The 144,179-nt window shown below is 46.5% G+C and overlaps 5 protein-coding genes across 9 annotated transcripts in view; 3 read left to right on the top strand and 2 right to left on the bottom strand.

Annotated features, from left to right (window-relative positions):
• Positions 1 to 8,076: 8,076 nt before the first annotated feature.
• cideb (cell death inducing DFFA like effector b) lies at positions 8,077 to 11,410 on the bottom strand (the record flags this gene model as incomplete). Its single annotated transcript, XM_084312173.1, has 4 exons — positions 8,077 to 8,221; positions 8,928 to 9,118; positions 9,546 to 9,704; positions 11,276 to 11,410. The coding sequence occupies 4 exons, from the start codon at positions 11,408 to 11,410 to the stop codon at positions 8,077 to 8,079; spliced, it is 630 nt and encodes a 209-aa protein (XP_084168299.1).
• Positions 11,411 to 23,542: 12,132 nt separating this feature from the next.
• On the top strand, positions 23,543 to 38,088 carry LOC311226766 (uncharacterized protein; the record flags this gene model as incomplete). Its single annotated transcript, XM_084312174.1, has 7 exons — positions 23,543 to 23,847; positions 26,710 to 26,912; positions 31,122 to 31,229; positions 31,417 to 31,512; positions 32,762 to 32,872; positions 33,554 to 33,677; positions 37,283 to 38,088. Coding segments are annotated over exons 1-7 (1,476 nt in total), but the record flags the coding sequence as incomplete, so codon positions are not given.
• A 77-nt stretch (positions 38,089 to 38,165) lies between these two features.
• On the top strand, positions 38,166 to 82,603 carry LOC311227763 (uncharacterized protein). Of its 2 annotated transcripts, none has more exons than XM_084313547.1 (4): positions 38,166 to 39,071; positions 67,922 to 67,980; positions 68,470 to 68,555; positions 82,467 to 82,603. In XM_084313547.1, exons 1-4 carry the CDS (start codon positions 38,197 to 38,199, stop codon positions 82,584 to 82,586), a joined length of 1,140 nt encoding a protein of 379 aa, XP_084169673.1. In that variant the 5' UTR covers positions 38,166 to 38,196; the 3' UTR covers positions 82,587 to 82,603. The 2 variants fall into 2 exon arrangements, with proteins under 2 accessions (XP_084169673.1, XP_084169674.1); XM_084313548.1 differs by having other exon boundaries at positions 67,922 to 67,968.
• An 11-nt stretch (positions 82,604 to 82,614) lies between these two features.
• Positions 82,615 to 101,243, bottom strand: dhrs4 (dehydrogenase/reductase (SDR family) member 4). Of its 2 annotated transcripts, none has more exons than XM_084313551.1 (10): positions 101,138 to 101,181; positions 100,147 to 100,262; positions 95,007 to 95,124; positions 94,021 to 94,080; positions 93,514 to 93,615; positions 87,702 to 87,772; positions 86,067 to 86,118; positions 85,694 to 85,828; positions 84,111 to 84,166; positions 82,615 to 84,012 (listed from the first exon to the last, which is right to left on the bottom strand). In XM_084313551.1, exons 2-10 carry the CDS (start codon positions 100,257 to 100,259, stop codon positions 83,898 to 83,900), a joined length of 822 nt encoding a protein of 273 aa, XP_084169677.1. In that variant the 5' UTR covers positions 100,260 to 100,262; positions 101,138 to 101,181; the 3' UTR covers positions 82,615 to 83,897. The 2 variants fall into 2 exon arrangements, with proteins under 2 accessions (XP_084169677.1, XP_084169676.1); XM_084313550.1 differs by having other exon boundaries at positions 82,617 to 84,012; positions 101,130 to 101,243.
• A 41,060-nt stretch (positions 101,244 to 142,303) lies between these two features.
• The window catches only part of efs (embryonal Fyn-associated substrate), a 12,939-nt gene continuing 11,063 nt past the window's right edge, over positions 142,304 to 144,179 (top strand). For 2 of the 3 annotated variants that reach the window (XM_084312815.1, XM_084312817.1), the window contains exons 1-2: positions 142,304 to 142,417; positions 143,562 to 143,833. In XM_084312815.1, coding sequence (XP_084168941.1) covers positions 143,822 to 143,833 — 12 coding nt within the window. In that variant the 5' untranslated portion in view covers positions 142,304 to 142,417; positions 143,562 to 143,821. Of the gene's footprint in view, positions 142,418 to 143,330; positions 143,834 to 144,179 lie in introns of those variants that run through there. The other variant, XM_084312816.1, reaches the window with a different exon arrangement.

Raw genomic sequence — 144,179 nt, forward strand, 5'->3', positions numbered from 1 at the left:
TTTCGTTTCAAAAACATATTTATAAACCACCAATGCGTTTAAAACTTGACGCATATATCAACTGAGATTATCAACTAACTATATTGACTGAAAGATTCGAGATGCCAACAACAAGGAAAGATCATAAAACGCTTCCAAAACCAAGCGCAGAAGACCCCCCTATGGCCGCGGGACACGTTCGCAAAATCGCCGAGGATATTGACGGGATATCATCCACCCCAAGTTCAACCCCTACAAACACCTCCTCAGACACGGAATATATCATCCGGGAAATGAAAAATGAAATGAAAAAAATGGAGAAGTCAATAACCGAAACAATAACCGAAAAAGTAGATGCTATCAAAGAATCTATCGAAGGCAAAATAGAAGCGCTAAGGGTGGATGCCGAGGCACATATTAAGCGCACCGTGGCACTGGAAATTGGCTTGGAAGCACACCAACAAAATTTCGATCGGATCTACAAAGACGTAGCTGATATCAACGTTAATCTAACGGCTGAGATGAAGGGAAACTACAAAGAACTCAATACGGAGCTCAACGATATAACGGTTGAGCTTAAGCGAATCAATGAAGAACAGAAAGCTAAAATATTCTAGATGGAATATCAAAATCGCAAGCTGAATATTCGTATAGTCGGTCTGGACGAGTCGGTGAGCTGCGCACACCCTGAAGAGTTTGCGACAGAATTACAGAAAATCCTGGGACCAGTGATCCTTCCTAATGTACCGGAGGTGGAGCAGTGCTACAGATTGGGGACCTGATCCAACGACAAGAACGTTAGACCCAGAGTGATATTGGTTATCCTGCGCCAAGTCAGAATAAAAGAAATGATCATTCGTGAAACTCGCAGGATGAAAGGCAATCTGAAATACAAGGATATATCAATACACTGTTTTGAAGATTATTGTCGGGACGTGGTGGTCCTACGAACCAAGTTCAAGACGGTGATGTCTAAATTCTATCTGGAGAAATACAAACCCATATTAATATACCCTGCAATACTTCGCATCGTCGATAAACAAGGAGCAAGGGTTTTCCTCAACTCGCCTGAAGATGCAGCCAAATACATGGCAGCACAAAATGCAGGATAGTGTATAAATGGCCTTTTAATCTCTGTTAGGCATGGACACCATATAGTATAAACTTTAATGAACCGATGATTTGGAGCAGAGAGACCTACGAGCTCAGAGTTATTGAATGTTTTCCCCGTTGGGATTCTATTATTGCGGACATATTGGATTCAAAATTGGAACGATATAGAGAAGATGAACATGGCGTTGAAGTGATCCTTATTTTAAGAGTATGGAATTCTAACAACATTCCAGAACATACTGGAACATTCTAACACTGTAAAAACGACATATTGGAATAATCTAGAACATCTAAAACATTCTTTGATATAGGGAACATTCTGGAATAACAGCAATACGTGGCCAGACATACTACCAGAAGCCCTTCGGGGGAATAACCAACAGCATCTAGCTGCAGAACCACAGAACCATCACAGCAGCGGCCGGCTGGAATAACATTCTTCACAACGGATCATCGCCCACCCCTGGCCAGGGGAAATGCTGCTTATACGTATTTAAAAACTGCTTTTTATTAATTGGAAATATTTCCACTACTTCTCCAATTTATACTTTAGATGTTTAAGCATAGCAAAGCTCTTTTAAGATCTATATTAATGTTCTCTTCCTTTTTTCTTGTTTTTTGCTTCTCTTTTCTCTGATTTATTGAGGTTCTCTTTTCAGTTCAATACCTCCATATTATTCCTGGGTTATTATAAATTACACAAATTAATATAAAATGTAAGTGATTATGGCATGATAATTGAAGCTTATTTTTGGTTTTATCTTATTTTAATTTTTATTTAACGGGAAAGTGGCCAAGCCACAGTTGACATTCTACTTATGGTAGAATTTAGAATGTTAGATCATATGGTATACATAGGAATGTTAAGGATAATTGGATCATTCTGGGATATCCGGTGGTTTAAGGGAGGGAGTTATACGCGAAGGTTGTGTTCATGGAACACAGCCATGTATGACTCTCGGTGGGAGGGGGGAATAGGGGATTTTTATTTGTATATATATATGTTTTTAAGCTCTGCTCTCAACGGGACCTCAATAATTGGATGTACATCTATTGTAGCTTCGCACTCCAGAAGCATTACCAACAACTATACAACAACATGTATAGATTATGGCTAGTTTGAAACTATAGGCCCTTGAGTCTTCTCGGGGCCGATTTAAAAGTGTTTGCCAAGGCGCTGGCCCGCCGCCTGCAGAGATTTATGACGGTATTGGTACACTGCGATCAAACTGGTTTTATCCCGGGGCGCCTGGCTGCAGATAATCTTAGGAGGCTGTTGCATGTAGTCGATAACAGTAAAGACAATACAGCTCCGTCCACTGTTCTGTCTTTGGATGCCATGAAGGCGTTTGACAGACTAGAATGGTCATACCTGTGGAAGGTACTTGAGGTCATGGGTCTGGGAAAGAATTTTATTCATATGATTAAAGTCCTGTATGCCTCGCCGTCGGCAATGATACTGACAGGCAAAAACTGTTCCACACTTTTCCCAGTCTCCAGATCTTCTAGACAGGGTTGTCCTCTGAGCCCGGGACTATTCGCGCTTTCCCTCGAACCATTGGCCCAATTTATTAGGCAATCAGAGGACATCGTCCCCATAATGATCAATAATACACCACACAAAATTGCTCTCTATGCGGATGACCTACTGATTTTTATGGATGACCCTTCCCGGTCGGCCACAAAATTATTGGAAATAATCGACGACTTTGGTAAATTGTCAGGCTTTAAGATTAACTGGAACAAATCAGCCTGCCTACCTCTTAATGAGCTGACCAAGGCGGTGCGACTACCAGCTGATATCCCCATAGTGGAACATTTTAAATACTTAGGTATAGAGATATTCCCCACGCTGAGTCAAACTACTAAGTACAACTTCACGGGTACTTATGATAAAATACGCCAGGATCTAGACAGATGGTCATCCCTTCCTAACTCCCTACAAGCCCGAGCTTCCATAATCAAAATGAACGTTCTGCCTAGGATACATTTTGTTAGCTCAATGCTCCCCCTGCCCCCTCCAATAGACCACTGGCGCAAGGTACAATCGATGGTATCTAAATTTATCTGGAATAACAAACTCCCGATAATCAAAAGAGCTACTACTCAACATAGGAAACAAGATGGGGGCCTCGCAATCCCTGATTTTAAGCTTTATTTCTGGTCCTTCTCACTGAGACCTCTGATGTGCTGGCTAGACCCTGTAGATGCTGTATCTTGGCGCTCCTTAGAAGCGGCGGCGGTCTCACTGCTAAGATTGCAGGATGTGGTGTACTCCACTGTCTCTATTTCGAAATGCCGGCTGAGGTATGGACCGATCATAACTCACGTGATCCAAACGTGGCATAATGTACAGAGGTCGTGTGGGGTTAAATGCCCATGGCACCTGGACTCTCCAATTTTTAATAACCAGCAATTACTTGTTGGGCACAAGCCGGTTAATATTCCTCAATGGCAGAGGAGGGGAGTTCATACTCTGGAGGATATTTATGATAAGAACGGCCTCCGTGCGTTTCAGGACTTAAGAGAATTTTATGATCTTCCCGGCGAGTCCTTTTTTCTTTACCTTCAACTAAGGTCAGCGCTGAGGGCGCATGGCGTGCCGTGGGCTCAAGCTTTGCACCCACACCCCTTCCTCAGGCTCATAGTGGACAGGACGACCTCCAGAGGGTTTGTCTCAGACTTTTATACGCTCTTAATTCAATCCACGTATAAAAAAGTATCATTGGATACAATCTGGCGGGGTGGATATCCCGGAATTGGACCCCGAGTTTGACTGGGATGATGTTTGGGCAAATGTGGCATTATCTTCCTGCAACCCCAATCACCAGCAAATTAATTTTAATTATATTCATAGGACCTATCTTACACCTAGGAAGCTATATGCTATGGGACTGATAACCGACTCTCGGTGCACTTTGTGCTCTCAAAAGGCCACTGGCACTTATATGCATATGTATTGGGATTGCCCACCAGTGGCCCGCTTCTGGAGGTCAATAACGGACAAACTTTCAGATCTGTGTGGCTTAACTATCCCATTCACAGCTGTTACGCTACTCTTGAACGATATAACAACACTACCTGCGACTGCGTCCGTTCAACTAAAAAGGGTTGTCCTAGCGGGTGTCACAGCAGCGAGACCTCTGATGTGCTGGCTAGACCCTGTAGATGCTGTATCTTGGCGCTCCTTAGAAGCGGCGGCGGTCTCACTGCTAAGATTGCAGGATGTGGTGTACTCCACTGTCTCTATTTCGAAATGCCGGCTGAGGTATGGACCGATCATAACTCACGTGATCCAAACGTGGCATAATGTACAGAGGTCGTGTGGGGTTAAATGCCCATGGCACCTGGACTCTCCAATTTTTAATAACCAGCAATTACTTGTTGGGCACAAGCCGGTTAATATTCCTCAATGGCAGAGGAGGGGAGTTCATACTCTGGAGGATATTTATGATAAGAACGGCCTCCGTGCGTTTCAGGACTTAAGAGAATTTTATGATCTTCCCGGCGAGTCCTTTTTTCTTTACCTTCAACTAAGGTCAGCGCTGAGGGCGCATGGCGTGCCGTGGGCTCAAGCTTTGCACCCACACCCCTTCCTCAGGCTCATAGTGGACAGGACGACCTCCAGAGGGTTTGTCTCAGACTTTTATACGCTCTTAATTCAATCCACGTATAAAAAAGTATCATTGGATACAATCTGGCGGGGTGGATATCCCGGAATTGGACCCCGAGTTTGACTGGGATGATGTTTGGGCAAATGTGGCATTATCTTCCTGCAACCCCAATCACCAGCAAATTAATTTTAATTATATTCATAGGACCTATCTTACACCTAGGAAGCTATATGCTATGGGACTGATAACCGACTCTCGGTGCACTTTGTGCTCTCAAAAGGCCACTGGCACTTATATGCATATGTATTGGGATTGCCCACCAGTGGCCCGCTTCTGGAGGTCAATAACGGACAAACTTTCAGATCTGTGTGGCTTAACTATCCCATTCACAGCTGTTACGCTACTCTTGAACGATATAACAACACTACCTGCGACTGCGTCCGTTCAACTAAAAAGGGTTGTCCTAGCGGGTGTCACAGCAGCGAAGAAGCTAATAGCAATGAGATGGAAGGAGCCTGAGAAGCTTACAGTGATTAACTGGTCCCTAACACTATTGGATGTGATTTATCTTGAGATATCCACGGCGCGGGTGATTGGGGTGGGACAGGCAGGTATTGACCTGTGGTTTGCAGCAGCCGATAAGGTCAGGACCGCCATGTGCGGCTGAGCGGGGTTGAGGTGCGTGTTCGGGTGAGTCCGGTGGTCTCTTGGGAGGGGGAGGAGGAAATGTTTTGTCTGTCTTGTCTTTTGTCTTGTCCTCTTGAGTTTAGCTGGGGATTTTATGGGGGGGCAGCTATTTAACTATTTCTTCACTGTTTGGTCACTTTTACACGGTCTCTGTGAGTCTATGGAACACCTCTACAGGTTTTTGTTTTGTCATGAAGGTTCATTGCTCTGTTTTCGGGTCGTGTTCTCAAAAAGTGGTCCTTGTGGTGAATTGGAGATGTACGTTTTATTAATATAGGGTCACACAGCCGGGAATCGGGGCTGAACACTGGGAAAGACCATTTATTGGATAGTACCCCTTGGATAAAAAATGTAGAAGGTTGAACTCTGTTTTCTTTTCTCTTTGTCTGTATAAATTGTTATTCTGTATTATTATTGTTTTTGTTATTTTCTTGTGAAGTTCTATGTATTGTGATTGTGTTTAATGTGTTTTGTTTCATGTGAATAATAATAAAAAACAATTGATCAAAAAAAAATTGTTAGTTAGTGTTTAGGATCAGGGTTAAGATAAGGGATAGGTGTATAAACACATTTTAAGGTGAATATTATGATGACTTGCTGCTTTGCAACTTGGCCAAAAACTTGATGACCCTTAAAAAAAGGCAGATGACGGGCAGATGACTACGTGGCGTAGTGGGCAAGGCGCTCGCCATGGAATCTGGAGACGCTGGGCTCGCCTGTTTGAGCCCAGCGCTCCACATTTGCTTTCAGTTTAGCTGGTCGTCCGTACTAATACACATTGGCCGTATTAGGGGGTGGGAAACTGATGGGTGGGGATCGGGCGTTGTGGACAGCGACTCCTACAGGTCGGTTGGTGCGCCTGCGCAGTAGAATCAGGAAGTGTCGGGGGCAGCGTGAGCCTCCCACGCGTTACTCCTCGCCACTGAGAGATCGAGCTGCGCAGGTGAAAAGATGCGACTGCTGTTACCTCAAGTACCGGAGGGGACTTGTGCTATGTATGACTTAGTCCACATTGCAGCCGGCTTGTGGGAGGCAAGAAACAGCGTTCGTGACAGGGGAGGGTTGAATTGGATAATACGAAATTGGGATGGGAGAAAATATAGAAAATGGGAGAAAAAGTGGATAAAAAAAAAAAAAGGCAGATGACCTTGTGTGACCTGTAGCATCTACTACCATGTAGAAGGTCACGTTGTCGAGATTGAAAAGGTCTATAGATTAAGAAGGATGTTCAATGTGATGTGAACAGTGGATTGTTTGGTTTTAGTATGTTGTGCTTTTGTCACGTGTAATTCCTCAGATTTTCTCACTCCCCAGCAAATAAAGCACTGTTTTTGGTTGTTATTAAACTATGGCTCTTCTTACTGGCAGCCAAGCTTAAAGGAACACGCCAACATTTTGGGAAATTTGCTTATCGTCTTCTCCAGAGAGAGACAAGAAGATGAATACCAGTTTCCTCTCTGTGCGTTCAGTAGAAAGCTATCTGGCTGCAAGTTAGCCTAGCTTAGCACAATGAATGGAAGCGGACATGGCCGGTTAGATGATGTAAAGAAAATACCATGTTTTTGACATTCTGTTCTGAAAAGTTTTCTTTCCGTTATACACTGGCATGGAAGTTATGAATCAGAACAGAATGGCTGCCATATATCTTGAATGAAACTAGCTGCAGGGGCTTTACTGCTCAGCTGCGGTCTGGGTAATGGGCGTTCCTGTGATCACCCCATCCAGGCCCTCTACCATGTAGTTCACCCTACATGGTAGAGGGTCAAAGGTCTCTTTTCAATCATACCTTTCTAATTCTGCGTTGATTGGCCTTTTCCCCTCTTAGAATTACAGGCGTTCAAGATCTTTTTATTTATTTTATTCATTTCAAACATGGATGTACAGATCAACTTGGTCCCAGACAGTTAAGACAGTGAAAATGAATTATGTTTCCATAGTGATTCGTTGTGATTAGTGTATGCAATAGAACGCACACTATAGTTACTAATATAAATACTATAGAAACAGCATTTCTATGGTAAAACCACAGGAATACTATAGTGATCCACCATACATTTCTATAATATTCCACTACATAAATAACCACTACAGTATTTCTGTAGTACATCTGTGTATGGAGAAAAAGAAAACTAAATAAACAGGAATACTGTACGTGTAACTACAGTACATTTTTCTATGGGCGCCGTGAATGACATTTGGTCCACACGTCCAAAATGGTGATATAGGGACTAGGGAGGTGTAGTGGTTACGTCATTGTTGTTTCCGGCCGGTCCACCTCGCTTGAAATTGCAATGTATTTCCAATGGACACATTTCTAAATCGTCTCGTAACAAATAAAGCATGAACATTGGCATGGTGTACCTTTCTGTGTGTATTCATCCACAATCTATAGCTCAACATGAAACAATTCGCAATTAATTGTAAAATAATTACGTATAATTTTATTTCAACCAAAAATGTTAAACAATCATGTTAGTGATAGAAGGGAACTAATTTTGTGCAAAAATGGAAAGCTTGCCAATGTTCATGAGGCAGAATTATTACAATAGCCGATAATAAATGTTCCCAATGATAAATCCCTAATACGGGTGGACCGCGCGGGAAACTAAAGTGACGTGAAACTACACCTCCCTATTGTCATCATGGTGATCTCGCATCATGGATCAAGAACTCCCGAGAGGCCTCAGTTCCAGCTGGTGGCGTATTCCTCCTCCCTCTGCGGCTGCCAGAATTCCGCCCCCTCTATGATGCGTCGGATGACTGAGGCGGAGGTGATGAGGAGGTGTCCGGCTGCGTGGAGGAGGAGAGAGGACATGCGCAGGGCTTCTCTGAGGGAGAGACGGTGTCATGAGCAACGTCATTAGTATTGTTATTGTTCAGTTAAGATAAGATCCTTCTTTATTGTCTGTTGGTACGGAAATGTGTTTTGTCAGAACACACAGTACCGTGTTACAAAAGAGAATGCGAGACAACCGTGTTAAAGAGTAGGGTTGCACGATACACCAGCCATTAAAAACTAAAATATTCCATTTTATTAGTATCGATACATTTAGAATAATTGCCTGATGTATTTTCTATGGGTTGAGTGACTAGAGTAGTGTGTGTGTGTGAGCCTGTCAACAGTGTCAGCTGATTTTAAGATATAGCTCAGCAGCGGTAACAGAATTTTTTTTATTTGAAAATGTAAAGTTTCAACATAACAATAAATAGAACAGGCTGCTCTTGGGGGGGAAGGACGACATGATGGGTCAAGTGCAGAGAGGCATTTAATCTGCGACCCAATGGAGCATGTGTGTTCCTGTGTGTCGCCCATCTTACATGTGTGTGTTGCTGCATGACAAATAAAGACTTCTCTGTACAGACCTAAAGTACTACGTTATCCTGACAAATAAATACTTCTCTGTACAGACCTAAAGTACTACTTTATCCTGACAAATAAAGACTTCACTGTACAGACCTAAAGTACTACTTCATCCTGACAAATAAATACTTCTCTGTACGTTGTCCTCCCACATCTCATCCCTATTGTCTTACCTGAGGACCTTCTTGGGGCCCAGACATTGGAAGTCTGCACTGATGGAGTACAGGCCTTGGAAGGTCGCTTTGACATTCAGAGAGCCAAACAGGTCCTTGGGGTTCAACCTATACAGGTCAAAGGTCACACGGGCTATGTCTTTCCCAGCTCGGGGCTTGTTGTAGTCCTGCTGCTTGGAGACAATTGTGCCCTGTGGGGTTCAGAGTAAAATCATTTAGCGTAAGACGGTCAAGATTGTAAAGTCCAAATCAAAACATTATTTCTTGTCACAATACGATGTATGATGGCATTTAGCTTTGGACTTATGAGATGTATTTTTTATGTCTTTTGTCTTTTCTTGTATGACATCAAAAAAGCAATATTGGGGATTTAATCTGATTGAAGCAGCTTGAATGTGTAGATGTAAATGTGTTGAGAGCACCAAAAGAAAACACCACACAGATCGTATCAGTTGCACACTGCAGTGCTTCTAGTCAAATGGCCTTGAGATTATTTAAAATATATATATATATTATCCACTTTTTCTTTCAGAATAGTTGATTTTACAATGGCTGAATGATTGATAATGACTATTAATCTCTAATTAATGATTGATAATGACTAATAGTCAGCCGTACATCCTGAGGCTTCCATGTCTGCCCAGGCTCCAGGGCCATGAAGACGGTGTTGTCAGGCAGGGCCATGAGGAACTCCTCAGAGTCCACCTCTGTCCCGTCCTCCTCACACACCAGGGACAGAGTGACCGCGGACAGCGACATCATCAGGGCCTGGCACACCTGGAGCAGCGGCGAGAGGAAGAACGAGACAATCACACTAGTAAGGAGGCAGCGATACTGGTATGGGATATCGAGTCGACACCGGGCTAAAGATAGGGTATCGGTATCGGGAGTATTTCCCAGATGCTAAGACCTGATATGAAGAGACGTGTTGTGCACGTGTCAGAAGTTAAAGCAAAGACTCTTAATTTTTGCTGTTTTTGATATATGGAATAATGTGTCTTTAATGGAGAAAATGGATTATATCTCAGTCATGTTTGCCCAATTGACCATTAGTCACACGGTGGCCATTTTGCTCTTGTGTCATGCTCTGGTTGGGATTTCTTTCCACCCTGTTGCGTGGGAACAGGGTGGAACAAAATCCCAACCTGATCATGACATGAGAGCAAAATGGCCACCATGTAAATATGATCCATGACCCAACACAAATGATCCGTTTGTAAAATGTATGGATGAGATTGGCACTCTGCAATCAGACAAAACGTAAAAGCTAATAGGACTCGGAATTGTAACTGCAGTGAAGAAATGGTTCACTGCAGTAATATGCAATGTACAGGTGATTAAACTGGGTATAAAATATATAAATTAGTACTACTGAGTAGTGCTAATCAGATGTATGTACAGTGTTGTAGTATTAATATGTACAGTGATACAGGTAAGACACTATGGTACACAGTAAATTTCGCAGAGTAGATTTTGCTCAAACAGTAAATTTTACTCAAACTGAGTAAAATCTTACTCCGTTTGAGTAAAATGTACTCTGCGAAATTTATTGTGTAGTAATTCATACTGGCCAGCAGTAAGAGTAGGTAAGGGATATGTACAGATATAGATAGTATCTACAGATATGTACAAAATAATTATATGCAGGTATGTACAAACATGTGGATAGATAGTATACATGGTAAAAGAAAATATATATATATATATGTACAGCATTATTGTACATGCTATAATACAGAGTTATATGCAGGTGTATAAGTAGGTATATAGAAAAACTATATGCAGGTATATTCAGACAGATATGTGTATTTATTTATATATGTGGTAAATATAAATATTTTAATATATATATATATATACGGTATATACAGTACTATTGTACATGCTATCATACATAGTTATATGCAGGTGTATAAGTAGGTATATAGAAGAAGTATATTCAGAATTCAGACAGATATGTGTATTTATATATGGTAAATATAAATATTTTAATGTGTATATACGCTATACAGCATTATTGTACATGCTATCATACAGAGTTATATGCAGGTGTATAAGGTATATAGAATAATTATATGCAGGTATATTCAGACATGTGTATGTATTTATATATGTGGTAAATATAGTATATGTGGTAGTATAGGTATAGAAGAATTATATGCAGGTATATTCTGCGAGATGTGTATTTATTTATATATGTGGTAAATATAAATATTTTAATATATATACGCTATACATCAATATTGTACATGCTATCATACAGAGTTATATGGGTATGAGGTGGGTAGTTATGATTACTGTGTAGGACACCGTCTCTTCTTTTATGCCTGCTGTGTTGTGATCCTCACCTTCTCTCTCAGCTGTCCAAGAGTCCCTGCCGTCAGGCCCTTCCTGGTGTCCCTGTTGTGAGAGCACACTCTGAACGGGCGCTGTGGAAGTGACCACACCCGACTGGTCACTGATCTGAGGAACAGACGATACATATTTATATACTGTGTGTCAGCTGTGATACAAACAAAAGATTTTCAGACTCAACTGGAACAAACAAAGACCTCCAACATTTACATTTACATTTAGTCATTTAGCTGACGCTTTTATCCAAAGCGACTTACAAGTTCTTTACGACAAGTCATCAGGAAGGGCACAAATCTATCAGATGAGTAACAATGTTCATCAAAGTGTTGACTGCTACAGTGTAGGAGTATATTAGGACAAGTGCATGACAATAAGGTTAGATAATGGTTGAAGAAGTGCGTCTTTAGTCGACGGCGAAAGATTGGACGGGTTTCGGCTGTCCTAACTGTGGTGGGCACTTGAGCTCTTTAAAAAGATTATCCAGGACACATTGCAACTGGAACAGCGTAGATATATACTTTGAAGAACAAGGAGGACGTCATTCTCAGAACTTGGGAACCCCTCATGGACCTCTGACTGTCCACCAACCTCAGTGTGTTATGCATTGATTACTTATACTGAAATGTAATGCGACCATAGATTTTTTATTTTGTTATATTTTATTTATTTATTCTTAATTTTATTATATTTGTATTACTTATTATTATTATTGTAAAAAATAATCAATAAAAAGATAATTGAGAAAAACAAGTTTTCAGGAAATTGACCCAAGAGTCCAAACAGTTTAGACTTCTACTAAAAGCGTATTTGAAATTTAAAAAAAAAGAGACGTTTTAAATAACGTTGGATATGTTGTCCTTAAAGGGGAACTACGCCCAATTTCAGAATTCATGCATGTTATTCCTCTGGGCCAAGACGGAACAAAAATATTAGTGAAAATGAGCTATTCTCTTCCAAATGATGTCAACAAGTATAAAGTCTGAAGCTGCTCCATAGACAATGACATGACACTGAGAGCACCCAGGGGAACGTTCCGAGTTCTGTATCATTAGGGGATCCGCTCGGCATCACTCATGCACTGTCCTCGCACGTGCACGCACACTGAATAAAATTCCACAAATGTACCTTTAATACCAGTATTCGTCTGACCACACCCCTCGTTAGCTTACCTTCATAAGCAGGTGTGTGGTCACCTGCTCTCTTCCTTCTCGCTTTCACCACAAGGAAGTGCCTCGGTAGTACCCCACTTGACGTGTTGTTAGTTGAAAAGAGTTGTGACAAGTTTACATTGTGCTTAGTTTTTTCTTCTCTCATAACTGTTCAAAGGAAAAAGCTAAGTCATAATGTCTTCTTCGGAGAGTAGACCCACTCTTCACCAGCGGTTCTCCATTCCCGCCTCCGTCGTGCGTTTTGGTGCGGGGCTGCTGCCACTTTTGTGGTTGCCGACCCAGCCCAGGAGGCAGCCGATGGGTAGTTTGCCTCTCCGAGGAGCCGAGGCATCGGTGCCGTCGCTCCGGCGATGGCCTGATCTCGACTCTGGTTCCAGGGAATCGTCCGTTGTTGAACGGTCGGTTGTTTTGGGTCCGGAGGATTTGCGACGCAAACTTTTCGCGTCTGCCCGTTCACGTCGCAAGATGGTGGCATGCAGGCGTGAACGGCCTGGGTTTGGGGAATTGCTGGAGACCAGCGAGGATGCGTCCGGCTCTGGATGTCCGATGGAAACTGAGGACTTCATGGAAGAGTCGGACGGATTCTTGTTTGAAGGTCCTGTGGAGGCGAGTATCCCTCCTATCCAGGAAACACTGGAGGGGGGAGAAATGGCTCCTTGGGACGCCTTGTTCGAAGATGTCGAGGAACCACCTCGGCCTCATCAGCAGGATGCCCTGCTATCAGCCACATCAGACTGTGGCTCCTCAATGGGTCAAAACCTGCTGCATGTGAGGGATGCGGGTTCGGTGGAGGAAGGTCAGCAGGGGGAACTGCTGGCTTTGTTTCCCGAGCTCATGGCGGTAGCTGCCGCTGCAAACGGCGTGCCGCTGCCGCTGCCATTGCCTGCTCCTGTCCCTGACGATCTCATAGGTCATCTCTGGCAGCGTCGCCCGGTGAGAGGGGTGGATGTTGTCTACCCATTTTTCCCCTCAATGGGGGCCTATGTTCGTCAGGGTCAGGCGGTTTCTAACATCATGGGACTTGCCCCCGCCTACGTACCAGTTACGCGGGTGTCGGGGTTGGTCAAAGGTATGAGAGAGGGCATGCCACGGCTTGATAGGCCGATGGCCGCTCTCCTCTGTCCGGATGTGGTGTGGGAACCATTATGCAAGCCGGTTCTCCATGGAAGATCGGATAGGCGATTGGCATATTGGGGTGACCAGTCATTTATCGCTGGTACACAATCGCTGGCTGCGGCTTCTAACATCGCCCACCTGGCTAGATTTGTATCGGGGATAATGACGGGCGGCATGGATCTGACCGAGGTAAAATGCGATCAGATCACCCAGGCGGCAGGAGCTGTCCTGCACCTTACCCAGGTGCTGGCCATAGCCTCGGGGAAGACGCGCGCCCTGGCCACCCTGATCCAGCGCCACCTTTGGCTGGAGCAGGCTCGAGTGCCGGAGAAGAAGAGAACCCCTCTTCTGACGGCCAGCCTCTCCGATGCTGGACTGTTCGGGAAGGCCCTGCAGCTGATGACCTCAACGTGCAGAGAGATGGCAGAGGAGAGATCCGTTCTCCAACCCCATTTTCCGCCTCCCGTCCTTGCCGGTGGAGTCAGAAGGCTTCCACGACGTCGAGCTCCCTCCGCCGTGCCTACCACTGCCTCCGCCGCCGCTGCTGGCCCCTCCAAGAAGGCCAGGAGAAGAGACGGCGCTTCTGCTACCGCCGGCCCATCCACGACCGGAGGAGACGGTAGGGAACGTCGAGACCAGCAGACAGTTACCTACCGTCCCTCCGGGGCTCCTCGGGGTGGCAAGACTCGAGCGGCACGAGGTGGCAGACGCCGCTAAAAGTGACTTTTCCCTCTGTGTCCCCTCTCCTCTACACCCTCCCCGGCCCCTCATGATTATGTTTTTGTGCCTGGAAATAAAGAGTTCCCCGATATAAGGGGAACTGTATTATTGGCCAAACAAACTGTGTTTCTTCAACAAATCATATGATGGGGTTGCGTAAATGTGAATCTGCACTATTACATTGAGGGATGGGTCATGTTGTGTTACGAGATTAGGCAAGGTCTGCAAGCATACACTCAGTCGTAGGAGGTTCTATTAGCCTGACGCTCCACATGCAGGTAGAAACTGGTGGTATTTCCATTGCTTGAACAAAGTAAATGTGTCCCACAACGCTGTTGTGTTAGTTGCAGTAATACTCGTACACGCACGTTCCACGGCCTGGCCGTTACTCTCTGTCAGCGTTGCTATGTATGACATAGAAAGCGGGTGTAGGATTCACACACATACGACTTGTTTTGTTATAAATCCTGTTCACATTTGTGGGTAGCGGGCATTGTATTAGCTTACGCTATACATTGGCATTCTATCGAAGGTTTCAAAATGCTACAGTTGTTATTATGTGTAGGGAAAAAGGGTTTTTTGTGAGGGGGTGTCGAATAAACCCCTCCTTTCCACTTGGTTGGTTTAGGAGATTTTTTCTCATTCTGCTGAGCCAGTCAGGGCAGAGTCGTTCGAACGTCTTGGCAGGGAGGGGGGGGGGGGTTGTCCTGCCGACTCCTATTACAAACAGGAGCCGTGTACAGGGTTTCCCCCCGTCATAGCAATGTTGCTATGGCGACGGCTTCCGTGAGTTAAGATCTTTACGTAAGGTTGTGGTGTTAAGGTGTCGAGTTAGAGCGTAGGGCTTGCGGGTCTGCTACGCTTGGTCACGTGACTCACAGTTGGCATGTCTTTTTCACAACTACGACTCATGTGGGAAGGCTTCTGGGAAAGTTCGGTCTGTACTCTCTGACAAAAGGAGTGACTGGATGTAAAAAATAAACAGTTTTTTTTTTTGGGGGAGCTCCAGTAGCTCACCGCGTATCTCGGCGCTATTTCGGCGTCGGGGACAACCGTGCGCGTCACGGATCTGGGGTACACGAGTTCGACTCCCGGACTCGCCGTATTTTCTCAGAGTGTCTTTCCCCGATCTATATCCCATTCAACCTGTTTCTGTCGGTCATGCTTGACCAGAAAAAAAGCGATAAACGCTAAAAAGAACCAGCTGACTGGTCAACGTAAAAAAGAAAAAAAAAAAAAAAAGTTTTTTACTCCCAGCTGTGCAGTTGGGTTCATACGGTTGATGCTTCTTCTTTATTATTATAAAGAGTTGGATGAATCTATATGAATTGGAAATGGGGGACCCTGATGGTAACAAGACTAACGTCTTTCTCAGGTCTGCATACCCTTAACAGTTGTATGTATTGAGCCGTACGGTATTGTACCCATTCTGCAATCTGTTGAATAAAGTTTTCACTCATTCATTCATGGAGTTGGTTGCATCCCGCCCCTCTTGTCGTTCCCCTGGGCGCCTTGGGGATTCAATAAGATGGTCTACATGGCCTATTATTGATGTGGATATGCCCGACGCACACATAGTGCTAGCTCGGGATGTTCTGCTGGACATTAAGCAACTGACTGGCGCGCCTTGGTTGCTTGGGGTTAAAACAGCGTTTTTATAAAGCAATTGGGATGGGGGTTTTTCCTCTTCCGACGACCTGTGTGGTTGTCGACGGGTTCTTGTTCGTATCAGGGGATGATAACGGAATGGATCTGGACATATGTAGAAGGGTCTCACGCCCTGGGGGTGGGCCACCGGGCGCGGTTCGCACCGAACGTCTGGGTGGCGCCTTCTTTTCATGTTTAAGATCAACACGCATATCTGCCCCTTCTCCTGGAGTTGGCATGTCGGCGTGGTTAGGGCACGGGACTGGTTCTGGTCACGCTGGTCCGGATCGGTTAAACCCGTTGTCCGCCGGGGATGCAGATCTGCTGTTCTGGTACCCTGAGGGACTTGGGCTTTTTTTTCAGGGGGAAAAATGCTAGGTCGGTCCGGGTGTCACAGGGTTAAGCGCTATGGAGCCCTTGTTGGGTGCATTGTATTCTACACTGTCGTAATGGCTTACGGCCGTGCCAGCCTGTACACGCCCGATCTCGGCGGATCTCGGCCGCCACGCAGGTTGGTCTTGGTTAGTACTTGGTTGGGTGACCTCCTGGGAATACCAAGTACGGGGTGTTGGGGCTGGTTTTCCATTCTTGCGCTCTTCTCTTACGCATGGTGAAGAGGGGTCTGTTGGAGTGGTCTTTGACCTCCTCAGGGGACCCTGTGCTCCCCGTATCACCGGGCCCGGTCCGAAGTAATGTTTTCGTTGACCCGTAGGCCCGGGATAACCCTGTTGGAAACTGGAACACGGGTACTGCGGCAGTGCCGCAGGTATGTTTTGGTGTTTTTTTCCTGAGGGGTTATGGGACCAACCACCGCATAGGGTAACGACTAGGTGGTTGGTTCTCTGGTGTGTTGGAGCAGTGTCAACTCCCGGGTTAACCGGTTGAGGGTGCCCCTGCACGTTCATGACGTCTGCCAATCGTGTCAGCCTTCTCTGCCTCAACCCCTCTGGGTGGGGGTTTTTAAATGGAGGCTTGGTCATGCAACAACGCCAGCATGCGCCCCTTCCGCCGGGGCGGCTGTGTTCAGCTGTCCCCTCTGGCGCCTGTCTCGTCCGCAGTCTCCAGGCTCGGGTTAACAGCCTGTTGCCTGGTTTTCCCCGGTGCGCTGCCTGCTTCCGTTGGTTAACCTTTTTTGTGGGCTTACGGCCATGCTGACTGCCTGTTCTGCAGGGTCAGTGTGCCAGGCGGTGTACTATTGGGGGGACAGGGCCCGCTCGGCTGAGGGGCCTTTGTTCGAATACGCTGGCGATGTTGGGGGCGGGGTCATTAAGTGCCCACCTGGTGGGGTCTTGATGCTGGCATCATGGACTTCTCCGGGCCCCCGTTCCCCTTTGGTGGGTCTGGGCCTTCCTTCGCGCTCCGCTGCTACGGCCTTGCCACGGGGTTGGGTTTGCCCTTGACCCCGTGTTTCTGGGGGCAGTAACGAGGTTGTTCCCTCCGTTCGTTTCCGGGTGGCATGCGGGTTGTGCGTGTGTGTAGTCGTGGGGTCAGGCCACGGCTGCTCACCCTGTGCGTTGAGTTGCTTGAGTGCCTCTTCGCATGGTCGGGTCCGTCGCCCTTCCGGGAAACCTCTAATAGGGGGGGTGCCCTCCATTAGGGGGGGTCGGGGGGGCTCGGCCCTCCCTGTTCTGATGGTCGTGGGGGGCTTTCAGCGGGGTGTATTTGTCGGCCGGTGGCTCCGCTCGGCCTCCCTATGTGCATGAGTGATGCCGAGCGGATCCCCTAATGATACAGAACGTTAGGTTATGACTATAACCAAGTTCTGTTAATTAGGGGTGACGCTCGGCATCCGACGCCGCTGCAGCCCTTGACCTCACCTTGTGGTGAAAGCTTGGGAAGGAGGAGAGCAGGTGACCACACACCTGCTTATGAAGGTAAGCTAACGAGGGGTGTGGTCAGACGAATACTGGTATTAAAGGTACATTTGTGGAATTTTATTCAGTGCGCGTGCACGTGCGAGGACAGTGCATGAGTGATGCCGAGCGTCACCCCTAATTAACAGAACTTGGTTATAGTCATAACCTAACGTTCATAGGTACCTTTTCTGTTTCAGAACTGAGACACTATAGAATGGCAAACGGTAAATGGTGAATGATACATTTATCCAACGCGCTTTACGATTAGTTCCTCACATTCTACCCATTCACTCACACATTCACACACCGATGGCAGAGGCAACCATGCAAGGTGCCAACCTGCTCATTGGAAGCAGTTAGGGGTTAAGTGTCTTGCTCAAGGACACTTCGACACGCTGCCCGGGAGGGGTGGGAATCGAACCGGGAACCTCCAGATTACCAGACGACTGCTCTACCTCCCGAGCCACTGTCGCCCCAAAATAAAGCTAATTTCTATATGAAAAAGAAAACAAACGGGTTGAAGGTTCACAACATCAGGCTCTCGTCAAACGTTCTGTGGGTTCACAACATCAGTCTCTCATCCATTGTCAATGTAGCAACTCCAGACTTTATACTTGATGACATCACAAGTTTGATTCTTACTTCTCTGGTTTCTGGCTTTGGGAGAGAGAGTAGCTCATGTTCACAAATATTGACTGACCCGTCTTAAACCGTGAAAATAACATATTCAAATGTGTTATTTGAGTGCTGTGCCCCTTTAACTAAACACATTGTGTTTTACGGGAGCCAGAAATCAATGATTGGGAAAAAAACAACAACAGAAAAACAGAAATTGTTTTTCAACACACCCGTAACACCAGTATATGTGTTTAGTTACAAACAACATGTTTGTATTAAACACGTAGCTTTCGATAGTGTACATGTTTGTCACCCCGCCCTGTACCTGAATAAAATGGTAGGTCTGAAATACAGGGCTGCTATCAGTGGTAATATCAGTAATTGTGTCCTGATCAACATATAACACTGAGGTGTTGTGTAACATTTATTGCAGAGGCACGCAGTCAAAGGTACATGGGAAGAGACAGTAAAACAGTGTAGACTGAACGAACCGGACAGTTCTTAGATGACTTGGTCAGTTGGAGATAACGCATTGGTAACGAATGGCGAATTGGGTTTATCTCTGTCATCTCTTCTCAGTTCAGGTTCTCCCGATTTGATAAGCTAAACCTCTATACAGTACTAACATTATATGACGTGTTAGGCCATAGCCTGCTATGCACCTGAACCTAAAAACAGAATCAACTTTAACTCAGATGTTTTCAGACCATGAATAGGATTCGAAATTAGGTTATATGATGGTAAAACATCAGGCAAACTAGGAATGGAATATATCACATTTTGTAGGATCTGTCAACTGCACTGTTTTTCTTTTTAAATGAATTACCGGTACACAAAAGAGGGTCATATAGCATATCAAGTCAAGTCAAGTCATTTATTTATATACGTTTAAAAGCTCAAAGAGCCGACCAAAGTGCTGTAAAGTAACTACAAAATTAAAAACTATAGAGATAGTCACACAGTGGAACAGAGGACAATACAACATGACAATACAACAGAATCGTCAGTCAATACAGTAGGACCACAAGACACTAGGAGTATACAACAGACGATACAGTATGACAGTAGACAATATGTTATGACAAAGACTATACAGCCGACAATATAGTAAGACATAGGAGACTAGACGATATGTTATGGCAGTAGGACAATGCAACAGACAGTACAGTAAGACATAAGACACAGGGAATGACAATAGAGTAACTGGAGACTGTATTGAACACAAATCAATAGAGTATCAATGCAATAAATTCCACCTACTTTAACAATAAAGATGTGGTCTCCATTCTCTGGTCTGTTTCTTTCTAGTGTTGTTCTCTGCTCCTCCTTGGTCCCTGGTAGTGGTGGTGATGATTGTATTGGAGTGTCCCCGTTTGACCCAGCAATCCCATTTGCTTGGACTTTACCCTGAGCAAAGTGATGACTCTGATAGGCTACAACAACACAAGGCAAGGTCTCTCTCTCTCCCTCCCTCTTTCTCTGGGTGTCGTGTTGGATCTTTGACATGTTTGTATCCACTAAAAGGTATTTTAAAGTAATTTAACATTTTTAGCCATAATAGCCTACAGATGTATAATCCAGACACAGAGCTATAAACTATATGCCACTATATTCTCAAACTTTCTCATGTTAAGGAACACCCCTGCCCACTTTGACAACCTAGGATGGCTTAGAGTAGACGACAGAGTACAGCTACTTGCAATGGGCCTGGTCTACAAGATACACTACACCACTCAGGTACCCATGTACATGTTGAAATACTTCCCAAAGGTCAGTGAATACCACGCCCACAACACCAGAGGGAGTTCCACAAATCATGTGCAACCCAGATTCGGCACAAACAAGGGACTAAACATGTTTCGCAATTATGCCACAACAATGTGGAACGCCCTACCCACAGCCGTAAAAAGATGTGAATCCCTACCCACATTCAAAACCGCTCTTAAAGAGCACCTACAGGAGGCTGCAATTCGAAACTGGCCACCGTAAATGTCCAACCTTAACCCTTAACAATTGTGTGTATTGAGCCGTACTGTATTGTACCCATTCTGCAATCTGTTAAATAAAGTGTTCATTCATTCAACACATTAGGCACATTATTAGGCTGCAGACCCCCGTTATATGTATGTTATATAGGTCTATCTTCTCATTGGGCTTGATTGATTGATTGATTGAAAAGTTTATTAACAGATTGCAGAATGGGTACAGTACAGTACAGCTCAATACATACAATTGTTAAGGGGATGCAGACCAGAGAAAGACTTTCGTCTTGTTTACATCAGGGTCCCCCATTTTCAATTCATCATAACATATATGACACACATGACATACAGATAGACCGTACTGCTACATCTATACATTTATGACATACCAGATTTGCAAATACAGTACTGTTTGTGATACAAAAAGTGTCCAGAAAAGAGTGTATATACATTTGACGTAGAAACTGTACATTGGAGGAGGTTGGGTAGCTGCGGTGGGGTTGGGTGGGTGGGGGGGGGACTGTACATTGGAGGTGGGGGGGGGGGGGGGGGGGGGGGGGGGGGGTTGGGTAGGGGGTGGGTGGGGGACACTGTACATTGGAATACTGACAAAGCCATACTTGGTCATTTACTGTACAACTGGTTTAGGACATTTGTAGGGGCCAGTTTCGAATTGCAGTCTCCCGTAGGTGTTCTTTGAGAGCGTTTTTGAAAGTGGGTAGTGATTCACATTCCTTTGCAGCTTTGGGTAGGGCATTCCACATTGATGTGGCATAATTGCGAAACGTGTTTAGTCCCTTGTTTGAGCCGAATCTGGGTTTAACATGATTTGTGGAGCTCCCTCTGGTGTTGTGATCGTGGTATACACTGACCTTTGGGAAGTATTTTGACATGTACATGGGTACCTTGGTCGTGTAGTGTATCTTGTAGACCAGGCCCATTGCAAGTTGCTGTGCTCTGTCGTCTACTCTAAGCCATCCTAGGTTGTCAAAGTGTGCAGGGGTGAGGTGGGTTCTAGGAGTCAGGTCAAGCAGTAGTCGGACTAGTTTGTTTTGAGATGTTTGTAATTTGGTTTTTAGTGCCTTTGAGGTGCTTTGGTACCATGAGGTGCAAGCATAGTCGTAGTACCCTTGAATGAGTGCTCCTGCCAGAGTCTTCAGGGTATTCTTGTTTACCAGAGAGGAGATCCGGTACAAGAATCGAGTTCGTTGGTTGACTTTTTTTATTACATTGGATGCCATTTTGTCACAGGAAAGATTAGCCTCTAGGATGGAACCCAGGTAGGTAATTTCATCTTTCCTTGTGACAATATTGTCACCCACTGTAACTGAGAAGCCGTCGGTCTTGCTGAGTTTGTTATTTGAACCGAAGAGAATGGACTCTGTTTTGCCCATGTGTAATGATAGTTTGTTATCGGCGAGCCATATGCAGATTTTGCCTAGTTCCGAGCTGAGGGTTTTTTCAACCTGTAACTTGTTCTTGTCAGAGACCAGCAGGGCTGAGTCGTCCGCAAACCGGAACAAGTTGCAGTCACAAGCTGACGACATGTCATTTGCATAAATTAGGAACAGTAGCGGTCCTAGTATGCTTCCTTGTGGAACTAACTTGTAGTGAAAGGAACTCTTAACCCTATCTCAAGGAACCCTGTTTTGTGTTGTCACAGCCATATGTTCTATATAGATATCTATGGTCACAGAGGCAAATCTTTCCTGTGACAAAATGGCATCCAATGTAATAAAAAAAGTCAACCAACGAACTCGATTCTTGTACCGGATCTCCTCACAGGTAAACAAGAATACCCTGAAGACTCTGGCAGGAGCACTCATTCAAGGGTACTACGACTATGCTTGCACCTCATGGTACCAAAGCACCTCAAAGGCGCTAAAAACAAAATTACAAACATCTCAAAACAAACTGGTCAGACTACTGCTTGACCTTACTCCTAGAACCCACCTCACCCCTGCCCACTTTGACAACCTAGGATGGCTTAGAGTAGACGACAGAGTACAGCAACTTGCAATGGGCCTGGTCTACAAGATACACTGACTACACGACCAAGGTACCCATGTACATGTCAAAATACTTCCCAAAGGTCAGTGAATACCACGATCACAACACCAGAGGGAGCTCCACAAATCATGTTAAACCCAGATTCGGCTCAAACAAGGGACTAAACACGTTTCGCAATTATGCCACATCAATGTGGAACGCCCTACCCAAAGCTGTAAAGGAATGTGAATCACTACCCACTTTCAAAAACACTCTCAAAAAACACCTACGGGAGACTGCAATTCGAAACTGGCCCCTGTAAATGTCCGGACACAACCCCCTCCAATGTACAGTAAATTACCAAGTATGGTCTTGTCAATATTCCAATGTACAGTTTTGCTTGTGCAGTGGTACAGTGTCCCCCACCCACCCCTCCTACCCAACCCCCCCCCCCCCCCCCCACTCCTACCCAACCTCCCCCCCACTCCTATTCAACCCCCCCCCCCCCCCCCCCCCCAACCACCTCCAACGTACAGTCCCCCCCCACCTACCCAACCTCCTCCAATGTACAGTTTCTACGTCAAATGTATATACTTTTTTTTCTGGACTCTTTTCGTATCACAAACAGTACTGTATTTGCAAATCTGGTATGTCATAAATGTATATATCGTAGCAGTACTGTCTATCTGTATGTCATGTATGCCATATATGTTACGATGAATTGAAAATGGGGGACCCTGATGTAAACAAGACGAAAGTCTTTCTCTGGTCTGCATCCCCTTAACAATTGTATGTATTGAGCTGTACTGTACTGTACCCATTCTGCAATCTGTTAATAAAGTTTTCATTCATTCATTCATTCACAGCCATTATAATAGAGTCACATCATCATCAACATCAACAACAAGGGGTCAAAAGCAGATATCTATGGTCAAAAGTATCCTACATACGTCATATCCTGTGAGCGCTGGCAAATGCGTTTGTTTTGCAACCATATGTAGCGTGGGTGGACGGAGTTTCTTCATTGCTCCGATATAATTTGTTTCAAAGGTCGACACACCGCCCCACTCTGCCTGTATTGTAGACAAAACACACACACGCTTGATATTGGTGTGGTGAAGGCGGGAGGATGAAGTACTTTATCATTTGTATAATAAAGCAAAGCTCAGTCATCCTCTCGCCAACGTTACTTGTTGTTATCAGTTTGGATATATAACGTTAGAATTATTTGTTGACAGTAGGCAAAGAATATTTGAAATAATTGTCTAGCTGGATGTATAACACTGGCTACCAACGTGAACGTGCAAACATAAAGTTATCTCTATCCGGAAAACTTTTCGCTTGGGATTGTAGCTCTAGTTACCGTTAGTTAGCTGCGGCTTCACAGACGTCGAGGAGTCCGAGCTACACGGAGCTAACGTCACTAGCTAGCTCAGTGAAATGGCAACAAAGAAACCAGAAGGAAATGGTAACTGAATATATCACTTTAGTTAACGCTATAACGTCCCGTTAGTCATTTGAGTAAGGCGTCGTTAGTTGAATAGTAATGTTAACTTTGCTAGCATTAGTTTAACTTTGGATTAGTTAGCCAAATGTGGCCTCGCCTTGTAGCTAACGTTATTTATTTTGACAGGTTATAACGTTAACACATTAATCATTATTATCCGAAAGACAGTTTCTTTTCTTTTTACCATGTTTACAGTATGCCATTCTATCACATCATTATTGATTTTTCACATATTGGTAAATCAAATAACAGTTGATCATCAAATGAAATGGCCACAGTGTTTATTTGTCGTTGCGACATATTGTTGGTAGGAAATGAATGATTGAATGAACACTTTATTTAACAGATTGCAGAATGGGTACAATACAGTACAGCTCAATACACACAATTGTTAAGGGGATGCAGATCAGAGAAAGACTTTAGTCTTGTTTACATCAGGGTCCTCCATTTTCAATTCATCAGGAAATGTATGACATACACAACATACATGACATCAGGAAATGTATGACATAGGGACATACATGACATACAGGTATATAGTACTGTTACATTTGTGACATATATGATATGCAAATATACAGTTGTAACTGAGGGGTACAATTCCCTGACTGTATTGATAAGTATGGTATCATTAAACCACTACCGCTTTATGTACTTTAATTACTGGCCATACAGTACACGATATATGAATATGATGAACACTTCCCACAATGAAATCGGTTCCAGTCAAAGGTATTAATCAAGTATTTAATGGAGCAAAAGGTACATAGGATACTTTACATTATTCTTTGAATGCACTTGTAAGGCAAAGGAGTATGCGTAGGCAAATCAATAACGAATGTCCATTCTCTGGTTACGCAGGAGGTAATTATACAACCTGAATCTTAGGGAATTATATCTATGGTACACTAGTAATAGCGGGAGATACTGGAAGGTTCCCACTGGTTGTAAGCCAGCAAGGGGGTAGAAGATCTGTCGGTAGTAGGACGTCTGGTCAACGATGACTAGGGAGACTTCAGGTACAGAAGCCGGTGCAGTAGTCTCTTGATCCTCAGACGAATACAGCTTGGTTCTCTTGTAGACTGTAGCTCTACAGTGAAGAAAGCTAGGCGGCCTCAGGCTCTCTGAGCGCCGACTCGACTTGACTCCTCTCGGGGTAAATCCAACACGTGCAGGCGTCGGCGATTATCCGCTCCATAAATCATAGGACCAAAGCAAATATATTCCAGCCGCAAAGGCTATGTAGTCGTCGGGTAGATTAATCCAGTGTACATGTCCATACGGTTCTCGCCTAGGTCTCCTCGGGTGAAAGCGCCATGCGGTCGGCCCAGCCTGGATAAGAACTCTAGCTAATACGAGAAAGCGTTGGAGATGCTGGTCACTATAGAATTCTAACCGCACGATACACTATACACAAATAGACTATTAAAGACTCAATAGAAATATGTCGCACTCGACGGTATAGCGCCAAACTCTGACAATTCAGTTACTAATTCGCACGCGGTCTCGATGCTCTATTCTGAGGCCAAACAGGCCATACTTCACCGCACGTTGTATCGTGGGTGAGGCTTCACTTAGTGGGTAACATACTAAAAGGACGAAGGGTACGGAGGTAAGGGGCTAAGGGGCTTCTACATTCACCTGCGCCGTATTTATATTCACAGTGCACAAATAGTACCACTCTCATTTCTGTCGCCGTATCCCTGGGCAGGGCCGGGGCAAGTACAGACATGTCGTGTCGGTGACTTTGAACTTGGCTCCGGGGGGGCGGTCCCTGGCGCCGGTGGACCGCTGTCCAATAGGAGAATGAAATATTATGGGCTGGACTAAAGGGATATTCCGTGTATATGTACAAGGAATATACAAGGGATATCAAACGATATACAAATACTATGCAATATATATCAATAAATAAATATATATATTCGGTTTAATCTGATCCTTTGTAACAACAGTACTGTTACCCATAGATCCTGACAGAGTATATACATATATGATCATGGGGAGGGGACTGTGCATTAGGAGGGGGTGGGTGGGAGAGAAATATACATACGGTGGAGAGGAGACTGTACATTAGGTGGGGGTGGGTGGGTGGGTGGGAGAGAAATATACATACGGTGGGGAGAGAATACATACGGTGGGGAGGGGGTGGGGGGGTTTGGACATTTACGGTGGCCAGTTTCGAATAGCAGCCTCCCGTAGGTGCTCTTTAAGAGTGGTTTTGAATGTGGGGGTAGGGATTCACATTCCTTTACAGCTTGATTGATGTGGCATAATTGCGAAACATGTTTAGTCCCTTGTTTGAGCCGAATCTGGGTTTAACATGATTTGTGGAGCTCCCTCTGGTGTTGTGGTCGTGGTATTCACTGACCTTTGGGAAGTATTTTTGATATGTACATGGGTACCTTAGTCGTATAGTGTATCTTGTAGACCAGGCCCATTGCAAGTTGCTGTACTCTGTCGTCTACTCTAAGCCATCCTAGGTAGTCAAAGTTGGCAGGGGTGAGGTGGGTTCTAGGAGTAAGGTCAAGCAGTAGTCTGACCAGTTTGTTTTGTGATGTTTGTAATCTTGTTTTTAGTGCCTTTGAGGTGCTTTGGTACCATGAGGTGCAAGCATAGTCGTAGTACCCTTGAATGAGTGCTCCTGCCAGAGTCTTCAGGGTATTCTTGTTTACCAGAGAGGAGATCCGGTACAAGAATCTAGTTTGTTGGTTGGCATCATGCGTGTAGGTGCCTTTTCTTGAGAATACCATGAATACATGTTATTAGCCGGGTAACATTGTGTGTCTGTGTGGACTGAAGTGTGCTCTGCTCTTTCCACAGATGCCACCCTGCCTTTTCCTGTGCTGCAGCTCCTGGCCCCTCCCGTGCGGCTTGTGTCCGCCGCCCTGTGGAAGGTGATGAAGCAAAGGGACGTGATGCAGTACGGGACAGTAGAGGAGTTTGTGACGTCGGCCTGTGACACCATCCCTGGGCTGCTGACCTACAGGCATCAGGCGAAACTGGCCTTGGGGCTGAGAGCACGGGTGTGTGGGTGTGTGGAATAGAGACGGAAGATGCTGTGAATTTGTTCAGTGATCCCTGTTGTCTGGTTTTCAAGACCATGTCCTCCTGTGTGTAGACTAGAGAGTCCAAGGTTAACTAACATTGGGCCAGTGAAATCTACTAGCCGCTAACTAACTAATTACCACTGGGCCCAAAACAAAGATTACAAATGTTTCACCACAGAGCAAGGTGGATATGAGAAAAGTGGGCTTGAAGTCTTATTCCCATATATTGTTATGTGCTTCTAAATTTCATTTCACGTTAATGAATAAATTATTTGGAGTTTAAAACAATAAAAATGCTTGAATGTTAGAAGCCTGCAGGGCGGCTAAGTGGCGCAGTGGGCAAGGCGCTTGCCACTAACGCAGGAGATGCTGGATTCGAGCCCAGCTCTCTGCGTTGCTTCCGGCTTGGCTGGTCGTTCATACTAATACAATTGGCAGTATTAGGGGGTGGGAAAGCCGGTGGGTGGGGATCGGATGTTGTGGACAGCGACTCCTACAGGTCGGTTGGTGTGCCTGTACAGCAGAATCAGGAAGTATCGGGGGCAGCGTGAGCCTCCCACGCGTTACTCCTCGCCACTGAGAGATCGTGCTGTGCAGGTGAAAAGATGCGACAGCTGCCTCCTCGTGTACCGGAGGGGACACGTGATGCAAGGCTTCGTCCACATTGCAGCCGACCAGTGGGAGGCATGGTCTAACAACGTTCGAGACGGGAGGGTAGAATTGGATAATATGAAATTGGGATGGGAGAAAAATAGAAAATGGGGAGAAAAAGTAGATAAAAAAAAATTTAGAAGCCTGCCTGTGACTGATTGAGTAGTGCAACATGAGTGGACGCGATCTTGCTCTTGCGGTCAATAGAAAATGTGCGCTCCCTGAGCTCACACCCCATCTCCGTAGAATGTCAACACAACACAAAAAGGTGAATGAACACTACCAGGGGGCGAAACTAGAGCCCGCCATTGGCGCTGTTTTTACGTTTGGCGCCTCCCACTGAGAGGTCTGCCCGCCGTGCGGCGGGCAATCAAATAGTCATGTGAAAACCGAAAATCATGATCCAATTCTGAGCGGAGTTCTCACTCGCTGTCTCAGCACAGACATGCAGCACATTGCTGCTCCTACCCCTCCCACACCTGTTTCTGTATGCTGCATGTAAACAGAGGACAGTCACCGTGACGTTAGTCTAGTCAGAGGGACCTCCGTGAGCTGATGTTAGCTACTGTTACAAAATGACCCAGTCAACTATTCACTTTTAGTTTAATACATGAGGCATTGTGTAACGTTATCCAGCTGGCTAGCTACTGATAGCTCCCGACATCAACAACTGCTCCAGCAAGTGTCCAGTGCATAATACCTCCGTTGGCTAGGTAGCTCATGTTAGCCCACGTTAGCTCACTACGAAATGTCCCAGTAAACTAAATAGTTCAGAGGCGTTATCCCAACGCCATCCAGCAGTAGCTACAGATAGCTCCTGACATCAATGTCCTACAACATGCGTATTCGAGCCCCTGGCTTACATCGCATGAGGGCTGCTGAATAGGGTCCAGGTGCAGCGCAGGAGAATCCTTTCATGCTGAATGTAAGAGTTTAGGGTCCAGCTGCAGCGCCGTAGAATCCTTGCTGGAGCTGGAGGCCACTCGAGTATACACACAGACAGTGGAGCTGTTTGCAGACAGCGAGGTGGCGATGTCTCGCAGATAATACAACTACAAGTATGATTATATAATATATATATTTTATTAAAAAAAATTATATAAAATAATAATAATAATTTTTTTAAAGTTGGCAGGTAAGAAATATGCTTGGCGGGTAGATTCTTCCCATCTACCCGCCACTGGCCGGTAGGGATGGGAATCGAAAACCGGTTCCCGTTGGGATTGGCCGATGCCTGGAACCGTGTGGCTCCCGTGACTTTCGATTCCCTTATCGCTGCCAGGGTTTTCCTACAGTTGCGCAATAATGTTAGCGTTAGTATGTAGCCATGGCAGACTCTATTTGATTCCTTAAGGGCTCGAAATTGCCTGGGTTTTGGTAATATTCTGAATCTGAAATGATTTATAAAAAAAAAAAGAAAAAAAAAATCTAACCCTGACTACCGTAATTCCTCTAATAGTAACCCCGGCTTGTATTTGTTTCAACTGTAGCGGGTACCAGGCTTGTATTAGGAGGAGGCCTGTATAAGAGGGAGGCCTATATTTCAAATTTTCAAACGGATCATAATGAATAAATCAACATTTTGTGTCAGTTTGAACCCAGTAAAATGTACTGGGTTCATTTATTGAAACCAAGTACTGTATGAAATAGTAAACAGTGCAATTACAGGTGGTCACTGGTCATTTCAACGTTTTCAAAGTGAAATCAAGTAACTTTACCTTAGCAGCTCAGTATGCAGCTCAGTATATTAGTAACCCGGCTTGTATTAGGAGGCCGGCTTATAATTGCTTAGCTCAAGAGCGCACCCGGCCATTAATAGAGACCCGGCTTGTATTTGAGACCCGGTTACTATTAGAGGAATTACGGTAACCTTACTGTCATGCACTTGTCCTAATAAACTAACCTACACTGTAACACGCAACACTTGATGAACATTGTTACTCAGCTGATAGAGTTGTACCCTTCTTGCTGTCTTGTCGTACAGAACTTGTAAGTCGCTTTGGATAAAAGCGTCAGCTAAATGACTAAATGTAAATGTAAATGTAATATGCTCCCGAAATGCTCCCGCTGTTTGGCTACTTCTATGTGCAGTGAAAACTACTTGAATGCTTTAGAACCTAGTCATTGATTTAGTTCAGGGTGAGCTAAAATTAGCCGCGGAGCTAACGCTAGCTAACGTGAGCTAACGCTATTTAATCAAGCTCACAAAGAGAGATAAACAGCTGACAGCGGATAGTACAGGTACAAATACAATAAAACAGCAGGTGGGGCCTGTTGTGTAAACCTTGTACTCTTTAGTTCACATATAATAAGAGACTGAGTGTTTGTTTACTAGTCTCTGTAAGCCAGGAAGTACTGTGGTGCAACATACAAATGTGTCCGTGTAGCAACACAAGCCAATACCTTATCGGACAGGGGCCTGGGGAGGGAGCTCTCTGTGTGTGTGTGTGTGTGTGTGTGTGTGTGTGTGTGTGTGTGTGAGAGAGAGACAGAAGTCAGAGGAATAACGACCCGTTATTCAATAGATTAAATTAGTTTAAGAATAAAAAAATAAATACATTTTAAGAGAATCTCAAATACATTATTTTATTTAAGTGTAGGCTATAGTTAATGTTTTATTTTTTACAGTTTTTGTATTTTTCTGACATGGGGGCTCAACAATAAATGACAATCAGAAATGTCAAGTTGCATGTTGTTATTCTAACCAGCTTAGACCCCTACGCTCTGCATCTTCTGGCCGCCTCAGACCTACTCCTATCCAAGCTCCGGGAGGGTCATCAAAGAGAAGTCGCCTATTCTCAGTCCTTGCCCCACAATGGTGGAATGAACTACCCACCCCAGTTAGGACAGCCGAATCACGTCCAATCTTTCGCCGTCGACTAAAGACGCACTTCTTCAACCATTATCTGAATAAAAAAATATATATCTAACCCTAACTAACCGTACTGTCATGCACTTGTCCTAATAAACTAACCTACACTGTAGCACTCAACACTTTGATGAACATTGTTGCTCAGCTGATAGAGTTGTGCCCATCCTGATGGCTTGTCGTACAGAACTTGTAAGTCGCTTTGGATAAAAGCGTCAGCTAAATGACTAAATGTAAATGTAGTTCTGTTGCATTTCCAATTTATTTATTTAAATCATAAATTGATCAGGTATCGATAAGGGAATCGATAAAGAATCGAATCGATAAGCAGAATCGATAATGGAATCGTATCGATAAAATCCTATCAATTCCCATCCCTACAGTGGCCGGTGAGTCAAAAAGTTTATTTCGTGCCCTGAACACTACCATTGCTGCCAAAACCCCAGTGAACACAACTAACAATACTGTCACTTTGCTAGTCCGCCCTTCATACAAAATCACACAATACTTAACTATTTGTTTTTACTATTTAAATATCTATGAAAATAGATATTTTTTTTATAAAAAATGGTATAATATACAAGGCACAAGTGAGTAACATTGATGAAAGTCATGTCGACAGTTAGACCTTGATACCTTTTACTCAGTCTCTCTCTATTTATCAGTTGATCTTGGAACTTTGCCGCGGCCAGGATCGACTGGATCCCAAGGTGATCAGCCCCCACCTGCAAAGGATCTGTCCTCCTGCTGCTTCTGCCTCGGGGTGTAAACCTGTGAGTCTCATCTTCGGGTCAAAACAACCTGCTTGATCTCATTCCTGCAACAACTTAACACCATATAGGGCTAAAATATGCTATTAAAATGTAATTCCCAAAAGGGAACGTGTGTGTGATTTGTGTCGGTGTAAAATGTGTTGTGAAAACGATGTGATATTCTTTTTTTGTTTTGTTTCTGTGTCAGAAGAGTGACATTAAAATAGAGAAGACTGTCAGCAGCTTCCAGGAGCTGGTTCAGACACTCCTGAAGGATCCCGCAGAGAGAAAGTGCTTCTTCAAGGTCTGTCTGCATACTGTCATTAGACCGACACACGCATGGTGTTTTTCAGGGTTCCTACGGTCATGGAATAAATGGAAAAGTCATGTAATTTGAAACTCGTCTTTTCCATGCCTGGAAATGTGTGGAAAATGATAGACGTCCAAAAGGTTTTGGAAATGTGTCTTCACAGGGCGGCTAAGTGGCGCAGTGGGCAAGGCGCTCGCCACTAATGCAGGAGATGCTGGGTTCGAGCCCAGCTCTCTGCATTGCTACCAGCTTGGCTGGTCGTTCATACTAACACAATTGGCAGTGTTAGGGGTGGGAAAGCTGGTGGGTGGGGATCCGACGTTGTGGGTGGGGATCGGACGTTGTGGACAGCGACTCCTACAGGTCGGTTGGTGCGCCTGCGCAGTAGAATCGGGAAGCAACGGGGGCGGCGTGTCCCTCCCACGCAGACCCTCGCCGCTGAGAGATCGCGCTGTGCAGGTGAAAAGATGCGACAGCTGCCTCCTCGAGTACCGGAGGGGACACGTGATGCAAGGCTTGGTCCACATTGCAGCCAGCCTGTGGGAGGCATGGCCTAACAGCGTTCGAGACAGTGGAGGGTAGAATTGGACAATACGAAATTGGGATGGGAGAAAAATAGAAAATGGGAGAAAAAGTAGATAAAAAAAAAAGGGAAATGTGTCTTCACACGGTCGAGTTATGAATGTCGAGCGTTGCTGGAATATTTTTGGAATAATGACTCAAATAACACATTTCTTGATTACTTAAGATCCAAGTGATTGTTGCTGGTCAAAATGAGGCATGGGACACTCAAATAAACGATTCAACAATAAAAATGTATCAATTGCACATACAGATCATGGAAATTGCACTATTTCTCATGGAAAAGTCATTGGAATTTGACCAACAAAAACATTTGTTAGTTCCAGTAGCTGTACTCAGGAATATGATGTGGTGCCATTGTCATTCCCTGTTCCAATAGCTGTACTCAGGAATATGATGTTGTGCCATTGTCATTCCCTGTTCCAATAGCTGTACTCAGGAATATGATGTCGTGTCATTCCCTGTTCCAGTAGCTGTACTCAGGAATATTATGTAGTGCCATTGTCATTCCCTGTTCCTATAGCTGTACTCAAGAATATGATGTTGTGTCATTCCCTGTTCCAGTAGCTGTACTCAGGAATATTATGTAGTGCCATTGTCATTCCCTGTTCCTATAGCTGTACTCAGGAATATGATGTCGTGTCATTCTCGGTTCCAATAGGAGGAGTTTCCTGTGGATTATGGCCCCCGGTTTGACCAGGAGCTGGAGAAGCTACTGTGGGAGTTCCTGATCAGACTGGATCAGCTGCTGCCAGTTCCCAACCTTGCTCAGGTATCCATATAGCCGCTTGGCCTTAACCAGACTCTTTCACTGTGAAAAAGAAGAGAGCAGGATATCTGCGGGGTATTCAAAAGTGTTAAGTATTCAATTCATAATACTTTCAATTTAATTCAAAATCAATTTAAGGCTTTAAAATGTGTTAAAAAGTCTTGAATTTAATTTGCATGGGTATTACATTTTTGGGGCGCTGTTGGGAGATTAAATTATATTAAATAAATGAAATGTTTTTGTATTCAAGTCGTTGTTTTTTGCGGGGCTACCGGGATTGTTTTGTGTTTTCCTAGTATGGCTGTGAAATTGGTATTCAATTTTGCTCTAAGTCAAGAGGTATTAAAAAGGTCTTAATTAAATTGAACCTGCAGATACCCTGATATTGCTTTAGTCGTTCTTTTTTTACACGGTTTATCGTCCAAACGGGTGGTTCTGACCATGACGTGTTTGTTAACTTTGTGGCCGGTAGGAGTTGCTCCCTCTCCATTACCCTGACCCCCCCCCCCCCCCCCTGCCTGGTGATTTAAGAGTTGCTCCCCCTCCATTACCCTGACCCCCCCTCCCCTGCCTGGTGATTTAAGAGTAGCTCCCTCTCCAGTACTTTGACCCCCCCTCCCTGCCTGGTGATTTAAGAGTTGCTCCCTCTCCAGTACTTTGACCCCCTTCTCCTGGTGGTTTCAGACCGTGTCGTGGCTCAGCGCCGCCCCGCCCGTCGTGGAGGAGTGTGCGCGAGCGGCCTCCCAGCCCCAGCTCCTGAAGATCCTGCTACAGCACCAGACCTGCCTGGGGCACCTGGACTCAGCAGGTGGCTTGTTTGTCCCATGTGTCAAAGGATATAAGGGGGCTTTCACACTAGCCATTCGGGGTCGAATCAGAGCACGGTCGCACCAAAATAGGGTGTGATCGTCCCTGATGAGAACGCTCCCCCCCCGTCCCCGGGGACGCTGATTCGCTCCAAACCTGGACCGCTGGAATAGGTGGTTTCGGGTGCGCGCCAGTGTCTCCGACAAGGGAGCGGGGGGCGTGGTGTGCAAGCAGGGCCGCCTGGGAGAAATGCGAGGCCCTGTGCGAGATTTAAACGCGATTTTTTCATACAGTCAACATATTCTTAAATAATAGCGCTGCCAGAGGCTGGGCATGATACAGTCAACATATAGCAAGAGAGAGAGCGAGAGAGAGCTCCCGTTCTACAGTCAATATACAGTGTACAGAGAGAGAGAGAGAGAGAGAGACACATTGGAAAGAAATTGAAATGCTATTTGGCCCTAAACAGAGAGTACACAGTGGCAGAATACCTGAGCACTGTGACTGAAGATCCTTGACTAGGTACAGACTCAGCGAGCACAGCCTAGCCATCGAGAAAGGCCGCCATAGGCAGACTGTGTGTGTTAGAAAGAGAGAGAGAGAGAGAGAGCATGTGTGTTTGTGTGTTAGAGAGAGAGAGCATGTATGAGAGAGATAAGCAAAGATGAGCCCCTAAAGGATATTCAACTTTTAATGGAAGAACAAAACAGAAGGAAAAGATAACTTCACAAAGGCAACATGAATATACATAGATCCAAAAGGACAAAGATCAACACTTAAATCCAAAGAGAAGAGGGTCTATACCAGAGAAAACAAAGTAGCAAGGAGCCAATGGCCGACATCAGCTAAATAGGCTAACTGCAAATAGAGTAGCCAGGTACTGACACCAGGTCACACACAGCGTTGGCCAACGCTACCCAAGCTACACAAACGACCAAGACAATTCACACACAGCACATGTCGTATCTCCAAATGTTGTGAAGTAACATATGTTTTGCCTGGAAAAAAACATTGTTATTAACAAAACATTCGGGAGGGGAAGGAAGGAAGAGTGGGGTAATGTCCAATGGACATCTTACCTGCACCAAGGAACGCAGGGCGAAAGGCCGCAACACAGGTCTCCACGTTGACGAAAGGCCTCTCGCTGGTGGGACAAAAAGAAGCTATGGCCGGAGCCTTGTCATGGTGCAGGCCCGACTACATCTTCTGTCAAAGATGATGTCGTAGTCAGAGTGCCAGGGCCTGCTATTCTCACGGCTAATGTCAATGGTCGTAGCACAAGCTAACAGCTAACTCTAGGCTAACTGATAGCATCAAGCTAACGTTCCCAGCCGAGCGAAAACGAGCAGCTAACGTCGTAGCTAAACAGCTAACTGGCTAACAGTTAGCTCAACCCGGCTATCGCTAACCATTAGCTAACGCAGAAGCAAGCTATGCGGCTACCACTGAAAAACTGTACAACGTGAGAAAAGCAATACAGGCCAACACTTCAGACAGCCGCTGTGTTTTCCTCTTCTCATACGAAGAGAGAAGGGAAAAAGAAGGCAATACACGTCCCACTACAGAGTGGTGTTTACCATAGCGGTGCCGGCAACAAGTCCCTCGCGGACTATAGCCGACTTGAGCATGGAGATATTCTCATAATGAAACACCAAGCTCACCTCCCTCGCACCAGGTGCTGACACCAGGCCACACACCGTTAGCTACTAGTACTACAACAGCTAGTCGGCCCGTTTGGCTCCCGAGAGAGAGAGAGAGATATCCACGGCGGGAATAGAATAGAGTGCATTAAAAACTCACCAAACGTCCAAGAGGATGGAGACAACCGCGTGGAGTTGACGAAGTTCATCTGCCGAACGACCGTCCTCTTCATCTTGGCATAACAATGCTGCATGCGCTGTCTCTAGGTTAGCTAACGCTAGTTAGCCTTTAGCTAAGCTAGCTACTAGCCGACATCATCATGGCTATATCCCGACTGAACCACACGTTAGCACTCAATATTATAACGTAGCTAAAGCTAACTAGCTGTCCCTGTCTTTAGCCGGGATGGCTAGCCTGACTGAACTGGCTAACATGCAACAACTTTCATCTTCAGTCCATCTGCCGAACGATGTCCTCTTCATCTTGGCTGGCATAACCTCCAATGCTGCACGCGCGAAATAGTCAGATGCTACCTTACCTGTAACCCCTCCCCTCATTGAAACCAATTCTGCTGCCTGCAGAGCCTCAGAGCTGCCTGCAGAGCCTCAGAGCCAGGAACAAGTCAGACACATTCTACAAACGTGTCTAATGTGAAATATATAAGCATATAAGCAAAACTAGATTTTAGGTCTGTGATGAAAAAGGGCCTCGCGGGAAGGGGGGCCTCGCAAAAAAAAATATAAAAAATAAAAAAAATAAAATAAAAAAAAGAATAAATAAAAAATATTTTTTTAATATTTTTAAATTTTTTTTTTGTGCAAGGCCCCCCTTCCCGCGAGGCCCTGTGCGACCGCACTGCTCGCACACCCCCTGAGCCGGCCCTGTGTGCAAGGTTACTGTAATGCTTTCATGCTTGCTTGAATTTTGGGCAGATAAAAACATACAGCAACAACTGGACAATACCCACAAAAACGATATTTATGGGCAATTTGGCGAGTTCAGACCTCAACCAAACAAGCATGTTGAGCCTCGCGGCTCAGTGGATGAAAACTTCGAGATGAAGCCACGTTACAAGCACAAGACTTCCCTGGCTCGCATTAGGCCTGGCAATTCTTTTTGCTATGCCATTGCTATGTCTATACATTGGTTTCTTGTTCGAATGTATTTATTTCTATAGACCAGTAAAAGTCAAGATAGACCGTGCTCTCAATATTTGACACTGGGTGCTGCAATCCCGAAGATTTAAGTAGAAGAAAGCAGGAAGCCGGACCAGCACTCTCAGGTTCAACAAGTTTTAATCGCAGCCGATTAAAACTTGTTGAACCTGAGAGTGCTGGTCCGGCTTCTTGCTTTCTTCTACTTTCTATAGACCAGTGACATGCAATATAATTGACGCGAGCAATGGGCTAACGTTAGCTGCTAAGTTATCCCATATAAATAGGCTAAGCTAACTAGTGTTAGCCGCTAACCCAGGAAACGCTCAAAGCGGACTCCACAACACCAGTTCCATTCGTGAAGAAAGGGGGTGGGTTATATTGACGAGGCTTGACAACAGAGGTTCAAATATAACTTCATATTTATTGGTTATTCGTTTCTTTATATCAGCATCCAGTTTCCATCAGTGTGTTAAACTCTTCCTGTGTTTACATTTGAGTGTGACATCATCGCCTACGGCAGCTTACACGCTCAAAACGCAAACCGTAAACAAAACCCGGAGCGCACCAAGACTGCAGTGTGTACGCAAACTAGAGGGGAGAGAGGGAGGGGGGAAGTTCGCACCCAAGGACAGAGCGAGGACGGAGTGGAGCTGATTCGACCCCGAATGGCTAGTGAGAAAGCCCCCTAATCTAGTCCATGGGGGTATTCCAGGAAGAGAGATTAGACACTTAGCCAGATGAAAGGAAATCGTTCGTTTTTTTCTCTCTCACCATTATCTATATTAAGTCTCCCAATCTTTTTTTTCAGCTTCCGTCCCTCCTTGTTTGGGAGATTCCATCCTGACCTCACTGTCTCTCCCACCCTCTGGAAGAGTGCCTTCAAATCCACCATCAGGAAATCGCAAAACATCCTCTCCGGAAAGATCCAGCGTCTCCGGTCGCTCGCCAGAGACGGCCGTCGTCCTCCTCCGCACGAGAGACGTGTCCCCCTTCGTAACGCCCGTCATCGGACTGATGTCCAACGAAGACGTGCCGATCATGTCCTCGGCCAACAAGAGGAGACGGACAAGTGAGCGACGGGCCTCTGGGTCTCGGCGCCAAGAAGCTGGGGAGGAACCGCGACCGGCGGGAGGCGTGAAGCTCACCGGCCTCGGGACGAGGCGAAAGGCTGCGGATGACGACGAGAAGGGGAGGACTGCGCGGAAGAGAGGCGTAATGAAACGCAAACAACTGGACGGAGGCGAAACCGAATCGGAGGAGGTGGCGAGACTCACGAGAAGCGGAATGAAACACAAACAACTGGACAGAGGAGAAACCGAGGAGGAAGAGGTGGTGGTGGTGGAGGTGGAGGTGGTGAGACTCACCAGAAGCGGAATGAAAAGCAAACAACCGGACGGAGTAGAAACCGAATCGGAAGAGGAGGTGGGGGAGGTGGTGAGACTCACCAGAAGTGGAATGAAAAGCAAACAACCGGACGGAGTAGAAACCGAATCGGAAGAGGTGGAGGAGGAGGTGAGACTCACCAGAAGTGGAATGAAAAGCAAACAACCGGACAGAGTAGAAACCGAATCGGAAGAGGAGGAGGAGGAGGAGGAGGAGGTGGAGGAGGTGGTGAGACTCACCAGAAGTGGAATGAAACGCAAACAACCGGACAGAGTAGAAACCGAATCGGAAAAGGAAGAGGAGGAGGAGGAGGAGGTGGTGAGACTCACCAGAAGCGGAATGAAACACAAACAACTGGACAGAGGAGAAACCGAGGAGGAGGAGGAGGAGGAGGAGGAGGAGGTGGTGAGACTCACCAGAAGCGGAATGAAAAGCAAACAACCGGACGGAGTAGAAACCGAATCGGAAGAGGAGGTGGAGGAGGTGGTGAGACTCACCAGAAGTGGAATGAAACGCAAACAACCGGACGGAGTAGAAACAGAATCGGGAGAGGAGGAGGAGGAGGTGGTGAGGCTCACCAGAAGCGGAATGAAACGCAAACAACCCGACGAAGGAGAGACCGAATCGTCGGAGGAGGAGGAGGAGGTGGTGAGACTCACCAGAAGCGGGAGGAAGAGTGTGGGAAGCGGAGTGAGGCCACTCAGAGTCCAGGGAGGAAAAGGAAGTGAAGAAGACGAGGAGGCTGAGAGAGAAGAGGAGTCTGAGAGAGACGAGGAGGAGGCTGAGAGAGAAGAGGAGGCTGAGAGAGACGAGGAGGAGGCCGAGAGAGAAGAGGAGGCTGAGAGAGAAGAGGAGGCTGAGAGAGACGAGGAGGAGGCCGAGAGAGAAGAGGAGGCTGAGAGAGAAGCACTCAGGAGCTGCGTGACCCGACTGGGCCTGGGGGGGCTGAAGCTGTCAGAGGACCGGTCCTCACGAGCCGCGCTGACCTCCTGTCTCCTCAGCCGACCCAGAATACTCATCGCCAGACACCCGGTGACCTCCGCAACCGCCGTGGTCTCGCCGACGAGGCCCTGTGGTGGGTGTCGGGAGGCAGAAGAGCCGTCTGGCCGGGACACAGGGAGGAGGGCGCGGCCGGTCCCGACCCACACGCAGAGGAAGGGCGACGACCCTACGAGGCCGGAGGTAGAGGAGCTGCCTGGCGTGGACAATAAAGAGTAAGAGAGGCGGGGAATTAGGGCTGGGCGATAAAACGATAACGATAACTATCGCGATAAATTATTTCCTCGAAATAAACATGAAACGTGGTCGCAAAGTTTCGATATATCGATTTTCCAAGCTTGGATATGAGCACACGCACTAACAACCAATCAGTGAAGGAGATGGCCGACAGCGGAAGGAGACGTAGAGCTCAAGTAGCAAACGAGGCTGGCTAGGATAATTAGCTTGCACGGCGCTATTTTATAGTTTACCTGCCGAGTTGGTGTGTGTTTTGAATTCTGAGGGTAACTGTTATAGTAGTGTGGGGTATACGGTGGACGTCGTTGCAATGTATTGGGGCGGAACAGAGTATTTTATGGTCATATTTAGTACATTGTCATGGAATACACCGCTTGGAAACTAGGCTGGCTAGGATAATTAGCTTGCACGGCGCTATTTTACAGTTTACCTGCCGAGTTGGTGTGTGTTTTGAATTCTGAGGGTAACTGTAACTGAGGGGTACAATTCCCTGACTGTATTGATAAGTATGGTATCATTAAACCACTACCGTCTTATGTACTTTAATTACTGGCCATACAGTACATGATATATAAATATGATGAACACTTCCCACAATGAATCGGTTCCACACAAAGTTGTAATTAAGTATTTATTGCAGCAAAAGGTACATAATATACGTCTCTATTTTACTTTGGATGCGCTTATAAGGCAAAGGAATGTGCGTAGGCAAATCAATAATGAATGTCCATTCTCTGGTTACGCAGGAGGTAATTATACAACCTGAATCTTAGGGAATTATATCTATGGTACACTAGTAATATATAGCGGGAGATACTGGAAGGGTCCCCCCGGTTGTAAGCCAGCAGGGGTAGAGGATCTGTCGGTAGTAGAGCCTGGGTCAACGATGATAAGGAGACTCCGAGTACGGGAGACGGTGCAATAAGATCTTGATCCACAGACGAATACAGCTGTTCTCCGTAGCCTGTAGATCCACAGGGAAGAAAGCTAGCCTGCCTCAGGCTCTCTGAGGCGCAGACTCGACGTGGCTCCTCACAGGGTAAATCCCACACACGTGTAGGCGTCGGCGATTCTCCGCTCCATTAATCACAGGACCAAAAGCAAATATAATCCAGCCGCAAAGGGCTATGTAGTCGTCGGGTAGATTAATCCAGTGTACATGTCCACACGGTTCTCGTCTAGGGCTCCTCGGGTGAAAGCGCCATGAAGCAGCCCAGCCTGGATAAGCACTCTAGCTGATACGAGGAAGCGTTGGTGATGCTGGTCACTGTAGAACTTTAGCCGCACGATACACTATACACAAATAGACTATTACTGACTTAATAGAAATATGTCGCACTCGACGGTATAGCGCCAAACTCTGACAATTCAGTTATTAATTCGCACGCTGTCTCAATTAGAGCTGCCGCGGTATTGCTGGTTTCCTTACCGCACAAATTTGCAAAATATTTCCTACCGCGCGGTTATTACCGCACGCACACAAAAAATAAAAAGTTTGAATGCATTTTTTTTTAGTAGTAGTCTACTCTTTATAGCATATAGCCTGCCTCTAGTCTAAATGTCTATCTTTAGAGGATGACTTTGCAGCATGAATATTGTTTGGGATTCGGCAAGCACGCATTCGTTATTGAAAGTGAAACTCTGGTCGTGCGCAGTTCACTCGGTGTCGCGGGCAGGGCTGGTTACCCCCCCGACCCTTTCTTATTATTATTACTATAAAGTTACTACTTTATAATAAAGGCATTCGTTTTGTGGCATTAACATTATATAGTTATACACGTTCAATAACATCAGCGTATTTACCGGACGATAGCAAGGCAAGCAATACTCTATTCATATCTCAGTTCCTTTCTTTGCTCAGAGCGTGCTGAGTTGTTAATAAAGTTTTCAATCAGACAAGTGTATAGAACGAAGGGCTTTTATTATAACATTCGTTGCAGACAGTAAAATCATTATGTCTCGTTTAGTACTCCTGAAGAGCGATGGTAGTCCACTCCGGCGGAGAGTTAAAGCTAACGTTATTAGCAGTGTTGTGATGAGCTGACATTCAGGACGTAAAAAACGTGTGACGCGTCTCTCTTCTGACCAATCAGTGGTCTGCAATGTTTCACGTGACTTTTCTGGTACCCAATAGGGTCGCTTGGAACCTCGATAGAGAAGTAGGGTATATCTGCAGAGCCGCAAGCCCAACGAGAGGAGGGTAATTTATTATTATTATTATAAAAAACAGCGGTGACGCGGTATTCAGCCTACTCTGCGGTGGCCGTGATGTAACAGCGATACCGCGGTAATGCGGTAATCGCGGCAGCTCTAGTCTCAATGCTCTTATTTGGGGCCAAACAGGCCATACTTCACCGCACGGAGTATCGTGGGTGAGGCTTCAACTTATTGGGTAACATACTTCTGTATTCACCTGCGCCATATTTATATGCACGGCGAACAATCTAGTGCCAACCTCATTTCTGTCTCGTATTCTTGGGCAAGGCCGGGCATGTACAGACATGTCTTGACGGTGGCTTTGAACCTGACTCTGGAGGCATGGCCTTGGCGCCTGTGGACCGCTGTCCAATAGGAGAATGAAATATTATGGTCTGTACTAGGCTAAAGGGATATTCCGTGTATATGTACAAGGAATATACAAGGGATATCAAACGATATACAAATATTATGCAATATATATCAATCAATAAATATATATATTCGGTTTAATCTGATCCTTTGTAACAGCCGCCTCCTAATTAGTCCCACCTAATTAGCTAAGCAGAGACAGATTAACCGCACTGTCCACTACTCAATGTCTGTTGTGAGGGGTCGGGCAGTTCACAAAGTCATGGGGTCATGGTCGTCATCGATAGTATCGGGGAGCCTTGGCAGTTCTATTAGCCTTGCCACGGGTCGGGTGTAGATCCGTCCTTGGACGAGCACTTCGGCTGCTCGGACCTTTCCGTCGGCACCGGTGATCACTTTGCTTACGCGGCCAGCCGGCCACATAGCTCGGGGTAGTGACTGGTCGATAATCATGACGACTGTCCCTTCTGTCAAATTGTCTCTCTCTTTCACCCATTTCTGGCGGGTCTGTAGAGACGGTAGATAGTGGAGTAGGAAGCTGTTCCAAAACTTGTCAGCCAATACTTGACTGTACCTCCACATTCTTCGGCCGTTCGCTTCTTCAGGCCTGTACATTGTCTGTGGTAGCGCGGGGTCCAGCCGCCCAATCAAGAGTGTGTTGGGGGTGACTGGGTCGACATCTGCTACATCACTTGAGACGTAACCGAGGGGCTTTGAGTTCAATACTCCCTCGATCTCCGTGAGGACTGTCATTAAGACTTCTTCCGCCACGGTCTGGGCCCCAAGCACGGCGTACAGGGCTGTCTTTATTGAACGTACTTCTCGTTCCCAAGTTCCACCGAAGTGAGGTGCATTCGGGGGATTAAACTGGAAGTTAATCTGGGATGGAGCGAGGTGGGTCTTAAGTTCTGGGCCCATAGCTTGGAAGCTCTCTCTCAGCTCTCTTTCTCCGCCTTTGAAGTTTGTCCCGTGATCAGACAATAGTATAGACGGTTTGCCTTTCCGCGATGTGAATCTTCGGAAGGCCATAAGGAATGAGTCTGTGCTCATGGTTGGAAGGAGTTCTATATGCATCGCTCGGGTGGTCATGCATTTGAATACAATACCCCACCGCTTCTCGGTTCCTCTTCCTTTCTTTATATACAGCGGGCCGAAACAGTCCATACCGGTGGAGTGAAAGGGCTTGTCGCCGAGTCGGAGGCGACAGGGAGGTAGGTCAGCCATCCGGGGTATACTGGGCTGCGCTCGCCACTTATGACAGTCTAGACAGGTTCGCTGGAAGCGCCGCACTGCTTCTCTCCCTTGCAGTATCCAATAACGACGTCTGATCTCCGCGAAGACTCTCTCTGCCCCGGCGTGATGCACATCCTCGTCGTATTTCTTTATGATCAGCTCTGTGACCTTGTGTCGGCTGTTTAAGACTATCGGGTACTTGACGTCATCCGGTAAGTCTGGAGCTCTCCGCAGACGACCACCCACTCTGATGAGACCATGGGCGTCGCTCTCGGGGGCTAGGTGGAGCAGTCTGCTGTCTGATGGGACGGGCTTTGCTCCCTGTAGACAGTCTAGCTCATCGGGAAACGAGTCTCTCTGGGCTCGTAGTAGTAGAAGAAGTTCTGCTTCTTCGTAGTCAGCTGCAGTAATGTCAGTAGTGAGCTGAACCTCTGGGTGGTGCCACAGGAATGTCTTTAGCTGCGCACTCTCTAGGGTGAGGCAATCGTCTATGTCGGGGTCTGTGGAGACGAGTGTGTTCAATCCACAGAACATAGATTTCTTGTTTTCGGCCTCCTCTTTACTCTCTTCCTGTGGGGTGGGTGTAGGCCACTCTTCTTCCGGGAGCTTGAGGAACTCTGGCCCGTCACTGTATAGGTTGTGACGGGTGAGGTCATCCAGGGACATTCCCCGGGTGATGACGTCAGCTGGGTTGTGTTTTGTGTCCACATACCTCCAGCTTGCTACTTCTGTTAAATCTTGAATCTCTGTGACTCTGACTCCCACGAAGACCTTGTATCTGCACGAATCAGACCGGATCCATGTGAGTACTGTCGTGGAGTCTGACCACAAGATTGTTCTTTGCACCGGAATGGTGAGTTCACGTTGGATTAACGTGGCGAGTTGCGCTCCTGCTAGGGCTGCGCAGAGCTCTAGACGCGGGATAGATTGTTGCTTTCGTGGGGCTATTCTTGAGCGAGCCAGGATGAAAGCAGTATGTATTTCTCCTCCCTCCTCTCGGGCACGCAAGTAGGCCACTGAACCGTAGGCTACTTCGGAGGCGTCGCTGAAGACGTGCAGGTCCATCTGGCACGTCTCCGGCCTCACTGTGGGTGGGAAGTAGCTGCGGCGTATGTTGACACCTGGGAGTGAGCTGAGTTCCGTCTCCCACTCTCTCCATGTGGACGCAAGGTGCTCGGGTATGGGGTCGTCCCAGCCCTGGTCCTTGTCCCATAACGCTCTTACAATCATCTTTGCCCTGGTGGTGTAAGGTAGAATACATCCCAACGGGTCATATTGTCTGGCGAGTGTTCTGTATACACTCCGTCTGGTGGTCGGTAGTGCAGTCGACCTTCCCTGCTCCTTGGTCAGGGGTGTGTGTTTATAATGGAGCGAGTCTGTTTTGAAGCGCCAGACTAGTCCTAATGTCATTTATTGGGCTTCTCCTGGGATGGTCGCCATCCAGGTCTCGCTGCTTGCTGCCTTGTCCTCGGGGGAGAGGCTACGCAATACTTGCGGGTCGCTGCTGGCCCACTGCCTGAGATCAAAGCCGCCTTTGATCAGGGAGGCGCGGAGCTTGAGTAGAAGGGCCTCGGCTTCTTCTGGCGTCGAGACGCTTTGCAGACAGTTGTCCACGTAGAAACTATTTCCTACACTTTGTCGGACCTCTTCATCAGCTGCTGGATCCTCTGCGACGTGCTTTTGCAGTGCAAACGTAGCACAGCATGGGCTGCATGTGGTTCCGAAAGGGAGGACTTCCCATTGATAGATGGCTGGTTGCTCATCCCCGATCCTCTCTCTCCATAGGAACCGCAGCAGGGGCTTGTCCTCCTCCACTAGTCTCACCTGCAGGAACATCCCTTTGATGTCGCCGCTGATGGCCACCTTGTCTTGGCGGAAACGTAGTAACACGCCTAGTAGAGAGGGGCCGAGTGTTGGGCCGGGCAAGAGCTCTTTATTCAGATTTTGTGATCCGATCTGGTAGCTGCAGTTGAACACAATACGATCCTTGCCGTTGTGGTGGACTTTGTGGTGCGGCACGTACCATGATTCGGTCGTCTGATCGGCCTCTTTAATGTCAATTTTCTTTATGTGTCCCGCTGTGATTAGCTTGTTAATCTCAGCGCGGTACACAGTCTCTTGAGCGGGGTCTCTGGCTAGGCGCCGCTCTGTGTTCAATAGATACCGCTCCGTCGCTTCTTTTGGGGCGTGGAAGGTAGGCATACCCTCTCGCCTCAGGAGTGGAGTTGCGTATCTCATCACTCCGTTGACTTTGACTCTCTTTGTCCCCTGCTCGAGGAGGGCTATAGCGTAAATGTCTTCCTTGGAACGAATGTCTTTCTTTTCGTTCTTAAAGGGCATTGTCTCTAGTGTCCATAGCCTCTCGACATGCTGTAGGAGGGTGGTGTCTTCTTCTGTCACTCTGGAGTGGAGGCAGTTAGTGGCTGCTGTTCGGTTAAGAGACTTAGCGAGGGGGCCTTGTAATGTCCATCCTAGGTGGGTCTCGACTGCTGCAGGACAGCCTCTGGGCCCTGTGTGGACCCGGTCTATCGGGACAATGAGGTCTGCATGGTCGGAGCCTATCAGCAGGGTCGGGGTGGCACCGTCTATGAGCGGTATAGGTAGTTGACGCAGGTGCACATATTTATCCATCAGCTTGGCGATGGGGTAGGTGTACTGCGACAGGCCTATTTCTTGGCTGGTGAAAGCGTTAGTAATCCTATACCGTCTCTCTGGCTGCCCGCTTGCTGCGATAGTGAAGGAGACATTCTCGCCCTTTATCGTCTTTAGATCTCTTCTTATTGTCCGAATCGTCATCTGGTTTTCACACCATCTTCCACTTCTCTTTCATCGAGGGGGTACTGTGGTTCTTGCTGCTCGGTACTGATTCTGATTGGTGCATGACGGTCACCAATCTGCGGCCATCGTTTGCTCTCCTAGGTCCCTCTCTGGAGCTTGGTGTGCTCCGCATGAACGTATCCAACCGTAGGCTGTTGACTTCTCTCGCCAGGAAGTCGGCTAGGTCTAGGAGGGATGGCTCGGGACCGTTAGGATCACGGTGGTCTCTTTGCCGCCTGAAGCGCTCTTGTCGGGCGGGCGGAAGCTTCTCTAAAATCCTCTCGACATTAGAGTTCGCGTACAGTTCGTGCATACCCTTTTCTCTTTGCGCCCCCAGCATCCCTACCAGGGATTGTACCTTGATAGACAGGTCATCTAGTGAGCGATTGTCTGTGGCTGGGGGTAGGCGGTCAATATGCCTTATCTCTTGTATTACGTAGTCCCATATGCGTCCATATCTTTGGTCGAGTGCTGCTAGAGCCGCTGTGTATGGGGTAGTAGAGGTGGCATAGGCCAGCGCTATATTGTGCGCTCGGGGCACCTTGAGGTGCTTCAGTAGGATAGCATACTTGTACGGTTCATCAGCTACATCGGACATCATTGTCTCTAAGCACATTCGTAGCTCCGTGTACTGTGCTCTGTTCTCGTGTGTGAAGTCCGGAAACGTCGGTGTGCCAATGTATGATGCCATGGATGGCTGGCACATCGGTGAGCGTTGGAAGAGAGGCCTCCTAGGCGAGTCTCCTCTTACGCCTCTTGGTGGGCTGGTACCTGCTGGGTACCATGGCCCGCGTATCCAGGTGCTGTTCCTCGGGGCTGGTCGTGCGTCAAGCTCACCCGTGAATTGAGTCGGGGGTCTGTAGCGCAGAGCCGCGGGGGTAGAGCCTGGGCTGTACTGGACCTCCTGGTCCTGTGGAGTACTGTGCTGCTGTCGGGCTTGACTCTCCTCCTCTCCCTCTTCTTCTTCCTCTGGCAGGTCCTCTAGATCCTGTAGTCGTCTATTTAGCCTCTCCGCGGTGTAATAATAATAATAACTTTATTTGTATAGCACTTTTCATACAGAGGTTGCAGTTCAAAGTGCTTCACAACAGTAAAAAATACAGGCATAAAAAGATAGACAGGTAGAATCACAGTGTTTCACATTAGGATCTAGCATCCCAATAGGCTCTCCGCTTACAGTTTTCAGTAACACAAATAGTAAAAATAGTTTAGCGAGCATAGTAAGATATGGCACAACAGTAAAAAATACAGGCATAAGCGAGCATAAAAAGATAGACAGGTAGAATCACAGTGTTTCACATTAGGATCTAGCATCCCAATAGGCTCTCCGCTTACAGTTTTCAGTAACACAAATAGTAAAAATAGTTTAAAATGATTCAGTTTAAAAATAGTAAAATAAAAATAAAAATTATAAAATAGAACGGACATCCGCGGTGTAGACCGTTTCTTCCTTGTAGCTGGGTCTCACTTGGACCGGTCGGGGAAGGGGTTCGGAGGGGGGTATAGGCTGTCTCTGGTGGTCGGGCTCAGGGTCGCTTGATCGGGTAGGGGAGGGTGCCCTTGACCCTTGTCTTGACGAGGCCCTGGAACCCCGTGCGGAGGGAGGGGGTGTTGCCCTGGTGATCAGCTGCTCCATTATCTGCGCTTGTAATTGGTCGCGCTCGGCTTCGCGCTTGGTGAGAGCGAGGTCGCGCTCTGCTTCTCTTTGGGCACCGGCAGCGGCGCGCTGGGCTTCGGCGGCGGCGCGCTGGGCTTCGGCCCGGTCCCTTACCATATTCTCTTCCGTCTGAAGGCGTCTAATCTCTAGACGTATACGATCTTCGTCGCTCCGTTGCTGCGCTTGAAGGCGTTCTCTTTCCATGGAAGAATGTTCGTGCTCACTAAGCGTCTGTGCTTGGAGTCGATCGCGCTCTGTTGAGGCTGCCAGGCTGGCGAGGAATGCCTGTGCCAGCATCTTGTCCGCCTCGCTGGGGGAAGACGCTGGTTGAGGTGATCCGCTCCTGGCAGTACTCGTTGGAGATCTGTTCTCCTGTGGCGAGTCCTGGAGATCCATCTCCGGGGTGCTCGCCTCTTCTTGTAGCGGGTCGAGTTCCATCCCTGGAGGGCTGTCTTTATCCTGGAGCTCTCCGGGGACTACTTCTTCGGTCTTGGCGGGGGGTAAAGTCATGTCGGGTCCCTCCTGGTCCCTACCGTGAGCTTGGTCAGTTACGTTAGAACCCACTAGGGCCTCTATTGGCGGGGTAGCCTGGTCGATAGGGTCGGACATAATTTTACTATCTACTTTTTCCGCGTTTACCGTCTGTAGAAAGCTAGGTAGTATATTGGCAACGTAATCCTCTAAGTACTGAGGTGTCTGCCGTCTACGCTGCGGGCGATCTACTTTAGGAGAACCGTTTTGTGGAGTGTTCATCATTGGCCATGTCAATATTAATACCACTATATTAATATTACACTAGTTACCATCCGGCTCGAAGGACCAATTGTAACTGAGGGGTACAATTCCCTGACTGTATTGATAAGTATGGTATCATTAAACCACTACCGTCTTATGTACTTTAATTACTGGCCATACAGTACATGATATATAAATATGATGAACACTTCCCACAATGAATCGGTTCCACACAAAGTTGTAATTAAGTATTTATTGCAGCAAAAGGTACATAATATACTTCTCTATTTTACTTTGGATGCGCTTATAAGGCAAAGGAATGTGCGTAGGCAAATCAATAATGAATGTCCATTCTCTGGTTACGCAGGAGGTAATTATACAACCTGAATCTTAGGGAATTATATCTATGGTACACTAGTAATATATAGCGGGAGATACTGGAAGGGTCCCCCCGGTTGTAAGCCAGCAGGGGTAGAGGATCTGTCGGTAGTAGAGCCTGGGTCAACGATGATAAGGAGACTCCGAGTACGGGAGACGGTGCAATAAGATCTTGATCTACAGACGAATACAGCTGTTCTCCGTAGCCTGTAGATCCACAGGGAAGAAAGCTAGCCTGCCTCAGGCTCTCTGAGGCGCAGACTCGACCTGGCTCCTCACAGGGTAAATCCCACACACGTGTAGGCGTCTGCGATTCTCCGCTCCATTAATCACAGGACCAAAAGCAAATATAATCCAGCCGCAAAGGGCTATGTAGTCGTCGGGTAGATTAATCCAGTGTACATGTCCACACGGTTCTCGTCTAGGGCTCCTCGGGTGAAAGCGCCATGAAGCAGCCCAGCCTGGATAAGCACTCTAGCTGATACGAGGAAGCGTTGGTGATGCTGGTCACTGTAGAACTTTAGCCGCACGATACACTATACACAAATAGACTATTACTGACTTAATAGAAATATGTCGCACTCGACGGTATAGCGCCAAACTCTGACAATTCAGTTATTAATTCGCACGCGGTCTCAATGCTCTTATTTGGGCCAAACAGGCCATACTTAACCGCACGGAGTATCGTGGGTGAGGCTTCAACTTATTGGGTAACATACTTCTGTATTCACCTGCGCCATATTTATATGCACGGCGAACAATCTAGTGCCAACCTCATTTCTGTCTCGTATTCTTGGGCAAGGCCGGGCATGTACAGACATGTCTTGACGGTGGCTTTGAACCTGACTCTGGAGGCATGGCCTTGGCGCCTGTGGACCGCTGTCCAATAGGAGAATGAAATATTATGGTCTGTACTAGGCTAAAGGGATATTCCGTGTATATGTACAAGGAATATACAAGGGATATCAAACGATATACAAATATTATGCAATATATATCAATCAATAAATATATATATTCGGTTTAATCTGATCCTTTGTAACAGTAACTGTTATAGTAGTGTGGGTAGGGCTGGGCGATAAAACGATAACTATCGCGATAAATTATTTCCTCGAAATAAACATGATACGTGGTCGCAAAGTTTCGATATATCGATTTTCCAAGCTTGGATATGAGCACACACACTAACAACCAATCAGTGAAGGAGATGGCCGACAGTGAAGGAGACCCGCGGTGCACCTCTGGGTAGAGAGGTAGGACTCTAGTAGTAAACAAGGCTGGCTAGGATAACTAGCTTGCACGGCACTATTTTATATATTTATGTGCCGAGTATGTGTGTGGCGTGAATTCTGAGGCCACGTTTATAGTAGTGTGGGGTATACAGTGGACGTCGTTTCAATATATTGGGGCGGAAGAGAGTATTTTAGGGTAATATTTAGTACATTGTCATGGAATACACCGCTTAGAAACAACAGGCTGGCTAGGATAACTAGCTTGCACGGCGCTATTTTATATATTTACGTGCCGAGAATGTGTGTGGCGTGAATTCTGAGGCCACGTTTATAGTAGTGTGGGGTATACAGTGGACGTCGTTTCAATATATTGGGGCGGAAGAGAGTATTTTAGGGTAATATTTAGTACATTGTCATGAGATACTCCGCTTGTCGGCTAACTGCTAACGTGCGCGGACTGATGACGACATCAACATTCGCAGCAGCAAAACAAGTCTATTATATATATCTATGCTATTAATAGCCCGTCCATCGCCGCCGGGCATAAGAAGTTAATTAAACTTGACAGACATTATATCGACGATAATTATCGATATCGAGTTATATGAAAATTATTTATAATTTTATCGCGATAACGTTTTTGGCCATATCGCCCAGCCCTAAGTGTGGGGTATACGGTGGACGTCGTTGCAATGTATTGGGGCGGAACAGAGTATTTTATGGTCATATTTAGTACATTGTCATGGAATACACCGCTTGGAAACGAGGCTGGCTAGGATAATTAGCTTTCACGGCGCTATTTTACAGTTTACCTGCCGAGTTGGTGTGTTTTGAATTCTGAGGGTAACTGTTATAGTAGTGTGGGGTATACGGTGGACGTCGTTGCAATGTATTGGGGTGGAACAGAGTATTTTATGGTCATAATATTTAGTACATTGTCATGGAATACACCTCTTGGAAACGAGGCTGGCTAGGATAATTAGCTTGCACGGCGCTATTTTACAGTTTACCTGCCGAGTTGGTGTGTGTTTTGAATTCTGAGGGTAACTGTTATAGTAGTGTGGGGTATACGGTGGACGTCGTTGCAATGTATTGGGGCGGAACAGAGTATTTTAGGGTCATATTTAGTACATTGTCATGAGATACTCCACTTGCTCTGGCTAACTGCTAACGTGCGCGGACTGATGACGACATCAACTCGACTCTCGAGACATTCGCAGCAGCAAAACAAAGTCTATTAATAGCCCGTCCATCGGCGCCGGGCATAAGAAGTTAATTAAACTTGACAGACATTATATCGACGATAATTATCGATATCGAGTTATATGAAAATAATTTTATAATTTTATCGCGATAACGTTTTTGGCCATATCGCCCAGCCCTACGGGGAATATACATGTTTGGGTTTGATATGATATGATACATGTATTTATATTGTGCCCCCCAACCAATAGGGAAAGGAGAAAACAGAAAGACAGGAAACGATAGGAAAAACAGACAAAAATACATGCAGGTGAGGCCATCCAAGCAGACAGAACAGATGGACATAAATACACCTGTCACACACTACAACACTAAACTAGCTTGAGGATTGTCTATGGAGAAAAGGTGAGTTCTGAGCATGGCTGATTTGATTCCGTTCAGTCAGTGGGTTCCATTCAGTGAGTTGTAAAATCGCACATTTTGAATATGTAACTTTCTAAAAGTGTAGTAGTATTTATTACAAATGTAATCGGACAACAATTAAATATTATGCAACCGTACACCAAGATTGTCGTTCACAACATTGTTTATAAAATGAATTTCAATTGGCATTTTATTTATTTATTGATAAATTGTTGAATATCTTTTGTGTTTTAGTTGCTTATCTTTAACTCAATGGACGCCAAGGGGGCGCTGTTTACCTTCTGGTTAGAACACCATCGCTGTAATGCAATGGGGAGAATGCCTTTTTTTGCGAGTGCTAAAACCATAGGCGGCGGGTCTATTAGGCCAGGCTAGGCTATGCCTACCCAGAATATTATGCTGGGAATTTTGAAATGTATGTGCGCAGGCTGCTGGCTATTGTGTGTGTCTTGTGCTGCAGCCCGCTGGCTGAGGTGTCAACGACGAAGGTGTCAGTCGGCTAGGTCAGGGGTTCCCAAAGTCAGGGTCGCAAGCCGCCGCGGGGGGGGGGGGTTGTCGCCAGACGATAAAAAAAAAAGTGTCAAAAAAAATATACATTATTATTTAAATTTTTTTATGCAGAACTTAGAAGCAGGCCAGGCCAGTGTTTGTAGTTGCACCAGCGCAATAGTTAGATAACCTAGGTGGGGAACAACCAGGAGATCACTGCAACTCACACAAGTTGGAGAACTATCTCTCTCTCTCTTGCTCTCACACACACACAAAGGGAGCCGCATGTGATTGGTGGAGGCGGGACCCTTACAAAAAACTGCTAATCATTGACACATGCTAGCCTGTAATAATCCTTGATTTTTTTTTTTTTATTAGCGATCTCAATTCATATTTCATCAACCGAGTCTACCGTTGGTAATCCTGTCCCGCCAGGCGCTCAGATGTGAAAAAAGCGCCCCCTATCGTCTCCCAGATGGTAATGCACCATTTTGGATTGGACTCGATGAAAATTGATGAGCAAAAAAAAACTCCGGAATCCACATTTGACTTCTCACGCATGTAACCGGAGCCGATCAGATTAATTCTGGACCCTCAGCACAGCGTGTAATATGTGTTTTACAGTATAACCGTGGGATCAATAAAAGGATAGATTTTTGGAATGGCGATCAGGAATTGGAATAATCCATTTGGATACCATCTGATCTCAGGTAAGGAATCTATTTTACCAGTTTTAGGATAATCGGACCCGTTTTCTTTTTGTATTTTATTTTTTTATTATTTTTTAAACAAACACATAAACAAACATGACAACATATATAAGCATTAGTTGTCAGTGTACATCCAATGAAATCACATTTTAGTTAATTGTCTTATATAGGATATACCCTTAATACCTGTTATCTAAAAACCTACACACATATGCTCCAGCTCGTACCCCCCCCCCCTTCCGGACCCCCCCATTGGATAATCCATCCACTTTCCCTCGCTCCTAACCAGACATTACCATTATATGCTAGCTTTTATTTTCTCCACCACTTCTAACCACAATGTCATTTTGGATTCATTGAGACCCAAAATTCTTGCTGTAGATATTTCTTGATAGATCACATCGAGATATGTAATAATCCAGACCTTTCGGCACATTTTTTCCGGTTGGAACCATCGTGATGCTATCAGCTTTTTAGCCACTGTGATATCCGATAAAACCAATCTCTTTAGCTGTGGATGTACTGCACACTCAAAAACATCATTCAGCAGTAGTACAGAGGGGTGTACAGGTATATTCCAAGTTAAGAGATTTGATAGTTGCTGGGTCACCTCTTTCCAGAATATCTTAACTGGTGGGCAGTCCCAGTACATGTGCATAAATGTCCCCTCGTCCCCATTTGTACATAAGGAGCATTTGGAGTCTTGTATAAGACCCATTTTTTTCAGTCTTATAGGAGTCAAGTATGTCCTGTGAATATAGTTAAGATTGATTTGTTGATGGTCCGGGTTCCTTGATGTGAATCGAATATTTGCCCAGGCTTCTTGCCAATCAAAATCACTTTCCAGGTCTGGTATATCCCTCCTCCAGACGGAGTCTAGGTGGAGGGTTTCATATGAGGATGTTAGTAATTGATGATAAAAATCTGAAACAAAACCTCTTGATGTCTCTCTTTCATAGAAGAATTTGTGGTATCTGTGGTGTACAATTGGTATATTTAATGGAACACCGTGAGCCTTCAAACATGCCAATAACTGTGCGTAAAAGTAATATGTGGACTTGGTCAGATTAAATTTTTTGCGTATTTCCTTGAAACTACAAAAACCCTGTTTATTGAAGACGTCTCCTAATGAGTGTATGCCTTGCTTTTCCCATCTAGGGAATCTTATAGGTTGTTTTCCTATCCAGAGTGCATTGTTATTGAATAAGGGAGTATGATTATGCCATTTATGTAGGGTAGAATATTTTCTTTGTGTTTCGCGCCATATCCGGATCGCATGAGTGATTATGGGGCCAAATTTCCGTTCGCATTGCTTAATTGGTAATTTGGTATATACTATGCCCTTCAGCTTGTGTGGAGCTACTATATTTTCTTCTAAATTTCTCCAGGATACTAATGCTTGGGGATCAAACCATGTTGTTAGTGGTCTTAAAGTGTACTCCTTAAAGTAGTGGTAGAAATCTGGAAATGCCATACCTCCGTCTGCTTTGTTTCTCTGTGCGGTGGATCTTTTTATACGTGGTGGTTTGTTATTCCAAATAAATTTGTATGTGGAGGAGTGTAATTCTTTCCAGTAACCCTTTGGAGGGGGTAACGGTAGCATTGAGCTGAAGAAGTTGATTCTAGGTAGGACGTCCATCTTGATTATTGATATACGTGCCTGTACTGAGTTTTTAAGTTTCGACCACCTGACAAGGTCGTATTTGATTTTGTTTTGGATTTTTATGTAATTGTGCTTCACCGTTTGGCTTATGGTGGGGAATATCTCAACTCCCAAACATCTAAATTGTTTTACCATCTGTATCTCTTTTGGGAGGGTTATATTTCTTTTTGCAGGGGCGTTAAGTGGGAGGAAGGCCGACTTCGGCCAATTTATCCTAAATCCCGATAGATCTCCAAAGTCCTCAATCAGCTTGAGAAGATGAGGCAATGCTGTGTTGGGGTTTTGCATGAACAGTATTACGTCGTCCGCATATAAACTAATTTTGTGTTGTGTGCCCTTGATTATGATTGGTTCTATGGATTGGGATTGTCTTATATATTGTGCTAAAGGCTCTAATGATAGATCGAATAGTCCGGGACTAAGAGGGCAACCCTGTCTGGCTGAGCGTGATACCGGAAAGATTTTGGAGATGATTGTACCTGTTGTAATCATGGCCGATGGGTCTTTGTATAATACTTTAATCATAATGAATCCTTTTCCTAACCCCATCCTTTCTAATACTGCCCATAGATACGACCATTCCAACCTGTCGAAAGCTTTCATTGCATCCAGGGACAGTATCGCCTTAGGTGTGTTGTAGGGCTGCAACGATTAGTCGACATAATCGACGACGTCGATTATAAAAAATCGTCGACGAGAAATTGTTGCGTCGATTAGTCATTAAAAAAAAAAATTATTTAATTTTTTTATTTTATTTTTTTGTGCACTACCTATCTTTGTGAGAGTGGCTTCTCAGGGTTCCAGACAACATCATAACATGATGATCCCATAGCAAATTTTGGACATTGAAAACATTGTTCCCCTGCAGGAGATGATGATCAGACTAGAGTCTAGACACACAATACATTACACACACACTCCTCTCACTCACACACAGCGATCAGAGTAAGACACACACATACACACTCCTCTCACTCACACACAGCGATCAGAGTAAGACACACACACATACACACTCCTCTCACTCACACACAGCGATCAGAGTAAGACACACACACATTCACACTCCTCTCTCTCACACACAGCGATCAGAGTAAGACACACACACATTCACACTCCTCTCACTCACACACAGCGATCAGAGTAAGACACACACACATACACAAATTACACAGTACACACCTCTCACTCACACAGCGATCAGAGTAAGACACACACAAATTACACAGTGCACACACTCCTCTCACTCACACAGCGATCAGAGTAAGACACACACACATACACACACACGGACTCCTCTCACACACAGCAAACAAAAGTTATTTAAAGTACACTTCCACTTTAATTTGTATTTAATTTATTTATCTTGTTATGAGTGATTGCTGTATTGTTCTTCAAATACAATTTCATTAAAAGTGGCTTAAAGATCCAAATTCAAATGTTTCATGAGTCATTATTTTAATTTGCTATGGGATCATCATGTTATGATGTTGTTGTTTGGTCCTGACAAGAGTCTCAAAGTCTGGGGTGATGGTAGACAAGCAACTCTGAGGTCATGCTCAATGTCCAATCTGTTCCTCTGCTCTGTCTTCAGCTGGACCAGAGCTGAGAAGCCACTTTCACAAAGATAGGTAATAAAAAAAAATAAAAAATGTTTGCATCTAGTACGTGTAGTAATCGTCTTATGTTATCGGTGATCAAGCGACCTCTTATGAAGCCAGTTTGGTCCGGGTGAATTAAAGATGTCATATGCTTTTGTAGTCTGATGGCTAATACCTTAGAGTACAGTTTGATATCGGTTCCGAGGAGGCTTAAAGGTCTATAACTAGTAACTACCGCACTCGGTGGGGTCTTTGTCTTTTTTAAGGAGGACTGTTATGACTGCAATATTGTCATTCTTATGGAAGTTCCCCTCCTTAACTGAGTATAAAATCATATTTAGTAATAAGGGTCCAATTATGTCCCAACAAGAGAGGTACATTTCTGGTGGGATACCGTCTCTTCCAGGAGCCCTACCACTTTGCATTTCAGATATGGCCTCCCTAAGTTCATCTAGTGTGATCGGTGTTTCTAACTGTTTAGCGTCATCCTCTGAAAGTTTAGGGAGAATAATTTGATTAAGATATGTGTCCATTTTGTTTTGATCGAAGGTCGTTTCTGATTTATATAAGTCGGAGTAGAATTCTTTGAATGTATCATTTATTTTTTCAGGGTCTGTTTCAAGTACTTGTTGTGCTCTAATTAATGGTAGTTATATCTGCAAATTTTGCATTAATTCTTAATCGCATGGCTAATAGGTGACTAGGTTTAGAACCTTGGGAGTACTGCTGTTGTCTTGTGCTACGTATTTGTATTTCCGATTGTTGTCTGTATATGGCATTGATCTCTTTTTTTAGTACCTTAACTTGATTTTCTAGTCGAGTTGAGTTGTTGTATTTTAAAGAATTAAATAACGTTGAGTAAAGCGTTTCCAGCTCAGCCAGTTTTGTGCATCGATTCTTGCGCATTTTGGAGGAAAATCAGTGAAATCTTTGATCATTCCCTTTTTTTTTTAAACTTAAATTTGTATTCAACATTTATGGACATACAACATAACATTTGTATTGATCTCCATAACATATCGACATACATATACGGGTACATTCATGAAATTAAAAATAAACATACAATAAAACAACACTGTTAAACAGACCTAAATAATAAAGTACAAAAAACATAAAACAATTGTCATACCCAACAGAAATAAAAATAGAAAAAACTAACTAAAACAAAGGTGTGTGACATGGGTTCAGAGACCCTCCTTGAACCTCTTTCCTCCTTTACCCTTCGCCCTCTTGTGCTGCATTTGGTTCCTCCTCTGTGATGTCGTTTTCGTTCCCCTTATAATCCTCCCACTTTCCCCATCATTCCCCAAATTTTTTCTTCCTGTAGCCTCAGCATGTGTGTTATCCTCTCCATATCCTGTATCTCCTCTACTATTCCTACCCATTGTGCTATTGTTGGTGGATCTTCTTTGTACCACAGTCTCGTTATTGCTTTTCTGGCCGATATCAACATTATCTTTATTAAATACTTGTCCCCTAAGTAAAGCACCAGTCCCGTTTGTGGTAACCCGTATCCTATTATTCTGGTCATTGCCTCCCCTATCTCCTCCCAATACCCCTTCAGCTTCTGACATCCCCAGAATATGTGCGTGTGATTTGCCCCCTCCTTCCCACACATCCTCCAGCATGCTCTTTGTGTTGGTGCATATTTTCCCTTCAGCTCTGGGGTTATAAAGAATCTGATTATGTTTTTCCATCCAAACTCTTTCCATATCCTCGATCCTGTTGTTGAATGTTGCACCTCGCATATGTTCCCCCATTCCTTCCCTGTTATTCCTATCTCTAGTTCTCTCTCCCATGTCTCCCTTATATAATCGGTTGTGTGTCCCTTGCTGGTCATTATAGCCCGGTACAGTGCTGATATTACCCTTCCTTTCCCTCCTTCGTATTCCCTTACTATCATCCTAATTATTCCATTTTGTTCTTCTTCCTTGTCCCCTCTTATTTCTTTATTATAGTAATCTCTAATCTGTAGATATCTGAAGTGGTCCTTGTTTTCTAGTCCAAATTTCTCCTTTAATTTTTGTAGTGTTTGCATTTCCCCCTTCTCTATCATTTTGCATATCGCTGTTGCCCCCCCCCCCCTCTCCCACCTTCTGAATCCATGGTCTAACCTCCCTGGTTTGAATCTCTTGTCATGTGCTACCCATCTCAGAACCCCTGACTGCTTCTCCAATTTGTGTGTTTTTACTACTCTGTTCCATATGGTCAAGGTGCATTTGGTGATTGGATCTAATAGTCCCTCTTTTTCTTTTTTGATCATTCCCTTTACCGACATCCATATTATTCTGGGGTCTTGCACCGAGTTTGCATTCTCCCGTAGGAATACTATAAGAGCTTCTTTGAGTTGTGTAATGAATTCCTTGTTATTAAGCAGCATCGAGTTAAATCGCCATCTTGGGGCTCGGGAAGATAGTATACCAAATGTTCCTTTTAGGAGTAAATAACAGTGATCTGATAGTGCATTGGGTATCATTTCCACTTCATAGTTATCAAATAGTCTCGGGGATGCAAAGACATAATCTATTCTGGATAATGTGTTATGTCTCGCAGATCGACAAGAGTACTTTCGGGTCGTGGGATTAAGTGATCGCCATAAGTCATTTACACCTGTAATCTTCGACCAATCCTTTAATGCATTAGATGAATTCTTTTGTTCGCTGGAAAAGGCGAGGTAAGATTTGTCCATCCTTGGATTCCAAATGGCATTAAAATCCGCACCTATTATAAATGAGTAATCGGGAAGGTCTAACATTGCATTGGTTAGTGTAGTGAAGAAACCCACTTCGTACAAATTTGGGGCGTATACCGCTACCAACGCTATTTTCCTGTTCTTGTGTACAATCTTAGCTATAGTTATCCGACCATCTACATCAGACCATACTCCCTTTAATTCAATATTCAACTTACGTTTAACTACTATGGCTACACCCCGAGTTCTCGTACCAATAGAAGAGTGACTAATATTATGATGTGTTGTCCGCTAACTTATCTATGTCTTTCTCTAGAATGTGTGTTTCGCTTAGCAGAGCAACGTCCACCTGTTCTTTTTTCATCAGTGTGAGCACGCTTTTGCGTTTGAGTTGGTTATTTATTCCCCCAGTGTTCCAGATCATTATATTCAAACTAGCCATAATCTATACATGTTGTAGTGTAGTTTTTGGTAATGCTTCTGGAGTGCGAGGCAACAATAGATATACATCCAACTAGTGAGGTCCCGTTGAGAGCCGAGCTTAAAAACATACATATATACAAATAAAAATCCCCTTCCCTCCCCTCCCACCGAGAGTCGTACAGGATTGTGTTCCATGAACACAACCTTCGCGTATGACTCCCTCCCTTAAACCACCGGATATCCCAGAATGATCCAATTATCCTTAACATTCCTATGTATACCATAGGATCTAACATTCTAAATTCTACCATAAGTAGAATGTCAACTGTGGCTTGGCCACTTTCCCGTTAAATTAAAATTAAAATAACTAAAAATAAAGACCAAAAATAAGCTTCAATTATCATGCCATAATCACTTACATTTTATATGAACTTGTGTAATTTATAATAACCCAGGCATAATATGGAGGTATTGAACTGAAAAGAGAACCTCAATAAATCAGAGAAAAGAGAAGAAAAAAAACAAGAAAAAAGGAAGAGAACATTAACTTAGATCTTAAAAGAGCTTTGCTATGCTTAAACATCTAAAGTATAAATTGGAGAAGTAGTGGAAATATTTCCAATTAATAAAAAGCAGTTTTTAAATACGTATATGCAGCATTTCCCCTGGCCAGGGGTGGGCGATGATCCGTTGTGAAGAATGTTATTCCAGCCGGTCGCTGCTGTGATGGTTCTGTGGTTCTGCAGCTAGATGCTGTTGGTTATTCCCCCGAAGAGCTTCTGGTAGTTATGTCTGGCCACGTATTGCTGTTATTCCAGAATGTTCCCTATATCAAAGAATGTTTTAGATGTTCTAGATTATTCCAATATGTCGTTTTTACAGTGTTCGAATGTTCCAGTATGTTCTGGAATGTTGTTAGAATTCCATACTCTTAAAATAAGGATCACTTCAACGCCATGTTCATCTTCTCTATATCGTTCCAATTTTGAATCCAATATGTCCGCAATAATAGAAGCCCAACGGGGAAAACATTCAATAACTCTGAGCTCGTAGGTCTCTCTGTCCCAAATCATCGGTTCATTAAAGTTTATACTATATGGTGTCCATGCATAACAGAGATTAAAAGGCCATTTATACACTATCCTGCGTTTTGTGCTGCCATGTATTTGGCTGCATCTTCAGGCGAGTTGAGGAAAACCCTTGCTCCTTGTTTATCGACGATGCGAAGTATTGCAGGGTATATTAATAGGGGTCTGTATTTCTCCAGATAGAATTTAGACATCACCGTCTTGAACTTGGTTCGTAGGACCACCACCTCCCGACAATAATCTTCAAAACAGTGTATTGATATATCCTTGTATTTCAGATTGCCTTTCATCCTGCGAGTTTCACGAATAATAATTTCTTTTATTCTGACTTGGCGCAGGATAACCAATATCACTCTGGGTCTAACGTTATTGTCACTGGATCGGGTCCCCAATCTGTAGCACTGCTCCACCTCGGGTACTTTAGGAAGGATCGCTGGTCCCAGGATTTTATGTAATTCTGTCGCAAACTCTTCAGGGTGTGCGCAGCTCACCGACTCATCCAGACCGACTATACGAATATTCAGCTTGCGACTTTGATATTCCATCTCGAATATTTTGGCTTTCTGTTCTTCATTGATTCGCTTAAGCTCAACCGTTATATCGTTGAGCTCGGTTTTGAGTTCTTTGTAGTTTCCCTTCATCTCAGCAGTTAGATTAACGTTGATATCATCTACGTCTTTGTAGATCCGAACGAAATATTGTTGGTGGTCTTCCAGGCCTGTTTCCAGTGCCCCGGTGCGCTTAATATGTGCTTCGGCGTCCACTCTTAGCGCTTCTATTTTGCCTTCGATAGATTCTTTGATAGAAGACCCGTTTTCACGGAGATATAAGCTTTTCCCCTATAATGTGATATGGCTGTTTGACTGTAAGAGTGATCAGGAACTGAGAGAATCTATTTTCAGCGCGCGGCACTAGCGTGCACACGTACACATATACTATCGATAATCTAGCGTTTATTTGAAAACTATTCATAAATAGGCAGAGAAATGACAACGTTCTAGAATAGTACTGGACGATTATCATGGAAACTTTTTTTCCCCCTGAAAACGAGGGCTTTTCAAAATGCTATAAAACGGAAATGAACCGATAAAAAAACAATCCGCTTCGACAATGTTGACTGGAAATGAGTCATTGATAATGCGACGGGCAGATTAAAACATAGATTAGGCGATATGAATGCTAACATTGCAGTGGATGGTGGGCATTCAAGCACTAAATGTGTGCCCCCTGCTGGGCACTGAAAGTGTTAAAGGGTACAAATAAAAAATTCCTGCACCAGAATGCAGGAAATTAAGTCTTTGTAACAAAACATTTCCTGGTGGGGGACCCCCAGACCCCCTGCTTAAAAAGTGGCCTGACTGGGGCTATATATTTTGCACTATATTTCCTGGCCTGAATGATTTCCCCAGTCCGGCCCTGGTTAAAAGCCTCCAATGCTTATTAGTGTGTGTGCGTTTGAACGTTTGCATGTTTCACTTTCAACCATACATTTCCATTTATAAAAAAATATATATATTTTTTTTTTGTTTAAAAAAAATATAAAATAAAATATTATCTCCTATAATAGTGGGGGTCGCGGCTCTCTGACACCGTTATTTGGGGGTCGCGGCCTGAAAAGTTTGGGAACCCCTGGGCTAGGTGACAGCGTTTAACATTCCAGGTACAGGCAGTAACCAATCACGCATAGGCTCAGGTTAAATAATGTAGCCAATCACATCATTCACATGATCATCCTGATCCTGCAGGCCGAGTAAAGCAAACATCTGCGTTCTGAATCTCCACCCGCCGATCGCTTTGTAGCGAACACCAGCGCACTATTTTGAGTCAAATTTAAAAAAGCTAAATGGATATACGGTATTTTCCCAAGGCATATAAACAAAGTAATTTAGAAGCTGCACCGGGGCATAACTACGGATCACCTGAGGCTATATGTTGCTTTATCTTTGCATAGAGGGCTTGCTCTAAGTCAAGAGGACATGATGAGAGTCAGAGTTCATCAAATCGTGGAAACTTCTTAGAGCTACTGTATGTACATTGTTTTCAAAGCATGATGAGATCTAAATTACGAAAGACATTCCCTTCATTGCTGTCAGCACTGCAACTTGTGATTCAAGTCGTGAGCGGTCTTTCTCAGCAATGAGGCACATCACATCCAAAACAATGCGCCAGTCTGCTTCACATTGAAAGTGATCTCACAGACAAAGTTAAAGCAGAAAAGATCATTGATGCCAAGAAAGACGAAACGTCGCATTTTGCTGCATTAAGGTAAGACGATGGTTAATCTATTATTGGATGCCTTCATTTGAACACTTAATTTGCACTGTGTATTGGCAAAAAAGGAAAAAATGTGCGCGCTATATAGCCTACCCTAATGTCCGGTTCATGCGCCGCCTATGGCTAAAACTATGAGATATTATAGCTATGGATCTAATTAGGGATGTCCGATATTATCGGCCGACCGATATTATCGGCCGATATCGGCAGTAAAATGTGATATCGGAAAATATCGGTATCGGTAAAAACATTTTTTTTTTTTTTTTTTTATCTTTATTTACCCAGGCAAGCAAGTAAGAACCAATTCTTATTTTATTTATTGTCAAAAGTATGCATGTTGGTTTAATTCAACAACTTGTATGTTAATTTTAACTTTTTTAATTATCATATTTTGCACAGATAATGCTTACATTTAGAAAGCCTTTTGAATGCATCCAGTGAAATTATTAGTTACCTGAAATTATTCCGTTTTTTTGGGGGGAAACCCTGCATAAATCGGTATCGGTTGATATCGGTATCGTATCGGTATCGGAAATTAAGAGTTGGACAATATCGGAATATCGGTATCGGTAAAAAAGCCAATATCGAGCATCCCTAGATCTAATAAACATGTCGATTGTCAGTGAGTTTCTTCCAGTCAACATGCAAAAAAAATACATACATTTCCGTGTCATACCGTGGTGAATATGAATATAGTTCCAGAGCGATTCTGTCTAATCTCAAGAAACTCGAGCAAACCGCGCTTCAATGTATTTCCTTAGAAATCGTGCCATTTGTCGCTTGATTTATGAATCGTTCTGAAAATAACACTAGATTATCGGTATTATGTGTCCTCATGCACGATACAGAAGCGGGCTGAAAAATCGCTTCTCCGTGCCTTGGTCGCAGCCAACCGCACACACACACACACAGACATGCGTGATCGTTACGAAACAAACATCTGATTAAACCAAAATTGGTAACAGAGTGCTTACCTCACATCTGATGTACTGCAAAAAGATTAATCCAATTCCTGATCGCCATTCCAAATATTGATCGCGTTTATTGATCCAACGTTATATGTCCAAAACGCATAATCCACGCTGCTCCGAGTCTCCCCAGTCCATGCGTTATAACGATACTGCATGCCCGAGAAGGAAAACCTGGACCGGACTTCTTAGATCAGCGTACAGCCCAAGGGGGAGGGATTTCAATGATGTGCAATACCGGCCGGAAGGCGTTAGGCGGCGGTATTGGCCTTTTGCGAGCTCAGACCCATTCCCAATGATAACATCAGGCTGGATGGATGAAAAATGAATGGATATAGCGAATAAAAGAAATAACGATTAAAACCCGACTTTTCTCATGATTGGTGCTCAACGCATGACGAGTTAACCCGACTTTTCTCGTGAATGGCGCTGAATGAGTTAATATCGATTGAGATTGGTTGTGGTCGTTTTCAGTTTAATTAAGTAATTAATTCAGCCGCGTCTGAAGCCATGTTCACGTGGTATGGGCATAGGCGCCTACATAATGGAGCAGTCGAAGCAGGTGCCCCACCACTATTGAGCTTGGGGGGGCAAACTTGTGCTTTTGCTCCTCCACTTTTTGATCATATGAATATATAAATCTAACCATAACTACGTAATTTCAATCAAATTAATAATACGCAATGACACTTAATAGCAAGTTTTTAAGTTTCCAAAGATTGTGTGACCCCCCACATTTAATGGTTTGATCCAGTGCCCCACGGTCCCTCGGCATGACGTATACGACATGTTGGAAAAGGGGAGGCGGCTTTTTCAAATGCCTCGTTTGGCGTTTCAATGAAGAAAAGTTTCAGGCTGGATATTGGATAACATTGTGACTTTGTGAGGATTATTCTTCGGCGTTTTACATCAAAATGGATCATTACGTAAGTCGAACACTGTGACTGTATACTAAATGCGCAAACAGATTGAAACTGAATATTTCTCGTATGGTGAGGCCGGGGGGACCCTGATGTAAACAAGACAACCGTCTTTCTCTGGTCTGCATCCCCTTAACACTTGGATCGCCATGGGTTAAATTCATAATTTACCATCCCTAGCCAGCTCTATTTGTCTATGGAGAAGTTCCCCTTCTTTGCAGGGCTATAACTTTTTAAATTCTATTGCTAAATTGCCATTATTATGGTCCATTCAATGTCCTATATGTATTGTTCAGGGTGTAGCAACGTTAAACTTTTTCCATCACATATTCATACTAAAATATGGTCTAAAGTATAAGTATGTTTTTATCGTTTTCTGCAGCTTTCTCCAGAACTTGATTTATAGCTCCAAATGCATTATATTGATGATGAAATACAGTTTGATAGCAATCGGCGCGAGATAAAAAATTTCAACTGGACGTGGTTCTAGAAGTTACTACGTATCATCTGATATTGACCGGATGGGCGAGGGGGCGTTTATAATTCCGTGGGCAGCGTTAGATGATTCATCCAGTGTGGGTCATATGATCATCATAGAAGTTTATATGGAACACGTTAAAATATAACGCTGCAACTCACCGTGGCTTCCTCGCGCCGCTGGCAGATGAGCGTGGAACAGAATTTGTTTCTATTATGGGATGGAGAAATGCCCGATCCATTTCCAGGTTGTATAATAGTATATACGTCCAAATCATGTTGTTTTTTCGAGTTATTTGCACCGATCGATGTTCACTGTGTCAAGACGGAGTCTCTCTAACGATAGCGAGTGCCCGGACGACATATGGATGAGCACTTCCGGTTCACGGGGTAATTTCCTGTTGGCGATCTGCCGATCTGCCACCAGATGGCGCTCTTGAACCGCTAGAGAGTTGAGTGGAGCTTTGCAGTGTATCTCAGGGCTCCGGAGGGGAAATATGATTTCGATCACAGATTTTTGAAATATTGATATCAAAGACAAGTTACGGCGTCTTCGGCAGAATGAGCATGGCTAGGAATGACGTCTAAACACGTCATCGGCGACCATAGTGTTAACAATTGTGTGTATTGAGCCGTACTGTATTGTACCCATTCTGCAATCTGTTAAATAAAGTTTTCATTCATTCATTCATTCATTCAGCCGCCGCGCTGACTGGGGCTATTGATAGCGCAATGATTCATTCATTCAGCCGCCGCGCTGACTGGGGCTATTGATAGCGTCAATGAATTGTTGTTGTTGTTGTTGTTGTTGTTGTTGCTGCTAGTCCGTTCACAAGTTGCTACTGCTGCTGGGGATGTGAACGGAGGTGCTTCGGGAGGATCGGGAAAGTTATTATTAGTAATTGAGTTTTATAGTGAAAAGAGCAGCTTTATTTTGGTCAAGATTGAAGGCTCTATATTGCAGGAAATTGCACATACAGATGTTCATTAAATGTAAAACAATCTGCCGTGGAGGTAAAAATAAAAATAAAATAAAAACTTGCACCCCCACTTTCAACTATAACTAGGCGGCCATGGGTATGGGGTGTACCGCGCGGACATGCTTCAGACCCGGACGTAGCAGGTGAGCGGCCGACATGTAGGTTTCAACAAGTTAAGACTTTTAAAGACCTTTTTAATACCACAAAATGTAATACCAATTTCACGACCATACTAGCACAAAAAAACTAACATAGCGACACTGAACTGGCGGCTGCACTTGCACGCCAATTTAAATTCTCTCGTGACAAGCTCTCGTCAGACGCACCAAGCTCCCGGTAGCCCCGCAAAAAACAACTTCAATACAAAAACAAACAAATTATCACTTTTTAATACCTTTTTAATGCCTTAAATTGAGAATTATGAATTCAATACTTTTTAACACTTTCTTCGCCAGGCTTATGTACATCATTATACCATCCTCTGCCAGCTCTATTTGTCTATGGAGAAGTTCCCCTTCTTTGCAGGGCTATAACTTTTTAAATTGTATTGCTAAATTGACATTACTATGGCCCATTCAACATCAAGTATCTATTGTTCAGGGTGTAGCAACGTTTACTTTTTCATTCACATATTCATACTAAAATACGGTCTAAAGTATAAATATGTTTTTATCGTTTTCTGCAGCTTTCTGCAGAACGTGATTTATAGCCCTAAATGCATTATATTGATGATTGTATACAGTTTGATAACGATCGGCGCGAGATAAAAAATTTCAAATGGACGTGCTTCTAGAAGTGACTACTTATCATCTGATGTTGACCGGATGGGGGGGGGGGTCGTTTATAATTCCGTGGCCAACGTTAGATGATTCATCTAGTGTGGGTGATATGATCATTAGAGCAGTTTGTATCGAACGCGTTAAAAAAAAACGCTGAAACTCACCGCAGCTTCCTCGTAGCGTTGGGCGATGAGCGTGGAGCAAAAATATTCCTATTATGGGATGTTGAAATATGCGATCCATCTCCAGGTTGTATAATAGTATATACGTCCAAATCATGTTGTTTATCGAGTTATTGGTAACGGATTGCTATCCATTGTGTCTAGCTCGAGTCCCGGGACTATTAGCGAGTGATCGGACCAAATTGGAATGAGCACCAGTTTCCGTTTCCGGTTTGGCCGATCCGCCGATCGGCCACCAGATGGCGCTCTTGAACCGTTGGAGAGTTGAGAGGGGATCAACGGTAGATCTCAAGTCTCCGGGGGAGAAATATGATTGCGATCACAGATTTTTGAAATATTGATCTCAATGACGTGTTACGTCATTGGCAGAATGAGCATGGCGGGGAATGACAAGTTTAGGCGTCCTTGGCAGAGAAAGTGTTAATACCCCGCAGATACCCTGTACCAAGTGGATAAACTATATCAGAGAGTCGGGAAATCTCTGATGCACGAGTTGTGACATCATGCCCCTGAACCAGCGCCGCTATTGGCTAGTTCAGTCACTAGCCAAGAGTGGAAAGAATCACAATATTTTGTAGCAGAAAACAATATCATCAACTTGTTAAACAGTAGTGGTCTGGTCTGAAGTCATAGTTCCTGTGTTTTTTATGAGATTCATGTTCTCCTTTTTATTTACAATAAAACACAAGATACTTGTGCCCTAGTGATAAGGATGAGCGCTCAATGAAGAAACCCAATCCCCTTGCCAAGCATCTATGCTACTCATAGTGGTCGGGTAGGATACAAACCCGGTTTAGGGTAAGGGGTGTAGGGAATAGGATACTAACCTGGTTTAGGGTAAGGGAATAGGATACTAACCTGGTTTAGGGTAAGGGGTGTAGGGGTAGGGAATAGGATACTAACCTGGTTTAGGGTAAGGGGTGTAGGGATAGGGAATAGGATACTAACCTGGTTTAGGGTAAGGGTGTAGGGAATAGGATACTAACCTGGTAAGGGGGGTAGGGAATAGGATACTAACCTGGTTTAGGGTAAGGGGGGTAGGGAATAGGATACTAACCCGGTTTAGGGTAAGGGGGGTAGGGAGTAGGATATGAACTCGGTTTAGGGTAAGGGGTGTAGGGGTAGGGAGTAGGAGAATTGGGGCGACAGTGTCTCAGGAGATGGAGCGGTCGTCTGGTCATCTTGAGCAAGACACTTAACCCCTAATTGCTCCCGATGTGCAGGTTGGCCATCGGTGTGTGAATGTGAGGAACAAAATTGTAAGCAGGAAATACAGTATGTGACATAGCTTTTCCTCTGTTGTCTGATCTGTTGTGTTTTATTCATTTGACAGGAATCGTGCTGCACTCTCAGAGGCAAGCAGGCCTTCCTCTCCCCAAAGTACGGGCACAGGTGATTTAACTTATATATTAGACTCTGATTTACCTTTATATATTACCGTCTTCTGGTGTAGCTTATATATTAGACTGTCTCTGATTTACGGAATGGTCCGTATCTACTTCCAGTCATTGTGTAAGCTAGCTAGCGCGCTGCGGGTCTCTCTGTACTGCACGCACGGAGATGAGAAGGGTGTGCCCACCTTCTCGTCCGACTCTGGGGAAGACTGCAAAACGTTGGCGTGTTCCTTTTTAGAGTAAAACTGGGGTGTCCTGGTGGCTTACAGACCTGGGGTGTCCTGGTGCCTTACAGACCTGGGCTGCCATGTAAATCCTGGCTTGCCTCCAGCCCTGACCTTTGTTGCATGTCATCCCCATTTTTATGTCACTCTTCAGGTGTACCAGTGATGCAGAAATATCCTAATAAAAGTAATGCTGCTGGCAGGAACAAACTTGACCCATCTACCTTTCTTGTTTTTAACCTGTGTCTGTGTGTTCTATATAGAGACATTCACATCTTCAGGAGACGGTGAGGAGGACGACATCATAGTTGATTCGGAGGACGAGGGGACAAAGAATTTCAAAGGAAGGGTATGTACCTGCACCTGCCACCATCAACCGGTGCATTAACATACACATTAGCGTTGCGATTATATCCTGGATGCTTGCGTGTTCCGTCTCGGATTCGGCTCCCGTTTCTCAGCGTGTCCCGTTTTCAACGTGCCCTCAAACTCGACCCCTGAGGTTTGTCTGAGCGAAGGCAACAGTTGTGATTGGAGGAACAGAGGGCAGGGTTTGATATAAGCTCATCTTTTCACTATGAGAAACCTGTTGGGTTTTCTGGCGTGTGTGCAACTTGCTTCCATGGTAATACTCGCAATATTTGATTTGCTCATGTAGCGTGTAACGGATCCCCGTATATTGAGTGGCTTATAAACGTACTGATGGTATAATCACCGTTTTATTTATCCTTTTACATCGTATTTGTCATGTACTAAGGTCTAATGAGCACATAGAATAGAAACTTGAGGCAAGCTGCACATGAACAAAACAACCCCCTCAGTAGATGCTTTTAAAGCAAGGTCCCGGCAGATAGTAAAACACCACAAACGCGCTTTCAAAAGGTAAATTATATTTATTACTGTGGTAGGACTTCAAACCTCCACTTAAATTATGAGGATTTAATAAAGGGAAGAAAACAACCCACAAACAATTAACAAACAGGGAGAAGGGTAAGGGGAGAACACACAAGATAATTATAATTAATGGGTAGCACAAGCCCTAGTGACCTAGTGTCACAGGACACAACCACAAACCCTGCGGTTGGCAGCCTGGGAATCCCCCAGCAAATGTACACCATGTGCACAACACAATATAATTCCACACAAGTAGTGGCAAAAAGGCAGAAGGCCCAATACATATATATATATATTAACACATTCCACACGGGTGGCAAGTGGCACTGAGGCCACAATATACATATATATATACTTACCTGGTAGCTGCACCAACACGAATACAAGGCCTACCAGGTAAGTGGTGTGAACAACATGAACACTTAACAAATCAATCCCACACCACAGTGGACAGTGTCATAGTAACGGTTCCACACAAACAACAGTGGACAATGTTAAAATAACCATTCCACACAAACAGTGGTAAACAATGGCAACCTCCAACAGCCTGGTCACTGGTAACTGACACAGAGAGGCGCCCGGACGAGTGTGTGCTGTCTGGTATATCTGTCCACCCGTCCCTCTGAGGTGATTGTCATCAGCTGTTACCCATTAGGCAATCAGCACTCTTCAGTTTAGGGACGGGCGGCACCTGATAGAGAAAAAGAGACAGCATTAGCCATCATTCAAACACACACACACATCACATCCAAAACATAACATATTTACATATACTAACCTGATGTTCAGATGGTGTCATAAATACAGTAATAATGGTAATGACCAACCCACGTACCCATGTACGTCACAGTATTACATTCCTTTTTAAAACAATAACATTCTCACCGTAAGAGATATGGCCTCATACGGGTCCATTACAACTTGTTGTGTATTCCTTCTCTCGAAATGCACTGTCAAACTGTCAACAAAATCCAGTGACAGTGACCAAAAACACAGTTGCCTTGCGACATGGATTTACATAAATTAAAGTCACACACACAGGCTTCTATCAATTCTAATAACAAAAGTCCTGGATATTCATATTATATGTAAATGTAAATATTCCTAAACACAAATATTACACAGGTAATTACTCAAAAAATAATAAACCATTCTTGGGGTTATTTACACTCCCACCAAATAAAATGTTTTTCTTTTTCTTTTCTTTTTTTACTAAAAGTAAACCTTCAAAACATATAATTCAATTCAAAACCATATCACATGTCATCAATGCATAGTGCTTAAACAGCTTCTAACAATAAAACCAATTTCTGGACAGGCCGCTCCACTATGGAGGGCCTGCCGTTGCGCTCTCTTTTGTGGTTCAGTCCCTTATCTCCAAGCAAGATCTTGACCCGTCTCACAAGTCCATCCTTGCCCTGGATGACTTCTGAGACGCTCCCAAGCCTCCATTGGCTTCGTGGCAAGGTGTCATCATTGTCCATGACTACATCACCGACTTGCAGGTTCCTTTTAGTGTTATGCCAGCACTGTCTTGTCATGATGCTGTGGAGGTACTCCGTTTTCCATCTACTCCAAAATTGTTCTGTCAAGTATTGAACCTGACTCTTTCGTCCATACAGATCCTCTCTTTCGAATTTGCCAGGTGGAGGCAAGGCTGCAGTGGATTTCATTGTGATCAGGTGGTTAGGAGTAAGTGGCTCTAAACTATTTGGGCTGTTTAGAGTATTGACCGTGAGTGGACAGCTATTCACGATAGCCATGGTCTCATAAAAGAAGGTGCGCAATGACTCATCACTGAGCCTGCCAGGGGAGAGCAGCAGAGTGGCACTGAGGATGCTTCTCACAGTTCTTATTTGCCGTTCCCACACGCCCCCTGCATGGCTGGCATGTGGTGCATTCGTTACAAAGTCACACTGCTTTTCTGTGAGAAATGTGTTCAGTCTGTCTGTGTCCAACTCTTTCAAAGCAGCATTCAGTTCGTTTTTTGCACCCATGAAATTTGTGCCTTGATCGCATTTAATTTGTCGCACAGCACCTCTTTTTTTTTTTATCCACTTTTTCTCCCATTTTTCTATATTTTTCTCCCATCCCAATTTCGTATCATCCAATTCAACCCTCCCCTGTCACGAACGCTGTTTCTTGCCTCCCACAAGCCGGCTGCAATGTGGACTAAGTCATACATAGCACAAGTCCCCTCCGGTACTTGAGGTAACAGCAGTCGCATCTTTTCACCTGCGCAGCGCGATCTCTCAGTGGCGAGGAGTAACGCGTGGGAGGCTCACGCTGCCCCCGACACTTCCTGATTCTACTGCGCAGGCGCACCAACCGACTTGTAGGAGTCGCTTGTCCACAACGCCCGATCCCCACCCTTCAGTTTTCCCTCCCCGTAATACGGCCAATGTGTATTACTGCGGACGACCAGCTAAACTGAAAACAATGTGGAGAGCTGGATTCGAACACGCGAATCCTAGCGTCTCCACACTGGTGGCGAGTGCCTTGCCCACTACACCACCTAGCCGCCCTCGCACAGCACCTCTTAATGCAATGAAGCATCTCAGTCCATTAATGAAAGTGTCTGTGGACAAGTCTTCCAGCATCTCAATGTGAATGGCTCTAGAGCAGAAGCAGGTGAAGAGCAACCCATACCTTTTCTCTTGTTTTCTTCCTTGCTTTGTCAAAAAGGGGCCAAAACAGTCCATCCCACAGTATGTGAACGGTGCCGTGGGTTCTGTTCGTTCAACAGACAAGTCACTCATCCGTTGGCCTTCAACAGGCCTTCTCAGCCTTCGACACGTCACACAGTGACGGATGTAGGTTGCGACAGCTCTGCTCTGTCCACAGATCCAATAGCCACTGGACCTAATTTCATTGATGGTGAAGCCTTTACCCTGATGTTTCACATGATGATGGGCGATGATCAGATTCATCATGTGATATCCCTGAGGAATGACAGTTGGGTGTTTGAATGTGCTCTGGAAAGATGAACGGCTGAGCCTGCCTCCGACCTTAAGCACACCCTCTGTGTCCAGGAAAGGGTCTAGGTGGTGCAGCTTGCTGTGTCTTGGTAGCCGATGTCCTTTGCTTAGTAGCTTTATCTCATCTCCGTATGCTTGGCTATGTATGTCCTTGATGATGAGTCTCTCTGAACTTTGTCTTTCATCAACTGTTGAGAGGTCACATGATTTGACTTTTCTTGCACACCACAGGAGACGCGCCACTGCCTTGATGGCCTGAGACCAGGATGAAAACTTGTTCAGTCGGTCTACAAGGCTGACATGTTCTGAGCTCTTTGTCTGAAAGGTCTGAGCCTTTTTGACTTCTGGGTCACCGACGGGTAGTTCTGACGGCACCTCGGTTGGCATTTCTATCTCCTCCTTTTTCCATAGAAAGTTAGGGCCAGTGAACCAATCAGAAGAGAGCAGCTCCTCTACTGTTTTCCCCCTGCATGCATAGTCTGCTGGGTTTTCATCAGTAGGTACGTGAAACCACTGCTTGGGGTCTGAGTCATGACGGATTTTCTGCACCCTGTTTGCCACAAAGGTGTGAAAGCGGCGAGCTTCATTATTAATGTAGCCTAACACAACCTTTGAATCCGTCCAAAAGAACTCTTCTACATTACAGTATCCTAATTCTTCTTTGAGCATATTGCTCACGGTGACTGAGACAACTGCTGCGGTAAGTTCTAACCTGGGTATTGTTGTGACCTTCAGCGGCGAGATGCGCGCTTTCCCCATAAGAAGAGCACAGTGAATGTTTCCTCTTTCATTCTTCAGTCTCATGTAAGTGCATTGGCCATAGCCTGTGGTGCTGGCGCCTGAGAAATGATGTAGTTGTGTTTTGATCACCTTTCTAAAGCCAGCTGGCTGGTAGCAGCGAGCTACGTGTATCCTTTCCATCTTAGCAAGGTCATCTTTCCATTTCTCCCACCGTGGCTTCAGTTGCTCTGGAATTGGGTCATCCCATCCTGTTCCTTGATGGCACATTTCCTGGAGAATCTTCTTTCCATTGAGGACGTAGGGAGCTACGAAGACCAGCGGGTCGTATATGGAGGCGACAGATGACAGGATGCCACGCCGTGTCGCTGGCTGGTTCTTTGATGTGACTTTAAAGGTGAAATAGTCACTCGACATTCCAGTTTATTCCTAATGCTCTTTCTAGGGCTGTGTCGTTGAATGTGAGATTCTTTGCCTTAAAGGTGACCTGCATTGCTATTGCACTATTTGGGCAACTTTACACAATTCCTGTGAGTCTATTGAACACATCTGTAGTTTTTTTTTTTTTTTTAATGCATTTTATATTTCTTATCAAGTACTCAAAAGCATCATTTTCCAGCCTCAGGATTTTAGGCTATTTTTGGATGGGCTCCGCCCATACTAGCAGAATGTTTTGAGTGACAGCCACCCACCAAATAGTTCTGGCCATACTACTCTACTAACGCCAAAGTGAACCTAATACACAAACAAATATGGCTCAAGCATACGTTTTCGATACAATACAATCCACAAAGGGATGACACCGAAGCACCCATGCCATACGATTTTGGGAAAACAAATGCCCGGAATAATAAGATTGCTCTCCCAATCCGTCTAACACACACACATGGCACTTGTACTAACGACGTTAGTTAGGAACATAATCATTCATTCGCAATACACACAAGTAGGTCTACATATATACAACGAAGCACAGAGCTAAGAACGTTAGCTAAGCTAGCTTGCTCTCTCAGTCCGTCTAACAAACACACACACGCACACACACAGTGCTTGCACTAATGTTAGACTGTCTTGGTGCCAGTGTTGGGAAAGTTCACTTTCTACATGAACTAGTTCAGTTCACAGTTCACAAATTTTAAAATGAACTAGTTCAGTTCATAGTTCAAAATTCAAAATTTTGAACTAAAGTTCATTGTTTAAAAAATTAACGAATTTATAGTTTATAGTTCTTTTTTCAATACGTTGCTGCGAGCAATTTTTCAAATGTATTGCCACAACCCATAATAGAACCACAGAATACTGGCATTTCCATAACGCTTTGCTGCCGCCCATTCATCCACACTAGTAGCAGCTGCAGCTTTCATCTCTACAGTATTTTCAAAAACATGAGGAAAAACGTGCTGCTTGAATGGTCTTTATTAAGTATAATAATCTAAATATACTTAAAGTACCAAAAGTGAAAGTAGTCATTGTGCAAACATATAAACATGTGCTGACATAACTCTGTACTAACACAACACGAGGTAGGAACCAGGCTGAGGTATGAAACTAAGGTTGTACCTCAAAGTTCAATATTCAAAGTGCAAAACATTTACTGACTTTAACTAAAACTCCTTTAAATGCTCATATTGTACACCGACGCCGCTTAGAGTCTGACTCTGAGCGAGTGCAGCGCCTTCTGAAAGTGCGAGTGCTGCTGCTCTACTACCAGACTCCCCGAAGCTCCGCCCAGAGAGGTTGCCAGATTGTGTGGTTTTCAGCATTATTTTAAAGCCTGTTTACGGTGTGTTTTTTCTTTTTTTAAGATTTATTTGGGCAGTCCAGTAGAGAGAGACAGAGGAGGAATGGGAGACAGAGTGGGGGGAAGACATTCGGCAAATAACGACGGGTTTGGGAGTCGAACCCGGGTCGGCCGTGTCACGGCTGAGCACGCTATGTGGTTCGCCACTGGGGCGCCCTACGGTGTGTTTTAACTGGGTTTTCGGCTGAAAGGCATATGAAATCTGGCACACGTTTGAACGCCGTTATAATATAGTGCTGAGAATGAACACACTTTTGAACGTTGTTATACAGCGCTGAGAATGAACGCGCTCTCAATTATGTTTATTTAGGGGGAAAAACATCCGTTCAGTTTCCGTTCGCCCAAAATACGAACGCGTTCACGAACGATCGTTCATTGAACGCGTTCAGGTACATCACTGCTTGGCGCACACACATGGAAGAGTACCGTAATACACAAACGGATGAATGAACGAGGTCCTACTGCTAATTACGACGTACTGTATGTACTTCGATGCTTTCTTTCGGTCTCAAAGACTTACAGGCTAGGTCCCTTCTTCTTTAGCAACAGCCAGGAAATCACGGAAGCATAAAGTCCCTCGTCTTTGCAAAAATCCAAAAACGAACTTGGTCCATTGCTGGCGAAGCACGACATCCTCAGGAAAAATGTGCAAAGACGTATTAGCAGCTTTGCAGCCAGGAACAGCACATGGCCTGCATGTTTTGCTCATATTATTTACGTTAGGCTAAGTCACTGCACTTCTTTGGTCTGCTCTAGGTAGATTGTGGGCGGGCATTGGCTCCAACCACAGAGCCAATCGGATCACTATCCGCTTCCCCAGCACAACGTGACGTCACGATGCGAGTCAAATCAGAACAACCTGTTTAAATGGAGCAGGAAATGGTCTGAGCTGAATGACGGCAATCCGCCAATATGGTATTTAGAGACACAGACACATTGATACTAACTCCTATTACTATAATACAATGTTAGACACTGAAAAAAGACATTTATAATGCATGTCACCTTTAATGTCTGTGGCGAGTTCTGTTGAGGGAATGCTCTGGAGAACAGCCCAGTTGTTCGACACAAATTTGTGGAGGCGTAAACCTCTCTCTGCACACAGCTCACGTGCCTCTTTTGCCATTTGAATGGCCTTTTCAACAGACTCAACACTGGCAACACCGTCGTCTACATAAAAGTCTCTGGTAATGAACTGAGACCCTAATGGGTGTGTGTGACTGTGTTCTTTGGCGAGCTGCTTCAATCCGTAGTTTGCACACCCTGGTGAAGATACAGCTCCAAAAAGATGTATGCAGGTATGCAGTCTTTGGTGTAAGCAGGAGGCAGATTGATGTGCTCAATGGAGTTGAATCCTCTCACGCAGGCCAGATGTCCGCTCACTTTTAAAGACTATATTTTCACCCATCATGGTAGTGAGTTTCAGTTTGACTGGGCAAGTAGTCAGCTGTAGTTCTTTACATAGATCTTGCTCGATGAATGTTGTGTCGCTTTGTGTATCTAACAGAGCGTACACAAGTTTTTCTGTGGATGGATTCTCATCTTTCGACACCCACACCGGCACGATCATGGAGCTATTTTCTGACTGACCGTGGCTGGTGACTTTGAGGGACAGAGCAGGTGTTGGTTCCATTTCACTGCGTCGTGATGAATTCTCCCTTTTTGCTCTTTCATTGTAGCTGTCATTGTGAAGACAGGTGGGATGTCGTCCTTTGCATGAGTCACATGTGTGGCGATGCCGGCACTCCTTAGCGCTGTGACCAGGCTTAAGACATCCATAACACAGTCTTTTCTCCTTCTGTGTTCCAGTTGCATTTTCATGAAGTCTGGACATTTGCAAAGCTGGTGACTGATATCCTGACATAGTATGCAAGGGGCCCTGATCCTTTCTTTTGTTGTTGTCTGTTGATTATTTTCCACCACTGTTTGTGTGTTGAAAGCGCTAGCTTTGTTTCCTTTGCTTACCCTTGTGTTCAGTCTGTCTTGATTGAATTCAGCTGAATGGAGAGCAAAGAAAGAGGTGATTGGATTGCAGGCAGTTTCAGCCTCCATGGACATGAACTTGGCCAAGTCTTCAAAGCTGGGAAAATCCTTTCCCTCCCTGAGACGCGCTGTCACCTGCCGGTTCCAACTTGAGGCCATCCACTCTGGCAGCTTCCGTATTAACTTTTGATTTTCCACAGTCGTTTAGGATATTTAAACCCTTTACATGGGGCATGGCCTGCACACAGGCGTTTAAGTAATCTGAGAAGGTCCTCAGCCCTTCCGCATCCTTATGCTGTATTTTTGGCCAGGTGGATAGCTTTTCTCTAAAGGCCCTTTGAATGATGAAAGGTTGGCCGCTTGCTCCAAGCGTCACCGTACGCTTTGCTGTCGCTGCGATAGAATTTCCCTTCTAGGCATTTGTTAGCTGCACCACCTACATATCTCTTGAGGTAGTGCAGCTTGTCGGCAGGGGAAATGTTATTACCATCTATGAGAGACATAAATGAAGACTTCCATTCAACAAAGTCAATTGGATTGCCATTAAACACGGTAGGCTCCGGCATTGGAAGTCTGTTAATAGCAATGCTGTCCTGGATAGCCTGTGCTAGGCAAATTACATCAACAGGAGGAGATGGAGGGGCAGCTATGCAAGGGTGCATTGTTGCAGGGGGGTTGGAGCTGAATGGCAGAGAGACATGGGCAGACCGAACATCAGACTCCACTTTCACTTCTCTGTCGTAAACTTCAAATCTTGCTTGGGCAGCCTTTAAGTCTTTTTCAACTTGTAATCTTTCCAATTCGACCTTGTGTTCATCCAATTCCTTCCTGTGTTCTTCCTCTAAAGCTCAGATTGTTTCCTTTTTGTCTCTTTTCCTCCAATAGCATCTTATATTCAGCCTCCTTTGCAGCTAACTCTGCCACTGCTTCTGCTCGCTTGGCTGCAACATTTGAGTGTATGGAATAATGACTGCCAGACAGTTCTGAAGCAGAGGAACTAAAAATGGACCGGGCATAGTGAGGCTTACTTAGCTCACGCAAGCGCTGTCCTTCATGTTCTGCATTGTATTCTCTTTACACCAGTCAGTCTCTCATTCAGTATTTTGTAGGGGTGTAACGGTACGCGAATACGTACTGTACCGCCTCAATGTGGTCCTCCGGTACAGTACGCGCTGTGCACCGAACGATTGCAACGGTACGGAACCTTTTTTTGCAGAATCCCCCCGGCCCTAATATAACGTGCACAACTAACCGGATGTTGTTTGTTCATCCCACGCAGCCACGTTGAACGAGAGCTGTAATTCAGCATAGCATATTAGCCTTAGTATGGCGAGTGCAATACTAACTGACAAGCCAGAGCTAGAAGATGCTCCCACAACATTCAAGTCTCCTGTTTGGGATCATTTCGGATTCCCAGTTAACCACAGTAATGGACAAAGACAGGTGGATCACACTAAAGCTACGTGCCGGCTAGCCCCTTTCGTGACTGTGATGCACACTTGTGATGCAAGCCTTGCATCACAGTCACGAAAGGGGCTACGTGCCGGCATTGTTCAACTTTATTGCGAACTTTATCACGCATTTGAAACGGCATCACCCGAATGTGAATATCACTGGTACACTGAAGAAGCAAACCCAGCTCCCTGTGGCATTCAAGCAGCATCTCGCTATTAATTCAGACCGGGCCAAAGAAATAACAAACGCCATAGGTGTTTTTATAGCAGCAGATCTGCGACCATACTCCGTTGTCGAGAACACTGGGTTTAAGCACATAGAGCATAGAGAGTAATAGAGCCCCGCTACCTAGTTCCCTCTCGTCCGTATTTCAGCCAGCAAGTCATATCAGCTCTGTATAAACTAGCCCCTTTCGTGACTGTGATGCAAGCCCTGCCCCTGTATTCAAGCAGGGCTTGCATCACAGTCATGAAAGGGGCTCTGTATAAACAAGCACACGCTACAGTTGTCTAAGGCATCTGCTATATAATAATCTTCAGATTTACTTGAAGTGTTATTAGTAGGTTACAGCAGTAAGCATTAGTTTGCTCAGTAAATTATGGCCAATTCGTTTTATATTGTTTAATACAGTTAAATAGATAAATGAAAAGCAATTTTTTTATAAAATTGTTCCTTTAGATCCGTAATGTCCTTTTATTCATGGGAGTCGTCCTTTTCGTTGTAATCTCCGTTAAAGAGTAGACGGTTGGTTGTAATCTCCGTTAAAGAGTAGACGGTTGGTTGTAATCTCCGTTAGAGAGCAGACAGTTGATTGCCGGTTGGAGAGGTGAATCTCTTACTGTAACGGATCCCCGTATATTGAGTGGCTTATAAACGTACTGATGGTATAATCACTGTTTTATTTATCCTTTTACATCGTATTACATTCCTTTTTAAAACAATAACATTCTCACCGTAAGAGATATGGCCTCATACGGGTCCATTAAAACTTGTTGCGTATTCCTTCTCTCGCAATGTACTGTCAAACTGTCAACAAAAGCCAGTGACAGCGACCAAAAAACACTGTTGCCTCGCGACATGGATTTACATAAATTAAAGTCACACACACACAGGCTTCTATCAATTCTAATAACAAAAAAGTCCTGGATATTCATATTATATATAAATGTAAATGTAAATATTCCTAAACACAAATATTACACAGGTAATTACTCAAAAAATAATAAACCATTATTGGGGTCATTTACATAGCGTATTGGTAATAAGGATATGAAGATGCATATGAACACCTTTTCCTGCTTAAGGCCCTGGCCTTTACTGAAATATTAGCTAGTATCCAGAATATTAAAGGTCCTATAGTTACGTTTTATGTAGACTAATCATTTTATGTAGACAAATTTTTTAACAATCAGGGATGTGGTTTTTCCGTTTTAACCGGATTTCCTGTTTTTCTGACTTAAAATCATGATAAAAAAATATTCATACATTTATTTATTTTCTTAATATGTTTGGATTATTTTCCCACCTGGTCTAAGTGAAACGCGAAAGCAACATTTATCAGACCTGCTATTCTTGCATAACAGATTTTCATTGGCTATCGATAATGTTAGCAGTTTTGTTGAGTGGCGCGAGATGCTGTAAAGACGTCAACACACTAGGAAACACACTAACACTGGATTGCTTTTGTAAAACTGACCAACCAGGGAAGGTTACTTGCAAGCAGTGCCGCAGTCTGCCACTCAACACTACTCAAGGGAGAGCAAGCATTGTCCAGTTAATGTGAAGCTCTGTAGAAACATCAAACTCTCAAGCATGAGGTACAGAAGCCAACCTAGACATAACCAAGAAGCTGAGATGGAGAAATGTCACCACCTTCATTCTCAAAATCGACCTGAGAGCAAAAGAAAAGCAAAAGAGTCCATTAGTCCAACTGCAGCCCTTCGCAGTAGGCAAGACTTCGAGAGGAGGCAGTTACAGGTGTTGCACAATCTGGTTGCAAAGAAGAAAAGATAAGGTCCTAACGTTAGTGTTTGAGCCAGGATGACTTTCCTCTCCCACCTTCCTCTTCCCTGTGAACAGTTCAATATATACAAATAAAATGTGTTCATTCATTCAAATGGAGTGTTTATAAAATTTAAAAAAAAGATAGTTTAGAAAATGTTCAGGTTTTTTTCTTAACACATTCCCTGCCACTGGTTATATTCATCAATATAACCACTCTAAGGGCGGTTAGGTGGTCGAGCGGAGATTGCGTTCGTCACCAGCCCCGGAGCTGAGTTGGATTTGCCTGTTCGAATCCAGCTCACAGCTCCGGGGTTGTCACCAGCTTGGCTGGCCGTCTGCACTGATACGATTGGCTGTATCAGAGGGTGGGAGAAGCTGGCGGGGTGGGTCCGGGTCGTTGTAAACAGCGACTCCTACAGTTCGGTCGGGGCGCCTGCTAAGCGCGGATTGGACGTGAGGGGGATAGTGTGGTCCTCCCACACGCTACGCCCTCTCAATGAGAATCCGCGCTGCCAGGTGAAAAGAAGCGGTGATTGGCTGGACGTGTGTCGGAGGAAGCACGTGGTAGCCTCCACTCTCCCAAATGATCTGACTGTGGGGGGTAGGTGCGCAGCGACCAGGAAGGGACTGGGAATTGGCATACGACTAACATTGGGATGGGAGAAAATCGGCGGAAAATGGAGGGGGAAAAAGACCAATAAAAAAAAAATATATATATATATATAACCACTCTAAGCCTATGGAGATGTTCACGTTCTTTGCAAGACTATAACTTTTTTAATTGTATTGCTAAATTGACATTACTATGGCCCATTCAACATCGATTATCTATCGTTCAGGATGTAGGAACGTTATACTTTTTCATTCATAAATTCATACAAAAATACCTTCTAGAATATACATGTTTTTATCATTTTCTGCAGCGATTCATAGAACGTGAGTTATAGGCATAAACGCATATATAGATTATCAATTGCCGTTTTTATTCCCGATACACGCTATATTAAAAAATTCAACTGTATATGATCCTATATGTTATGCGTCATCATGCACGGATGAAAGGGGGGGGGGGTCGTTTATAATTCCGTGATCGTCAGTAAATGCTTTATGTAGTATGGGTGATATATTGATCAGATCGGTTTGCAGTGAAATGAATAAACAATTGGGCTGAAAATAGCGTTAGCGTCCTCTTACCGTGCGTCAATGAGACTGGCGGTGAAAGATCCCAGGTATAGGACGTCGATCGCCTAGGTCCATTTCCGGTTTGTATGTCGCAATAAACGCCCAAATCATATAGATTATTAAGTTTATAAAGCGATCCATTATGTACATAGTGTCTGTCGGGAGCCTTGCGACAATATCTGACGGCCGGATGAATTTAATCGACGCACAGCAGCCATATCCTGTTTACCAGTGTAACTCGCCCGACCATCCACCAGGCGGCGGTATTGAGCCGTTGTTGTATTGAGCCGTAGGGTCCAGCTGCAGCGCCGGAGGTGTATATATGAATTATGAATGCCATGGTGAAAAAATGAAATATTGATCTCAATATCGCTGTACAGCGTGGTCTGGCGGTCAAAGCATGGCGGGCAATAACGTTTTAAAGCGTTTCCGGCGGTGGATGTGTTAAGGTGCAATCACATCCCTGAACAATAGATCCACAGAGCTTTTAGAAAGGTACGGAATAAACGTATTGCCCCCCCCCCTCAAATTGTTATTCAATGAATTTATCATTTAAAAAAAATTGGCGGGTCCAAAACCAATGTTGTTGTACATGCATTCATTTATTTTAAATTTGTTGGACCTTATGGTGTTCTTGACTTATTGTGATGTTTCTTCTTGACTTGTTTAAAGAAGACGTGTCCGGCCCATGGGGACATTAACGTGTGTTGTCGGGCCTTACAAATAAATTTGATTTTGATTTATGTATCCCCTCCCCATGTCTCATTTCCCCATGTGGAATGCATCTGATTGGATAAATGACATGCTGGTGTTCTAGTGCGACATCTAGTGGCTGAATGTTATCTATAAACGCCTTGACTGTACATGTCTGTGCACTCATTACTGCCAAGCTGCTAATATCCATTCTACATTCACTGCACACACTCACTTTAAACATTCATTCACTTTAAAACACTTTTTAAACATTACACCATATTTTATCTATTTATTCTTACAAATTTGCACTACCTCTTCTACCAAATGTTTGCATTTTGTACATTTTATTTTTGTATATTTTGTAGTGTTTGGTCTTTACTCTTTTCCTTTTTTTACTGTATGAAACAATCTCAGGAGGGTCATACAGAACCATTTCACTATAATATACATTACAGTACCTTTTATGTGACAAAACAAAACTTGTTCAGTGGAGGGGGTGGGTCGCTAACTGACTCTCTGTTTCCCCCAGCTGTTCATGAAGCGCTACTACAAGACCAAGCACAACACCTACATCCCTACCCTGAGGGAGTTCTGGAAGCCTGGGATGGCCAGAAGAGACCTGCTGTCTCCCGGCAACGGACACAGATGATGGGACAGACTACCTATGTATTTCCATGTGATGATGGAGTTTCAGTTGGGACTGGAAACTGTAAGAGAAAGAAGCCATTAGGTTAATCGGGATTGCATCATGACATGAGCGATTATTATGTGAATTATGTGAAAAGTTATTTGTACAGTGATATGAATGGTTGTTTACTTTTTTTTTAAGATGGTTAATGTAATGTATGTTTATGTAAAGTCGACAGAGCCCTTTGTTTAACCATGCTTTAGATTAGTAACTGCTTTAGATTAGTAACTGCATTAAATTAGTAACTGCTTTTGAAAGCATAGTAACTGCATTAAATTAGTAACTGCTTTTGAAATGAGTAACCTTATTCTTGAAAAGAAATCATGAATATATTTTTACGTGAAAGCCTCTGCATGCTGATTTAATAAAGGAATACTATTATTTTATTGCTGTATAACAAGGAAATGCAAATACGTTTATTTTGTTTCACAATCCCATTCATTTTCCCAGTTAAATATTTATCACATCGACCAGTCGTATTATATTCATAACCTGTGCTTAACATGTCATTGATGTTTCATTACATTTGGCCTTATGTTATATATAAGAATGATCTTGTACATATCATGTATGAAGCAAAAAATCACGAAGTCCTCAGTTTATAGCAGTCCTATAAAAATGTTTATTAGTAAATGTACACAAGAGATCATACTAAAGAAGCACAATGGAAATTATGTAGAAATGCATTAAACAAATCTTGTTATGGCATTATGTTTATGATTGAACAACGGGGTATTAAACCATAATGTTGCCTGCATTTTCATGTTCACAATTCACTTTTACGATTTTGAAATGTGTTCAATGTAATCGTGCATTAAAAAAAGTGAATGAGCAATTGCAAGCCTTTGACCTTTTGATGAATGAATTTGAGAAAATGCATTTATCTGTTCAAGCACTGTTATCTGATGATGAACATGACTGGTGTCACTGGTAAGGGTGCGGAAGGGAGCTGGCATTTTTTTGCGAGGGCGTGGCCAGTTTATCCAGCTAACTGAACTAAACCCTGCGCGCAGGTTAAATTTTTTTGATCTGTTGCCAATGCCATAGTGATTTAGACAAACGTGCTTCGGGGAATCGACAAGTCTGACTTATGTCAAGTTATCCTGAAAATTATCCGGCTAACTCTGTTAGCCAGGTACGAGGAACAGGGCCCTGGTGAGATTTTAAGAGACGTTTGTTTGTGGTTCTGAGCTTCATCCATGCGTTGTTCTAGAAGACACTGATTCTGCTGTCCTCTCTGTCCCGCTTTAGTCAAAGCAGTCAAATGTTGTTTCAAAGCCGACAGTTTATCCCTCCCGTGGCTGTGATGGTCTCCCCCGTGATGTAGGACGCGTCCTCGGAGCACAAGAAAGCAATCACTCGCCCGATCTCCTCTGGCTCTCCAAATCTGAATAGAAGGGGGGAGGGTTAATAAACACATTATCATGTACCGATAATTACAGACCAAACGCATACATGCAAAAACTTGAGGACATCCGACAGTACCTTTTAATACAGAGCTGCTTCTTGAACTCCTCTCCAATGTCTTCATTCTGCCACAACTGAAATACAAAAACAATCCCCAAAAAAGTAAATCAGGTGACTACAGCATTCAGTGATGGTAAAAGAACAAAGAATATATGACAACGGTGAGAATAAGCGTATACGACTAATGAGGAAGAGACCGACTATATTAATTTAGCTCAAAATGCAACAGATGCACAATTTATGACAGATTACAGGATGGTGTGGTGGGGGCTGTAGCCTTTAGGTTAGTTTAGATTATATTCAAATGTATTTTCATGCAGCACAAGTACAGTACAACGAAAAGAAGTTTGGCATGCAACCAGAGCGCAAATGTAACAGTAAAGTTACAAATACACAATGTACAGGTGATTAAACTGGGTATAAGATAATATAAATGAGTACTACTGAGTAATGGTGCTCAGCAGATGTACAGAGTTGTAGTATTAATATAAAGACATAGTAAGTCATACTGGCCAGCATCATAAGAATAAATATATATATGGTATATACAGCATTATTGTACATGCTATCATAGAGTTATATGCAAGTAGGTATATTCAGACAGATATGGATATATTTATATGGTAAATATAAATGACTTGTGACTGAAAGGTTGCCAGTTTGAACCCCTGATGGGATCATTTGAGCAAGTATTGCTCTCACCTCCATAAACCTCTATCAAGGTGCCCTTCAGCAAGGCACTTTACACCTATTCTCCAGTGGAACTGATGTATGCTTGTAACCCTCCCTCGTACAGTAACTACTGCTCCAGGCCATTGCGGTAAACAACATGTTAGTGAACTTACCGGCTTAAATACAGGTTAAAAAAAAATAAGAGGTGTATCTTGTCTCCTTACCATTGTGCTGAACCGGGTCTTAATGTATCTATCTAAGAGTGGTGTGTGTGTATGTATCTTGTCTCCTTACCGCTGTGCTGAAGCAGGTCTATGGTGTGTGTGTATGTATCTTGTCTCCTTACTGCTGTGCTGAAGCAGGTCTATGGTGTGTGTGTATGTATCTTGTCTCCTTACCGCTGTGCTGAAGCAGGTCTATGGTGTGTGTGTATGTATCTTGTCTCCTTACTGCTGTGCTGAAGCAGGTCTATGGTGTGTGTGTATGTATCTTGTCTCCTTACTGCTGTGCTGAAGCAGGTCTATGGTGTGTGTGTATGTATCTTGTCTCCTTACCGCTGTGCTGAAGCAGGTCTATGGTGTGTGTGTATGTATCTTGTCTCCTTACTGCTGTGCTGAAGCAGGTCTATGGTGTGTGTGTATGTATCTTGTCTCCTTACTGCTGTGCTGAAGCAGGTCTATGGTGTGTGTGTATGTATCTTGTCTCCTTACCGCTATGCTGAAGCAGGTCTTCTTAATGTACTATGTTACAATGAAGAGAAGAGAGTGTGGTGTGTGTATGTATCTTGTGTCCTTACTGCTGAGCTGGGTCTTGGTGTGTGTGTATGTATCTTGTCTCCCTACCGCTGTGCTGAAGCAGGTCTTAATGTATCTGTTACAATGAAGAGTGTGGTGTGTGTGTGTGTGTGTGTATGTATCTCGTCTCCTTACCATTGAGCTGAAGCGGGTCTTGATGATGCCAGGGGCCACACAGTTAACCCTGATGTTGCTCTGAGCCAGTTCTGGGGCCAGTGCCTTGGTAAGACCCAGCAAGGCTGTCTTACTCACACTGTAAGGACCCAGGGCCTTGGAAAACAGAAACCCATCCATCAAAATAAAGGTCTTCATAGTGTTATGACGTTTTGGCACAATGCAGCAGCTCACTGGCGACAGTCATTCAATGCTAATGACCTATAGTTTGACAACACCTCAGTGCCAGTTTTTTGACAGCCATTTAAAATTAGGTTTGCTAGGTGACTGAAGATAAAGATGTAGCTTGTAAATCCAGGGTGAATTATTAACTGTGTTTCCACGTTTCACTGACCGGTATGGGTTGGTATCCAGCTATAGACGAGACGAACACCACGCTCCCACCCCTGAAAGAAAACACAAAGGCTGAGGAGCACTCTGCGGCAAAATACCAATGACCCTTCGTTCACTTCTCCTGACCTCTTCAGTAGAAGATATGTATATCAGGGTTATGATATCTGGCCACAGTGTCTGCTGTATTGTTCTTTTACAAGTCAAAGAAGGTTGTCTATCACGGTGAGTGTCCCACTAAAACGAGCTCACCAGCCAGACTAGCAATATACCATATTCTGAGGGTGGAGAGGAATCCCAACCCGAGCACGACATGAGAGCAAAAGGGCCGCCGTGCGAATATGGTAAATTCCCACCCTGGTCAAGTCAAGTGTTCCTTTATTAATCCCCTTAGGGAATCCAGCTGTCATAGCGGCACGGGGAGGGGAGGTACAGGCAGAAGACGTAGTAATAATAGTGATAGAACATGGAATAGTGATAGAACATGGTAGTGATAGTGATGATGATAACAGTAGTGGAATGGCAGAAATGGTATACTGCCCTGCAGAAGCTGAAACGGAGAAAGTGAAACTATTATTACTATCTATACTATCCAGTGATTTTGTAGTTACTGCAATTCTTTATTCAAGGTTGAACTCTGAAACTTTGTCACAAGATAACCTCGATAGGGCGGCCGGGTAGCGCAGTGGACTAAGCGTCTGTCTACCACCGCAGAGACACTGGTATCGAATCCAGCTGTCAGCGGTGCCTCCGGCTTGGCCGGTCGTCATACTGACACAATTGGCAGTGTGAGCGGGAGGGAAGCTGGTGGGTGGTAATTTGGTCGTTGTAAACAGCGACTCCTACAGGTCGGTCAGGGCGCCTGCACAGCGAGGAAGGGATCTGGGTGAGGTAGTGTGCCCTCCCACACGTTACACTCACCCAATGAGAGGCCTCGCTGCCAGGTGAAAAGAGGCTGCTGGCTGTCTCCTATGTATCGGAGGAAGCATGTGATAGACTTCAGGGCTCCCTAGACCGGCAAGTAGGGGGCAAATGCGTGCAACGACCAGGAAGGGGAGGGGGGAATTGGCATAGCGACTAAATTGGGATGGGAGGAAAATACAAGAAAAATAGGAGGAGAAAAAGTGGATAAAAAAAAAAAGATAACCTCGATAGCCTAGCAACCTTCATTTTAAATGGCTGGCAAAACGCTGGCACTGAGAAGTTCAATTCCAGGTATAACTCAATTTTGAAGTTACTTGTCGTTACTGCGGTTAGCTTCTGCAGGGCAGTACGCATGGTCCATAATGTAGTAATGTGATATACATGTGTGCGCACTACCATTGGCACTTAGCAGAGATGTTGCTTTTTATTATATCGTTAAAACAGGCCTCTGCATGTTATTTTGATGTCTCATTTTGTTATATGCACCAACCTGATTGAGCACATAACTCTGGTAACTCTGGAAAGGTCTCTGAATACCCTACAATGTTTATGTTTATGTCCCTTGCCTGTTTCTAATCTAATCTAATCTAATCTGTTTGTAAATTCTGTTAACATAAGTACATCTGTTAAGTGTTTGTGTGTGAGTGTGTGTTGTGTGAATGTTTGTGTGTGTGTGTGTTTTGTTATGTTTCTTATTCCCTTTATTTTCTCGTACCCTCTTTTTTCCATGTGAGGCGCCACAAGCTTGGTCAGAAGGAAGGACGCCTTTACGTTTACATCCAGGATCTAGATTAGATTAGATTCAAATGTATTGTCATTATACAGCACCAGTACATTCCAACGAATAGAAGTTTGCCATCCAACCAGTGCAAATGTAACAGTAAAGTGCAATAGTAATACACAATGTACAGGTGATTAAACTGCTTATAAAATATATAAATTACTACTGAGTAATAGTGCTAATCAGATGTATATACAGAGTTGTAATATTAATATGTACAGTGATACAGGTATAAAGACAATATAGAGGGAAAGGGGGAGTTTAAAACCTTATTAACTCCCTTTAATACATTATCATTAACGTACGGTTATGTCTATAACCATAGTTATATGAGTGTAGTGACGCTCTGCGTCATACTGTAATACTCTTCCATATCAGTATTAGCACTGAATAAACTTTCACATGCACCTTTACACACCTCATCTGCCTGGCCACACCCCCATCCACTCCTCTACATAAGCAGGGGTGTGGCCATACTAACAGCTCCTTCCCAAGTCTTTCACCACAAAGGCAAGACCACGGGGTCCTCAGTGAGTCCGACGCAGAGCGTCACTACACTCATATAACTATGGTTATAGACATAACTGTACGTTATATATCGTGTAGCTCCGCTCTGCATCATACTGTAATACAGGAGCTAAGCAGAGTGGGACCTCGACAAATGTACCCGCTGAGGTCCCCCACAACCATCAGACCCGGGGAGGACCCGAGCCCCCGGACCCCCCTAATGGAGGACGGGAGGGTATCGGATCAGACTGTGCGAAGAGGAGATTTAGCAACTCAAACGCACAGGGTGAGCAGACCGTGGGACTTACCCACGACTACACAAACGCGCAACCCACATGCCACTAGGGAACGAACGGGAAGAAATAAAACCCCCGTTACAACCCCTTATATCACGGGGGCAAGGGCAAAAACCCAACCCTGTGGCAAGGCCGTAGCAGCAGAGCGCGAAGGAGGACCCAGCCCCAGGAAGGGACTGGACCCCCCGGAAAAGGGGGCCTGGTGAGGCCAACGACGCCGCAGCATCGAGACCCCACCAGGCGGTCACTAGTGACACCACCCCCCACATCGCCAGCGTATTCGGACAGGGCCCATCCAAGAGCAGGCCCTTCCCCTCTACAGCACGCCGCCCCGAAGCACTCAGGAGGCTACACCCACAGCGGGACCAGGCAGCGCACCGGGGAGACGACCCCCAAAAGAGGTCGATCCCTCAATCCAGGCAACAGGCCACTCGACCTGAGCCTGGAGCACTCCGGACTAGACAGGCGCCAAAGGGGTCTGCTGAAAACAGCACCCCGGCGGAAGGGGCGTATGCTGGCATGCTGTGCACCATGTCGCAGCCTCCACAAAAAAAAACTCAACTCTCTAGAGGGGCAGAGGCAGAGAAGGCTGACATGATTGGCAGACGTCATGAAAGGTGCGGGGGCACACTCACAGGTAGACGGGGCCAAACCCGGCCTACCCCGAGAGTTGACTCCGCTACCAACACACCAGGGAACCAACCACCCCCTTGGTTCTAACATGAGGCGGTTGTTCCTATAACCCCCCAAGAAAAAACTCCAAAACACAACTGCAGGTATACACTGGCTATACCGCAGTACAAGTGTTTCAGTTTTCAAGAAGGGGTTAACCCAGGCCAACAGGTAGACGAACCCGGGCCCAGCGGACCGGGACGTACACAGGGATGCCAGAGGAGTTCTACAAGAACCACCTCAACAGCCCCCTCCCAGCCCCGCCTAAGCAGGAGAAGAGAGGGGCGAAAAAGAATGGAGAAGGACCAGGCTCCTTCAGCACGGCGCAAGGTACAACACAACATGGACCAAGCAACAGTGAGGGATAACACGTAGTAACATAACCACGAACATCTCCATAACGTCAAACCCTGCAACGCCCGGGCCGACCCGGCATTTCCCCCCCCGAAAAAAGCACAAGTCCCTCAGGGTACCAGAACAGCAGATCTGCGCCCCGGCGGACAACGGGTTAACTGACCTGGTCCGGCGCGACCAGAATCACGCTGCCATCCCCAGTCCCAGGAGGGGGGTAGGTACGCGTGTCAATCAAAAAACCTATAGAGGGCGCCGCCCAGACGGTCAGAACACAAAGCACCGCGCCCGGTGGCCCACCCCAAGGGCGTGAGACCCTCTACCAATGCTTTGATCTATTCTGTTAACATCCCCCAGATATGAACGAGAATTCGTCGAGACAAGCCTAGTACACTGGCGCTCGGAAGAGACAAACTCCATCCCAGTTGCCCCATAAAAACGCCGTTTCAATGATGAGCAACCAAGGCGCGCAAGCCCATGCATGGTTCCTATCAGAAGCACCCAGGGCCAGCACTATGTACACGTCGAGACCCAAAACATATCAATGGACATTCTAACAAGAACCCAGATACCGTTCCTCCAAGCCGCCTGGGAGAACGACAAGAAGCCGCTTTTTTCACAGAAAAAAATACGGACATGGGTCCCATACGACGCGGCTGAGGGAAAACAACACCCTGTCAACCTGCTCCATAAAAGAGGGGACGGGGAGCAACGTACCCTATGGCGGGGGGAATCCCATGACTCAACCGACCATTACAGGCGAGGAGTCAGGGAACTCCCTAAACAATACCCTGTCAACCTGCTCCATAAAAGAGGGGACCTACTGCCACCTACTGCTTTGGCATTGTACTACATCACTGTGCTCAGGTTGCAAAACGAATGTCTAACTCGGCTGCCACTACGTTGCGACCTGGAAAAGCGAAACTCATCTTCAAAACGAAACGAAAACATCAGTCAGTCTAACCGCAGCCTCAGTCATACATAGCACGAGTCCCCTCCGATACTCGAGGTAACAGCAGTCGCATCTTTCCACCTGCGTGGCGCGATCTTTCAGCGTCAGGGGTCTGCGTTTTGGAGGGGCGCCACCCCCATCGCTTCCTGATTCTACTGCGCAGGCGCACCAACCGACCTGTAGGAGTTGCTGTCCACACCGCCCGATCCCCACCCATCAGTTTCCCACCCCCTAACCGCAACACCAACTTGACAATAACAGAGATCCACACATGGAGCCTGGAAAGAACTCACGGAAGTCGGCAACCAATAGAAACGCGCCCAGTGACGTACTCTATGGCGGGGAGAATCCCATGACTCAACCGACCATTACAGGCGAGGAGTCAGGGAACTCCCTACCCCCCCGCCCCCCCCCCCCCCGTGCGTAGGGCTGAATGATAGAAGGCCCAACCCCCCGACCAATCAGAAAAGAGGGAAGGAGGGGTTTATCCGTACACCCCCTCATGATCCCATACCCCGTATACGATAGTAAACAAGCCACAATGATACCTATGTAGCCAGCATGCTAATGGAGCAGCGTATATCCTAACAGGATAAGCTAACCCAACGCACGCTAGCCACAGACGACAACACGTCTGCGAACAGGGTTTATAACAAGGCAGAGGTTTATGTGTGAACACGACACCCGTGTTTCATGTTTCAAGAGAGAGAGGGTCTATACGACCGTGGTACAAGCTATACACACGAGTACTTCTGCAGGCCAACACTCCAGTGTTGTGGACTCAATGCCACTGTTTCCAATGTAACAGAACACACAACCCCCTCAGACAACGGTAAACATTTACCATTATAGGAAGAAACATATTTCTTCAGGACGAGGAAAGAAAAAGCCTTTCTAGTGTTAGCTACAGGCCTTGCTAAGCACATATATATGTAGCGACCAGCTAATGACTAAAAAAGTCCTGCTCTCCTATCAACCCCACAACTTAGGCGAGGGTTCTACACATCGTATCCCCAACATATGCAGTGAATAAACACACAGTTTGTAACAAAAAATAGTCCCTCTACTAGGAGGGACCTTTTATTAGTGCAACAAAATCATATTTGGGGCGGGGAAGGGAACAGGGGCAACAGGGGGAGGGAGAAAGTCACTTAGCGGCACCTGCCGCGAACAGCTCAGTGTTTGCCCCCACGGGGAGCAGGCCCGGAGGGACGGTACTGGGGTGCCTGGACACGACGATCCCTACCGTCACCTCCGGGCGTGGGTTGGCTGGCTGTGGCGGTCGAGGCACCCTCTCTGCTCCTGGCCTTCTTGGCCGAAGGTCCAGCGGTGGCGACGGTCGCGGATCCCCGACAACGTGGCCTCCGTCGAACCTCACCGGCAACATCGGGTGGGGGAAAATGGGGCTGGAGCACTGCACGCTCCTCCTCCATGTCCCTGCAAGCAGCCGTCATCAGCTGCATTGCAGACCCGAAGATCCCAGCATCGGAGAGGGAGGCCGTGAGCAGGGGAAGCTGCGCGATGTTGGATGTCGCAGCTAGGCTCTGTGTCGAGGCGATGAATGACTGGTCACTCCAGTTGGCCAACTGCCTAGCCGATTTCCCTTGGGGAACCGGCTTCCGCAACGGCTCCCACACCACCTCAGGACAAAGGAGAGACGCCATCGGGCTATCAAGCCGAGGCACCCCTTCCTTCAATCCCTCGATCAAACCCACCACCCGCGTGACTTGCACGTAGGCGGGGGTAAGGTTGATGAGATTGCGGGAGATTACCTGTCCCTGACTCACGTAGGCCTCCATTGAGGGGAAGAATGGGCAGACAACGCCCGTCTCCCTCACAGGACGACGTTGCCAGAGATGACCTATCAAGTCATCACATCAGAGACAGGTGCAGGCAGTGGCTGCGGCAACGGCACGCCATTAGCGGCTGCGGCTGCCGCCATGAGCTCCGGGAACAAGGCACGCAATTCCCCATGTGCACCTTCCTCCACGCAGCCCGCGTCCCTCACGTACGGGAGGCTGCCACTCATTGTGGTGCCACCATACGATGCGGTTGATAGCAGGGCATCCCGTCGCCGAGTCGGAGGTTCTAACCCAACACCGGAGGACGAGGGACCCCAAGGAGACATACCACCCCCTGCCACACCCTGAGGGGCAGAGTGATGCGTCCCCACCGGGGCGTAAAACAAGAGCGCCTCCGCTCCCACCATAAAATCCTCTGTTTCCATCGGACAAGGAGAAGCACCCTCGTCTGGCTCCAGCAGCTGTCCAAAGCCAGGCCGTTCGCCCCTGCAGGCCACCCTCTTACAACGGGAACGAGCAGAGGCGAAGAGCTTGCATCTCAGATCCTCCGCTACCAGAGGAGCCGTCAGCCTATCGGCCGACCGCCCCCCCCAGCGGGGGGACCAGAGCTGGAACTAGGCCATCTCACAGGAGACGGCCTTGGCTCAACAGCTCCTCGGAGAGGCAAACTCTCCACCGGACGCCGCTCGGTGCGTCTGACTACCACGACCGCGGAGTCAGCGCAGCCCCACGACGCGCGGCGGAGGCGGCAATGGAGAACCGTTGGTGAAGGGTGACGTTGCGAGCGCTCGAACCCCCCGAAGAAGACATTATAACTTAGCTTTTTCTTTTAAATTGGTGAGAGAGAGAAAAAACAATGTCAAAAGAAACAATGTCAACGCAGCTCCTCTTCAATATTTCACTAGTCTCAAAGTGGTGTATACAGACACTTGCCGTGGTGAAAACAAAGAAGGAGCTGTTAGTATGGCCACAGGCAGATGAGGTGTGTAAAGGTGCATGTGAAAATGTATTCAGTGCTAATACTGATATGGAAGAGTATTACAGTATGACGCAGAGCGGAGCTACACGATATATAACCCCTTTACACGTTACATGAAACAAAAAAGGACAAATAGTTACTTTCAGAGCAGTAAAACTGTTCCCATGGCTTCTCCCCACTCGTGTACCTTGTCCCAGACGTCCTCTGTGGAGTCCATCATGGTTCCAAAGTAAGGGTTGACCGCTGCGTTGGACACCAGGATATCCACACCTCCACACTGATCCAGAGTCTGCACTCAACACAGAACGACATCCGACATGATCAGTGTTGGTGATCAAAACAGAAGTGAGTCTGAGCCCAGAAAATTTGCCTGACATGGTGGCAAGCAACACCGATCACATACACTTTACATTGTAAAACACTGATCACATACACTTTACATTGTAAAACACCGATCACATACACTTTACATTGTAAAACACATACACTTTACATTGTAAAACAGTCTTTGGTTATTTCAAGGATAAGGAGAATGTGGGAGAGACAATTGCGTCCGAGTGTGTGTGGTGCACAATGTAACTGGCAAAGGGAGCCAGCCCATTGGCTGTTCAGCGGGGCCAGGGACTCTTCTTTGAGAACATCAACACACTCATTGGCCTGGATCGTTTTTGAACCACCAGACTGTGTGACTCACCAGTTGAACCAGTTTTTCTCTGTCTTCGCTCTTGCCAACGTTGCATGTGGTCCCCACCACCTGTAAAGTCAAGTCATTTATTCATATAGCGCATTTAAAAGCTCAAAGAGTCGACCAAAGTGCTGTACAGTAGTAACTACAAAATTTAAAAACTATAGACAGTCACACAGTGGAACAAAGGACAATACAACATGACAAACGACAGGAAGGACAGTCAATACAGTAGGACCACAAGACACTAGGAGTATACAATACAGACGATACGGTATGACATAGGACAGTAGACAATATGTTATGACACAAAGACTATACAGCAGACAATATAGTAAGACATAGGGGAGACTAGCCGATGTGTTATGTGAGTAGGACTATGCAACAGACAGTACGGTAAGACATAAGACACAGGGAATGACAATAGAGTAACTGGACTATAGTGGCCCAGGAGGTAGAGCAGTCGTCTGGGAATCCGGAGGTTCCCGGTCCGATTCCCGCTCCTCCCGGGCAGGGTGTCGAAGTGTCCTCGAGCAAGCCCATAATTGCTCCCGATGTGCAGGTTGGCACCTTGCATGGTTGCCTCTGCCATCGGTGTGTGAATGTGTGAGTGAATGGGTAAACATTTGAGGAATAAATTGTAAAGCGCTTTGGATAAAAGCGCTATATAAATGCAAGCGCTATATAAATGCAGCCATTTATGCTGTACAGAACACAGAACAGCAACACAACAGTCTCTACACTTGCGTAGGATTATACGCAATATTGAGAGAGCATCCATGGGGGGGCCTGTTCTTGTTCTTGCTCTTAATTTTATTTATCTAGATTTTAGCCTCTCTTAGATTTTTAGTTGAGTTACTTGTCTTGTATTTGTCTCAAACTTATTTTATGTATTTGTTGCGTTTGTTGGGTGGATCAGGTCGCTATTGTAAATGAGACTGTGTCTCAATGAGATTTTTACCTGTATAAATAAAGGCTTGAAATTAAATGAACACCTGTATGCTCAGCCCCTGCAGCATCTCCACAGCCTTGTCCACGTTGGCTTGCCGCCGGCTGCTCACCACCACGTGAGCCCCTCTCTGGCCGAGGACCTTGGCCGTCGCCAGACCGATGCTGAGGACATAAACGTTTTGTTGGGATTTGAAATCAAGACGTTGTTTGTTAGAAATCGAAATACAACAATTTATTTAAAAAATGTTTCCCCCACTGTCGGCCTGGGGAGGGTGTAGAACTACCACATGCCTCCTCCGATACATGTGGAGTCGCCAGCCGCTTCTTTTCACCTGACGGCGAGGAGTTTTACTGGAGGAACGCAACGCGTGCAGAGGTTCACGCTATTTCCCCCAGATCCCCTCCCTGCTGAACAGGCAGGCCCGACTGAGCAGTACAACAACCAGGACACATACCCCACCGGCTTCCCATCCGCTAACACTGCCAATTGTGTTAGTAGGGACGACTGACCAAGCCGGAGGTACCGCTGACAGCTGGATTAGATCCCAGAGTCTCTGCGGTGGTAGGCGAGTGCTTAGTCCACTGCGCTACCCAGTCGCCCGAAATACAACTATTTCTACATACATTTTTGGAGATACTTTGTAAGGGTTGTAGCCTCTTCCTGTGAGCTATTTAACTCTCTACCACACACGTCACTTTATAATATCGGTGTTACATAGGTTTATTTGCGGCCAGGGGCGTAGCTGGGGGGGGGGGGCTTAGGATGATTCAATTTTTTTTTTTTTATATATATTTTTTTTACTAGACATCACTCAGGTGTATTATTGATGCTCTCATAATGGGTCTCATTCCCGAACATTTTTCAAAGATATATTCTGGAAGACTTATCTTGGAACCACTGAGACATAATCTATGACAAGTACACTCTGAGTCCTGAACGTGCTGGAGATATGTCTTAAGTGGCTGAAACGGTCGCAGAAATTATATGATCTGATCTGCTTGGAGAATGGCATTCTGTCGTAAACTCCAAAGCGCGTTCCCGTTCAGCTCATTTGCATACAAAACACCGCCTCCATAGCTCCTTATAAGGCAACTGGTGACGCAGCTGTGTGAAATGGAATGGCGGAAGTGCTTTGCGAGCCGCGTGATTACGAAACCTAGCGTCAGTCAGTGCCAATCAGAGAGCGTCTCCGAGAAATGCGGCTAGGTTTCGTAATCACGCTTGCGCCCATCAAAACTAGATTAGTTTAATGTATTGGCATCATATACAGCTTGCGGTACACACCTGCCGCAGCGCGCGCACACACACAGACACACACGCGCGCGCAGTACTGTATATGAATGAATGAATGACATATAATATATATAGCCTACGGCGGGCGTAATGAATGAACGCAGTATGGCTTATTATTCCATAATTAAGCCTATAGGCTACTGTTCATTCGTAGGCGCACACAAGACTTGTTATGGAATATTAATGCAGTCTATTTCCACCGATTAGCTTTAGTTCTTATTTATTTATCCACTGTCATTTAAGTGTTGGTGTATAGGCTATATAGTGTATTTCAATATAAGTTTAATTGATTAATGATATATTCGAAGGAATGCAGGTTTATAGCTATATCAACCCCCTCCAATGTACAGTAAATGACCAAGTATGGTTTTGTCAATATTCCAATGTACAGTTTTGCTTGTACAGTGTAAGTCTAAATTAGTCAATCAATCATGAGATTTGATCGTGGGCTGAGAGCATATTTAAGTGTGCTCCTCAGCACTCTTAGATCTGCTCTCAAATAAGATCTCAGGAAAATTTGAGGACTCCCACTCCCAGCCCTAATATGTCTTAAATAGGCCGAAATCTGGCTAAGACGAAATATTTTGTCGTAACTTCGTTCGAGAATGAGACCCATTGATACTATGTTTGTTTCTGAAGTGTATGTGTGTGTGTGTGTGTGTGTGTGTGTGTGTGTGTGTGTGTGTGTGTGTGTGTGTGTGTGTGTGTGTGTGTGTGTGTGTGTGTGTGTGTGTGTGTGTGAGATATATAGAGAGAGAGGGGGAGCTTTGGTAGACTATTGCATTGGTCCATTCATTGAAGATGAACTCAATGCGACATCCTTTACTAGGCTCACCCACCAACAGTGCAGGTGCTGAACTGCTGATCCGAATGTATAGGTAAAAACCATATTATGCGTTTTCATCAATAAATAAATGGCCAAAAAGTTTTTCCTTGCGCGCGCTTGCATTCACTGGGACCCTACAGATACATTAATTCATGGGGCCCAGAATCTACAGCTACGCCCCCGTTTGCGGCGGCCAGCCACTCAACACAGCAAACTGATAATTTTTTCTCTTTTGTTTGTATACAGATATTCCTTTCCACTGATTGACTGTGTATGTTGTCACCGCCACAAATAACCTAGAATATTTGGGAAACACTGGATATTTAGGCTATAGTTTGGGCACAGTGGTGGAAGAAGTACACAGTTCCTTTACTTTAAAGGAACACGCCAACTTTTTGGGAAATTAGCTTATTTGCCATCTACCCTGGAGTTAGACAAGCAGATACATACCCTTTTCTTCTCTGTGCATGCATACGGCTTAGGGAACAGCCGCACCATTAGCCTAGCTTAGCGTCGTTCACTGGAAGTAGGTGTGCCAGTATAGCCTAGTTCCCAACAGTCACGAAATACACTCCAAAACGTTCCTGTAAACATGTTGTGACCAGGTCACAACATGTTTATAGGAAAGTTTTGGAGTTGTATTTGGAGTGTATTTCGTGACTGTTGGGAACTAGGCTACACTGGCACACCTACTTCGAGTGAATGACACTAAGCTAGGCTAATGGTGCGGCTGTTCCCTAAGCCCTCCATCCTAGAGACAAATCTTTCCTGTGACAAAATGGCATCCAAGGTAATAAAAAAATTCAACCAACAAACTAGATTCTTGTACCGGATCTCCTCTCTGGTAAACAAGAATATCCTGAAGACTCTGGCAGGAGCATTCATTCAAGGGTACTACGACTATGCTTGCACCTCATGGTACCAAAGCACCTCAAAGGCGCTTAAAAACAAGATTACAAACATCCCAAAACAAACTGGTCAGACTTCTACTTCACCTTACCCCTAGAACCCACCTCACCCCTGCCCACTTTGACAACCTAGGATGGCTTAGAGTAGACGACAGAGTACAGCAACTTGCAATGGGCCTGGTCTACAAGATACACTATACGACCAAGGTACCCATGTACTGATGTACATCAAATCACGTCAAAATACTTCCCAAAGGTCAGTGAATACCACGACCACAACGCGTGTAGCTTTATGCCAAGCAAGCAGTGCAAAAATTTAACGTAGTGGCATGCAGTAATGCGCCTTTCATTTTCCGCCGCCCAGCGCCCAGGTCGCGCGGAAATAGGCTGTCTATTGCCATTCTCTTTGACAAACTCTAACCTTAACCAGCTCCTTAACAACGCCTAAACTTAACCGTTCTAACCTTAACCAACTCCGAAACCATGCCTAACCTTAACCATAGAAATTATATTGCCATTCTCTTTGACAAACTCTAACCTTAACCAGCTCCTTAACAGCGCCTAAACTTAACCGTTCTAACCTTAACCAACTCCGAAACAATGCCTAACCTTAACCTTAACCATGCCTAACCTTAACCGGCGAAATAACCTTAACCGGCGAAATAATACACGTTAAAAAAAAATCACGTTAAAAAATATTTTCGATGGGATTCGAACTCGCCAGCAAACAAGCCATAGGATCCACAGCCATGTGTCCTTGACAATTGAGCTATTGGTAGATACTGAATAAGGGGCGGTGACTTATATATATTGAGCTCCGCTCAAGGCGGGATCTCATGCGCATGCGCGGGCACCTCGCGCGAGCACGCCGGCGCACGCACGCACCTGAGCGAGCACGCCGCCGCCGGTGCACGCACGGTAGCATTTGTCTGAAAAGAAGGGCGCTTTACCGCACTAGCGTGCGGTGACGAATGCGGAAGCATTTTTGCACTGCTTGCTTGGCATTAACGTACAGGCGACCACAACACCAGAGGAAGCTCAACAAATCATGTTAAACCCAGATTCGGCTCAAACAAGGGACTAAACACGTTTCGCAATTATGCCACATCAATGTGGAACGCCCTACCCAAAGCTGTAAAGGAATGTGAATCCCTACCCACATTCAAAACCGCTCTTATGGGAGGCTGCAATTCGAAACTGGCCACCGTAAATGTCCAAACCCCCCCACCCCCAACTAATAGACAGTCTCCTCCCCACCATATGTATATTTCTCTCCCACCCACCCACCCCCTCCTAATATACAGTCTCCTCCCCACCGTATGTATATTTCTCTCCCACCCACCCACCCCCTCCTAATGTACAGTCAACTCCCCATCATATGTATAATACTCTGTCAGGATCTATGGGTAACAGTACTGTATATTTGCATATCGTATGTCACAAATGTAACAGTACTAAATACCTGTATGTCATGCATGTCCCTATGCCATAAATGTCATGTATGTTGTGTATGTCATAAATGTCACTATGAATTGAAAATGGGGGACCCTGATGTAAACAAGACAAACGTTTTTCTCTGGTCTGCAACCTCTTAACAATTGTGTGTATTGACTAGACCGTACTGTATTGTACCCATTCTGCAATCTGTTGAATAAAGTTTTCATTCATTCATTCATTCATTCATTCAAGTATCTAAAGTAAAAGTATGCATTCTACATAATGTTTGTTTATTCCAGTGCTTGGGAGCATTCAACCCTCGATCCATTGACCTCTATAGGTTATGTTAAAGTGGTATGTGGTCCAATTATGCTGCTCTGATTACAGTACGTTCTCTTGAAATTGACAGGCTTCAAATGTGAAAGTATATAATCTTCATTTTGCCATGTTTTCTATGCAAAATCTTTTTCTTCAAAGTAACTAGTAACTGATGGGTTCAGATCAATGTAGTGGAGTAAAAAGTACAATATTTCCTTTGAAATGTAGTGGAGTAAAAGTATAAGGTTCCCTCAAATGAAAATACTAAAAAAGTTAAGTACAAGTAGCTCGAAATTGTACTTAAGTACAGTACTTGAGTTAAAGTACTTAGTTACTTTCCACCACTGGTTAGGCGAACGCCATAGACTGTAAACATAAAGGTTAACACTCTTCTTTCTCACCCATCTGTAGAGGCAGTAACAATGGCGACCTTTCCGACGAGGCTACTTTGAGACATGTTCCTTCGCCAGGCAACCGCGTTGGTCAAAAGACTCCTAGAAACACTCCTCAACATTACCTGTGAAGAGAGGAGAGTGGTTTGCAGGTTCGATCGTGGGGTATAAAGGAACTAGGGCAAAGGTCACTGGGGGTAATTATTGTCTGATAGAGAGACCACATCACCCCTGTCCTTGCCTCCCTTCATTGGCTCCCAGTACGCTACAGGATAGATTTTAAGGTTCTCCTATTTGTTTTTAAAGCCCTTAATGGTCACACACCCTCCTACATCTCAGACCTCCTATCCCCCTATTCCAACACCAGGTCCCTCAGGTCAGCCGATCAGAGGCTCCTGACAGTCCGGAGGTCTAACCTCAAGCTCAGGGGGGGCCGTGCCTTTGCTGTCGCAGCCCCTGAACTGTGGAACAGCATCCCCACCTCCATTAGGCTCGCCCCCTCGATAGATGCCTTCAAATCGAGGCTCAAAACCCACTTCTACCTACTAGCCTTTCCCGTTCACTGACTCATGCCCTGTTTTTCTATGTGTTTGCCTGTGTGCCCTCCCATAAAACGGAGTGTGATTGTTGTCTATATGTATCTTATGTATTTATGTATTTACCCTCTGTACAGCACTTTGGTTGACACGCGTCATGTGAAATGTGCTTTATAAATAAATTTGATTGATTGATTGATTGATTGATCTGGCGAGAGGCTGGCATCCTATTTTGAATCCCTATTGGATTAGTATGCAAGAGGATATATACTGTAATTGATTAAACACAAACTGGTGACTGGGTTAACGTTAAGAGGTCTCAGGCAGAACAAAACAATAGTATCCGAATCAAACGAAGAAATGTAAAATCTATGCCTTTTATTCTCCATGTTACATTATGTTTATGGTATGTAATCAACTCGGCTGGTTAGTTAGCACAATATATTTTACGCTTACGTTCATACAATGTGACAGTCAGAGGAAGATCTTCACATTCACAACCCGTCAAGTTGAACCTTTAAACAGCCACGGATGTCTGTTGCGATCAAGGAGGGAGTAGGGTCCAGCTGCAGCGCCGAAGAATCCTCTCACTGGGCAAGCCTGTGGCAGCCACGAACCTACTATAGAAGCAGCTCGGAGAGGGGCGGTCAGGTGGCGTAACGTAACGGAGATTGCGTTCGTCACCAACCCAGCTCACAGCTCCGGGGTGCGTGAATATTAAAGGCAACCAACTTGTGTTCAGCTTTTCGTTCAGCGTTTCTCTGATTGGCCACACGGCCAATCAATCAATCCACTAGCACACGCCCTTGCGGCGCGGCAGAAGCGCTGGTCGAACCAGCGGTGTTCTGTTGTGTGACTGTACTACAGCGGTGTTCTGTTGTGTGACTGTACTAAACTCTTCCACCACATGACATGACCGACATTTGACATACAGTACACCTCCTATCTATGTTGGGATTATGTTTGGTCATGACAAAACAATAAAAATCGCTACTGTTAGTAATGCTGCCACCACTTACTTCAATGACAGAGCTCTCATATTTGCGAATGCATAAACTATATCTTAAATTATGGCGATGTGTCTAATATGGCTGTCGCGAAGTCATTGATAAGCGACAGCCATATTAGACACATAGCCATAATTTAAGATAGTTTATGCATTCGCAAAATATGAGAGCTCTGTCATTGAAGGGCTTCGTTCTACAACGGAGCACGGCCGCTGCTGCTGGAGCTGGACCGAGTCAAGCCGGCGGCGGCGCACGGAAGCCGGGGATAAACCACCGCGTCGCCCCGCTGGCGATTCAGGCTCAGCAGCCTCCACGGGCGAAATAACATATAACGTTACAGTTCCACACTGATGTACAGTGAGTGTCTAATATGGCTGTCGTGAAGTCATGCCTCTCCCTCTGAAAGCCCATCCACGCTGTGTATCATAGAGACATAGAGCACTGGGTTTTATCACTGGAGATATATTTCTCACTCACCATTGTATTTTGCGCCATCTGACAATATCATAATGATGTGTTTTCTATATTATATCCACAATCATTCATCTAAAAAATTTTATGGGCTTTGATTAAACATGTAACCTACACCTACTGTAACTTACTGTACCTCTGCTTCCTACAGCACAGCAGGTACAGTAATCAATGGAACGCAAAACATAATAACGTTACGCTTTCTAGTTCAGCGCATTTCATAACTGTATGGGCTTTGTTTATACACGAGTGAATCTGGTAGTTGGTTGTTAGAAACGCGAAACATAATAACGTTACGCTTTCTAGTTCAGCGCATTTCATAGCGCTCCACTGCTACCGCAGCCCAACACAAGTGTGTTGGAACAGCAGCCACAAGTTGGTTGCCCGCGCTGCCGCTCGCTTGCGCTCCTTGGATTTCATTTGGGATGTGGGACGACTGCGCTTGCCTGCGCGTGGGGGCGGGGGGGGGGCGCGGCCAATCAGAGAAAAGCCGAACACAAGTTGGTTGCCTTTAATATTCACGCCTCCGGCGTGCCTGTTACTGTTCCGCAACTGTAGCTACTTCCGGGGTAGGCCTGATTGGCCCCGACAGGCACGTGACAGGCGCGGCCACGCCCCGCGGCAGCCTCAGGACGCGCAACGAGAAAGGATACGCCCCGGGCTCACTGCTGATGAATGAACACGGACGGCTCGCGAGAGGCAAGCTATTTTTTCGCCTCGATCCTATTTGAGGCGGCGTGCCACGTGCATTGTCACAGAAATACAATTGAATATCTGCATTATTACCACAGATATAGATGTTGTTCAACCAGCTGTGTCTGTATCTGCAAATAAACTCCCCCCCTGTCTGTATGTTTGTTTATACCTATAACTATTACAATGTTGCATAATAATAATAATAATAATAATAATAATAATAATAATAATAATAATAATAATAATAATAATAATAATAATAATAATAGCAGGATATAGCAGTCATTAAAGGGGCTATGCACTGCTATTCCTAGCACTATTTGGGCAACTTTACACAATTCCTGTGAGTCTATGTAACACATCTGTAATGTTTATTCCAAAAATAATCATTGTTTTATATTTCTAATCTTGTACTCAAAACCAGCATTTTTCAGCCTCAAGAAATCAGGCTGTTATTGGCTTGGCTCCACCCATACTAGCAGAATGCTTTGAGTGACAGCCACCCACCAAATAGCTCCGCCCATCTACCCGTCCTTCCCTCTCAGGTGTTTTTATTTCGACACGCAAAACATATACCGATTTTACTAACTAACAGCATTAATAACAATCAACAATCATGGCTGTACATTATGTTTGGGATCCAGAGAGCGACCCACAGTATGATTCAGAAGAAGAAGAAGAAGTCGATTTGCAACAGCGAGGCTTACAAATAGTTTCCAATTGGTAAGTTGATTCCACCGTTAGTCTAATGGCTTGCCGAAATAACGTTACTTACTTACTTGATCGATCAGCCAGCTTTTGCTTCGATAGCTTGCTATAAGTAACGTTACCTTGTTAGCTTGCTTCAATAGTTTGCCAAAATGTTAGTTTATAAAGAGCAGCAGTTATACTGTATACAGTGTACTTCTGTCGCGGCCCGTCGAAAACACACACTAACGTTAGATTGTACTCACCCACCCCCCAAACAACAGCGAGGCTTACAAATAGTTTACGATTGGTAAGTTGATTCCACCGTTAGTCTAATGGCTTGCCGAAATAACGTTACTTACTTACTTGATCGATCAGCCAGCTTTTGCTTCGATAGCTTGCTATAAGTAACGTTACCTTGTTAGCTTGCTTCAATAGTTTGCCAAAATGTTAGTTTATAAAGAGCAGCTACCGTTTTATACAGTGTCCCCCCCCCCCCCCACTCCTATGTACAGTTTCTACGGCTAATGTATATACTTTTTTTTCTGGGCTCTCTTTGTATCACAAACAGTACTGTATTTACAAATATGGTATGTCATAAATATATAGATGTAGCAGTACTGTCTATCTATATGTCATATATGTTACGATGAATTGAAAATGGGGGACCCTGATGTAAACAAGACGAAAGTCTTTCTCTGGTCTCCATCATAGCATCCTATAGCAGTTGTGTTGGTATTGAGCAGTACTGTATTGTAGCAAGCCTTCCTTCTCCATATGGTAGCTGCCCCCTACCTCATTGCTCTGTTGAGGTACAAGCAAGGAAGGGAAGGGAAGAGCAATGAAATAGCCTTTTCAAAATAGTCACCAGCGTCAAAAACACTACATTCCCCCATCCCACAATTTCCATTTCCTAACCCCCGCTCACACACACAGCCAGACCACTTCACACCTACAGCGATTCAAGATTCAAGAGCGAGAGCTTTGTGAGATGTGTTTGTTTGAGCACAATGAAGGGTGCAGTGTCTTCAGACTTGTTAATTACCTGAATTAGTTGGACGTCTATGACATGATTGGTGGCGAGTTCCATCACAGAGTAACTACCGTACTTAGCACTGTGGCCTGTTGAAAATAATAATAACAATTTCAATCAATGTAGTACAATATTAAAAATGTATTCATAAAGTAGAAATTTGACATTGGGGAGCTTTTTCTAACCTGGAGAGTCGGCGCGCATGTCACCTCCGATTATCACCATCTCCTCCTGGCTTAATCTGGCGAGTGTAACGTCTTGCTCGGTATTCCACATACTCATAACAGCCGGTTCCAAGAACATCTTGGCGTGTTTCCGAAACGCTCTGTACTTGATTGTCGAGACGTGTAACGCATTGAGAACCTAAAAGAATAAATGAATAACGCTTTGTTAATATGCATGTGTGAATCACAAACAAAAACATAATGTATATCTGACTTGTCAATCAAATCAATCAAATCAAATACCTTCTCCATTTGGGTGAAAGATGAGCCAGTGAAAAAAACAGCTGCCGACAGCTGGATATTTCCAGCTGGTGTGCTCCCTATGATTGGTTGACTGGCCCACTTTCGGCTATATTTACAACTGGGGCAGACCTGGGAGACAGCCAAGAAGGTCCCTCGCGTAGTCTTCTTGATATGACATCGAGCATCGCACACCGGACACTGTTGGAATAATTCCAGTAGACTGTCTTCGTAAACTATGTATTTCTGGACCTCATAGATTGGTTTTGACGGTTCCCTGCTCACTCAAGGGAGAAAAACACAAATAAATAACACGGCACAACTATACAGCTTTTCTATTTACGGGCCATGGAGATTTTTGTAACAACTTACGCTACAATCGAGGGCTCGCTCATCAAAGAGTCAATGTTGAAAGTGGAATCATGAGGCTCTGGAACGTCTATCGAGCTGTAGGTCACTTCATCGTCATCAGACTCCAGTCGTGGTCTTTTACTGGGTCTAAACGCCTTCACAGGTGTTGACGTGGAGGGACCCTGTTGACTAGACCAGTAGCCAGTAGTTGTGGTCCCCACCCCAACAGATACAGACACGACTTTCGCCTGAACACCTATTTACAAAACATAGTTTAGTCAAACAAGGGATTGATTGATTGATTGATTGAAAACTTTATTAACTTTCGTCTTGTTTACATCAGGGTCCCCCATTTTCAATTCATCAGGACATATATGACATACATGACATACAGATAGTCAGTACTGCTACATCTATACATTTATGACATACCAGATTTGCAAATACAGTACTGTTTGTGATACAGAAGGAGTCAAGAAAAGGGAGTATATACATTTGACGTAGAAACTGTGAAAAGGCTAATCTAATGTGGTGTGGCGGTGAAAGGGCCAATCTACACCATACTGGGTCACATTATGCTATACTAAGTTACATTACATCACACTGAGTTACAAACCTACCTTGACTCTTGACATGTGACCGTAGTGTTTTCATAGACAGCTGTGTACCAACAGAACGTATATTTGGGTTGTCGGTCTGGCAACTGATGTCCCTCGAAGCTGGAGGCAGGCGTACATGGGCGCTGGAACTTGTGGCCTAAGAATGACCAAATAGTAAAACAATTACATTATATAATCCAAGCCACAAATATAACGTTACCTTGTTTACCTCTCACTAGTTGTGTTTTTTTATTGAGCAGTTATGACTAGCTTGCTTCAATAGTTTGCTATAACGTTACTTTATAAAGAGCAGCAGTTATATACAGTAACGTTAGATTGTATTGATGATAACATACCTCACCCCACCCCCCAAGGTTCCCTCCCACATACAAACAGTGAACGTAGCTAGCAACAGTTAGTAAGTTAGCTGGCTAATTACGACATATCTACTTACTACTTGTGTCGGGTCCCGAATAGTAGGTACAACTCCTTTGTTTAGCACCATCCAGGATGCCACGCCAGCATCAAAAAGACCTTGATTGACAACGTCTTCGGTGGAAAAATGTGCAGTACAAACCCGAGTATTAGACGTTGCGACAGAACTAGGAGGGTCCCCAAAAACGAACTTGTTCCATTGCTGGCGAAGTTCGGCATCCACGGGAAAACCGCACAAAGACGTATTAGTAGCTTTACAGCCAGGAACAGAACATGTTCTGCAGGGTTTGCTCATCGTGGAAGATATGCAAGTGACTGCATTCCTGTTTCTAGGTAGTAGGTACCTAGAATGGGGGCGGGCATTAGCTCCAACCACAGAGCCAATCGCATCACTGTGCGCTACCCACAGCGCCCAGTGACGTGACTCGGGTCTTCAAATCAAAATGACCCGATTTACTAGAGGAAGAGAGGGGCTGGGCTGAAACGGAGCAATCCGCCAATATGGTATTTAGACCCTAAAACACATTGATACGAACTCCTATTACTATAATACAATGCTAGAGACTAAAAAATGACATTTATAATGCATGGGACCTTTAAGTCAATCCACCTTGTCACCTATAATGACAAACGTTTTATTTGTTTCCTGACAGCTAATTATGATTATTATTATTATGATTGAACAGCAACCAGTAGGCTTCAGTGTATATTTTATTAACAGATTGCAGAATGGGTATACAATACAGTACAGCTCTTTCTTTCTCTCTTTCTCTCTCGTTTTCTCTCTATCTTTCAATAGATGTTGTTCAGCCAGCTAATGTGTCTATCTTTCCCAATGCAAATAAACAATATTACTATAGTTAGTACCCCGCCCTGTCTGTCTGTTTGTTTGTCTATCTGTCATATCTGGTTGCCTGTCTGTCTGGCTGTCTGTCTCTCTGTCTGTCTGTCTGTCTGTCTGTTTGTTTGTTTGTTTGTTTGTCTATCTGTCTATATCTGGTTGCCTGTCTGTCCCGACAGAGACAGATAGAGAGGGGGGGGAAGAGGGGGGGGGAGATAGAGGGAGAGAGAGAGAGAGAGAGAGAGAGAGAGAGAGAGAGAGAGAGGGGGGGGGATAGAGAGGGAGAGAGAGAGAGCTCTTGATGCTGCTGGGGCTCCACGCTGCTCTTTCGAGTACAGTCACATACTGATCATCATTCTAAAATGACTGACTTCGCATATAGACTAGGCATTTACAGCTGTCCCAATGTAAATGTGCCTTCCTCGGTGCGCTTCCGCGAGCTCAAGTCGTAGGTCCAGTGTGCCTGACCAGGCGCGCGATCCCGCGAGGGAGCCGCGCGTGAAATTCATTCGTTAGCAGTGAGCCCGGGGCGATAGTCCGTTAACATGGGAGCGGAAGTGAAGAGGCAGCCGCCCGTCCGTCCGTGTTCATTCGTCAGCAGTGTGCCCGTGCCGTCACTGTTGAATGTGCATTCCTCCCTGGGCGCCGCGCTAGGGCGGGCCATACTTTTTTTCTTTTTGGAAAATCAACCGAGTGGGTGTCTAAAATATTTCAAAATGGCCGATTTTACCATTTTTCACCCCTTGGCCATACATGGATGCCAACATGAATCTGAAGGAAATCCTAACATGCAAGGTGTCTAAATGATGTGTTTCTTAAATGGGGAATTCAAATATGAGTTCATTTTTGGGATAGGATAACTCTAACCTGCATAATTTTGGATTTCAAAATGGCTGATTTTACCATTTGAACCCATTGGTATTGTATTACAAAATTGCCAAATGTACCCAGCCCCTTTCAAAGATTTCAAAGATTAAAAAATATATGGGAAATCATTTATAATGACAAAGCCATCAAATTTATTAACAAGTGAACTGTATATAACTGGATACAACTCCAAAGATCAATAATAATAATAATAATAATAATAATAATAATAATAATAATAATAATAATAATAATAATAATAATAATAATAATAACAATAATAAATTGTATTTGTAATGCACACAAACACCTAAGTGCTAAATCTCGATCTCCTGACTTCTTGAACTTTGCCAGGTTCCAATATCTTGATTGGACTCATTCTTGGACAGCAAGATCTCCTACTGTACTGCTTTAGCCACCAACCTACAAACACAAATTTAAAGTCAACGTCAGCCATAAATAGGTGAGCTCTTTCCAGAACTACTCAGCAGAAACCTCTGTAACCATTTTAACAAACGTCTCAATGAATTGAGAAAATCCATGGGGCTCCATCAATCCTCTATCTTCTTAAATTTGATCAGGTTGCACAAGTCCTGCTTGGATTCATTCTTGGACATCAGCCTCCTGCTGGTCTCCTGAGCCCTGATCCCTCCATCCCTTTTTTCTTGTGAAAAGTACTTAGCAGAGGCCTCAGTCACCATTTTAACAACCCTCTCGATGCTTTGTGTGTGGCAAGGCCAGTCGAGAACCTCCATGGGGGTGTTGATGAAGTTCTTCACCTCGGAGGTGCTTTTAGGGAGCAGGTGAGAGGTGGCTCTGACACATCTTCTGACCAGCTGATTAAGCCACCAATGCTGGAAGCCACACCTGCCTTCACTCCAGTGTTGACATTGGTTGAGTCTCCTCCAATGGCCCACAAGGTCTTATCAGAACCTCTCTCTTTCAGCCAGGCAAACAGGACCTTAGCAATCTGCTCTGCATGGGACTCCTCTTTAGTTGCTTTCTCTGGTGTAAAGTGGAACAGATAGTTGCTGCCAGGCTCACTAGCAACACTATAGTGTTCTTCCTTGATCTTTGCAGGAAAAGATTGGTCACTGCCCTGAGCTTCCATCATCACATTGGTCATGTCAATCCGCCCATCAAAGAGGATACAGGAGATCCCCCCCTCCTCCCTGCACTTCTCCTCAAACTCTTCCCCCAGCTCTTGCATCAACTTTTCTTGTGCTCTCTTAACCTTGTTCTTATCAATCACTTTACTTGTGTCATCTTCTAAGATGAGTCCTGCATCAATCAGAGCTGCAGTTGCTATAGCTGCAGTTGGCCTTAGACCTATGCCATACCTTACACTAGCAAGGGCGATGTTTGGAATCTCATCATAATTTTTCCGTAGCTTTGCTGAAGCTGCAGGGTCAGTTTCAGGAATGAGCTCAACTTCAGGGACTGTAAGGAAGCTCTCAACATCCTTCCTGGCGACCTTGTCTGCTGCTGCAAAGCTTTCTTCTTTGCCCCTTCTCCTTTTCTTTGCCTTCTTTTCCATCCCCTGCCTTTCCAATGTTTTCACCTGTCTCTTGTGCTCAGGCAGATCAGCTCCAGCCATTTGGTGTGGTCCTTTACTTCCAACCTTTTCCCTCTGTCCCTTGATGTAGGCAATATCTTTCACAGGAATCTTTTTGTCTTTGCTGCAGCAACAGTTAATGTGGGCTTGCATCACACAACCCTCACAACCTGCCCCCTCACAACTAGTAATCTGGCACTTGCTAATTAAAATATCAAATAACTTGTCCAACTTGACAATTAAACTCTCAAGTTTGCTTCTCCCAAGATAAAAGCTCACTGCCTGCTTCCACATCTCCTTGAGCTTGGTCATGATGGTCACCTTTTTTTTGACAAAAATTTGAAAAGAGCATTAGCTTTCTTCCACTGACAGAGGGGTTGGCAGAGGGGAGGGGGCAGGAGCTGACCTGGTAAAAGGGTATGGTAAAATCGGCCATTTTGAAATCCAAAATGATGTTCCAAATTATTTCCCATATATCTTTTAATCTTTGAAAGGGGATGGGTAAATTTGGCAATTTTGTAATACAATACCAATGGGTTCAAATGGTAAAATCGGCCATTTTGAAACCCAAGATTATGTAGGTTAGATTTATCCTATCCCAAAAATGAACTCATATTTGAATTCCCCATTAAGCAACACATCATTTAGACACCTTGCATGATAGGATTTCCTTCAGATTCATGTTGGCATCCATGTATGGCCAAGGGGTGAAAAATGGTAAAATCGGCCATTTTGAAATCCAAAATGATGTAGGTTAGAGTTATCTGATCCGAAAAATTTACTCATATTTGAATTCCCGATTAAGAAACACATAATTTAGACACCTTGCATGTTAGGATTTCCTTCAGATTCATGTTGGCATCCATGTATGGCCAAGGGGTGTAAAATGGTAAAATCGGCCATTTTGAAATCCAAAACAATGTAGGTTAGAGTTATCCGATCCGAAAAATAATCCCATATTTGAATTCCCCACAAAAAAACACATATTTTAGACACCCCACTCGATTGATTTAAAAAAAAAAAAAAAAGTATGGCCCGCCCTAGCGCCGCGCGCTTATATAGTGCCGGGGGCGTGAATATTAAAGGCAACCAACTTGTGTTCAGCTTTTCGTTCAGCATTTCTCTGATTGGCCACACGGCCACGTGACCGCCCTAGCACACGCCCTTATCCGCGCTGAGAGACGCGGCAGAGAGTGAGCTGGGATCATTTGGTGGTCGAACCAGTTCAGACAGAGGTGTTTATTTATATTAATAAACACATCTACTAGAAACACTGGTGTTCTGTTGTGTGACTGTGCTAAACTCTTCCACCACATGACCGACATTTGACATACAGTACACCTCCTATCTATGTTGGGATTATGTAATTGGTTTGTCATGACAAAACAATAAAAATCGCTACTTTACTGTTATGGTTTGTAACCGACCCCAATCGCACAACACAAGACAGGTATGAGAGTAAGCCAAAACAGGGCAAATCTTTATTATAGAACAAAAGGCGGAACAGTCCCTTTATGGGAGAACACAAAAAACACTAGAGTCAAGGAAAACTGGAAAATGCGGCACTGTGCCTTTAAGAGGCGAACAGGCTAAGGGACTAGGGCTAAGGGACAGGGCCAGGGCTAAATGTCAAGGACCAGGACCAGGGGCACTGGAGAGGGGAACAGGGGAGAACACAAAACACTAGAGTCAAGGAAATAAGGAAAATGCGGCACTGTGCCTTTAAGAGGCGAACAGGCTAAGGGACTAGGGCTAAGGGACAGGGCCAGGGCTAAATGTCAAGGACTAGGACCAGGGGCACTGGAGAGGGGAACAGGGGAGAACACAAAACACTAGAGTCAAGGAAATAAGGAAAATGCGGCACTGTGCCTTTAAGAGGCGAACAGGCTAAAGGACAGGGCTAAGTGTCAGGGACAAAGGCTAAGGGCCAGGGCTGCTTACAGGGATGAGGACAGGGTTCCGACGGCGGAGGCCTGGCAAGGGGACAGGGGCCCGACGGCGGGTGCCGGGCACGGAGACAGGGGCCCGACAGCGGAGGCCGGGCACGGAGGCAGGGGCCCGACGGCGGAGGCCTGTCACGGGGACAGGGGCCCGACGGCGGAGGCCTGGTACGGAGACAGGGGCACGACAGCGGTGGCCGGGCACGGAGACAGGGGCCCGACGGCGGAGGCCTGTCACGGGGACAGGGGCCCGACGGCGGAGGCCTGGTACGGAGACAGGGGCCCGACAGCGGAGGCCGGGGGGAAGAGGCGCCATCCTCCCGTGGAAATAGGGAGCAATGACGCGCCGGCTTGACGTCTGGAGTGGGAACACTGGCAACCTCCCGTAGAGAATTAGAGAGCGAAGGCGGTGTCCCACTCCAGGCACGGAGATCCTCTTCCTCCTCCTCGGGGGGGCCGGGCACGGAGACTTGACTTGACTTGACTTGACTTGAGACAGGGGCCCGACAGCGGAGGCCGGGGGGAAGAGGCGCCATCCTCCCGTGGAAATAGGGAGCGATGACGCGCCGGCTTGACGTCTGGAGTGGGAACATTCATTTTCTTCTTCTAAATTCATGCTATATTATGTTATTATGTTATTTGATACTATCTTGTCTAGCACAGTCTCTGGAGCGTAACAGTAAGAAGCATTTTGTATGAAAGTATTCTGTACTTCTGTATGACAACTATTAAATAACTTGAACTTGAACTTGAACTTGAACACTGGCAACTGGAATTAGAGAGCGAAGGCGGTGTCCCACTCCAGGCACGGAGATCCTCTTCCTCCTCCTCGGGAGGGCCGGGCAACGCAGAACAAAGGGGTCCCAGGGGACCGGGGCGAAGAGATGCCATCCTCCCGTGGAAAATAGGGAGCGATGACGCGCCGGCTTGACGTCTGGAGTGGGAACACTGGAAAACCTCCCGTAGAGAATTAGAGAGCGAAGACGGTGTCCCACTCCAGGCAAACGGCGACAGGTGGTGATGGCTGGCACGTCGTCTCACGCCGGAGACGCGGCAGGTGATGGTAACATACAGGATGGTAACGTACAGAACTCCATGAACACAGAGTGAACACAGATACAGAACGACCCGACCAGGACTGGAAGGGAGGTCCAGGTATATAAAGCCCTCTGGGGCGCTAATCATAAACTATGACAGCTGCGTGAAGGTAGTCCAAGGGTGGGGGCTGGTGAAGAGTAGAGGAGAGTAAATCATCGCAAGGGTGGGGGCTGGTGAGGGAGAGTAGACAGGGAAAAGTTCAGGGAACAGGCGAATCCTCACAGTACCTCCCCCTCCACGGGAGCCACCGGGCGACCGAAACACTACCATGACGGGGCAGAACACCAACATGACGGTCAGAATACTAACATGACGGGGCAGAACACTACCATGACGGGGCAGAACACTAACATGACGGTCAGAACACTAACATGACGGGGCAGAACACTAACATGACGGGGCAGAACACTAACATGACGGTCAGAACACTAACATGACGGTTAGAACACTACCATGACGGGTCAGAACACTACGGAATCAGACAGCGGGGCAGGGGACAAGACAAGGCAACAAAAAAAAAAAAACTGGGCCATGCTAGCAGGGGAAGCTACACCTAAAGTGGGGCTAGCAGAGGGACTGGGTAGCTGCCAGAGCATTGCTAGCTACAGGGCCTATGCTAGCTGTACTGCTATATTAGCATAGAGGCTGCGCTAGCTGCCGGAGCTAGGCTAGCAGACAGGGCTGGACTAGCAAAGGAGAACAAGCTAGCTGGAAGGACAGTCCTAGCTGTGGGGAACAGGGTAGCCAACAGGGGAGCTAACGAGGCTAACAGGCGAGCTAACAGGGGAGTCAACAGGGGAACTAACAGGGGAACTAACAGGGGAACTAACAGGGGAACTAGAGGGAGCTAGAGGGAACTAGAGGGAGCTAGAGTGGGTTAGAGGGAACTAGAGGGAACTAACAGGGGCTAACTCACATACACTGTCTGTGCTGGCTGGGGTCGTCGACTGGTCGGGTCGTACTGTTATGGTTTGTAACCGACCCCAATCGCACAACACAAGACAGGTATGAGAGTAAGCCAAAACATGGCAAATCTTTATTATAGAACAAAAGGCGGAACAGTCCCTTTATGGGAGAACACAAAAAACACTAGAGTCAAGGAAAACTGGAAAATGCGGCACTGTGCCTTTAAGAGGCGAACAGGCTAAGGGACTAGGGCTAAGGGACAGGGCCAGGGCTAAATGTCAAGGACCAGGGCCAGGGGCACTGGAGAGGGGAACAGGGGAGAACACAAAAACACTAGAGTCAAGGAAATAAGGAAAATGCGGCACTGTGCCTTTAAGAGGCGAACAGGCTAAGGGACTAGGGCTAAGGGACAGGGCCAGGGCTAAATGTCAAGGACCAGGACCAGGGGCACTGGAGAGGGGAACAGGGGAGAACACAAAACACTAGAGTCAAGGAAAACTGGAAAATGCGGCACTGTGCCTTTAAGAGGCGAACAGGCTAAGGGACTAGGGCTAAAGGACAGGGCCAGGGCTAAATGTCAAGGACTAGGACCAGGGGCACTGGAGAGGGGAACAGGGCAGAACACAAAACACTAGAGTCAAGGAAATAAGGAAAATGCGGCACTGTGCCTTTAAGAGGCGAACAGGCTAAGGGACAGGGCTAAGTGTCAGGGACAAAGGCTAAGGACCAGGGCTACGGGCCAGGGCTGCTTACAGGGATGAGGACAGGGTTCTGACGGCGGAGGCCTGGCAAGGGGACAGGGGCCCGACGGCGGGGGCCGGGCACGGAGACAGGGGCCTGACAGCGGAGGCCGGGCACGGAGGCAGGGGCCCGACGGCGGAGGCCTGTCACAGGGACAGGGGCCCGACGGCGGAGGCCTGGTACGGAGACAGGGGCCCGACAGCGGGGGCCGGGCACGGAGACAGGGGCCCGACGGCGGAGGCCTGTCACGGGGACAGGGGCCCGACGGCGGAGGCCTGGTACGGAGACAGGGGCCCGACAGCGGAGGCCGGGGGGAAGAGGCGCCATCCTCCCGTGGAAATAGGGAGCGATGACGCGCCGGCTTGACGTCTGGAGTGGGAACACTGGCAACCTCCCGTAGAGAATTAGAGAGCGAAGGCGGTGTCCCACTCCAGGCACGGAGATCCTCTTCCTCCTCCTCGGGGGGGCCGGGCACGGAGACTTGACTTGACTTGACTTGAGACAGGGGCCCGACAGCGGAGGCCGGGGGGAAGAGGCGCCATCCTCCCGTGGAAATAGGGAGCGATGACGCGCCGGCTTGACATCTGGAGTGGGAACACTGGCAACCTCCCGTAGAGAATTAGAGAGCGAAGGCGGTGTCCCACTCCAGACACGGAGATCCTCTTCCTCCTCCTCGGGTGGGGGGCACAGAGACTTGACTTGACTTGAGACAGGGGCCCGACAGCGGAGGCCGGGGGGAAGAGGCGCCATCCTCCCGTGGAAATAGGGAGCGATGACGTGCCGGCTTGACGTCTGGAGTGGGAACACTGGCAACCTCCCGTAGAGAATTAGAGAGCGAAGGCGGTGTCCCACTCCAGGCACGGAGATCCTCTTCCTCCTCCTCGAGGGGGCCGGGCACGGAGACTTGACTTGACTTGAGACAGGGGCCCGACAGCGGAGGCCGGGGGGAAGAGGCGCCATCCTCCCGTGGAAATAGGGAGCGATGACGCGCCGGCTTGACGTCTGGAGTGGGAACACTGGCAACCTCCCGTAGAGAATTAGAGAGCGAAGGCGGTGTCCCACTCCAGGCACGGAGATCCTCTTCCTCCTCCTCGGGGGGGCCGGGCACGGAGACTTGACTTGACTTGACTTGAGACAGGGGCCCGACAGCGGAGGCCGGGGGGAAGAGGCGCCATCCTCCCGTGGAAATAGGGAGCGATGACGCGCCGGCTTGACGTCTGGAGTGGGAACACTGGCAACCTCCCGTAGAGAATTAGAGAGCGAAGGCGGTGTCCCACTCCAGGCACAGAGATCCTCTTCCTCCTCCTCGGGGGGGGGGCACGGAGACTTGACTTGACTTGACTTGAGACAGGGGCCCGACAGCGGAGGCCGGGGGGAAGAGGCGCCATCCTCCCATGGAAATAGGGAGCGATGACGCGCCGGCTTGACGTCTGGAGTGGGAACACTGGCAACCTCCCTAAGAGAATTAGAGAGTGAAGGCGGTGTCCCACTCCAGGCACGGAGATCCTCTTCCTCCTCCTCGGGGGGGCCGGGCACGGAGACTTGACTTGACTTGAGACAGGGGCCCGACAGCGGAGGCCGGGGGGAAGAGGCGCCATCCTCCCGTGGAAATAGGGAGCGATGGCGCGCCGGCTTGACGTCTGGAGTGGGAACACTGGCAACCTCCCATAGAGAATTAGAGAGCGAAGGCGGTGTCCCACTCCAGGCAAACGGCGACAGGTGGTGATGGCTGGCACGTCGTCTCACGCCGGAGACGCGGCAGGTGATGGTAACGTACAGGATGGTAACGTACAGAACTCCATGAACACAGAGTGAACACAGATACAGAACGACCCGACCAGGACTGGAAGGGAGGTCCAGGTATATAAAGCCCTCTGGGGCGCTAATCATAAACTATGACAGCTGCGTGAAGGTAGTCCAAGGGTGGGGGCTGGTGAAGAGTAGAGGAGAGTAAATCATCGCAAGGGTGGGGGCTGGTGAGGGAGAGTAGACAGGGAAAAGTTCAGGGAACAGGCGAATCCTCACAGTACCTCCCCCTCCACGGGAGCCACCGGGCGACCGAAACACTACCATGACGGGGCAGAACACCAACATGACGGTCAGAACACTAACATGACGGGGCAGAACACTACCATGACGGGGCAGAACACTAACATGACGGTCAGAACACTAACATGGCGGGGCAGAACACTAACATGACGGGGCAGAACACTAACATGACGGTCAGAACACTAACATGACGGTTAGAACACTACCATGATGGGTCAGAACACTACGGAATCAGACAGCGGGGCAGGGGACAAGACAAGGCAACAAACAAAAAAAAACTGGGCCATGCTAGCAGGGGAAGCTACACCTAAAGTGGGGCTAGCAGAGGGACTGGGTAGCTGCCAGAGCATTGCTAGCTACAGGGCCTATGCTAGCTGTACTGCTACATTAGCATAGAGGCTGCGCTAGCTGCCGGAGCTAGGATAGCAGACAGGGCTGGACTAGCAAAGGAGAACAAGCTAGCTGGAAGGACAGTCCTAGCTGTGGGGAACAGGGTAGCCAACAGGGGAGCTAACGAGGCTAACAGGGGAGCTAACAGGGGAGTCAACAGGGGAACTAACAGGCGAACTAACAGGGGAACTAACAGGGGAACTAGAGGGAGCTAGAGGGAACTAGAGGGAGCTAGAGTGGGTTAGAGGGAACTAGAGGGAACTAACAGGGGCTAACTCACATACACTGTCTGTGCTGGCTGGGGTCGTCGACTGGTCGGGTCGTACTGTTATGGTTTGTAACCGACCCCAATCGCACAACACAAGACAGGTATGAGAGTAAGCCAAAACAGGGCAAATCTTTATTATAGAACAAAAGGCGGAACAGTCCCTTTATGGGAGAACACAAAAAACACTAGAGTCAAGGAAAACTGGAAAATGCGGCACTGTGCCTTTAAGAGGCGAACAGGCTAAGGGACTAGGGCTAAGGGACAGGGCCAGGGCTAAATGTCAAGGACCAGGACCAGGGGCACTGGAGAGGGGAACAGGGGAGAACACAAAAACACTAGAGTCAAGGAAATAAGGAAAATGCGGCACTGTGCCTTTAAGAGGCGAACAGGCTAAGGGACTAGGGCTAAGGGACAGGGCCAGGGCTAAATGTCAAGGACCAGGACCAGGGGCACTGGAGAGGGGAACAGGGGAGAACACAAAACACTAGAGTCAAGGAAAACTGGAAAATGCGGCACTGTGCCTTTAAGAGACGAACAGGCTAAGGGACTAGGGCTAAAGGACAGGGCCAGGGCTAAATGTCAAGGACTAGGACCAGGGGCACTGGAGAGGGGAACAGGGGAGAACACAAAACACTAGAGTCAAGGAAATAAGGAAAATGCGGCACTGTGCCTTTAAGAGGCGAACAGGCTAAGGGACAGGGCTAAGTGTCAGGGACAAAGGCTAAGGACCAGGGCTACGGGCCAGGGCTGCTTACAGGGATGAGGACAGGGTTCCGACGGCGGAGGCCTGGCAAAGGGACAAGGCCCCTGACGGCGGGGGCCGGGCACGGAGACAGGGGCCCGACAGCGGAGGCAGGGCACGGAGGCAGGGGCCCGACGGCGGAGGCCTGGTACGGAGACAGGGGCCCGACAGCGGGGGCCGGGCACGGAGACAGGGGCCCGACGGCGGAGGCCTGGTACGGGTAGGGAGCGATGACGCGCCGGCTTGGCGTCTGGAGTGGGAACACTGGCAACCTCCCGTAGAGAATTAGAGAGCGAAGGCGGTGTCCCACTCCAGGCACGGAGATCCTCTTCCTCCTCCTCGGGGGGGGGGGCACGGAGACTTGACTTGACTTGACTTGAGACAGGGGCCCGACAGCGGAGGCCGGGGGGAAGAGGCGCCATCCTCCCGTGGAAATAGGGAGCAATGACGCGCCGGCTTGACGTCTGGAGTGGGAACACTGGTAACCTCCCGTAGAGAATTAGAGAGCGAAGGCGGTGTCCCACTCCAGGCATGGAGATCCTCTTCCTCCTCCTCGGGGGGGGGCCGGGCACGGAGACTTGACTTGACTTGAGACAGGGGAAGAGGCGCCATCCTCCCGTGGAAATAGGGAGCGATGACGCGCCGGCTTGACGTCTGGAGTGGGAACACTGGCAACCTCCCATAGAGAATTAGAGAGTGAAGGCGGTGTCCCACTCCAGGCACGGAGATCCTCTTCCTCCTCCTCGGGGGGGCCGGGCACGGAGACTTGACTTGACTTGACTTGAGACAGGGGCCCGACAGCGGAGGCCGGGGGGAAGAGGCGCCATCCTCCCGTGGAAATAGGGAGCGATGACGCGCCGGCTTGACGTCTGGAGTGGGAACACTAGCAACCTCCCGTAGAGAATTAGAGAGCGAAGGCGGTGTCCCACTCCAGGCACGGAGATCCTCTACCTCCTCCTCGGGGGGGGGGGCACGGAGACTTGACTTGACTTGACTTGAGACAGGGGCCCGACAGCGGAGGCCGGGGGGAAGAGGCGTCATCCTCCCGTGGAAATAGGGAGCGATGATCCGCCGGCTTGACGTCTGGAGTGGGAACACTGGCAACCTCCCGTAGAGAATTAGAGAGCGAAGGCGGTGTCCCACTCCAGATACGGAGATCCTCTTCCTCCTCCTCGGGGGGGCCGGGCACGGAGACTTGACTTGACTTGAGACAGGGGCCCTACAGCGGAGGCCGGGGGGAAGAGGCGTTATCCTCCCGTGGAAATAGGGAGCGATGACGCGCCGGCTTGACGTCTGGAGTGGGAACACTGGCAACCTCCCGTAGAGAATTAGAGAGCGAAGGCGGTGTCCCACTCCAGGCACGGAGATCCTCTTCCTCCTCCTCGGGGGGGCCGGGCACGGGGACTTGACTTGACTTGAGACAGGGGCCCGACAGCGGAGGCCGGGGGGAAGAGGCGCCATCCTCCCGTGGAAATAGGGAGCGATGACGCGCCGGCTTGACGTCTGGAGTGGGAACACTGGAAAACCTCCCGTAGAGAATTAGAGAGCGAAGACGGTGTCCCACTCCAGGCAAACGGCGACAGGTGGTGATGGCTGGCACGTCGTCTCACGCCGGAGACGCGGCAGGTGATGGTAACGTACAGGATGGTAACGTACAGTACTCCATGAACACAGAGTGAACACAGATACAGAACGACCCGACCAGGACTGGAAGGGAGGTCCAGATATATAAAGCCCTCTGGGGCGCTAATCATAAACTATGACAGCTGCGTGAAGGTAGTCCAAGGGTGGGGGCTGGTGAAGAGTAGAGGAGAGTAAATCATCGCAAGGGTGGGGGCTGGTGAGGGAGAGTAGACAGGGAAAAGTTCAGGGAACAGGCGAATCCTCACAGTACCTCCCCCTCCACGGGAGCCACCGGGTGACCGAAACACTACCATGACGGGGCAGAACACCAACATGACGGTCAGAACACTAACATGACGGGGCAGAACACTACCATGACGGGGCAGAACACTAACATGACGGTCAGAACACTAACATGACGGGGCAGAACACTAACATGACAGGGCAGAACACTAACATGACGGTCAGAACACTAACATGACGGTTAGAACACTACCATGACGGGTCAGAACACTACGGAATCAGACAGCGGGGCAGGGGACAAGACAAGGCAACAAACAAAAAAAAACTGGGCCATGCTAGCAGGGGAAGCTACACCTAAAGTGGGGCTAGCAGAGGGACTGGGTAGCTGCCAGAGCATTGCTAGCTACAGGGCCTATGCTAGCTGTACTGCTACATTAGCATAGAGGCTGCACTAGCTGCCAGAGCTAGGCTAGCAGACAGGGCTGGACTAGCAAAGGAGAACAAGCTAGCTGGAAGGACAGTCCTAGCTGTGGGGAACAGGGTAGCCAACAGGGGAGCTAACGAGGCTAACAGGGGAGCTAACAGGGGAGTCAACAGGGGAACTAACAGGGGAACTAACAGGGGAACTAGAGGGAGCTAGAGGGAACTAGAGGGAGCTAGAGTGGGTTAGAGGGAACTAGAGGGAACTAACAGGGGCTAACTCACATACACTGTCTGTGCTGGCTGGGGTCGTCGACTGGTCGGGTCGTACTGTTATGGTTTGTAACCGACCCCAATCGCACAACACAAGTATGAGAGTAAGCCAAAACAGGGCAAATCTTTATTATAGAACAAAAGGCGGAACAGTCCCTTTATGGGAGAACACAAAAAACACTAGAGTCAAGGAAAACTGGAAAATGCGGCACTGTGCCTTTAAGAGGCGAACAGGCTAAGGGACTAGGGCTAAGGGACAGGGCCAGGGCTAAATGTCAAGGACCAGGACCAGGGGCACTGGAGAGGGGAACAGGGGAGAACACAAAAACACTAGAGTCAAGGAAATAAGGAAAATGCGGCACTGTGCCTTTAAGAGGCGAACAGGCTAAGGGACTAGGGCTAAGGGACAGGGCCAGGGCTAAATGTCAAGGACCAGGACCAGGGGCACTGGAGAGGGGAACAGGGGAGAACACAAAACACTAGAGTCAAGGAAAACTGGAAAATGCGGCACTGTGCCTTTAAGAGGCGAACAGGCTAAGGGACTAGGGCTAAAGGACAGGGCCAGGGCTAAATGTCAAGGACTAGGACCAGGGGCACTGGAGAGGGGAACAGGGGAGAACACAAAACACTAGAGTCAAGGAAATAAGGAAAATGCGGCACTGTGCCTTTAAGAGGCGAACAGGCTAAGGGACAGGGCTAAGTGTCAGGGACAAAGGCTAAGGACCAGGGCTACGGGCCAGGGCTGCTTACAGGGATGAGGACAGGGTTCTGACGGCGGAGGCCTGGCAAGGGGACAGGGGCCCGACGGCGGGGGCCGGGCACGGAGACAGGGGCCCGACAGCGGAGGACGGGCACGGAGGCAGGGGCCCGACAGCGGAGGCCTGTCACAGGGACAGGGGCCCGACGGCGGAGGCCTGGTACGGAGACAGGGGCCCGACAGCGGGGGCCGGGCACGGAGACAGGGGCCCGACGGCGGAGGCCTGTCACGGGGACAGGGGCCCGACGGCGGAGGCCTGGTACGGAGACAGGGGCCCGACAGCGGAGGCCGGGGGGAAGAGGTGCCATCCTCCCGTGGAAATAGGGAGCGATGACGCGCCGGCTTGACGTCTGGAGTGGGAACACTGGCAACCTCCCGTAGAGAATTAGAAAGCGAAGGCGGTGTCCCACTCCAGGCACGGAGATCCTCTTCCTCCTCCTCGGGGGGGCCGGGCACGGAGACTTGACTTGACTTGAGACAGGGGCCCGACAGCGGAGGCCGCCATCCTCCCGTGGAAATAGGGAGCGATGGCGCGCCGGCTTGACGTCTGGAGTGGGAACACTGGCAACCTCCCGTAGAGAATTAGAGAGCGAAGGCGGTGTCCCACTCCAGGCACGGAGATCCTCTTCCTCCTCCTCGGGGGGGGGGCACGGAGACTTGACTTGACTTGACTTGAGACAGGGGCCTGACAGCGGAGGCCGGGGGGAAGAGGCGCCATCCTCCCGTGGAAATAGGGAGCGATGACGCGCCGGCTTGACGTCTGGAGTGGGAACACTGGCAACCTCCCGTAGAGAATTAGAGAGCGAAGGCGGTGTCCCACTCCAGGCACGGAGATCCTCTTCCTCCTCCTCGGGGGGGCCGGGCACGGAGACTTGACTTGACTTGAGACAGGGGCCCGACAGCGGAGGCCGGGGGGAAGAGGCGCCATCCTCCCGTGGAAATAGGGAGCGATGACGCGCCGGCTTGACGTCTGGAGTGGGAACACTGGCAACCTCCCGTAGAGAATTAGAGAGCGAAGGCGGTGTCCCACTCCAGGCACGGAGATCCTCGTCCTCCTCCTCGGGGGGGCCGAGCACGGAGACTTGACTTGAGACAGGGGCCCGACAGCGGAGGCCGGGGGGAAGAGGCGCCATCCTCCCGTGGAAATAGGGAGCGATGACGCGCCGGCTTGACGTCTGGAGTGGGAACACTGGCAACCTCCCGTAGAGAATTAGAGAGCGAAGGCGGTGTCCCACTCCAGGCACGGAGATCCTCTTCCTCCTCCTCGGGGGGGGGCACAGAGACTTGACTTGACTTGAGACAGGGGCCCGACAGCGGAGGCCGGGGGGAAGAGGCGCCATCCTCCCGTGGAAATAGGGAGCGATGACGCGCCGGCTTGACGTCTGGAGTGGGAACACTGGCAACCTCCCGTAGAGAATTAGAGAGCGAAGGCGGTGTCCCACTCCAGGCACGGAGATCCTCTTCCTCCTCCTCGGGGGGGCCGGGCACGGGACTTGACTTGACTTGAGACAGGGGCCCGACAGCGGAGGCCGGGGGGAAGAGGCGCCATCCTCCCGTGGAAATAGGGAGCGATGACGCGCCGGCTTGACGTCTGGAGTGGGAACAGTGGCAACCTCCCGTAGAGAATTAGAGAGCGAAGGCGGTGTCCCACTCCAGGCACGGAGATCCTCTTCCTCCTCCTCGGGGGGGGGGCACGGAGACTTGACTTGACTTGACTTGAGACAGGGGCCCGACAGCGGAGGCCGGGGGGAAGAGGCGCCATCCTCCCGTGGAAATAGGGAGCGATGACGCGCCGGCTTGACGTCTGGAGTGGGAACACTGGCAACCTCCCGTAGAGAATTAGAGAGCGAAGGCGGTGTCCCACTCCAGGCACGGAGATCCTCTTCCTCCTCCTCGGGGGGGCCGGGCACGGAGACTTGACTTGACTTGACTTGAGACAGGGGCCCGACAGCGGAGGCCGGGGGGAAGAGGCGCCATCCTCCCGTGGAAATAGGGAGCGATGACGCGCCGGCTTGACGTCTGGAGTGGGAACACTGGCAACCTCCCGTAGAGAATTAGAGAGCGAAGGCGGTGTCCCACTCCAGGCACGGAGATCCTCTTCCTCCTCCTCAGGGGGGCCGGGCACGGGGACTTGACTTGACTTGAGACAGGGGCCCGACAGCGGAGGCCGGGGGGAAGAGGCGCCATCCTCCCGTGGAAATAGGGAGCGATGACGCGCCGGCTTGACGTCTGGAGTGGGAACAGTGGCAACCTCCCGTAGAGAATTAGAGAGCGAAGGCGGTGTCCCACTCCAGGCACGGAGATCCTCTTCCTCCTCCTCGGGAGGGCCGGGCAACGCAGAACAAAGGGGTCCCAGGGGACCGGGGCGAAGAGATGCCATCCTCCCGTGGAAAATAGGGAGCGATGACGCGCCGGCTTGACGTCTGGAGTGGGAACACTGGAAAACCTCCCGTAGAGAATTACAGAGCGAAGACGGTGTCCCACTCCAGGCAAACGGCGACAGGTGGTGATGGCTGGCACGTCGTCTCACGCCGGAGACGCGGCAGGTGATGGTAACGTACATGATGGTAACGTACAGAACTCCATGAACACAGAGTGAACACAGATACAGAACGACCCGACCAGGACTGGAAGGGAGGTCCAGGTATATAAAGCCCTCTGGGGCGCTAATCATAAACTATGACAGCTGCGTGAAGGTAGTCCAAGGGTGGGGGCTGGTGAAGAGTAGAGGAGAGTAAATCATCGCAAGGGTGGGGGCTGGTGAGGGAGAGTAGAGAGGGAAAAGTTCAGGGAACAGGCGAATCCTCACACTTTACATCAGGGTGAACGCTGTTAGTAACGCTGCCACCACCCACTTCAATGACAGAGCTCTCATATTTGCGAATGCATAAACTATATCTTAAATTATGGCTATGTGTCTAATATGGCTGTCGCGAAGTCATTGATAAGCGACAGCCATATTAGACACATAGCCATAATTTAAGATATAGTTTATGCATTCGCAAAATATGAGAGCTCTGTCATTGAAGGGCTTCTACAACGGAGCACGGCCGCTGCTGCTGGAGCTGGACCGAGTCAAGCCGGCGGCGGCACACAGAAGCCGGGGACAAACCACTGCATCGCCCCGCTGGCGCTTCAGCAGCCTCCACGGATGTACAGTGACGAGTGAATCTGGTAGTTGGTTTATGACGTTAAAAACGCGAAATAATAACGTTACAGCGTACAGTTCCACACTGATGTACAGTGACACCCAGAGTTTCTAGTTACAGTAGTGACGCGTGAATCGAGATAGTCCTAACAGTGTTTATTATTAAGAGTCAGATAGTCCTAACAGTGTTTATAGTCCTAACAGTGTTTATTAGTAAGAGTCAGATAGTCCTAACAGTGTTTATTATTAAGAGTCAGATAGTCCTAACAGTGTTTATTATTAAGAGTCCTAACAGTGTTTATTATTAATTAACGTCATAAACCAACTACCAGATTTATTTTGCACCAGGGAACTTGAAGGTTCCTGCCGCGATCGCGGCAAAAGGGAGCGGGCTAGTGGCGTGGGGTCGTGGCCAATCAGAGAAAAGCTGAACACAAGTTGGTTGCCTTTAATATTCACGCGTCCTGGGGGGAGGTGTGTGCCTGGCCAGGCGCGATCTCACGAGGGAGAAATTCATTCGTCAGCAGTGTGCCCGTGCCGTCAGTGAAAAGAAGCGGTTGATTGGCTGGACGTGTGTCGGAGGAAGCACGTGGTAGCCTCCACTGTCCCAGACCGACTGTGGGGGGTAAGTGCGCAGCGACCAGGAAGGGGATTGGGAATTGGCATAACGACTAACATTGGGATGGGAGAAAATCGGAGGAAAAAGGAGGGGGAAAAAGATAAAAAAAAAGAAAAAAAAAACGGCTCGGAGGTGCGCTGTTTTAAGGGGAGTGAGTTTACTTGCAGTACCGCTACGTGCCACAGTCACTTCACAACACATGAAGTCCATCGTGACTGTGGATATACTCACGGACCTCCGTTACACTCACCCCCCTAAACTCACACCACTCAAGGCATCCGGGAATCACGGCACCACTGAAACCGGTCTCATTTGACATGCCCTGAGTGGGAGTCGAACCCCGGTCTCCCGCACCGCGAGCGACATCGCAGACCACTATACCAAGAGGTGAATTCACTTCTAAGTAATGGGTCTGGATGCCTTTTAAGGGGAGTGAGTTTACTTCCATCGTGACTGTGGATATACTCACGGACCTCCGTTACATTTAGAGCAGGGCGATAGACCACCAGCCCTGATTCCAAACTCTAAGCATAACCGACTTCGAAAGAGGGCCTAAGCATAACTGTGGTATCCTGGAATAATGGTTTCACCCATATGTTGGTTTAGCCCAGACTCATGTTAATGACGTCAGATACGGTGTCCGCCAGTTTCAGGTATGCAACCCAAAGTGTGGAAGTAAAGAAGAGAACCGTCAGCTATATTGTCATCGTGTGGACATTCAATTCTTTCTGCTTTCTCACTCAACATCGGGGTCGAATCAGCTCCGTGCCGTCCTCATTCCTCATTCCGTGACGAACTCCCCCCCCCCTCTCCCCCCTCTAGTTTGTGTACACACTTCAGTCTTGGTGCGCTCTGGGTTTTGTTTACGGTTTGCGTTTTGAGCTTGTAAGCTTGCCGTAGTCGATGATGTCACGCTCGAAATGTAAACACAGGAAGTGTTAACACGGAGACTGGAGAATGGATGCTGATATAAAGAAACAAATAACTAATAAATATGAAGTTATATTTGAACCTCTGTTGTCAAGCCTTGTCAATATAACCCACCCCATTTTATCACGAATGGATGGTGTTGTAGAGTCCGCTTTTGAGCGTTTTAACGGTAGCGCTAAGCTAACGGCTAAACGCTAGTTAGCTTAGCCTTTACTAGTAACATTGCTGCATCGATTATATGCATTATATTGAACCACGCAATCCAACCAGCCGATCACTTCTTTATCCATCGCAAGGATCGGACAGCAGAGTCCGGTAAACAACGTGGAGGAGGTATTGCCTTCATGTTTAACAAAAATTGGAGCGATCCAACTAACGTGAAGGAATTATCCAACCACTGCTCCCCAGACCTGGAATATATAACCATCAAGTGTCGTCCTTTCTTCCTCCCGAGGGAGTTAACGGCGATCGTCCTGATCGGAGTGTATATTCCACCGCAAGCCAGTAACAACGTTGCGCTCTCCAGACTCCACGACGAGGTAAATAGAATACAAGTGGCGACCGTTAACGCCGCCATTTTGGTGCTGGGTGATTTCAATAGCGCCAATCTGAGAAAGGTATTACCTGACTTCTATCAGCATGTGACTTGCAACACCAGAGGCGGTAACATCCTAGATCACTGTTACACGCAATTTAAAGGTGGCTACAAGGCTCATTCTGATAGTGGCTTTGGTAAATCAGATCACGCGTCAATCTTTCTTTCACCAATGTACAAACAGAGAATCAAAAGTACTCCTGTAGTCTCGCGAGAGGTGCAGAAATGGGATTTGACGTCAGAGGAGACGCTCCGGTCTGCGTTTGACTGCACAGACTGGAATGTGTTCCGCGACACAGATAACATTAATGTCTACACGGAGACAGTGGTGGACTATGTTTGTACTATGGTGGAAGAAACAATCCCCACTACCAAAATGAGAGTTTACCCAAATCAAAAACCCTGGGTAGACAAATCCGTCCATGAAGCTCTGAGAGAGCGCACCAAAGCATACAACGACGGCCTAGTGGCAGGCAACATGAATGACCACAAGGTGGCGCGATACAACGTAAGGAGGACAGTGTCAGAGGCCAAACGGCGCTACAGAGATAAAATTGAACTCCAGTTTGAACAAGCTGACTCTAGAGCTATGTGGCAGGGGCTCAAAACGATGACAGACTACAAAGGCGCCTCCCTCAAACTGAACAGTGACATCTCCTTAGCAAATGACCTCAATACCTTCTATGCGAGGTTTGATGCTGGTAATAACAACACCAGCTCACAAGCCACGGCAATGGGGGGGGGGGGGGGGGTCGGCTGCTGATGGAGGCGCAGTGTTCAGGGTAACAGAGCATGAGGTGAGGCGGACCTTTAAAAAAGTGAATATCAGGAAGGCAGCAAGTCCGGACGGCATCCCCGGCCGCGTCCTAAAAGTCTGTGCCGACCAACTGGCCCCAGTATTCACTGACATATTTAACCTGTCCTTAGAACAGGCTGTCATCCCCACCTGCCTGAAGAAGTCCACTATTATCCCTGTACCCAAGAAATCCAAGCCTGCTTGCCTCAACGACTACCGCCCTGTAGCTCTCACCTCCATAGCCATGAAGTGCTTTGAGAAGCTAGTAAAGGGCTACATCTGCTCCTCCCTCCCCATCAACATGGACCCCCTGCAATTTGCATACCGCCCCAACAGGTCCACGGAGGACGCCATAGCCCATGTGCTGCACACAGCAGCATCACACCTGGACAAGAGGCAGGGGAACTATGTGAGAATGCTATTCATCGACTACAGCTCGGCATTCAATACCATAGTCCCCTCCATACTCATAGCCAAGCTCAGGGACCTGGGCTTGAACTATGACCTCTGCCAGTGGGTCTTGGACTTCCTGACTGGCAGACCCCAGGTGGTGAGAGCAGGCAACTGCACCTCCTCATCCATCACCCTCAACATAGGGGCCCCCCAGGGCTGTGTTCTGAGTCCCCTCCTCTACTCCCTGTACACACACAACTGTGTGGCTCAGCGGAGTAGCAATACAATCATCAAATTTGCTGACGACACAGTGGTGGTGGGCCTGATCTCTGCCAACGACGAGAGGGCCTACCTGGAAGAGGTCAAGGTCCTGGCGGGATGGTGCCAGGAAAACAGCCTCTCCCTGAACGTCAGCAAAACAAAGGAGATGATTGTGGACTTCAGGAGGTCGGGGGTCAAGGACTACAGCCCCCTCAGCATCGACGGGGCACCGGTTGAGAGAGTCAACAGCTTTAAGTACCTCGGAGCCTACATATCCGAGGACTTGACATGGACCACACACATTGACAGTGTTGTGAAGAAGGCACGACAACGCCTCTACTTCCTCAGGCGCCTAAGGAAGTTCCAAGTCAGTCAGAAGATCCTTAAGAACTTCTACTCATGTACAATAGAGAGCATCTTGACCGGCAACATCACCTCCTGGTTTGGGAATAGCACTGCACAAGACCGAAGCAGACTACAAAGAGTGACACGTTCAGCCGAACGCACAATTGGAGGGGGGCTCCCCACCCTCCAGAACATTTACAACAAGCGTTGCAAGGGCAAGGCTAAGAGAATCATTAAAGACTCCAGTCACCCGAACAACTGCCTCTTTGAACTGCTGCGGTCAGGCAAGCGATACCGGAGTCTCAAGGCGAGCACAGAAAGACTCAGAAGAAGCTTCTATCCCCAGGCCATCAGGCTGCTAAACGAACAATGAATGAACACTACACAACAACAACCACCAAACGCACATAGCACACACATCCACACGCACACACTCACTTTAAACAAACACACTGTAGCACCCACTCCACACACTTTATAGCACACACCCACTTTAAACAAACACACTGTAGCACCCACTCCCCACACTTTATATTTATTGATGAAGGATTGCACTACAACTCGTACACCTTACTTTAAATTGTACCTAAATTGTACCTCATCCCATTTCTGCTTTGCACTAGATAGTACTGTACATTAGTACACTGCATAGTATTGTATATTATATGGTAACTCAGAACATTGTACATATGTCTATACCGAACACTGTGACCTCATTTTCTTCTTCTAAATTACATGCTATACTATGTTATTTGATACTATCTTGTCTAGCACAGTCTCTGGAGCGTAACAGTAAGAAGCATTTTGTATGAAAGTATTCTGTACTTCTGTATGACAACTATTAAAGAAACTTGAATGTCATTGATCTACTGGTCGACCACGGCCGACTGGTTGGGCACCACTGGTCTAATAGAAATAAATGCATTCGAACAAGAAAGTATAGTATACAGCAATGGCTAACGGCTAACGCTAGTTAGCTAGCCTGTTCAGAAGCTAACATTATCCCATCGCTTGTGGCAATTATATTGCATGTCATTGATCTACTGGTCGACCACGGCCGACTGGTTGGGCACCACTGGTCTAATAGAAATAAATGCATTCGAACAATGTATAGACATAGCAATGGCAAACAAAATTGCCAGGCCTAACCGCCCCCACTAGTGCGCACCTGAGACCACCTATTTCATCGGTCCAGGTTCAGCGCCCCCGGGGACGAATCAGCGGGGGGCGGGGACGGGGGACAGCGTTCTCACTCAGACAGACACACCCTTTTCTGATGCGAGCCGGGTCTGATTCGACACAGAGCAGTGAGTGAGAAAGGGCAGTCAGAACAGAAACATTACATGGTGTCAGAATTTTAAGCTTATTTTGGAATGTTTGGAATGGACAGTTCGGGCGTTCCAATGCCGAGAATGGACTGAGACTCGTCCAACCTACCCGATGCATGGAGAACGTTTCGCCAGGACGCCAGCATGTGGAGTTAATGTTTTCGGGACCTTTGTCTGCAAAAACAGAGGAGGCGAAATGCAGCTACCTACTCCTGTGGATAGGAGAGAAGGGCAGAGACGTCTACAATACGTGGACTCTGTCAGTAGACGAAAGGAAGGTACTGAAGACGTACTATGAAGGTTTTGAAGCCTATATTATACCCAAAGCGAACCCCATTTTTGCACGTTATAAGTTCCACGAAAGCATGCAAGGCGACAGTGAGAACTTTGATCAGTTTGTAACTGAGCTTAAGCTGCTAGTGAAGGACTGTAATTACGACAAAAGTGACGAAATGGTCAGAGACAGAATCGTGTTTGCCACTAACTCAGGAAGAGTGAGGGAAAAGCTACTCTGCTACGGTCCAGATTTAAAGCTGGAGAAGACGATTGACATCGCAAGATCACATGAAGTTTCACAGCAACAACTAAAAACAATGGAGTGTGCGACTGTGAGTGGAGCTAATCAGTCTGTCCACGCAGTTAGCAGCAGGAGACCATTCAAACCGGACCAAGCACGTTATGGTCGCAAAACAGTAAGCAAGGCTGGCGTCATGCAGGAGGACTGTGGAGCATGCGGGAGAGAGCACAGCCGTCCTCAGGAATGTCCAGCTAAGGGACGTCAATGTAACAACTGCAACAAATTCAACCACTTTGCCAGGATGTGCAGGTCAGCACCACAGCGACGTCAGATCAAGCCACAGGCAAAGAGAATGCATGCTATATCTGACACTGGTGAGCAGCAAAGTGATGATGATGATCTGTACATTGACAGTATAACAAAACAGCATGCAAACACAGACAAAGAACAAGCCTTTGCAGAATTACAAATTGGAAAACAGAGGCACAAGCTAAAATTCAAAATTGACACAGGTGCCCAGGCTAATGTAATATCAGCCAACACATTCCATGAGCTATTTGGAAATGTAGTATTAAGCCTGCAAGCCAGCAAGCTCTCAGGTTATGGTGGGCATGTGCTTACTGTAAAAGGGGCCTGCAGGCTAACATGCAGATATAAAGAGAAGACAGTCATGCTTGACTTTGATATCATATAATTGATGCCAACGCTCCACCTGTGTTGGGCATGAGAGCATGTCTAGACCTGAATTTGGTCAAAATAATCCATACGGTCAATGCACAGCCCAAACCACACATGAACATCATGGATGAATATGCAGATGTGTTTGAAGGCATTGGACTGTTTCCCAGTGAGTGTACCATTCACCTCAAACCTGACGTAACACCAGTGGTGTGCTCACCTCGCGGCATACCATACGCCCTACGCAGTCGGCTAAAAAATGAGCTGGATGAAATGGAGAAAATGGACATAATCCAGAAGGTCACTGAGCCAACAGACTGGGTTAATGCACTGGTGGTTGTAGAAAAGCCCAAAACAGGAAAGCTTAGGATTTGTCTAGATCCCCGCCCCCTGAACAAAGCCATCCAGAGACCCTACTACCCGCTCCCTATTCTAGATGACATTACCCCAAAATTAGCGGGTGCACAGTATTTCAGTGTGCTAGATGCCAGGTCTGGGTACTGGACAATAAAACTCAGTATGCTACACATAGTAGCATACTACAAGAACCTAGGCGTCCACAAAGACGACTTCAAACTGGAAATGGTAACTACAGATGAGGTACTCAAAAAACTGAGCGCCCTCCAACCAAACAAGGCCACTGGCCATGACAACATCCCCTCCAAATTCCTCAGAGACTCAGCAGCAGCCATCACCCCAGTCATCACACACATAATAAACCTCTCCATAAAACAGGGACACGTCCCCAAGGACTTCAAAATTGCGAGAGTAACACCCCTGCACAAAAAGGGCAGCAAATTAGACCCGGGCAACTACCGCCCTGTTTCTATCCTTACATCCATCTCGAAAGTCATGGAAAAAATAGTATACGAACAGATCGAAAAGTACCTCGCGGAAAAAAATCTAATCTACGAATTCCAATCTGGCTTCAGAACATCCCACTCCACTGACACATGCCTTCTCTACTTGAACGACCACATCAAACAAGAGGTGGACGCGGGCAAATACTGCGGCATGGTCATGCTGGACCTACAAAAGGCCTTCGACATTGTCAATCACACCATTCTGATTGACAAGCTAAAAGCAATTGGTTTTATTTTTATTTTTTTTATTTATTGGTCTTTTTCCCCCTCCATTTTCCTCCGATTTTCTCCCATCCCAATGTTAGTCGTATGCCAATTCCCAGTCCCTTCCTGGTCGCTGCGCTTTACCCCCCACAGTCAGATCATTTGGGAGAGTGGAGGCTACCACGTGCTTCCTCCGACACACGTCCAGCCAATCACCGCTTCTTTTCACCTGGCAGCGCGGATTCTCATTGAGAGGGCGTAGCGTGTGGGAAGACCACACTATGCCCCTCACGTCCAATCCGCGCTTAGCAGGCGCCCCGACCGAACTGTAGGAGTCGCTGTTTACAACGACCCGGACCCACCCCGCCAGCTTCTCCCACCCTCTGATACAGCCAATTGTATCAGTGCAGACGGCCAGCCAAGCTGGTGACAACCCCGGAGCTGTGAGCTGGATTCGAACAGGCGAATCAAGCTCACAGCTCCGGGGCTGGTGACGAACGCAATCTCCGCTCGACCACCTAACCGCAAAAGCAATTGGTTTTGATAGTTTATCAGTGAGCTGGATACAATCCTACCTGGAGGGGAGGGAACAGATGGTGGAGGTAAACGGTACCCTATCCCCCCCCCCTCACAGTGAGCTGTGGTGTTCCACAAGGAAGCATACTAGGACCGCTACTATTCCTAATTTATGCAAATGACATGTCGTCAGCTTGTGACTGCAAATTGTTACTGTTTGCGGACGACTCAGCCCTGCTGGTCTCTGACAAGAACAAGTTACAGGTTGAAAAAGCCCTCAGCTCGGAACTAGGCAAAATCTGCATATGGCTCGCCGACAACAAACTATCATTACACATGGGCAAAACAGAGTCCATTCTCTTCGGTTCAAATAACAAACTCAGCAAGACCGACGGCTTCTCGGTTACAGTGGGTGACAATATTATCACAAGGAAAGATGAAATTACCTACCTGGGTTCCATCCTAGAGGCTAATCTTTCCTGTGACAAAATGGCATCCAATGTAATAAAAAAAGTCAACCAACGAACGCGATTCTTGTACCGGATCTCCTCTCTGGTAAACAAGAATACCCTGAAGACTCTAGCAGGAGCACTCATTCAAGGGTACTACGACTATGCTTGCACCTCATGGTACCAAAGCACCTCAAAGGCACTAAAAAACAAATTACAAACATCTCAAAACAAGCTAGTCAGACTACTGCTTGACCTGACTCCTAGAACCCACCTCACCCCTGCCCACTTTGACAACCTAGGATGGCTTAGAGTAGACGACAGAGTACAGCAACTTGCAATGGGCCTGGTCTACAAGATACACTACGCGACCAAGGTACCCATGTACATGTCAAAATACTTCCCAAAGGTCAGTGAATACCACGATCACAACACCAGAGGGAGCTCCACAAATCATGTAAAACCCAGATTCGGCTCAAACAAGGGACTAAACACGTTTCGCAATTATGCCACATCAATGTGGAACGCCCTACCTAAAGCTGTAAAGGAATGTGAATCACTACCCACTTTCAAAAACACTCTCAAAAAACACCTATGTGAGACTGCAATTCGAAACTGGCCCCTACAAATGTCCTAACCTAGTTGTACAGTAAATGACCAAGTAAGGCTTTGTCAGTATTCCAATGTACAGTGTAAAATGTGTGTGTGTCCCCTACCCAACCCCCCCCCCCCCCCCCCCACCTCCAATGTACAGCCCTCACCCACCAACCCAACCCCACCCCACCCACCCAACCTCCTCCAATGTACAGTTTCTACGCCAAATGTATATACACTCTTTTTCTGGACACTTTTGTATCACAAACAGTACTGTATTTGCAAATCTGATATGTCATAAATGTATAGATGTAGCAGTACTGTCTATCTGTATGTCATGTATGTCATATATGTTATGATGAATTGAAAATGGGGGACCCTGATGTAAACAAGACGAAAGTCTTTCTCTGGTCTGCATCCCCTTAACAATTGTATGTATTGAGCTGTACTGTAATGTACCCATTCTGCAATCTGTTAATAAACTTTTCAAACAATCAATCAAAGCCATGAGTCATCCGTTCTCACCACGTTCAACACCATCTATGGCAGATATAGGTTCAATAGACTCCCATTCGGAATCATATCTGCACAAGATGAGTTTCAGAGACGAGTGGATGAGGCCTACGAGGGACTCCCGGGCGTCGCCGCCATTGTCGATGACATCATTGTGTATGGCCGCACGAAAGAGGAGCACGATGCCAACCTGCATGCCATGCTAGAGAGAACCAGACAGAGAGTGATAAAGCTGGACAAGGACAAGAGCACCATCTGTGTGACAGAGGTGAACTACTTTGGACACACACTGACACGAGAAGGTGTCAGACCTGACCCCAACAAGGTTTTCGGCGATCAAGGACATGGCCGCGCCACAGAGTAAAGCAGAGCTGGAGACAATATTGGGCATGATCACGTACTTGTCAAAATTTGCCCCCAGACTCTCAGAGGCAACGGCCCCGCTCCGTCAACTGTTGAAAGAGAGCAGTGAATTTGTATGGGAATCGAACCATGATGTTGCTTTCCAGCAAGTGAAAAGCATCTTAACACAAGAGCCAGGTCCAGTACTTGCCTACTTTGACCACACAAAGGATGTGAAACTGCAGGTCGATGCCTCCAAATATTGATTGGGAGCAGTCCTACTGCAGCAAGAGAAACCAGTCGCATACGCGTCCAGAGCACTGAATGAGACTGAAGTCAATTATGCTCAGATCGAAAAGGAGCTGTACGCCGTGCTCTTTGGATGTAAGCGATTCCACCAATACCTGTACGGACGTCAGGTGATCGTCGAGTCAGACCACAAGCCACTGGAGACAATTATGCGCAAACCCCTTGCAGCTGCACCGCCGAGGCTCCAATGCATGATACTTCAGTTGCAAAGATATAGCATTAACATTGTTCACAAGCCTGGAAAGCAGATTCCAGTAGCAGACACACTATCTAGGAAGCCGCTAGTGTGCTGTGATGACTCACTGAGTGAGGGCATGGACTCGCAAATACACTCAGTTGTAAGCAGTGCTCCTGTGAGCGACCGGAAAATGGAAGACATCAGAACTGCTACAGCCGGGCGGTTAGGTGGTCGAGCGGAGATTGCGTTCGTCACCAGCCCCGGAGCTGTGAGCTTGGTTCGCCTGTTCGAATCCAGCTCACAGCTCCGGGGTTGTCACCAGCTTGGCTGGCCGTCTGCACTGATACAATTGGCTGTATCAGAGGGTGGGAGAAGCTGGCGGGGTGGGTCCGGGTCGTTGTAAACAGCGACTCCTACAGTTCGGTCGGGGCGCCTGCTAAGCGCGGATTGGACGTGAGGGGGATAGTGTGGTCCTCCCACACGCTACGCCCTCTCAATGAGAATCCGCGCTGCCAGGTGAAAAGAAGCGGTGATTGGCTGGACGTGTGTCGGAGGAAGCACGTGGTAGCCTCCACTCTCCCAAATGATCTGACTGTGGGGGGTAAAGCGCAGCGACCAGGAAGGGACTGGGAATTGGCATACGACTAACATTGGGATGGGAGAAAATCGGAGGAAAATGGAGGGGGAAAAAGACCAATAAAAAAAAAAAAAAAAAATAACTGCTACAGCCAAAGACGAGCAGCTCTCAGCCTTGAAGAAGATCATCCAATCAGGGTGGCCAGACATTGCAAGACAATGCCCCCCTGCCATCACTGAATATTGGAACCACCGGGATGAAATAACAGAAATGAATGGCATTCTGCTTAACACTTTGAGTGCCAGCCATGAGAAATCTCATTATTTCATGCCATGCGTTGAGTGCCAGGGACGAGAAATATCGTTATTTAATCGTTATTGCTTTTATTAGCGATATCCATACATTTTTCATCAATCTAGCCTCACGTTATCATTGGGACTGTCTATGAGCTCGAACAGGGAAAATACCGCCCCCTATCGTCTCCCGGATGGTAATGCACCCATTGGATTGGACTGCATGAGAATGCATGAGAGAAAAAAAACTCCGGATTCCACATTTTACTTCTCAGGCATGTAACCGGAGACTATTGGATTCATTGTGGACACTCAGAGCAGTGTGGATTATGTGTTTCGAGTACCTAACGTTGGATCAATAAACGCGATCGATATTTGGAATGGCGATCAGGAATTGGAATAAACTTTTTGCAGAACATCTGATGTGAGGTAAGGAATCTATGTGACCAGTCTTGGGGTAATCAGATGTATTTTTCACATATATCTCAACGTGTCTGTGTGTGTGTGTGAGTGTGCGTGTATGACGTTAGCGCTGACCAGGAAATAGATAATCGATTTTCAGCCCGCTTCTCTAGCGTGCATAAGTACACATATACTATCGATAATCTAGCGTTTATTTGAAAACGATTCATAAATCAGACGGAAAATGACAACGTGTTGTGTGTATTCCAGTAAAGAGCTATCTTTTTTTTTCTAGAAATATCCAAAAACGTCCGTTTTTCAAAATGGTATAAAACGGAAATGTACCGATGAAAAAACAATCCGTTTCGTACATGTTTTTTTTATCCACTTCTTCTCCCATTTTTTCTATTTTTCTCCCATCCCAATCTTTCGTATCTTCCAATTCAACCCTCCCCTGTCTCGAACGCTGTTTCTTGCCTCCCACAAGCCGGCTGCAATGTGGACGAAGCCATACATAGCACGAGTCCCCTCCGATACTTGAGGTAGCAGCCGTCGCATCTTTTCACCTGCGCGATCTTTCAGCGCCAGGGGTCTGCGCTTTAGAGGGGCGCCGCCCCCATCGCTTCTTGATTCTACTGCACAGGCGCACCAACCGACCTGTAGGAGTCGCTGTCCACAACGTCCGATCCCCACCCCTCAGTTTTCCCTCCCCCTAATACTGCCAATTGTATTAGTACGGACGACCAGCCAAACTGAAAACAATGTGGAGAGCTGGGCTCGATGGTGGTGAGTGCCTTGCCCACTGCACCACCTAGCCGCCCTCCGTTTCGTACATGTTGACTGCAAGCAAGTCATTGATAAGCGGCAGGCGTATTAGACACATAATATAGAAATAGCTCCGCGAAAATCATGAAATATCGGAAAATCAGTCCAAAAAGGCTGGCATTCAAGCGATAAATAGTGCGCCCCCTGCTGGCACTCAATGTGTTAAAGGTGAGAAAATCATTGTGCCACACTCACTCAGAGGTGACATGCTTTCACGCATACACACAGGCCACTTCGGCATGGAGAAGTGTAAGCAGCGGGCGAGAGATGTTATATTCTGGCCAGGGATGTGCAAACAAAATGAGTCATCCGTTCTCACCACGTTCAACACCATCTATGGCAGATATAGGTTCAATAGACTCCCATTCGGAATCATATCTGCACAAGATGAGTTTCAGAGACGAGTGGATGAGGCCTACGAGGGACTCCTGGGCGTCGCCGCCATTGTCGATGACATCATTGTGTATGGCCGCACGAAAGAGGAGCACGATGCCAACCTGCATGCCATGCTAGAGAGAACCAGACAGAGAGGAATAAAGCTGGACAAGGACAAGAGCACCATCTGTGTGACAGAGGTGAACTACTTTGGACACACACTGACACGAGAAGGTGTCAGACCTGACCCCAACAAGGTTTTCGGCGATCAAGGACATGGCCGCGCCACAGAGTAAAGCAGAGCTGGAGACAATATTGGGCATGATCACGTACTTGTCAAAATTTGCCCCCAGACTCTCAGAGGCAACGGCCCCGCTCCGTCAACTGTTGAAAGAGAGCAGTGAATTTGTATGGGAATCGAACCATGATGTTGCTTTCCAGCAAGTGAAAAGCATCTTAACACAAGAGCCAGGTCCAGTACTTGCCTACTTTGACCACACAAAGGATGTGAAACTGCAGGTCGATGCCTCCAAATATTGATTGGGAGCAGTCCTACTGCAGCAAGAGAAACCAGTCGCATACGCGTCCAGAGCACTGAATGAGACTGAAGTCAATTATGCTCAGATCGAAAAGGAGCTGTACGCCGTGCTCTTTGGATGTAAGCGATTCCACCAATACCTGTACGGACGTCAGGTGATCGTCGAGTCAGACCACAAGACACTGGAGACAATTATGCGCAAACCCCTTGCAGCTGCACCGCCGAGGCTCCAATGCATGATACTTCAGTTGCAAAGATATAGCATTAACATTGTTCACAAGCCTGGAAAGCAGATTCCAGTAGCAGACACACTATCTAGGAAGCCGCTAGTGTGCTGTGATGACTCACTGAGTGAGGGCATGGACTCGCAAATACACTCAGTTGTAAGCAGTGCTCCTGTGAGCGACCGGAAAATGGAAGACATCAGAACTGCTACAGCCGGGCGGTTAGGTGGTCGAGCGGAGATTGCGTTCGTCACCAGCCCCGGAGCTGTGAGCTTGGTTCGCCTGTTCGAATCCAGCTCACAGCTCCGGGGTTGTCACCAGCTTGGCTGGCCGTCTGCACTGATACAATTGGCTGTATCAGAGGGTGGGAGAAGCTGGCGGGGTGGGTCCGGGTCGTTGTAAACAGCGACTCCTACAGTTCGGTCGGGGCGCCTGCTAAGCGCGGATTGGACGTGAGGGGGATAGTGTGGTCCTCCCACACGCTACGCCCTCTCAATGAGAATCCGCGCTGCCAGGTGAAAAGAAGCGGTGATTGGCTGGACGTGTGTCGGAGGAAGCACGTGGTAGCCTCCACTCTCCCAAATGATCTGACTGTGGGGGGTAAAGCGCAGCGACCAGGAAGGGACTGGGAATTGGCATACGACTAACATTGGGATGGGAGAAAATCGGAGGAAAATGGAGGGGGAAAAAGACAAATAAAAAAAAAAAAAAAAAAGAACTGCTACAGCCAAAGACGAGCAGCTCTCAGCCTTGAAGAAGATCATCCAATCAGGGTGGCCAGACATTGCAAGACAATGCCCCCCTGCCATCACTGAATATTGGAACCACCGGGATGAAATAACAGAAATGAATGGCATTCTGCTTAACACTTTGAGTGCCAGCCATGAGAAATCTCATTATTTCATGCCATGCGTTGAGTGCCAGGGACGAGAAATATCGTTATTTAATCGTTATTGCTTTTATTAGCGATATCCATACATTTTTCATCAATCTAGCCTCACGTTATCATTGGGACTGTCTATGAGCTCGAACAGGGAAAATACCGCCCCCTATCGTCTCCCGGATGGTAATGCACCCATTGGATTGGACTGCATGAGAATGCATGAGAGAAAAAAAACTCCGGATTCCACATTTTACTTCTCAGGCATGTAACCGGAGACTATTGGATTCATTGTGGACACTCAGAGCAGTGTGGATTATGTGTTTCGAGTACCTAACGTTGGATCAATAAACACAATCGATATTTGGAATGGCGATCAGGAATTGGAATAAACTTTTTGCAGAACATCTGATGTGAGGTAAGGAATCTATGTGACCAGTCTTGGGGTAATCAGATGTATTTTTCACATATATCTCAACGTGTCTGTGTGTGTGTGTGAGTGTGCGTGTATGACGTTAGCGCTGACCAGGAAATAGATAATCGATTTTCAGCCCGCTTCTCTAGCGTGCATAAGTACACATATACTATCGATAATCTAGCGTTTATTTGAAAACGATTCATAAATCAGACGGAAAATGACAACGTGTTGTGTGTATTCCAGTAAAGAGCTATCTTTTTTTTTCTAGAAATATCCAAAAACGTCCGTTTTTCAAAATGGTATAAAACGGAAATGTACCGATGAAAAAACAATCCGTTTCGTACATGTTTTTTTTATCCACTTTTTCTCCCATTTTTTCTATTTTTCTCCCATCCCAATCTTTCGTATCTTCCAATTCAACCCTCCCCTGTCTCGAACGCTGTTTCTTGCCTCCCACAAGCCGGCTGCAATGTGGACGAAGCCATACATAGCACAAGTCCCCTCCGATACTTGAGGTAGCAGCCGTCGCATCTTTTCACCTGCGCGATCTTTCAGCGCCAGGGGTCTGCGCTTTAGAGGGGCGCCGCCCCCATCGCTTCTTGATTCTACTGCACAGGCGCACCAACCGACCTGTAGGAGTCGCTGTCCACAATGTCCGATCCCCACCCCTCAGTTTTCCCTCCCCCTAATACTGCCAATTGTATTAGTACGGACGACCAGCCAAACTGAAAACAATGTGGAGAGCTGGGCTCGATGGTGGTGAGTGCCTTGCCCACTGCACCACCTAGCCGCCCTCCGTTTCGTACATGTTGACTGCAAGCAAGTCATTGATAAGCGACAGGCGTATTAGACACATAATATAGAAATAGCTCCGCGAAAATCATGAAATATCGGAAAATCAGTCCAAAAAGGCTGGCATTCAAGCGATAAATAGTGCGCCCCCTGCTGGCACTCAATGTGTTAAAGGTGAGAAAATCATTGTGCCACACTCACTCAGAGGTGACATGCTTTCACGCATACACACAGGCCACTTCGGCATGGAGAAGTGTAAGCAGCGGGCGAGAGATGTTATATTCTGGCCAGGGATGTGCAAACAAATAGAGACACTAGTTGGATCTTGTAGCATTTGCCTTGAACGACGCAACTCCATCCCCAAAGAGCCAATGCTGTCACACCCCATTCCAGAGCGACCTTGGCAGGTGATAGCCACTGATCAGTTCAAATGGAATAACACTGACTATATAGTTGCAGTTGACTATTATAGTAGGTATTTCGAGGTAGAGAAAATCACTAGCCTCACATCCACCGCTGTGATCCAGAAACTCAAGGCCATGTTTTCCAGATTCGGGATTTGTCAGAAATTGCTCAGCGACAATGGACCGTGCTATAGCTCGCAAGAGTTCAAGAACTTTGCGAATACATGGGATTTTGAGCACATCACAAGTACCCCTGTACCCGCAGAGCAACGGGCTGGCTGATCATGGACAAAGCACATGCACAGAGGTCAGATCCATATCTCAACCTGTTGGAATACAGAAACACACCAGTAGACGGATTCAAGTCACCAGCACAGCTGCTGATGAGCCGATGTTTGCGCTCAATCCTTCCAACCACTGAGAAACGGCTGCGACCAGAACTTGCCTGTCGCAGTGCAGTTCTAGGCAGACGAGAACTGTGCCAAAAACGACAAAGGCAATACTATGACAGAAATGCCAAACCACAGCCTGCACACTGCCAGTAGGAGCCACGGTCCGCTTCCAGCAACCAACAGGGACGCGGAAACCCGCCACAGTCGTCGGATCAGCAGGGACCCAGCGATCCTACAACATCATCATGGATGAGGGCCACACGCTCCGGCGCAATCGGCGTCACCTCCTACAGACCACCGAGGGAGATGCAGGTCACGGAGTTGCAACGGATGGTCACCAGGTCGAGCCTCAGGCCACTGAGACTTTTCAGAAGACTGTTTCAAATTCCCCAACTGTGCCACCACAAGGCATTACTACCAGGTCAGGCCGCTTAGTTAAGCCGAGAGACATTCTAGACCTGTGACTGTTATTACATTGATGTTGTTAAAAAATTTAAAATAAAATAAAAAAAGGAGGAAAAGAAGATGTGATTTGCACTGATATTGAGTGACATATTTTTTATTGATATTGATTGGTGTTATAATTGAATGCACTTATTTTGTTGCCTAACCAATTCGTTCCTCCCCAGTGAGTACACGAGAGACGAGACTGTCTGAAAAGTTTATACCTTTTTGTGCTTAGATTTTCAGCTGTGTCATGCTTCTCCTTTAAAAGAAGGGGGATGTGGTATCCTGGAATAATGGTTTCACCCATATGTTGGTTTAGCCCAGACTCATGTTAATGACGTCAGATACAGTGTCCGCCAGTTTCAGGTATGCAACCCCAAAGTGTGGACGTAAAGAAGAGAACCGTCAGCTATATTGTCATCGTGTGGACATTCAATTATTTCTGCTAGACACTAATAGTGACAGTCAGAACAGAAACATTACGGACATAACAGTTCGAAACAAGGCGGACATTAATACAATTTCAATCAATCCAATAACACACGCTCACTTAAAACAGCGCACCTCCGAGCTGCTTCTAAAGAAAGTAGGTTCGAGGCTGCCACAGGCTTGCCCAGTGAGAGGATTCTCCGGCGCTGCAGCTGGACCCTATTGGAGTGGGTAGTTTTTCCGGGTACAACGCTCGTGTGTTGCTTTCGAAATAAAAGTCCCAAGCCACGAATTACCTGCTGTTCCGTTTATTTTGACAACCCAGCCCATACAAAACAACGCAGTCTGTTTAATTAGGATATAATATTTGCTGGATATTACGACAGTGACAGTAATGTGCATCACTCGTTGGGTTTATACTGTACTTTGGAATATGTATTTTCTCAACGTTGGCCCATGTTTCACACGTCTTAACGGTTCCACTTCCCACTCCAACCCCCCCCCCCACGATTTCAAACGCATCGCGAGTGGCGCAAAGCCAGCGATTACTCCCATCCCCATGCTTTACATCCGCGAACACGTCTTAGGGGCGGTAATCATTTTGTTGCCATCGCAGAAAATGATTGAATACCGATGGCCATGAATTTACCCGACAGAAACAAAGTGATTTCGGGGATCATCACACACCAATGTGAAGTTTGAGATCCATCGACGGTAAGCAGGAATGGGTTGCTTTTCTAACTGCCACGGTTAGCTCACACAGCGTGGATTTATCGGCTAGTTTAGCGTTAACCTGGCATTGTTTTGAATTTTTTTGCAGAGTATATACACCTATCAACGTCGGCTACGCTCAACGTTAGCAGGCCGCATACGAGGGCAACGCTATTTTAATGTGGTTAGCTAGTTTAACTTACTATCATTTGAACGTAGATGGCGTTCGCCTACCCGCTCTAGAAGCTACATTAGCTTGCTACTGTCAACTAGCTTTGCCATGTATGTTACGTGGACATGTACTAGCTAGCTAACGTTAGCTAACCCCGGAGCTGCACCACATAATAGCCCCTTTCGTGACTGTGATGCACCGAGTGAATCCAGTCACTTGCTCCTCAATAGGAAACCAAGCTATGTTGACCATGAAGGACTGGTTCTGCCCGAACCGTTCGTTATACAACTATCACAGAGAAATGTCGAAGGTACTCCCAGTTGCACGAGGGTTTCACACACACAACCGGGATGGTTTGAAAGCTCGGCGTTGCTAATAAACATTTTAAATATTTTTTATAAACTGGTCAAAACGGCGTTATTTCCGTATTTGGCTACCTGGTGCGCCATCACAGCGCATGCGCATCATGCACCCAACGCCGGGCAGTGTTGACCAGTTTATACAAAATATTTAAAATGTTTATTAGCAACGCCGAGATTTCAAACCATCCCGGTTTTGTGTGTGAAACCCTCGTGCAACTGGGAGTACATTCGACATTTCTCTGTGATAGTTGTATAACGAACGGTTCGGGCAGAACCAGTCCTTCATGGTCAACATAGCTTGGTTTCCTATTGAGGAGCAAGTGACTGTGGATTCACTCGGTGCATCACAGTCACGAAAGGGGCTCCACCACAGAACAGATCCACTCACTGCACCGCCACACTGGGCGTGGAGAGAGAGGAGGACAGACGGACAGCTGCCGCTAGCCCGGTTCCCCACACCAACACCCGCGTGTAAATCACTTTATGATCAGCTGCTGGGATTCTCCTGCATGTTTATGAGACCGACGACACCGACCGAACGAGTCGTTGTTATTATTACTAACTGCGTTCGATCTCTGTCCCGTGTGTCCGCCCACCATGTGTAACCTGGCAGGTCTTTGAACGGCGAAGAAGAAGGAAGAGGACGACAGAGACTTTGAATGAGAGCCCGCTGGAAATGTGTTGTTCTACGCCGCAGACCCAGCTGCTATGCGGCACCACAAGTTAATAATAATACCCGCGGCTCCATGCATCATCATCCGTGAGAGCTGGCTGTGAGAGCCACGGACAACTAGATGGATGACCCTGATCGGCCCGGAGTCTTATGGACGTAGCTATAGCTTATTGTAGAAGTGTTGTCTGAGACAGAGCGAAATGTCTCTTTCGGTGAGTACAGTGTGTATTATTTCTACGTGTTGTGTGTGTATGTTTTCTTGGTGTTACACTCTGATGACGGACAGATGTCAAAAGGGTGTCTCCTATGAAAGGTGAATTGGACGGTTGCGTTTTTCTCTCTGTATGATTGATGTCTCATTAGTAGTCTTGGATGTAGTATCCCTAGCCATTACCCTCCAAAACGGGGCCCACATGGCTCAGTGGAGGCTAGCTGTCCCCAGGGGGGTTGGTGTGTAGAAAATGAAAGGGGGGCTGACTCCCTGGCTTTGGGATGGCAATTAAACCCCAAACAACAAGGGACAGATGTGCCTCCTCTCCCCTCCCCCTACCACTCTCT

The sequence above is a fragment of the Notolepis coatsorum genome, assembly GCF_963971535.1.
Source record: "Notolepis coatsorum genome assembly, chromosome: 4".
NCBI classification, from domain to species: Eukaryota; Metazoa; Chordata; class Actinopteri; order Aulopiformes; family Paralepididae; genus Notolepis; species Notolepis coatsorum.

Bases quoted from the DNA above. Each gene is read 5' to 3' on its own strand.
- dhrs4 (XM_084313550.1), bottom strand. The intron at 87,773-93,513 runs GTACACGAGTGG...AATCTAATCTAG, and splicing joins CAGAGGACGTCTGGGACAAG to ATCCTGGATGTAAACGTAAA. The intron at 85,829-86,066 runs GTCAGTGAAACG...CTGTTTTCCAAG, and splicing joins CTGGATACCAACCCATACCG to GCCCTGGGTCCTTACAGTGT.
- LOC311227763 (XM_084313547.1), top strand. From the start codon at position 38,197: ATGAAACACAAACAACTGGACAGAGGAGAAACCGAGGAGGAGGAGGAG. The intron at 39,072-67,921 runs GTAAGAGAGGCG...TTCATTTGACAG, and splicing joins CCTGGCGTGGACAATAAAGA to GAATCGTGCTGCACTCTCAG. The intron at 68,556-82,466 runs GTATGTACCTGC...TGTTTCCCCCAG, and splicing joins CAAAGAATTTCAAAGGAAGG to CTGTTCATGAAGCGCTACTA.